Source organism: Carcharodon carcharias, chromosome 33 (genome assembly GCF_017639515.1).
Source record: "Carcharodon carcharias isolate sCarCar2 chromosome 33, sCarCar2.pri, whole genome shotgun sequence".
In the NCBI taxonomy this organism is placed as follows: Eukaryota; Metazoa; Chordata; class Chondrichthyes; order Lamniformes; family Lamnidae; genus Carcharodon; species Carcharodon carcharias.
The window spans coordinates 14,306,463-14,450,641 of NC_054499.1; the positions used below are offsets into that span (position 1 = coordinate 14,306,463).

The 144,179-nt window shown below is 53.7% G+C and overlaps 1 protein-coding gene across 1 annotated transcript; it reads right to left on the reverse strand.

The window, feature by feature from the left end:
• Positions 1-15,839: 15,839 nt before the first annotated feature.
• On the reverse strand, positions 15,840-79,858 carry LOC121272254 (zonadhesin-like). The gene is made up of 30 exons (XM_041178783.1): positions 79,801-79,858; positions 79,146-79,259; positions 77,155-77,279; positions 74,411-74,553; positions 71,679-71,822; positions 70,746-70,910; positions 69,803-69,937; positions 66,123-66,292; positions 62,097-62,296; positions 60,349-60,506; positions 57,436-57,676; positions 54,066-54,243; positions 52,125-52,233; positions 51,120-51,415; positions 49,385-49,532; positions 48,050-48,135; positions 44,938-45,117; positions 37,128-37,330; positions 35,989-36,133; positions 32,213-32,454; positions 30,260-30,424; positions 28,216-28,343; positions 26,934-27,202; positions 25,582-25,790; positions 24,085-24,226; positions 21,220-21,467; positions 19,379-19,508; positions 18,301-18,416; positions 17,656-17,771; positions 15,840-16,017 (listed from the first exon to the last, which is right to left on the reverse strand). The coding sequence occupies exons 1-30, from the start codon at positions 79,856-79,858 to the stop codon at positions 15,840-15,842; spliced, it is 4,941 nt and encodes a 1,646-aa protein (XP_041034717.1).
• Between the last annotated feature and the right edge of the window lie 64,321 nt (positions 79,859-144,179).

The window sequence follows — 144,179 nt, forward strand, 5'->3', positions numbered from 1 at the left end:
TGACAGTACGGAGCTCCCTCTACACTCCCCCTGACAGTACGGAGCTCCCTCTACACTCCCCCCTGACAGTACGGAGCTCCCTCTACACTCCCCCCTGACAGTACGGAGCTCCCTCTACACTCCCCCCTGACAGTACGGAGCTCCCTCTACACTCCCCCCTGACAGTACGGAGCTCCCTCTACACTCCCCCCTGACAGTACGGAGCTCCCTCTACACTCCCCCCTGACAGTACGGAGCTCCCTCTACACTCCCCCTGACAGTACGGAGCTCCCTCTACACTCCCCCCTGACAGTACGGAGCTCCCTCTACACTCCCCCTGACAGTACGGAGCTCCCTCTACACTCCCCCCTGACAGTACGGAGCTCCCTCTACACTCCCCCCTGACAGTACGGAGCTCCCTCTACACTCCCCCTGACAGTACGGAGCTCCCTCTACACTCCCCCTGACAGTACGGAGCTCCCTCTACACTCCCCCCTGACAGTACGGAGCTCCCTCTACACTCCCCCCTGACAGTACGGAGCTCCCTCTACACTCCCCCCTGACAGTACGGAGCTCCCTCTACACTCCCCCCTGACAGTACGGAGCTCCCTCTACACTCCCCCCTGACAGTACGGAGCTCCCTCTACACTCCCCCTGACAGTACGGAGCTCCCTCTACACTCCCCCCTGACAGTACGGAGCTCCCTCTACACTCCCCCCTGACAGTACGGAGCTCCCTCTACACTCCCCCCTGACAGTACGGAGCTCCCTCTACACTCCCCCCTGACAGTACGGAGCTCCCTCTACACTCCCCCCTGACAGTACGGAGCTCCCTCTACACTCCCCCCTGACAGTACGGAGCTCCCTCTACACTCCCCCCTGACAGTACGGAGCTCCCTCTACACTCCCCCCTGACAGTACGGAGCTCCCTCTACACTCCCCCCCTGACAGTACGGAGCTCCCTCTACACTCCCCCCTGACAGTACGGAGCTCCCTCTACACTCCCCCCTGACAGTACGGAGCTCCCTCTACACTCCCCCCTGACAGTACGGAGCTCCCTCTACACTCCCCCCTGACAGTACGGAGCTCCCTCTACACTCCCCCCTGACAGTACGGAGCTCCCTCTACACTCCCCCCTGACAGTACGGAGCTCCCTCTACACTCCCCCTGACAGTACGGAGCTCCCTCTACACTCCCCCCTGACAGTACGGAGCTCCCTCTACACTCCCCCCTGACAGTACGGAGCTCCCTCTACACTCCCCCCTGACAGTACGGAGCTCCCTCTACACTCCCCCCTGACAGTACGGAGCTCCCTCTACACTCCCCCCTGACAGTACGGAGCTCCCTCTACACTCCCCCCTGACAGTACGGAGCTCCCTCTACACTCCCCCCTGACAGTACGGAGCTCCCTCTACACTCCCCCCTGACAGTACGGAGCTCCCTCTACACTCCCCCCTGACAGTACGGAGCTCCCTCTACACTCCCCCTGACAGTACGGAGCTCCCTCTACACTCCCCCCTGACAGTACGGAGCTCCCTCTACACTCCCCCCTGACAGTACGGAGCTCCCTCTACACTCCCCCCTGACAGTACGGAGCTCCCTCTACACTCCCCCCTGACAGTACGGAGCTCCCTCTACACTCCCCCCTGACAGTACGGAGCTCCCTCTACACTCCCCCCTGACAGTACGGAGCTCCCTCTACACTCCCCCCTGACAGTACGGAGCTCCCTCTACACTCCCCCCTGACAGTACGGAGCTCCCTCTACACTCCCCCCTGACAGTACGGAGCTCCCTCTACACTCCCCCTGACAGTACGGAGCTCCCTCTACACTCCCCCCTGACAGTACGGAGCTCCCTCTACACTCCCCCCTGACAGTACGGAGCTCCCTCTACACTCCCCCCTGACAGTACGGAGCTCCCTCTACACTCCCCCCTGACAGTACGGAGCTCCCTCTACACTCCCCCCTGACAGTACGGAGCTCCCTCTACACTCCCCCCTGACAGTACGGAGCTCCCTCTACACTCCCCCCTGACAGTACGGAGCTCCCTCTACACTCCCCCTGACAGTACGGAGCTCCCTCTACACTCCCCCCTGACAGTACGGAGCTCCCTCTACACTCCCCCCTGACAGTACGGAGCTCCCTCTACACTCCCCCTGACAGTACGGAGCTCCCTCTACACTCCCCCCTGACAGTACGGAGCTCCCTCTACACTCCCCCCTGACAGTACGGAGCTCCCTCTACACTCCCCCCTGACAGTACGGAGCTCCCTCTACACTCCCCCCTGACAGTACGGAGCTCCCTCTACACTCCCCCCTGACAGTACGGAGCTCCCTCTACACTCCCCCCTGACAGTACGGAGCTCCCTCTACACTCCCCCCTGACAGTACGGAGCTCCCTCTACACTCCCCCCTGACAGTACGGAGCTCCCTCTACACTCCCCCCTGACAGTACGGAGCTCCCTCTACACTCCCCCCTGACAGTACGGAGCTCCCTCTACACTCCCCCCTGACAGTACGGAGCTCCCTCTACACTCCCCCCTGACAGTACGGAGCTCCCTCTACACTCCCCCCTGACAGTACGGAGCTCCCTCTACACTCCCCCCTGACAGTACGGAGCTCCCTCTACACTCCCCCCTGACAGTACGGAGCTCCCTCTACACTCCCCCCTGACAGTACGGAGCTCCCTCTACACTCCCCCCTGACAGTACGGAGCTCCCTCTACACTCCCCCCTGACAGTACGGAGCTCCCTCTACACTCCCCCCTGACAGTACGGAGCTCCCTCTACACTCCCCCTGACAGTACGGAGCTCCCTCTACACTCCCCCTGACAGTACGGAGCTCCCTCTACACTCCCCCCTGACAGTACGGAGCTCCCTCTACACTCCCCCCTGACAGTACGGAGCTCCCTCTACACTCCCCCCTGACAGTACGGAGCTCCCTCTACACTCCCCCCTGACAGTACGGAGCTCCCTCTACACTCCCCCCTGACAGTACGGAGCTCCCTCTACACTCCCCCCTGACAGTACGGAGCTCCCTCTACACTCCCCCCTGACAGTACGGAGCTCCCTCTACACTCCCCCCTGACAGTACGGAGCTCCCTCTACACTCCCCCCTGACAGTACGGAGCTCCCTCTACACTCCCCCCTGACAGTACGGAGCTCCCTCTACACTCCCCCCTGACAGTACGGAGCTCCCTCTACACTCCCCCTGACAGTACGGAGCTCCCTCTACACTCCCCCCTGACAGTACGGAGCTCCCTCTACACTCCCCCCTGACAGTACGGAGCTCCCTCTACACTCCCCCCTGACAGTACGGAGCTCCCTCTACACTCCCCCTGACAGTACGGAGCTCCCTCTACACTCCCCCCTGACAGTACGGAGCTCCCTCTACACTCCCCCCTGACAGTACGGAGCTCCCTCTACACTCCCCCCTGACAGTACGGAGCTCCCTCTACACTCCCCCCTGACAGTACGGAGCTCCCTCTACACTCCCCCCTGACAGTACGGAGCTCCCTCTACACTCCCCCCTGACAGTACGGAGCTCCCTCTACACTCCCCCCTGACAGTACGGAGCTCCCTCTACACTCCCCCCTGACAGTACGGAGCTCCCTCTACACTCCCCCTGACAGTACGGAGCTCCCTCTACACTCCCCCCTGACAGTACGGAGCTCCCTCTACACTCCCCCCTGACAGTACGGAGCTCCCTCTACACTCCCCCCTGACAGTACGGAGCTCCCTCTACACTCCCCCCTGACAGTACGGAGCTCCCTCTACACTCCCCCCTGACAGTACGGAGCTCCCTCTACACTCCCCCCTGACAGTACGGAGCTCCCTCTACACTCCCCCTGACAGTACGGAGCTCCCTCTACACTCCCCCCTGACAGTACGGAGCTCCCTCTACACTCCCCCTGACAGTACGGAGCTCCCTCTACACTCCCCCCTGACAGTACGGAGCTCCCTCTACACTCCCCCCTGACAGTACGGAGCTCCCTCTACACTCCCCCTGACAGTACGGAGCTCCCTCTACACTCCCCCCTGACAGTACGGAGCTCCCTCTACACTCCCCCCTGACAGTACGGAGCTCCCTCTACACTCCCCCCTGACAGTACGGAGCTCCCTCTACACTCCCCCCTGACAGTACGGAGCTCCCTCTACACTCCCCCTGACAGTACGGAGCTCCCTCTACACTCCCCCCTGACAGTACGGAGCTCCCTCTACACTCCCCCCTGACAGTACGGAGCTCCCTCTACACTCCCCCCTGACAGTACGGAGCTCCCTCTACACTCCCCCTGACAGTACGGAGCTCCCTCTACACTCCCCCCTGACAGTACGGAGCTCCCTCTACACTCCCCCCTGACAGTACGGAGCTCCCTCTACACTCCCCCCTGACAGTACGGAGCTCCCTCTACACTCCCCCCTGACAGTACGGAGCTCCCTCTACACTCCCCCTGACAGTACGGAGCTCCCTCTACACTCCCCCCTGACAGTACGGAGCTCCCTCTACACTCCCCCTGACAGTACGGAGCTCCCTCTACACTCCCCCCTGACAGTACGGAGCTCCCTCTACACTCCCCCCTGACAGTACGGAGCTCCCTCTACACTCCCCCCTGACAGTACGGAGCTCCCTCTACACTCCCCCCTGACAGTACGGAGCTCCCTCTACACTCCCCCCTGACAGTACGGAGCTCCCTCTACACTCCCCCCTGACAGTACGGAGCTCCCTCTACACTCCCCCCTGACAGTACGGAGCTCCCTCTACACTCCCCCCTGACAGTACGGAGCTCCCTCTACACTCCCCCTGACAGTACGGAGCTCCCTCTACACTCCCCCCTGACAGTACGGAGCTCCCTCTACACTCCCCCTGACAGTACGGAGCTCCCTCTACACTCCCCCCTGACAGTACGGAGCTCCCTCTACACTCCCCCCTGACAGTACGGAGCTCCCTCTACACTCCCCCTGACAGTACGGAGCTCCCTCTACACTCCCCCCTGACAGTACGGAGCTCCCTCTACACTCCCCCCTGACAGTACGGAGCTCCCTCTACACTCCCCCCTGACAGTACGGAGCTCCCTCTACACTCCCCCTGACAGTACGGAGCTCCCTCTACACTCCCCCCTGACAGTACGGAGCTCCCTCTACACTCCCCCCTGACAGTACGGAGCTCCCTCTACACTCCCCCCTGACAGTACGGAGCTCCCTCTACACTCCCCCTGACAGTACGGAGCTCCCTCTACACTCCCCCCTGACAGTACGGAGCTCCCTCTACACTCCCCCCTGACAGTACGGAGCTCCCTCTACACTCCCCCTGACAGTACGGAGCTCCCTCTACACTCCCCCCTGACAGTACGGAGCTCCCTCTACACTCCCCCCTGACAGTACGGAGCTCCCTCTACACTCCCCCTGACAGTACGGAGCTCCCTCTACACTCCCCCCTGACAGTACGGAGCTCCCTCTACACTCCCCCCTGACAGTACGGAGCTCCCTCTACACTCCCCCCTGACAGTACGGAGCTCCCTCTACACTCCCCCCTGACAGTACGGAGCTCCCTCTACACTCCCCCCTGACAGTACGGAGCTCCCTCTACACTCCCCCCTGACAGTACGGAGCTCCCTCTACACTCCCCCTGACAGTACGGAGCTCCCTCTACACTCCCCCTGACAGTACGGAGCTCCCTCTACACTCCCCCTGACAGTACGGAGCTCCCTCTACACTCCCCCCTGACAGTACGGAGCTCCCTCTACACTCCCCCCTGACAGTACGGAGCTCCCTCTACACTCCCCCCTGACAGTACGGAGCTCCCTCTACACTCCCCCCTGACAGTACGGAGCTCCCTCTACACTCCCCCTGACAGTACGGAGCTCCCTCTACACTCCCCCCTGACAGTACGGAGCTCCCTCTACACTCCCCCCTGACAGTACGGAGCTCCCTCTACACTCCCCCCTGACAGTACGGAGCTCCCTCTACACTCCCCCCTGACAGTACGGAGCTCCCTCTACACTCCCCCTGACAGTACGGAGCTCCCTCTACACTCCCCCTGACAGTACGGAGCTCCCTCTACACTCCCCCCTGACAGTACGGAGCTCCCTCTACACTCCCCCTGACAGTACGGAGCTCCCTCTACACTCCCCCCTGACAGTACGGAGCTCCCTCTACACTCCCCCCTGACAGTACGGAGCTCCCTCTACACTCCCCCCTGACAGTACGGAGCTCCCTCTACACTCCCCCCTGACAGTACGGAGCTCCCTCTACACTCCCCCCTGACAGTACGGAGCTCCCTCTACACTCCCCCCTGACAGTACGGAGCTCCCTCTACACTCCCCCCTGACAGTACGGAGCTCCCTCTACACTCCCCCTGACAGTACGGAGCTCCCTCTACACTCCCCCCTGACAGTACGGAGCTCCCTCTACACTCCCCCTGACAGTACGGAGCTCCCTCTACACTCCCCCTGACAGTACGGAGCTCCCTCTACACTCCCCCCTGACAGTACGGAGCTCCCTCTACACTCCCCCCTGACAGTACGGAGCTCCCTCTACACTCCCCCCTGACAGTACGGAGCTCCCTCTACACTCCCCCCTGACAGTACGGAGCTCCCTCTACACTCCCCCTGACAGTACGGAGCTCCCTCTACACTCCCCCCTGACAGTACGGAGCTCCCTCTACACTCCCCCCTGACAGTACGGAGCTCCCTCTACACTCCCCCCTGACAGTACGGAGCTCCCTCTACACTCCCCCCTGACAGTACGGAGCTCCCTCTACACTCCCCCCTGACAGTACGGAGCTCCCTCTACACTCCCCCCTGACAGTACGGAGCTCCCTCTACACTCCCCCCTGACAGTACGGAGCTCCCTCTACACTCCCCCCTGACAGTACGGAGCTCCCTCTACACTCCCCCCTGACAGTACGGAGCTCCCTCTACACTCCCCCCTGACAGTACGGAGCTCCCTCTACACTCCCCCCTGACAGTACGGAGCTCCCTCTACACTCCCCCTGACAGTACGGAGCTCCCTCTACACTCCCCCCTGACAGTACGGAGCTCCCTCTACACTCCCCCCTGACAGTACGGAGCTCCCTCTACACTCCCCCCTGACAGTACGGAGCTCCCTCTACACTCCCCCCTGACAGTACGGAGCTCCCTCTACACTCCCCCTGACAGTACGGAGCTCCCTCTACACTCCCCCCTGACAGTACGGAGCTCCCTCTACACTCCCCCCTGACAGTACGGAGCTCCCTCTACACTCCCCCCTGACAGTACGGAGCTCCCTCTACACTCCCCCCTGACAGTACGGAGCTCCCTCTACACTCCCCCCTGACAGTACGGAGCTCCCTCTACACTCCCCCTGACAGTACGGAGCTCCCTCTACACTCCCCCCTGACAGTACGGAGCTCCCTCTACACTCCCCCCTGACAGTACGGAGCTCCCTCTACACTCCCCCTGACAGTACGGAGCTCCCTCTACACTCCCCCCTGACAGTACGGAGCTCCCTCTACACTCCCCCTGACAGTACGGAGCTCCCTCTACACTCCCCCCTGACAGTACGGAGCTCCCTCTACACTCCCCCCTGACAGTACGGAGCTCCCTCTACACTCCCCCTGACAGTACGGAGCTCCCTCTACACTCCCCCCTGACAGTACGGAGCTCCCTCTACACTCCCCCCTGACAGTACGGAGCTCCCTCTACACTCCCCCCTGACAGTACGGAGCTCCCTCTACACTCCCCCTGACAGTACGGAGCTCCCTCTACACTCCCCCTGACAGTACGGAGCTCCCTCTACACTCCCCCCTGACAGTACGGAGCTCCCTCTACACTCCCCCCTGACAGTACGGAGCTCCCTCTACACTCCCCCCTGACAGTACGGAGCTCCCTCTACACTCCCCCCTGACAGTACGGAGCTCCCTCTACACTCCCCCTGACAGTACGGAGCTCCCTCTACACTCCCCCCTGACAGTACGGAGCTCCCTCTACACTCCCCCCTGACAGTACGGAGCTCCCTCTACACTCCCCCCTGACAGTACGGAGCTCCCTCTACACTCCCCCCTGACAGTACGGAGCTCCCTCTACACTCCCCCCTGACAGTACGGAGCTCCCTCTACACTCCCCCCTGACAGTACGGAGCTCCCTCTACACTCCCCCCTGACAGTACGGAGCTCCCTCTACACTCCCCCCTGACAGTACGGAGCTCCCTCTACACTCCCCCCTGACAGTACGGAGCTCCCTCTACACTCCCCCTGACAGTACGGAGCTCCCTCTACACTCCCCCTGACAGTACGGAGCTCCCTCTACACTCCCCCCTGACAGTACGGAGCTCCCTCTACACTCCCCCCTGACAGTACGGAGCTCCCTCTACACTCCCCCCTGACAGTACGGAGCTCCCTCTACACTCCCCCTGACAGTACGGAGCTCCCTCTACACTCCCCCCTGACAGTACGGAGCTCCCTCTACACTCCCCCCTGACAGTACGGAGCTCCCTCTACACTCCCCCCTGACAGTACGGAGCTCCCTCTACACTCCCCCCTGACAGTACGGAGCTCCCTCTACACTCCCCCCTGACAGTACGGAGCTCCCTCTACACTCCCCCCCTGACAGTACGGAGCTCCCTCTACACTCCCCCCCCCTGACAGTACGGAGCTCCCTCTACACTCTCCCCTGACAGTACGGAGCTCCCTCTACACTCCCCCCTGACAGTACGGAGCTCCCTCTACACTCCCCCTGACAGTACGGAGCTCCCTCTGCACTCCCCCTGACAGTACGGAGCTCCCTCTACACTCCCCCTGACAGTACGGAGCTCCCTCTACACTCCCCCTGACAGTACGGAGCTCCCTCTACACTCCCCCCTGACAGTACGGAGCTCCCACTACACTCCCCCTGACAGTACGGAGCTCCCTCTACACTCCCCCTGACAGTACGGAGCTCCCTCTACACTCCCCCGTGACAGTACGGAGCTCCCTCTACACTCCCCCCCGACAGTACGGAGCTCCCTCTACACTCCCCCCTGACAGTACGGAGCTCCCTCTACACTCCCCCCTGACAGTACGGAGCTCCCTCTACACTCCCCCTGACAGTACGGAGCTCCCTCTACACTCCCCCCTGACAGTACGGAGCTCCCTCTACACTCCCCCCGACAGTACGGAGCTCCCTCTACACTCCCCCTGACAGTACGGAGCTCCCTCTACACTCCCCCTGACAGTACGGAGCTCCCTCTACACTCCCCCCTGACAGTACGGAGCTCCCTCTACACTCCCCCTGACAGTACGGAGCTCCCTCTACACACCCCCTGACAGTACGGAGCTCCCTCTACACTCCCCCTGACAGTACGGAGCTCCCTCTACACTCCCCCTGACAGTACGGAGCTCCCTCTACACTCCCCCCCTGACAGTACGGAGCTCCCTCTACACTCCCCCCCTGACAGTACGGAGCTCCCTCTACACTCCCCCTGACAGTACGGAGCTCCCTCTACACTCCCCCCCTGACAGTACGGAGCTCCCTCTACACTCCCCCCCTGACAGTACGGAGCTCCCTCTACACTCCCCCCCCTGACAGTACGGAGCTCCCTCTACACTCCCCCCCTGACAGTACGGAGCTCCCTCTACACTCCCCCTGACAGTACGGAGCTCCCTCTACACTCCCCCCCTGACAGTACGGAGCTCCCTCTACACTCCCCCCTGACAGTACGGAGCTCCCTGTACACTCCCCCCTGACAGTACGGAGCTCCCTCTACACTCCCCCTGACAGTACGGAGCTCCCTCTACACTCCCCCTGACAGTACGGAGCTCCCTCTACACTCCCCCTGACAGTACGGAGCTCCCTCTACACTCCCCCCTGACAGTACGGAGCTCCCTCTACACTCCCCCTGACAGTACGGAGCTCCCTCTACACTCCCCCCTGACAGTACGGAGCTCCCTCTACACTCCCCCCTGACAGTACGGAGCTCCCTCTACACTCCCCCCTGACAGTACGGAGCTCCCTCTACACTCCCCCCTGACAGTACGGAGCTCCCTCTACACTCCCCCTGACAGTACGGAGCTCCCTCTACACTCCCCCCTGACAGTACGGAGCTCCCTCTACACTCCCCCCCTGACAGTACGGAGCTCCCTCTGCACTCCCCCCCTGACAGTACGGAGCTCCCTCTACACTCCCCCCTGACAGTACGGAGCTCCCTCTACACTCCCCCCTGACAGTACGGAGCTCCCTCTACACTCCCCCCTGACAGTACGGAGCTCCCTCTACACTCCCCCCTGACAGTACGGAGCTCCCTCTACACTCCCCCCCTGACAGTACGGAGCTCCCTCTACACTCCCCCTGACAGTACGGAGCTCCCTCTACACTCCCCCTGACAGTACGGAGCTCCCTCTACACTCCCCCTGACAGTACGGAGCTCCCTCTACACTCCCCCCCTGACAGTACGGAGCTCCCTCTACACTCCCCCCTGACAGTACGGAGCTCCCTCTACACTCCCCCCTGACAGTACGGAGCTCCCTCTACACTCCCCCTGACAGTACGGAGCTCCCTCTACACTCCCCCTGACAGTACGGAGCTCCCTCTACACTCCCCCCCTGACAGTACGGAGCTCCCTCTACACTCCCCCCTGACAGTACGGAGCTCCCTCTACACTCCCCCCTGACAGTACGGAGCTCCCTCTACACTCCCCCTGACAGTACGGAGCTCCCTCTACACTCCCCCCTGACAGTACGGAGCTCCCTCTACACTCCCCCTGACAGTACGGAGCTCCCTCTACACTCCCCCCTGACAGTACGGAGCTCCCTCTACACTCCCCCCTGACAGTACGGAGCTCCCTCTACACTCCCCCCCTGACAGTACGGAGCTCCCTCTACACTCCCCCCTGACAGTACGGAGCTCCCTCTACACTCCCCCCTGACAGTACGGAGCTCCCTCTACACTCCCCCTGACAGTACGGATCTCCCTCTACACTCCCCCCTGACAGTACGGAGCTCCCTCTACACTCCCCCCTGACAGTACGGAGCTCCCTCTACACTCCCCCTGACAGTACGGAGCTCCCTCTACACTCCCCCTGACAGTACGGAGCTCCCTCTACACTCCCCCTGACAGTACGGAGCTCCCTCTACACTCCCCCTGACAGTACGGAGCTCCCTCTACACTCCCCCCTGACAGTACGGAGCTCCCTCTACACTCCCCCCTGACAGTACGGAGCTCCCTCTACACTCCCCCTGACAGTACGGAGCTCCCTCTACACTCCCCCCCTGACAGTACGGAGCTCCCTCTACACTCCCCCCCCTGACAGTACGGAGCTCCCTCTACACTCCCCCCTGACAGTACGGAGCTCCCTCTACACTCCCCCTGACAGTACGGAGCTCCCTCTACACTCCCCCTGACAGTACGGAGCTCCCTCTACACTCCCCCCTGACAGTACGGAGCTCCCTCTACACTCCCCCCTGACAGTACGGAGCTCCCTCTGCACTCCCCCTGACAGTACGGAGCTCCCTCTACACTCCCCCCTGACAGTACGGAGCTCCCTCTACACTCCCCCCTGACAGTACGGAGCTCCCTCTACACTCCCCCTGACAGTACGGAGCTCCCTCTACACTCCCCCCTGACAGTACGGAGCTCCCTCTACACTCCCCCCTGACAGTACGGAGCTCCCTCTACACTCCCCCTGACAGTACGGAGCTCCCTCTGCACTCCCCCTGACAGTACGGAGCTCCCTCTACACTCCCCCCTGACAGTACGGAGCTCCCTCTACACTCCCCCCTGACAGTACGGAGCTCCCTCTACACTCCCCCTGACAGTACGGAGCTCCCTCTACACTCCCCCCTGACAGTACGGAGCTCCCTCTACACTCCCCCCTGACAGTACGGAGCTCCCTCTACACTCCCCCCTGACAGTACGGAGCTCCCTCTACACTCCCCCCTGACAGTACGGAGCTCCCTCTACACTCCCCCCTGACGGTACGGAGCTCCCTCTACACTCCCCCCTGACAGTACGGAGCTCCCTCTACACTCCCCCTGACAGTACGGAGCTCCCTCTGCACTCCCCCCCTGACAGTACGGAGCTCCCTCTACACTCCCCCCTGACAGTACGGAGCTCCCTCTACACTCCCCCTGACAGTACGGAGCTCCCTCTACACTCCCCCTGACAGTACGGAGCTCCCTCTGCACTCCCCCCTGACAGTACGGAGCTCCCTCTACACTCCCCCCTGACAGTACGGAGCTCCCTCTACACTCCCCCTGACAGTACGGAGTTCCCTCTACACTCCCCCTGACAGTACGGAGCTCCCTCTACACTCCCCCCTGACAGTACGGAGCTCCCTCTACACTCCCCCTGACAGTACGGAGCTCCCTCTACACTCCCCCCTGACAGTACGGAGCTCCCTCTACACTCCCCCCTGACAGTACGGAGCTCCCTCTACACTCCCCCCTGACAGTACGGAGCTCCCTCTACACTCCCCCTGACAGTACGGAGCTCCCTCTACACTCCCCCTGACAGTACGGAGCTCCCTCTACACTCCCCCTGACAGTACGGAGCTCCCTCTACACTCCCCCTGACAGTACGGAGCTCCCTCTACACTCCCCCCTGACAGTACGGAGCTCCCTCTACACTCCCCCCTGACAGTACGGAGCTCCCTCTACACTCCCCCCTGACAGTACGGAGCTCCCTCTACACTCCCCCCTGACAGTACGGAGCTCCCTCTACACTCCCCCCTGACAGTACGGAGCTCCCTCTACACTCCCCCTGACAGTACGGAGCTCCCTCTACACTCCCCCTGACAGTACGGAGCTCCCTCTACACTCCCCCTGACAGTACGGAGCTCCCTCTACACTCCCCCTGACAGTACGGAGCTCCCTCTGCACTCCCCCTGACAGTACGGAGCTCCCTCTACACTCCCCCTGACAGTACGGAGCTCCCTCTACACTCCCCCTGACAGTACGGAGCTCCCACTACACTCCCCCCTGACAGTACGGAGATCCCTCTACACTCCCCCCTGACAGTACGGAGCTCCCTCTACACTCCCCCCCTGACAGTACGGAGCTCCCTCTACACTCCCCCCTGACAGTACGGAGCTCCCTCTACACTCCCCCCTGACAGTACGGAGCTCCCTCTACACTCCCCCTGACAGTACGGAGCTCCCTCTACACTCCCCCTGACAGTACGGAGCTCCCTCTACACTCCCCCCTGACAGTACGGAGCTCCCTCTACACTCCCCCCCCTGACAGTACGGAGCTCCCTCTACACTCCCCCCTGACAGTACGGAGCTCCCTCTACACTCCCCCCCCTGACAGTACGGAGCTCCCTCTACACTCCCCCCCTGACAGTACGGAGCTCCCTGTACACTCCCCCCTGACAGTACGGAGCTCCCTCTACACTCCCCCCTGACAGTACGGAGCTCCCTCTACACTCCCCCTGACAGTACGGAGCTCCCTCTACACTCCCCCTGACAGTACGGAGCTCCCTCTACACTCCCCCCTGACAGTACGGAGCTCCCTCTACACTCCCCCTGACAGTACGGAGCTCCCTCTACACTCCCCCTGACAGTACGGAGCTCCCTCTACACTCCCCCTGACAGTACGGAGCTCCCTCTACACTCCCCCCCCTGACAGTACGGAGCTCCCTCTACACTCCCCCCTGACAGTACGGAGCTCCCTCTACACTCCCCCCTGACAGTACGGAGCTCCCTCTACACTCCCCCTGACAGTACGGAGCTCCCTCTACACTCCCCCTGACAGTACGGAGCTCCCTCTACACTCCCCCCTGACAGTACGGAGCTCCCTCTACACTCCCCCCTGACAGTACGGAGCTCCCTCTACACTCCCCCCTGACAGTACGGAGCTCCCTCTACACTCCCCCCTGACAGTACGGAGCTCCCTCTACACTCCCCCCTGACAGTACGGAGCTCCCTCTACACTCCCCCTGACAGTACGGAGCTCCCTCTACACTCCCCCTGACAGTACGGAGCTCCCTCTACACTCCCCCCTGACAGTACGGAGCTCCCTCTACACTCCCCCTGACAGTACGGAGCTCCCTCTACACTCCCCCCCCTGACAGTACGGAGCTCCCTCTACACTCCCCCCTGACAGTACGGAGCTCCCTCTACACTCCCCCCCCTGACAGTACGGAGCTCCCTCTACACTCCCCCTGACAGTACGGAGCTCCCTCTACACTCCCCCCTGACAGTACGGAGCTCCCTCTACACTCCCCCTGACAGTACGGAGCTCCCTCTACACTCCCCCCTGACAGTACGGAGCTCCCTCTACACTCCCCCTGACAGTACGGAGCTCCCTCTACACTCCCCCCCCCTGACAGTACGGAGCTCCCTCTACACTCCCCCCTGACAGTACGGAGCTCCCTCTACACTCCCCCTGACAGTACGGAGCTCCCTCTACACTCCCCCTGACAGTACGGAGCTCCCTCTACACTCCCCCCTGACAGTACGGAGCTCCCTCTACACTCCCCCTGACAGTACGGAGCTCCCTCTACACTCCCCCTGACAGTACGGAGCTCCCTCTACACTCCCCCCTGACAGTACGGAGCTCCCTCTACACTCCCCCCTGACAGTACGGAGCTCACTCTACACTCCCCCCCTGACAGTACGGAGCTCCCTCTACACTCCCCCTGACAGTACGGAGCTCCCTCTACACTCCCCCCTGACAGTACGGAGCTCCCCCTGACAGTACGGAGCTCCCTCTACACTCCCCCTGACAGTACGGAGCTCACTCTACACTCCCCCCCCTGACAGTACGGAGCTCCCTCTACACTCCCCCCTGACAGTACGGAGCTCCCTCTACACTCCCCCTGACAGTACGGAGCTCCCTCTACACTCCCCCCCTGACAGTACGGAGCTCCCTCTACACTCCCCCCTGACAGTACGGAGCTCCCTCTACACTCCCCCCCTGACAGTACGGAGCTCCCTCTACACTCCCCCCCTGACAGTACGGAGCTCACTCTACACTCCCCCCTGACAGTACGGAGCTCCCTCTACACCCCCCCTGACAGTACGGAGCTCCCTCTACACTCCCCCTGACAGTACGGAGCTCCCTCTACACTCCCCCTGACAGTACGGAGCTCCCCCTGACAGTACGGAGCTCCCTCTACACTCCCCCTGACAGTACGGAGCTCACTCTACACTCCCCCCCCTGACAGTACGGAGCTCCCTCTACACTCCCCCCTGACAGTACGGAGCTCCCTCTACACTCCCCCTGACAGTACGGAGCTCCCTCTACACTCCCCCCCTGACAGTACGGAGCTCCCTCTACACTCCCCCTGACAGTACGGAGCTCCCTCTACACTCCCCCCTGACAGTACGGAGATCCCTCTACACTCCCCCTGACAGTACGGAGCTCCCTCTACACTCCCCCCTGACAGTACGGAGCTCCCTCTACATCTCCTCATCTCAGTCTTAAATAATCGGCCCCCTATCCTGAGACTGTGCCTCCGAGCTTTAGGATCACCGACCAGCGGAAACAATCTCTCAACGTCCACCCTATCAAAACCCCTTCAGAATTGTGTAGGTTTCAATGAGATCGCCTCTCATTCTACTAAACTCCAGAGAACATAAACCCAATTCACTCAGCCTCTCATCGTAGGACAACCCCCTCATCCCATGGACCAATCTGGCGACCCTTGTCTGTACCGCCTCCAACGCGAGTATATCCTTCCTGCAAGATGAGAGCAGCAGAGGCAATGGTGCCTATGCTATTTTCTGGACCCTCCAGTACATAGCTGCTCTTTGCCATCAGGGTCACCAGGGCCAGGGTGTCAGTTGTTAAGAGGAGAGCTTGGCCGGAATGTTTGAAGAATAGGAATCCTTTAGGTTTGTTGGAAGTCTGAAGCCTGCGCACTTCCCAACACACATATAAAAGAACCTGGAGCCAATGCTGTTGGATTATCCTTACTGGTAAAATGTTTCTGGCTTGATGTTCTTGTGGCAGTCTCTGAATGGCCCCTGGGGGTCCACAATGGCTGCGCAGTAAGTCGTGCTGTTGACTACAGTCAGCTGGTCAGCACTGCAGTCAACAAAATGTCCTGTCTCGGGCTCAGCGCCGTTGTCCACACCAAAGTCTTGACGCCTGTTACACAGAGAGAGGGGGAGAAAGTGAACAACTTAACAACCGAGAGGGAGAGACAGAGGGAGAGAGAGAGAAAGTGAGTAATTTAGCAACCGAGAGGGAGGGAGAGAGAGAGAGAGAGAGAGAAAGTGAGTAATTTAGCAACCGAGAGGGAGGGAGAGAGAGAGAGAGAGAAAATGAACAACTTAGCAACCGAGAGGGAGAGAGAGAGAGAGAGAGAGAGAGAAAGTGAGCAACTTAGCAACCGAGAGGGAGTGAGAGAGAGAGAGAGAAAGTGAGCAACTTAGCAACCGAGAGGGAGAGGGAGAGAGAGAGAGAGCAAGTGAGCAACTTAGCAACCGAGAGGAAGAGAGAGAGAGAGAGAGAGAGAAAGTGAGCAACTTAGCAACCGAGAGGAAGAGAGAGAGGGAGAGAAAGTGAGCAACTTAGCAACCAAGAGGAAGAGAGAGAGAGAGAGAGAGCGAGAAAGTGAGCAACTTAGCAACCGAGAGGAAGAGAGAGAGAGAGAGAGAGAGAGCGAGAAAGTGAGCAACTTAGCAACCGAGCGTGAGAAACGACAGACTACGTTGAGCTAGGAGCTTCACATTCTGTAGAGAGGCCTGCCTATGGCAGGCTAGAGCGTGACTGATACTGTAGAGTCACACTGCACAGAAAGAGGGCCCTTCAACCCATCATGCCCATCCTGGCCCTTCCAAAGCGCTAAACAGTTTTGCTTTCAATTCGTTCGTGGGATGTGGGGGTCGCTGGCCGGGCCAGCATTTATTGCCCATCCCTAAATGCCCCCTGAGTAGGGAGCGGCTCGCTCGGCCATTTCAGAGTCAACCGCATTTGCTGTGGGTCTGGAGTCACGTGTAGGCCAGACCGGGTAAGGAGGGCAGATTTCCCTCTCGAAGGGGGGGGCATCAGTGAACCAGGTGGGGTTTTTACAACAATTGACAATGGTCAGCATTAGACTTTTAATTCCAGGTTTCACCATCTGCCCTGGTGGGATTGGAACCTGGGTCCCCCAGGGCATTACCCTGGGTCTCTGCATTATTGGTCCAGTGACAATACCACTATGTCACCACCCCCCCACCCCCGTCTCCTCCTCCCACTCTTTCCCTATGACAGCACATCAAGATGGATTTAGTACTTTGACAATAGTCCACCTGTAGTTACAGTTGTTGGGGGGAGCGGTGGGGAGGGTTAAAATGACCGGGGTTGCCATAGCAGACCGAAGAATGTGGCATCCAGTGTGTGTCTACTTGCAGTAAGGTTGCCAACAGTAACTATCAACCAAACGGTCAACCAAGTGGTTTACGCGAGTTACCGGGTGGCGCCTTCCACAAGCTCAGGATGTAGCCGAGGCGTTTTTCAGGCCATGATGTGGTTTCCTCGAGGCGCAGTCCCTGTGGCGAGCGGGGCAGCCATTTTGTACACGGCTGGTCCCCACAGACAGGAACAGAGTTATCCCTGTTCGCAATGTCGGTTGAGGAATAAATGTTGGCTCCACACACGCCGGGGAGAACTCGCCTCCCCACCTCCCCCCCCACCCCCTCAGAGGACAGACAGGAAAGACAGCACCCCTGACAAAACGGCACCGCCCCGGGAGCGCCCAGCTAGATGGTGTGCACTCAGGCCTTCTGGGGTGACTCAGACCCGCTGCGCCGAGCGGCTGACAGTAGAGAAAGACGGGCCTGCGCCCGATTCTCGGTCTTGGCTTCGGCTGAGCGGAACCGAGACTTGAGGCACCGCAATTGAGCCGGGTGACTGCGCTATTTGGGGAGAGCTGGGGAGTTATCACCGGTGTCCTGGGCCAATATTTAACCCCCGCCCCCCCGCCTACCCCAAGCTTATAACTTAAAAAAAAAATATGGTCTGGTCATTGGTGTCCACGGGATCTTGCTGTGCGCTAATTGGCTGCTACATACTCTACGTTCCAAAGTGACTTCATTGGCTGCAATGCCCTTTGGGGACGTCCTGAGGTTGTGTTAGGCGCTAGGTAAATGCAAGTCTTTCTTTCCAGCCCAGTCAAGCTCCTACCCAACCGCGTGGAGACGGGACTATTGCTCGGTTTGCTCTGGCTCACTTGTATCTCCTCATGTCGGACTGCTGCGGCTTATTCCTCCTCCAGTCGTGATTATCGTCGTCATGGTCATCGTCATCATCATGGTCATCGTCATCATCATCGTCATCGTCATCGTCATCGTCATCGTCATCGTCATCGTCATCATCATCATCATCATCGCCATCATCATCATCATTGTCCTCTCTGTCATCCACTTTCCAGCTGTTCCCAAACACCTTCAGGCTGGAAGCCTGCGTGCCATCCGGCAAGGTGAAGTCATTCCTGAACCTTCCGTCATAATTCCCGCACAGGCCTAGGACGTTCCTCTTATACAGGCTGGGGATGATAATATCTGGGAGAAGACAAAGTGCTTTGGGTGACGTGGAATGTTCATTCATGGGATCTGGCACTGGCCGGGCCCAGCGTTCGTTGCCCATCCCTAACTGCCCCTCGAGAAGGTGGCGGTGAGCTGCCTCCTTGAGCCGCTGCAGTCCCGTGTGGTGTAGGTACACCCACGGCGCTGTATCACCGACACTGGACAGCCGTTTTCCCCCCCCACCTCTAAGTGCTGCATTCAAATAGTGCAGCTTAAGCCTTGAGATCTAGTCAGCAACCCAGGCAATGTTTATTACCGGTATTTACAGAATTCCCAAATTCCTCTCTCTCCCTCCCATCTACCCATCCTGAGAAAGCCTTATTCAGTTGTGCTGGGGCCTTGTCAAGAGGTCATTAAGAGTCGCCCATTTAGTGTAGGGACTGGCATCCCATGTCCGCTGGGGTCATCTGGAATGTTAAAGGAATTCCCACCGTCACATTGTCCTGGCTGCCAATATCCCAGGCTAACTGAATGCAGTTGCGCCTCTGGCCACAGTGGGGTTTGGACTCACGACTTCAGGGGCTCGTCTGGTGTCGCCGACCCGCCACACTTAGCAAGCCCCTTACACGAGGCAGAGGGCCAATTAAACCACGCTGTGTGGGTTTTAACGGGTGGATATCCACGGGCCGAATCCGGCAGCACCCACTGTTTCGTTGCTAAGCTACAGGAGCTCAGCGCAAATACCAGTGTCCACTCTGCCCTCCTGGATCCTTTCACTGCCCGGAAGTCAACCCCCTTCCACTGGGGAAAGAAAACCCCAGCCCTTAAGCCCAGGCTTCACTGAGCGTCACCCTCTCCCCGCTCACTCTGAAACTTGCTCGCTCTTAAAGGGGCCTGCAATTCTAACATCGTCCCCCATCCGCAAAGCTCCCCGCAACCCCCCCCCACTCAAGCTCCCCCCACCACCACACCCCCCCACCCCACCCCACCACCTTTACCTGCGTTTTCTCTCCCATCGAAGGTGACCGAGAGGCCGAAATCCGTCTCCAGGTACAGGCTGCTGGATTTCTGGTAGACACGGAAGCCGTCGTGTGACTTGTAAGGTGGCCTCACCCTTTCGCCATCCAGCTGCGTCCAGAGGGGGGGGGGGGGGGGGGGGGGGGGGGGGGGGGGGGGGGGTGGGGGGGAGATGGAGGGGGGGGGGGGGGGGGCGTGTGGAGAAGAGCAAGTTTTATTCCGAACCGTCGGCTGGGATGAGGCTCCCCACAGCCAAATAGGAACAAAATTATTAAACTTTAATCAGACACGTCCCCCCCCACCCCACCCCCTTCCTTCCCCCCTCCCCTCCCCTTCCTTCCTCCCCTCCCCCCTTCCTTCCTCCCCTCCCCCACCCCCCCCTTCCTTCCTCCCCTCCCCCACCCCCACGCTGAGGGCTGCAGCGCGCGTTTCGAGCTGGGCGGACCTTAGCTGGCTGGCCGGCCGGGGTAAAATCGCGGGTGGAAAACACCTCCCCCCCCGACCCCCCGACCTCCCCCCCGGAGAGCCCACCCGACAAGGGGGGAAAAAAACTCTCCCCCAATGTCTCTGCTATTTAACCCTTCCGAATCCTTCAGCGTTGGATCCTCAGTCTCCATGGTTGGAACGTCAGTCTCTTTCGAGGGGCTGAATGGCCTCCTCCTGCCTCCCCCCCCCCACTTTGACCCTAACTTGCCCCTTGATTGCCGAAGATTTGAACCCGTGTCCCCAGAGCATTAGCCTCGGCCTCAGGGTAAGGGGTAGGTAGGGCCCTTTAAGACTGGGATGAGGAACAATTCCTTCACTCGGAGGCTGGCGAATCTTTGGAATTCCCTGCCCCAGAGGGGCTGTGGAAAGCCCATTCATTGGCAATTGTCTTTGGAATAGAGCCACAGAGGTCTACAACACAGACAAAGGCCCTTCGGCCCATCGAGTCTACTAGTGAGTGAGGACAGAACATTGGAAATGAACATCCACCCTGTCCCTGTCTGATTGATTGATCCCACCTCTCTCCATGGTGCACCTGCCTCCGTTCCCCCCCACCCCCCCACCACCCATTTCCCCCCCACCTCACACGCACACCACCACCCCCCTGCCTCCAAAGAAGCCCTTTTTGTTAGGGAGGGGTATTAAGGGACTTAGGAACCAAGGCAGGTTGAGTTAAGATACAAATCAGCCCTCGTTCGAATTGAGCGGCGAAGCAGTTTCGAGGGGCCGAACGGCTTCCCCCTGCTCCTTTGGCCCTAACTTGCCCCCCCCGATTGTCGGGGTAAGGATGGCAGCTTTCCTCCCCTAAAAAGGGGGGCATTAGCGAACCAGATGGGGTTTTTAACAACCATCGATGATAGTTGCCGTGGTCACTGTGACTGAGGCCAGCTTTATAATTCCACATTTTATGAACCGAATTCAAATTCCCCCCAGGTGGGATTTGAACCCGTGTCCCCCAGAGCATTAGCCTGGGCCTCAGGGTGAGGGGTAGGGCCATTTGAGAGAAGGAATTTCTTCACTTTGGAGGCCGGTGAATCTTTTGGAATACTCTACCCCAGAGGGCTGTGGAAAGCTCAGTCACTGAGCATGTTTAAGAGGAGGAACTGATAAGATTTCTGGAATCTAATGACATCAAGGGACATGGGAGAAAAAATGGGGTCGAGGTAGGTCATCAGTCACAATCTGTCCGACCAGGGGAGCAGCCTCGATGGGCTGAATGGCCTACTCTTGCTCCTTTTTCCTGTGACATTACCGCCATGCCAACGGCCACCACCCCCCCCCCCCAACGACGTAACATAATGTGACGCCATTGGAAACGATATAGTGAATCCCTCACCAGGAAGCGCCTCTCCTTGTGGAATTCGATGGAGTGCCCGTAAACATCGATGTAGACGGCGGACAAGTAGGAGATCTTTTTGTTGCCTTTTTCCACTTGGTTCTTGCCTTCGAGGTTGAACGGCTGCAGGGTCTCGGAGGGTTTGTAGGTGGTGGCCAGCGTATACCTGCCCTTGCCCTGGAAGTGGTGGGCCAAGCCGTCAAAGGTCAGATAGTGAGGGTCCCCCGAGATCAGGCAAGTCTCGAACGCTGGAAGGAGGCGAACAGAACGGAAACCCCTTTACCACCATCGTTTTGGACTTTGTGAAAATGAGATTGTCGAGGGACAAGAGGTCAAATGGGGTCCTCATCGAGGCGTTCAAAATCGTGAGCGGTTTTGACAGAGTTAAAAAAAGAGGAGCTGTCTCCTGGGGCAGGAGGGTCGGTAACCAGAGGGGCACAGATTGAAGAGAATCAGCAAAAGAACCAGTGGGGAAGATGCGAAGACATTTTTACGCAGAGAGTTGTTGTGATCTGGAATGTTCTGCCTGAAAGGGCGGTGGAAGCAGATTCAATAGGAACTTTCAAAAGCAGTAATTGGATAAATACTTGAAGGGGAAATATTTGCAGGGCTATAGGGAAAAGAGTTAGGAGAGCAAGACTAATTGGATAGCTCTTTTCAAAGAGCTGGCAATGACACGATGTGCTGAATGGCCTCCTTCTGTCCTGTGTGATCTTGTGTGTGTGTGTGTGTGTGTGTGTGTGTGTGTGTGTGTGCGTGAGTATTTATGTGCGCGTGTATGTGCGCATGCACACGTGTGTGTGTGTGTGTTTGCACGCGTGTGTGTGTGCGCATGTGTACTTTTGTACACACTTGTGGGTGGGTGTGCGTACCGTGTATGTGTGTGGATGCATGTGTGTGGATGCATGTGTGTGTGAATGCATGTGCACGCATATGTGCATGCATGTGTACACACGTATGCATGTGTGTGTGTATGCGCATCTGTGTGTATGCATGTGTGCGTGTGTGCATGTGCACGCATGTGTACGTGCATGTGTATGCACGTCTGTGTGCACATGTGTGTGCATGTATGCAGGTGAGATAGTGGTGGAGGGTTAATCTATTCAATGCTCAATGAAAAGGCATCATTTCAGGGTCTCTTCTGTAAATAACTGGGGTAGATTTTGTGCATTCGGGTGATAGTGCAATACTTGAATACCCGCCCAACTATGGCACCAACTTGGTTTTAACTGGCAGTGCCAGGTTCATAGTGTGAAGAAGTTTTCTGCATGTATAGTACTCGGGTAATGACAGTGGTTGTGGAACGGTGTGGTTATGGGGGGAGTGGATATAGGGGAAGATGGAAATGGAGTTACACTTAGAATTCTCCCACTGCCCTCCCAGAAACTCCAAACTAAACAGCGGACAAAGCGCCCTGGGAGCTCATTCCTGTTTACATCCAGTTGTCAGTGTTTATCCAGCTTCCCCTTAAATGCACCCAGAGTTGTTACAGCACCGAAGGCGGACATTTGGCCCATCGTGTCTGTGCTGGCTCTCCGAGTGGGTAATTCCCCTCACAATCCCCGCGCCTTCTTCCCGTAAACCTGCACATTCTTCCTTTTAGGATAATGATCCAACTCCCTCTCGAAAGCCTCGATTGACTCTGCCTCCCCCACACTCTCAGGCAGCACATTCCAGATCCTAACCGCTCGCTGCGTGAAAAAGTTTCTCCTCGTGTCTCCATTGCTTCTTTTGCCAATTACCCTAAATCTGTGCCCTCTGGTTCTCGATCCTTCCACCAACGGGAACAGTTTCTCCCTGTCCGCTCTGTCCAGACCCGCTCATGATTTTGAACACCTCGATCAAATCTCCTCTCAGCCTTCTCTTTTCCAAGGAGAACAGTCTCAGCCTTTCCAATCTTTCCACATCACTGCAGCCCCTCATCCTTGGGACTATTCTCTTGAATCTTTTCTGCACTCTCTCCAATGCCATCATGTCTTCCTAAAGTGTTGTGACTAGAACTAGAGCAATACTCCAGTTGAAGCCAAACCAGTGTTTTATACAAGTTTAGCATAACCCCCCAGCTTTTGTACTCTGAGCCCCTATTAATAAAGCCCCGGGACACTGTATGCTTTATGAATCACTCTCTCAACCTGTCCCACCGCCTTGTATGACGTAGGCACAGGTACCTTTGCTCCTGCCTTCCTTTTAGAATTATACTCTTTAATTTGCATCCATGCTACTCATCTCAACCATTCCTTGTGGTAGCAAGTTTTTTTCTATTCTTTCATGGGATGTGGGCTTTGCTGGCTGGGCCCAGCATTTGGTGCCCATCCCTAATTACCCTTGAGAAGGTGGAGGTGAACTGCCTTCTTGAGCCGCTGCAGTCCATGTGGTGTAGGTACACCCACCGCGCTGTTAGGGAGGGAGTTCCAGGATTTTGACCCAGCGACAGTGAAGGAGCGGCCGATATATTTCCAAGTCAGGATGGTGGAGGGGAACTTGCAGGTGAGGGGGTTCCTGTGTGCCCTTGTGCTTCTAGATGGTAGCGGTCGTGGGTTTGGAAGGTGCTGCTGAAGGAGCCTTGGTGAGTTGTTGTGGTGCATTTCACATTCTAACCCACCTCACTTAATGCACATAGTGGGGGCGGGGGGGGGAGGTGGTGGTGGGGTGCTGGGTGAGCGGATCGGAAATCTGCTTCCTCATTTGTGTCCCCAATTTCTGGAAGTGGCATTCAGCCGAGCATTCATCTCAATCCAGTGGGTGCGCTGTGCGGACCCATTGTCGAGGCCAGACATTCACCATGTGCCAGAGAGGAGCCGAGCGGGAACGTGAAAGGATTTGGGATTGGGGGGGGGGGGGGGGGTGGGTCCGAGGGTGACTTACCGACAGGCTTGCACCTGTAATTTCCATTTTTCCTCAGCGTGCAGACTGAATTCTCATTACACTCGTGCTTCCTGCAGCGCAGGTTCCCTTTAGTGCAGGTACACTTTGTGTCGCAGTGCTCATTCAGCCAGCTGTCCCCGGACTGTAAAACAGAAAGCAGGTAAAATCAGGTCACGCTACGCCCACGCCCACCCCCGCCTAACCTGAGAGCAAACGCGGCCCCACCCCACCCCCACCCCCACCCTTCCATCGCCGCAGAGACAGCGTTTTTGGAAGCACACCTTTTGGCTCCGAGCACATCTCTGGGGCTGTTTCGAGGACTGGTGAGACCGTGTGCGTGTGTCAGCTGTGTCTCAGCGGCTAGCACGCTCAGCTCCAAGCCGGAAGGTCCTGGGTTCAATTCCCGCTCTCGAGACCCCAGTGCAAATTTCCTGACTGATACTCCCACCGCATGACACCACCCCCCCACCCCCTCCAGAGTGAAAACACGGTTAAAAACTGGGAAATAGGGTTACTGGTCTTGCCCACGTTAAAATGGTGGGGGGGGGGGGTCAATGTTCGGAGCAGATTACCTGGAGATTAACTGCTTTGCAGTTTATTGGCTGTGTTGGTTGGCTGCTGTGTTTCCTACGTTACCACAGAGACTATAGGCCTATAAATTAATTCATTGGCTGTGAGGGTTTTTTTTTTAATTGGTTCATGGGCGCCGCTGGCAAGGCCAGCGTTTGTTGCCCCCATCCCCAATTGCCCCTCAAACTGAGTGGGCTCGCTCAGCCATTTCAGAGGGGGGCAGTTAAGAGTCACCCACATTAGCTGTGTGGGTCTGGAGTCACGTGTGGGCCAGACCGGGTAAGGACGGGCAGATTTCCCTCCCCTAAAGGGGGCATTAGTGAAGCAGATGGGGCTTTGACAACCATCGATGGTAGTTGCCATGGGCAGCCCAGGCTCAGTGAGGAGCCTGGTGATCTCCAAGTTAGAAGGTTGTGGGTTCAAGTCCCGTTCCAGCGATACCAAGGCGCTGGCCTGAGCTGGTGGAAGGCACTAGGCTGTACTGTCCGGCCTCCAGGGCAGTGTAACTGGGGACACCTGAAAGATGCCGGGGAGCCTCCACTCCTCCCCACCCCCATCCTCCCCAAAGTTCGGAGGTAAGGTTTGCACGGCAACATGCCTGGGAAGAGCAAAATTCCTTTGGGGCAATTGCCCTACCACTTCTACTTTCTGTACCTATTGTCAGCCTCCAGCCGCCGCTCCGTCGGAAGTCACGCCACCCCCCCCCCCCACCCCCCCAACCCCCCAAGTACGAACGCACCTCTTCCTTCCCTCGAAGCGACCCTGTCCTACAGGGACAAGGCCTGAAACTCAAGGCCCGGCTGAACAACGCTTGTCCGGTTTGACCCCGCACCCCCTGACCCTGGCTGCGTGTTCCACCACGCCGGCTCCTCTGGGGGGAAGGGAGTTGGGGGGGCGGGGTGGGGGGGGAGAAGGGTGAGGCCTTACCTTGTGGTAGTCACCCTTGTAGTCGACACAGCCGCAGTCTGCCAACTGAACGCACCGGTCGTCACTCAGCACGAAGCCGCTGTTGCACTCGCAGCCTTCCACACAGGGCCGGCTGCTCTCGCAGGTCGAGGGCGCGTAGATGTCCAAGCAGGTTGCCGGGCAGGCTGAGGCGCATTCTGTGTAGTGGCTGTCCTTTTGGCAGGGCAGAGCTGTGGTGGGGGGTGGTTGGGGTGGGGGTGGGGGGGGGGAAGCAAAGGCAAAACATCAACAACACGCTAAACCACCGCTCAACACAATAACCGCAGAAAGAGAAACACCTTAATCAACGCTGCCAAGATGGGTTAACAGGTCAGTGGCCACAGTGCGGGATCTTGCTGTGCACAAACAGGGCTTGCCTCCCCCTCCCCCCCCTCCAACCACCGGAGCTTGAGTCTTAAAGTGCCCCCCCGCCCGATGGGTTACCGCGGAGCTTATGAGTCGTTTAGCGTCGGTTGGCGAGGGATTCACCGGTGGTCACGAGCGCTCAAGGAAATCTGAGCTGATCAGATAAGGGGGGCATCGCTGCTCAATCGTCTCCCACAGACCAGTCGAATTTTCTCGCCGTTGGCAACAGTAAAGGGTTAGGGAAAGGGTTCGGGAGCCCGGGTAGATCGTTTTAAACCCCAGTGGTCAACTGTCACTAAAAAGCAATCAAACAGGCTAATGGAATCTTAGCCTTTAGCTCAAAGAGATGGGAAGCCGAAGGGTTGCAAGTTCTGCCACTGTTGAATAAAGGTCTGAAAGTAACTGTGCTCCGCTCTGGGCCCTGCACCTCAGGAAGGATATGTCGCTCCTGGAGGGGGTGCAGTGCTGAACGGTTACTGGGGCTAAGAGGGTTATATTAAGACAACCTACATACGTACGTTCACGCATACGAGTTAGGGGCAGGGGTAGGCCATTCGGCCCCTCAGGCCTGCTCTGCCTTTCGAAACGACCAACGCCTGATCCGATCGTGGCCTCAACTCTCCACTTCCCTGCCTGTTTCCCCCATAACCTTTGACTCCCTCGCCAACCAAAAAGCCTGTCTTAACTCGGCCTTGAACGTAGTCAATGACCCAGACTCTCCGCTGGTCCTCCGGGGAAGAGAATTCCACGCAGAGAAAAAAAATTTGCCTCATCTCCCTCTTAAATGGGAGGCCCCTAATTTTGAAACTGTGGCCCCCCACCCCCACCCCCACCCCCTTGCGATGCCTCCCCCCAACTTGGTTAAATAGCCCGCCGACTGTTCACGTGGCAAGTGGCCCCCTCCCGCAGGAGAGGGTTGCGGGGGAAATAAAAGCGAGAGGGGTTGCACTGAGGGTTAGGCCACTTACGACAGAAGGTGCTGTTCCTCCACCTGAGGTCCACGCCCTCGCTCTTGCAGGCCTCGACGTAGGACTGGATGTTGTCGCAGAGTGTGGAGTGCATGCCGGCGTACATGCAGAGGTCGTAGACGCAGCTCTCGATGAACGGCGCTGGCTCGATCACGCCGCGGCATCGCTGGTACTTGGCCGACAACAGCTCCTGGCACTGGGCTCTCCGCACCGCCTCTTCATCGGCTGTACACATCGGGCGCAGGTCCTCCCGGTCATCGGACTGGCAGCTGAGGAGGGTGGGGGGGTGAAACAAGGGCCCTTGTCCATCACACGCTGCTCAGCAATACCCTGACCTCCCCGCTGCGCTCAGGACCGCTCAGCTGTGGGCCCCGGCTCTTGGGGACTTGCCTCTCGGTCTGCAGGTTGTGAGTCCCGCCCTCCGGAGACTTTCCCCGCCCATCGTCCAGTGCCAGTGCTGAGGGGAGTGCCGCACTGCCCGAGATGCCGCCTTTCGGCCGGGGTGCTTTACCCCACCCCCCCACCCCATCCCCCCTCCCGGGTGGACAGAGAAAGATCCCACGGCCGCTATTGGGAGAGCAAGGGAGTGGGCGGGGGGGAGATTCTCCCCGGTATCCTGGGGCCAATATAGCGGGAGATGGTGACGTAGCTGTAATGTCACTGGGCTACTAATCCAGAGGCCCAGGCGAACGCTCCGGGGTCACGGGTTCAAATCCCCGCATGGCAGCCGGTGGAATTTAAACTCTATTAATGAAATGTGGAACATGAAGCCGGTCTCAGTCACGGTGACCCACGAAACTATCATCGACTGACGTTAAAAACCCCATCTGCTTCACTAATGCCCCCTTTAGGGAAGGAAATCCGCCCTCCTTACCCAGTCTGGCCTACACGTGACTCCCAGACCCACCGCGACGTGGTTGACTCGTTAACTGGCCCCCCCCCTCTGAAATGGCCGAGCGACCCCCCACTCAGTTGGGGGGGGAGTGGGGGGGTGTGGGGCAATTAGGGATGGGCAACAAATGTTGGCCTTGCCAGCGATACCCCACCTCCCTTGAGAGAATAAAAAAAAATAAATAATAAACCCAACATCGCTAAAACAGATCATGGTCACGTTGCTCGCTTATGGGATCTTGCTGTGCACACATTAGCTGCCACGTTTCCTACGCTCCAAAAAACAAGAAAAAGGAGCAGCCCATTGACTGTAAGGTACTTTGGGGACATCATGAGGTCCAGTACAGAAGGGGGATAGAAACACACGTCCTCTTGTTCCCCTTCCTCTTACCGGGGGTCCTTGTCGTCTACGACTTGCCAGCTGTTTCCGAACTGGGTGACGTTTCTTGCCAGGCGTCCATCAGGCATCAGGCGTTCGTCAGCGCCGTTGTTGTTAAAGTTACCGCACATGCCGCACACCTGGAACAGATACAGAGGTGCGTCGGCATGAATAATGCCAACAGCTCTCTGACGTAAGACCACCCCACCTCGCTCCAGTCTTTCGGGTCTACCTCCCCCACCGCCCTCCGCCTCCAGTGCGATCTTCAATCCCAACCCCCGCTTTTCCGCCTCATCCCCTTGATCCCCCCGGAACCCCAGAAACCTGTGGCACACAAGAAGGCCGCTTGGCCCATCGAAACCGTGTCGGCCCTCTGTAGAGCGATCCCAGCGAGTCCCATCTTCCCTGTGGCCCTGCAAGTTTATTTCCCCTCAAGCGTCCTTTCAAAATCATTCATCGCCCCCGCTTCCGACCCGTTACCACTCGCCGCGTAAAATAGTCCTTCCTCTTGACCCCTTACATCTCCTGCCCAAAGCCCCATCTCCCCTCATCTCCATGTCTCCACCTCCTTGCGCCATCAGCTAACGGGGGAAGCATTTATTTGACCAACGTATCTAAAATCGGTCGTAACCTTGTACGCCTCGATCAAATCTCTCAAATACTTACCCGAGGCTTGAATATACCCGATGACGGAGCCCCCGCAGCTCTCTGGGGTAGAGAATTCCAAAGATTCACAACCCTCTGAGTGAAGACATTTTCCCTCATCTCCGTCCAAAATGGCCGATTGCTTAACCTCAGACTGTGACCGCATCCCCCCCCCAACCCCAGTTCTAGACTCTTCAGCCAGGGGCAAACATCCCCTTGGCTTCTTCCCTGTCTCAGCATCTACTCTGCCAAGTCTGGCAAACCACACTACCGTACCACACCAGCTGAAGCAGATCCAGTAGGATGCCCCACCACCACCACCACCACCACTTCCACTGACTCACGCCACCTGGGCAAAGGGAGTGAGAACCAGCCCTCGCCAGAGACACCCGCATCCAGGGAATGAATATATTTTTAAAGAATGGCCAATGCACAGCACTCAAGGAGCTCGACACCGTCCGGGACAAAGCAGCCCCGCTTGATCGGCACCCCATCCACAAACATTCACTCCCTCCACCACCGACGCACAGTAGCAGCAGTGTGTGTACCATCTACAAGATGCACTGCAGCGACTCACCAAGGCTCCTTAGGCAGCACCTTCCAAACCCACGATCACTACCATCTAGAAGGACAGGGGCAGCAGACACATGGGGAACATCACCACCTGGAGGTTCCCCTCCAAGAACCTCACCATCCCGACTTGGAAATAAATTGGCCGTTCTTTCACTGTCGCTGGGTCCAAATCCTGGAACTCCCTCCCTAACAGCACAGTGGGTGTACCTACACCACAGGGACTGCAGTGGCTCAAGAAGGCAGCTCACCTCCACCTTCTCAAGGGGCAATTAGGGATGGCAATAATGGTCTAGCCAGCGATGCCCACATCCCATGAAAGAATTTTAAAAACATTGAATTTACAGCACAGTAACAAGCCATTCGGCCTATCTGCTCCGTGCCGGTATTTCTGCTCCACACGAACCTCCTCCCACCCCCTCATCTCACCCTATCCCCATATCCCTCTATTCCTGTCTCCCTCGTGTGTTTATCCAGCTTCCCCCTTAAACGTATCGACACTATTCACCTCGACCACTCCCTGTGGGAGCGAGTCTCACATTCTCCCCGCTGTCTGGGTAAGAAAGTTCCTCCTGAATTCCCGATTGGATTTATTAGTGACCGTCTTATATTGGATGATTCCTATGTTTGGACTCTCCTCGCAAATGGAATCAGCCTCTCTAATCCTAGTCGCTGTCGATCAACAAGGATCTCCAGTCCGCGGGTTTGACTAAATCGCTGAAGGAGGTACTTGTTAGGGGAGTGTTTCGTTGTTAAGGATGCACAGTCAGCGCACTCTCGGGTTTGGTAGCACCACGCCTTGTTGTAGCCGTGTCGGTGAAGCCGCGGGCACTTCCCTTACCTTTCCAAAGTATGTGTTCGGCAGTTTAATCTCCAGGTGCTGGTTGCCATCGAACCTGACCATCAGCCCGAACTTGGTCTCCAGGACGTTGTAGATGCCGCTGGAGTAGATGTTGACCCCCTTCATGTTGTCCTCAAAGGGAACCCTGATCCTCTTCCTGTCCAGCTGCAAGGCAAGAATGACAAGGACACCCGTGTTCACAGCCGTGTGCCAATGCAGAAGGAAACCATTCAGCCCATTGTGGCTGTGCTAGCTCACTGCTGGAGCAGTGCTTGACTGACCTCCAGAGGTTCTCTCTCTCTCTGTCTCTCTCTTTGTCTCTGTCTCTCTCTCTCTGTCTCTCTGTCTCTCTCTTGTCTCTCTCTTGTCTCTCTCTCTCTCTGTTTCTGTCTCTCTCTCTTTGCTTCTGTCTCTCTCTCTGCTTCTGTCTCTCTCTCTCTGCTTCTGTGTCTCTCTCTTTCTCTGCTTTTGTGTCTCTCGCTCTCTCTCTGTCTCTGTCTCTCTCCCTCTTTATTTCTGTCTCTCTCTCTCTTGCTGTCTCTGTCTCTCTCTCTGTCTGTCTCTCTCTGTCTCTCTCTCTTGCTGTCTCTGTCTCTCTCTCTTTCTTGCTGTCTCTGTCTCTCTCTTGGCTCTGTGTCTCTGTCTGTCTCTCTCTCTGTCTCTCTGTCTCTGTCTCTCTCTCTCTGCCTGTCTTTGTCTCTCTCTCCCCCTTGCTGTCTCTGTCTCTCTCTATCTCTGTCTCTCTCTCTCTCTCTCTCTCTCTCTCTCTGTGTCTTTTTAACCCCTTCCATTTATTTCCTTGTGGAGTTGTTGGAGATGGTGAGATATGGTGGCAGGTCCTCAAGAGCCCCTAGGACAGGGGGGTCTCCCACTGCCACAGGTCAAAGTTCAGCTGCCCGCTTTACGGTTCCCAGTGCAATGACTGCTGGGAATTTAGGCACCGGTTGCATTTGGGATTTAACGGTGCCCTGGGTCCGCCTACCCAGGAGCTGTAGTTTTCCAGGTGCATGAGCGGCTATGGGCAATCAGACTGTGGGAGGCATCACGGCCACGCCCAACCTTGACCATGTTTACACTGGCAAGCGGCGGCACTTGCTGGACTGGTGATCAGGAGCAGAGACCCTTCCTCAACTCAAGGCCGAAGAGGTCAAGGCCCCCTCAGCTCCTACTCCCCACCCCAGCTCCAGTCGAGATCAGTCAGCAGCAAGGTACCAGCTGTGCCTCGGGGTCCGAAGATTGTGGGTTCAAGTCCCGCTCCAGAAACCTGAGCACAGGCTGACGTTTCCAGTGCCTGTACCGACTGAGTGCTGCATTGTTGGAGGCGCTCTCTTTCCAGTGAGGCGTTACACTCAGCCCCTGCCTAAGCCTCTCAGGTGGGCCTAAGAGTCCCTATTCGAAGGAGACCAAGGGAGATTTTCCTCAATGCCCTGGGCCAATACTTAACCCTCAGCAAAAATCGAGAACGAAGGATGATCAGTTCATCGATTTTTGTGGGATCTTACTGTGTGCCCATTCGCTGGCAGGTTTCCTACATTTGGTTGTAAAGTCCTCACATCCTGAGATCTGAGTATCAGTGAAGAATGAATATCGCAACCCCCCCGCACCGCCTTCTTGGGGCTTTCAATTTACTCACGAGCGACAGCAACCCCTCCCGGTAAAAGCAGGATTATTTTCCCGGCAAAATGCAGTCAGTGGAGGATAGTAACATCAAATTAATGATGTACATAAAATCAATCCCAGTCACTTATAGCAGCGTGGTCTCCAGCCCTGATTGGTGGGAGGATCAACCAATTGTCTAGGATCTGGCCAAGGCATGTGGGGTGGCAATAGGCAGTTGGGCAAATGCCAATTCTATCTTCATAAAGAGCCAAGAGGTCAAGTGAGGCTCTGCCCAGGAAAGGCGAGCAGACAACCAGTCCCCTAAGGCAACAATGCCAAAGTACTGAGACCTACCAGGAGCCTCCGGCTTTTCTGCATGGTGATGCGCAGCCCTTGGACGTCGATGTGGACCTGGTTGAGGTAGGAGGCGTGGGGCAGGCCACGCTCCTCGTTCTTGGCGCTGACCGTGAACGGGGTGACCATGGTGGCGTTGCAGACGGTGACCAGGGTGTAGGTGCAGGTGCCCATGAAGGTATGCATGGCGTGGTCGAAGGTGTAGTAGTGCGGGTCCCCAGCGACATGACATGAGGTGAAACCTGAGGGAGGAGGCACAAAGGCAATCAAAGACAACGGGCGGGAACCATGTCAGTGTCTGTATCGCTCCATTAGCGCAGAGAAACATTCCAAAGGTAAAAGGGGGTGGGGTTGGGTGGAGGTATTATTCACTGTTGGCCATAGTGTCAATCAGGTGGTTATTGGTACCAGGAGTTATACATCTCCACTTTTGGTCCCCCCCATTGACATCAGCCCAGAAAATACTGACAAACTTTCCCCGGGACCCCCAACACTTCCCTTAGGAAATAATGACACTCTCCCCGGGACCCCCCCCCCCCCCCACCCCGTAAATACTGACACTCTCGCCAGGGACCCCCCTGTAAATACGGACACTCTCACCAGGGACCCCCCTGTAAATACTGACACACACTCCCCGGGAGCCCCAATAAGTAGTGACACACACTCCCCGGGGACCCCCTGTAAATACTGACACATGCTCCCCGGGAGCCCCTATAAATAGTGACACACACTCCCCGGGGACCCCTCTGTAAATACTGACACACACTCCCCGGGGACCCCCCTGTAAATACTGACACACACTCCCCAGGGACCCCCTGTAAATACTGACACGCACTCCCCGGGACTCCATGTAATTACTGACACACACTCCCCGGGGACCCCTGTAAATACTGACACACACTCCCCGGGGACCCCCCTGTAAATACTGACACACACTCACTGGGGACCCCCCTGTAAATACTGACACACACTCTCCGGGGACTCCCTGTAAATACTGACACACTCTCCCCGGGGACCCCCCCCTGTAAATACTGACACACACTCCCCGGGACACCCCTTGTAAATACTGACACACACTCCCCGGGGACCCCCTGTAAATACTGACACACTCCTCGGGGACCCCCCTGTAAATACTGACACACACTCCCCGAGGACCCCCTGTAAATACTGACACACACTTCCCGTGGACCCCCTGTAAATGCTAACACACACTCCACGGGGACCCTCCTGTAAATACTGACACACACTCCCTGGGGACCCCCTGTAAATACTGACACACACTCCCCGGGGACTCCCTGTAAATACTGACACACACTCCCCGAGGACCCCCTGTAAATACTGACACACACTCCCCGGGGACACCCTGTAAATACTGACACACACTCTCTGGGGACCCCCCTGTAAATACTGACACACACTCCCCGGGGACCCCCCTGTAAATACTGACACACACTCCCCGGGGACCCCCCTGTAAATACTGACGCACACTCCCCGGGGACCCCCTGTAAATACTGACACACACTCCCCGGGGACCCCCCCTGTAAATACAGACACACACTCCCTAGGGACCCCTGTAAATACTGACACACACTCCCCGGGGACCTCCTGTAAATACTGACACACACTCCCCGGGGACCCCCTGTAAATACTGACACACACTCCCCGGGGACCCCCTGTAAATACAGACACACACTCCCTAGGGACCCCTGTAAATACAGACACACACTCCCTAGGGACCCCTGTAAATACTGACACACACTCTCTGGGGACCCCCTGTAAATACTGACACACACTCCCCGGGACCCCTGTAAATACTGACACACACTCTCCAGCGACCCCCCTGTAAATACTGACACACACACCCCAGGGACCTCCCTTTAAATACAGACACACACTCCCCAGCTGAAGTGACAGGATTGGGAATATCCAGATCTCCTTAACAGATTAGGAGGTTATGATGGAATTAACTTGAATGAATAGTTCCTGTAATGTATATTCTCCACCACCATAGGGCACTCTTACGCTTTGTATAAACCAGAGATCTTGACGCTCTCGGCCCGAATATTTAGGTGGCCAGGCGCCCGCTATTGGTGGGCCCGGGTATTGAACCCCAGACCGTGAATTCACACCGGCTGGTCAATTAACGGCGGGCGGGTACTGTCAGAGGAGCTCCCTGTGGGCTCAGAGCTGCCTTGGGGGGTCTGGTCGCAGACCCCAAAATACTCGAATAAAGGTTTAAAAAAAACTGCAATATTAAAGGACATGTCCTCGCGTCACAATCAACCCAACTGGGAGCGAACCTCATAAAAATGCTGCACCCCCGGGTATTTATTTTTATTTTATTCCCTAGCGGAGGTTTCATCCCGACCTTGGGACGAGGTTTGGTGAACAGTGTCAAGGCACCCCCCCCCCCACCCCCGATCAACTCGCCCACCCGCCAAATGTAAGGTTGGAGACGGGACACGAAAGATCGGAGGCAATTGTGCTGTTAAATGGGCTTAATTGCCCTCGTAATCGTCGGCGGGCGCGCTTCTGATTCCGCGCCTGCCCGATAGGCGAGGTATAGCGCGATGAAGTCGGGGAAGCTCGCTTGTCGATATCTCGGGCGATTTTACACCCGGTTGGGGTTGGGTGCGTGCCTGGCGATGGGATGGAAAATCCTACCCCCCGGTCCCCAGGTTTCTCCCGACTAATTTTGGTGTCTGCTGACTTAGCAACCGTTTATTTCCCGCTGTTGTGTACCAGGCAGTTCCACTGCTGCAGTGACAGCATTATTTCTCCCCCAGTACCAGCGCTCTGGTGATAGAACTAGGCTTCCTGAGCGCGTATTAATAAACTGAGGTGAAAGATGTCACTTCGGCGGAAACCAATTAGCTTCTAGTTTACACACAGTATTTACCTGGCCCAGTTAGGGTTAGATACAGAATAAATCTCCCTCTACACTGTCCCCATCAAACACTCCTAGGGCAGGTACAGCACAGGGTTAGATACAGAGTAAATTTCCCTCTACACTGTCCCCATCAAACACTCCCAGGGCAGGTACAGCACAGGGTTAGATACAGAGTAAATCTCCCTCTACACTGTCCCCATCAAACACTCCCAGGACAGGTATAACACGGGGTTAGATACAGAGTAAAGCTCCCTCTACACTGTCCCCATCAAACACTCCCAGGGCAGGTACAGCACGGGGTTAGATACAGAGTAAATCTCCCTCTACACTGTCCCCATCAAACACTCCCAGGGCAGGTACAGCACAGGGTTAGATACAGAGTAAATCTCCCTCCACACTGTCCCCATCAAACACTCCTAGGGCAGATACAGCACAGGGTTAGATACAGAGTAAATCTCCCTCTACACTGTCCCCATCAAACACTCCCAGGGCAGGTACAGCACGGGGTTAGATACAGAGTAAATCTCCCTCTACACTGTCCCCATCAAACACTCCCAGGGCAGGTACAGCACGGGGTTAGATACAGAGTAAAGCTCCCTCTACACTGTCCCCATCAAACACTCCCAGGACAGGTACAGCACGGGGTTAGATACAGAGTAAAGCTCCCTCTACACTGTCCCCAGCAAACACACCCAGGACAGGTACAGCACGGGGTTAGACACAGAGTAAAGCTCCCTCTACACTGTCCCCATCAAACACTCCCAGGACAGGTACAGCATGGGGTTAGATACAGAGTAAAGCTCCCTCTACACTGTCCCCACCAAACACTCCCAGGACAGATACAGCACGGGATTAGATTACATTGTCATTTTAAATCCACACTGACCTGATGTGTGACAGTCCAGAACTCCGTCCAGGATGCTGCATTTCTCCAGGAGGCCACACTCCCAGCGTTCACAGGTGATGTTGTTGGGAGTGGCGCAGGTACAGCGTTCCGTGCAGTCCCCTTTGCTGATCCAGGACTCTCCCAGCTGCCAAACAGCGACGGGGACATCAGTTATCTCGTTATTCCCTCTTCCTGTGCTATTTCCTGTTGCCCCCTCCCGCTTTAAATCCCATTCTCCCAGCAGCCTCAGTGCTCACTGGCTCCCTGTCCGACATCGAGACTAGAAATCCCCGTCCTGTTTTCGAATCCTTCTCGCGTTCCCTGCCCTGATTATCCCTCCCCCTTGTGCTCTCTCCATCGTACTGGCAGGCAGCTCGACTGTGAGTGCATCGCCTTCCCCCCCCCCCCCCAGACACGCGCCAGCGTTCTCAAGGCTGGGCGGCGGCGAAGAAGGGTAATTCCGGACAGATTTCCCTCCCCCTGAGCCAGGGGAGTCTTGGGGCTGCCTCTCATTCCGCAATCCGGCTCAGCCAATGTGGACCGGAGGGGGGGGGCGGGAATCGAGGCTGGGAAGGGGGGCGGGATCAAATGGGTGCAGAGAGAGAGGCCATTCTGCCCATCATACACGAGCCCTGCTCCTTTGGAGGAGTTGTCCAGTGAGGATTCCACCCCGCTCCTGCTCTATCCCTCCTCTGGTTACTGACCCGCCCTCCCCCACCACCTCCCACCAGCAGAACCACTTTCTCCTCATTCATCCCGTTAGAGACCCCTCGTGACTGCTGAACGCCTCCATTAAATTTCCCCCCATCGCCTTCTCTGCTTCGGTGGGGGAGGAGGGGGGGTTCCCCACCATAACTGGGGCCCCTCGTTCCCAGCGCCTCCGAGGTAAACCTCCCTCCGAGGGGGGAGTCAAGGAAACGGGAGGGGAACAGGGCGCGGGGTGGGGTGGGGTTGGGGGTTTCAGCCCAAGGTCAGCCTTGACCATATTGAATGGGGGAGCAGGCTCGATGGGCCGAGTGGCCTATTCCTGCTCCTACCTCTTAGCGCTCTTGCTGTCGTTCTGGTGAGCCTGAATGCCACACCTCGATGGGTTTAGCCGGGGCCCTTGTCTCTGGCTCGGCGCGCGGGGGCCTACTCACCGGCCGGTAGTTCCTCTCCTGGTCCACGCAGCCGCACTGGCTGAAGGGGACGCACTGGTCGCCGCTCAGCACGTGGCCTTGGTCACAGACGCAGCCCTCGACGCAGGGCTGGCTGCAGTCGTTGGGAGCCGAGAGGTCGGTACAGGAGGCCGGGCAAGCAGTGCCGCACGGCTCATAGTGACTGCCGGACGGACAGTTCAGAGCTGCCGGAGAGAGAGAGAGAGAGAGAGCGAGAATTAACCCCAAAGAATAGAGACTTACATCGGAATACATAGAGTTTACACACTCACACACGTTCACACACACTCACTCACACACACTCACACTCACATTCACACACACACACTCACACTCACACACACACACTCACACTCACACACACACACTCACACACACACTCACACACACACACTCACACTCACACACGTTCACACTCACACACACACTCTCACACACACACTCTCACACACACTCTCACACACACTCTCACACACACACTCACACACACTCACACAGACTCTCGCACATACACTCACACACACACTCACACTCACATTCACACACACACATACACTCACACACACACACACACACTCTCATACACACTCTCACACACACTCTCACACACATTCTCACACATACACTCACACACACTCACACAGACTCTCACACATACACTCACACACACACACTCACATTCACACACACACATACACTCACACTCACACACACACTCACACTCACACACACACACTCACACTCACACACACACTCTCACACATACACTCACACACACTCACACACACACACACACTCACACACATACACTCACACACACTCACACTCACATTCACACACTCTCACACACATGCTCACACAAAAACACACACCCACACACTCTCACACAATCACTCACACACGCACAAACACAAACACACACACTCTCACATACACACATACTCTCACACACATACACTGACACAAAAACACACACACAGTCTCACATACACACACACTCTCAGACACACACATACTCTCAGACACACACTCTCAGACACACACACACACTCTCACACACACACACTCTCACACACACACACAAAAACACACACACTCACACACACACACACGCACACACACACACACAATCAGTAACACACACACACACTCTAACACACACACACTCTCTCACACCCACATTCACACTCTCGCGCACACACACACACACTGTAACACACACACACACACACACTCTAACACACACACACTCTCTCACACGCACATTCACACTCTCGCGCACACACACACACACACTGTAACACACACACACACACACACACACACTCTACACACACACACTCTCTCACACGCACATTCACACTCTCGCGCACACACACACACACACTGTAACACACACACACACACACACACACTCTAACACACACACACTCTCTCACACGCACATTCACACTCTCGCGCACACACAGATGTGTCAGGATATGCCACCGGGGTGGTGACTAACCACCAGATGTCCTGATTACAGAAACTGGCCTCACCAACGGGCCTCTTGGGGATGTGTGTGTGACAATTTTCCTGATCCAACAAGGCACAGAAATCCCCATCCATTGCTGGCAGTCACCTGGAGACACTCATCTACTGAGGGCAGGAAATGACCAATGGGCTGGCTGTCCTAGCACAGCCAGAGTAAGGTTGATAATCCAATGGAGTTACTCGATTTAAGATGCTCCCTTATGTGCCGAGAGACCAGGGTCAGGAAGGGGTATTAAAGCCGCATCTTCCCATGAGACTGGGGCTGCAGCCAGGCAGTGTGATATGGTCAGTGGCTGGAGATTGTGTGGAAGAAGTCGTTCAGCATACCTACCATCCGGGGGCGAGTCCAGCATGCAGGTCTGACTAAGCAGCTGGTGGTGTGAGTAAAAACTATTGCTGAGTGGGTTCATAAAGGCTTTCCACAGGGGCTGATCAGCCATGATCTTATTAAACGGTGGGATAGGCTTGAGGGGCCAAATGGCCTATTTCTGCTCCTGTTGCTTATGTGCTTGTAAAGTGGAAAATGTATCCATAGTTTGTTTCGTGCCTTTGATACCAAAGCAAGTGCATCAGAGGATAGTGAGACCCTCCCCACTTGGATAAGAGTTGACACACGCTCGAATCGAACACTCTGCCACACACGCTCGAATCGAACACTCTGCCACACACGCTCGAATCGAACACTCTGCCACACACGCTCGAATCGAACACTCCCACACACGCTCGAATCGAACACTCTCCCACACACGCTCAAATCGAACACTCTCCCACACACGCTCAAATCGAAGACTCTCCCACACACGCTCGAATCGAACACTCTCCCACACACGCTCGAATCGAACACTCTCCCACACACGCTCAAATCGAACACTCTCCCACACACGCTCAAATCGAACACTCTCCCACACACGCTCGAATCGAACACTCTCCCACACACGCTCAAATCGAACACTCTCCCACACACGTTCGAATCGAACACTCTCCCACACACGCTCGAATCGAACACTCTCCCACACACGCTCGAATCGAACACTCTCCCACACACACTCCAATCGAGCACTCTCCCACACACGCTCAAATCGAACACTCTCCCACACACGCTCAAATCGAAGACTCTCCCACACGCTCGAATCGAACACTCTCCCACACGCTCGAATCGAACACTCTCCCACACACGCCCAAATCGAACACTCTCCCACACGCTCAAATCGAACACTCTCCCACACACGCTCGAATCGAACACTCTCCCACACACGCTCAAATCGAACACTCTCCCACACACGCTCAAATCGAACACTCACCAACACACGCTCGAATCGAACACTCTCCCACACACGCTCGAATCGAACACTCTCCCACACACGCTCGAATCGAACACTCTCCCACACACGCTCAAATCGAACACTCTCCCACACACGCTCAAATCGAACACTCTCCCACACACGCTCAAATCGAACACTCTCCCACACACGCTCAAATCGAACACTGTCCCACACACACTCGAATCGAACACTCACCGACACACGCTCAAATCGAACACTCTCCCACACATGCTCGAATCGAACACTCTCCCACACACACTCCAATCGAACACTCTGCCACACACGCTCGAATCGAACACTCTCCCACACATGCTCGAATCGAACACTCTCCCACACACACTCCAATCGAACACTCTGCCACACACGCTCAAATCGAACACTCTCCCACACACGCTCAAATCGAACACTGTCCCACACACACTCGAATCGAACACTCACCCACACACGCTCAAATCGAACACTCTCCCACATGCTCGAATCGAACACTCTCCCACACACGCCCAAATCGAACACTCTCCCACACACTCAAATCGAACACTCTCCCACACGCTCGAATCGAACACTCACCGACACACGCTCAAATCGAACACTCACCGACACACGCTCAAATCGAACACTCTCCCACACGCTCAAATCGAACACTCTCCCACACGCTCTAATCGAACACTCACCCACACGCTCTAATCGAACACTCTCCCACACACGCTCAAATCGAACACTCTCCCACACACGCTCGAATCGAACACTCTCCCACACACGCTCGAATCGAACACTCTCCCACACACGCTCGAATCGAACACTCTCCCACACACACTCGAATCGAACACTCTCCCACACACGCTCGAATCGAACACTCTCCCACACACGCTCGAATCGAACACTCTCCCACACACGCTCGAATCGAACACTCTCCCACACACGCTCGAATCGAACACTCTCCCACACACGCTCGAATCGAACACTCTCCCACACGCTCGAATCGAACACTCTCCCACACGCTCGAATCGAACACTCTCCCACACACGCTCGAATCGAACACTCTCCCACACACGCTCGAATCGAACACTCTCCCACACACGCTCGAATCGAACACTCTCCCACACACGCTCGAATCGAACACTCTCCCACACACGCTCGAATCGAACACTCTCCCACACACGCTCGAATCGAACACTCTCCCACACACGCTCGAATCGAACACTCTCCCACACACGCTCGAATCGAACACTCTCCCACACACACTCGAATCGAACACTCTCCCACACACACTCGAATCGAACACTCTCCCACACACACTCGAATCGAACACTCTCCCACACACACTCGAATCGAACACTCTCCCACACACGCTCGAATCGAACACTCTCCCACACACACTCGAATCGAACACTCTCCCACACACGCTCGAATCGAACACTCTCCCACACACGCTCGAATCGAACACTCTCCCACACACGCTCGAATCGAACACTCTCCCACACACGCTCGAATCGAACACTCTCCCACACACGCTCGAATCGAACACTCTCCCACACACACTCGAATCGAAGACTCTCCCACACACGCTCAAATCGAACACTCTCCCACACACGCTCGAATCGAACACTCTCCCACACACACTCGAATCGAACACTCTCCCACACACGCTCAAATCGAACACTCTCCCACACACGCCCAAATCGAACACTCTCCCACACACGCTCAAATCGAACACTCTCCCACACACGCTCAAATCGAACACTCTCCCACACACGCCCAAATCGAACACTCTCCCACACACGCTCAAATCGAACACTCTCCCACACACGCTCTAATCGAACACTCTCCCACACACGCTCAAATCGAACACTCTCCCACACACGCTCAAATCGAACACTCTCCCACACACGCTCAAATCGAACACTCTCCCACACACGCTCGAATCGAACACTCTCCCACACACACTCGAATCGAACACTCTCCCACACACGCTCAAATCGAACACTCTCCCACACACGCTCAAATCGAACACTCTCCCACACACGCTCGAATCGAACACTCTCCCACACACGCTCGAATCGAACACTCTCCCACACACGCTCGAATCGAACACTCTCCCACACACACTCGAATCGAAGACTCTCCCACACACGCTCAAATCGAACACTCTCCCACACATGCTCGAATCGAACACTCTCCCACACACGCTCGAATCGAACACTCTCCCACACACACTCGAATCGAACACTCTCCCACACACGCTCAAATCGAACACTCTCCCACACACGCTCAAATCGAACACTCTCCCACACACGCTCGAATCGAACACTCTCCCACACACGCTCGAATCGAACACTCTCCCACACACGCTCGAATCGAACACTCTCCCACACACACTCGAATCGAAGACTCTCCCACACACGCTCAAATCGAACACTCTCCCACACATGCTCGAATCGAACACTCTCCCACACACGCTCGAATCGAACACTCTCCCACACACACTCGAATCGAAGACTCTCCCACACACGCTCAAATCGAACACTCTCCCACACATGCTCGAATCGAACACTCTCCCACACACGCTCGAATCGAACACTCTCCCACACACACTCGAATCGAAGACTCTCCCACACACGCTCCAATCGAACACTCTCCCACACATGCTCGAATCGAACACTCTCCCACACACACTCGAATCGAACACTCTCCCACACACACTCGAATCGAACACTCTCCCACACACGCTCAAATCGAACACTCTCCCACACACACTCGAATCGAACACTCTCCCACACACGCTCGAATCGAACACTCTCCCACACACGCTCAAATCGAACACTCTCCCACACACGCTCGAATCGAACACTCTCCCACACACGCTCGAATCGAACACTCTCCCACACACGCTCGAATCGAACACTCTCCCACACACGCTCGAATCGAACACTCTCCCACACACACTCGAATCGAACACTCTCCCACACACGCTCAAATCGAACACTCTCCCACACACGCTCAAATCGAACACTCTCCCACACACGCTCGAATCGAACACTCTCCCACACACACTCGAATCGAACACTCTCCCACACACGCTCAAATCGAACACTCTCCCACACACGCTCAAATCGAACACTCTCCCACACACGCTCGAATCGAACACTCTCCCACACACGCTCAAATCGAACACTCTCCCACACACGCTCAAATCGAACACTCTCCCACACACACTCGAATCGAACACTCTCCCACACACGCTCAAATCGAACACTCTCCCACACACGCTCAAATCGAACACTCTCCCACACACACTCGAATCGAACACTCTCCCACACACACTCGAATCGAACACTCTCCCACACACGCTCGAATCGAACACTCTCCCACACACGCTCGAATCGAACACTCTCCCACACACGCTCGAATCGAACACTCTCCCACACACGCTCGAATCGAACACTCTCCCACACACGCTCGAATCGAACACTCTCCCACACACGCTCAAATCGAACACTCTCCCACACACGCTCGAATCGAACACTCTCCCACACACGCTCGAATCGAACACTCTCCCACACACGCTCAAATCGAAGACTCTCCGACACACGCTCAAATCGAACACTGTCCCACACACACTCGAATCGAAGACTCTCCGACACACGCTCAAATCGAAGACTCTCCGACACACGCTCAAATCGAACACTCTCCCACACACGCTCGAATCGAACACTCTCCCACACACGCTCAAATCGAAGACTCTCCGACACACGCCCAAATCGAACACTCTCCCACACACGCTCGAATCGAACACTCTCCCACACACGCTCGAATCGAACACTCTCCCACACACGCTCGAATCGAACACTCTCCCACACACGCTCGAATCGAACACTCTCCCACACACACTCGAATCGAACACTCTCCCACACACGCTCAAATCGAACACTCTCCCACACACGCTCAAATCGAACACTCTCCCACACACGCTCGAATCGAACACTCTCCCACACACACTCGAATCGAACACTCTCCCACACACGCTCAAATCGAACACTCTCCCACACACGCTCAAATCGAACACTCTCCCACACACGCTCGAATCGAACACTCTCCCACACACGCTCAAATCGAACACTCTCCCACACACGCTCAAATCGAACACTCTCCCACACACACTCGAATCGAACACTCTCCCACACACGCTCAAATCGAACACTCTCCCACACACGCTCAAATCGAACACTCTCCCACACACACTCGAATCGAACACTCTCCCACACACACTCGAATCGAACACTCTCCCACACACGCTCGAATCGAACACTCTCCCACACACGCTCGAATCGAACACTCTCCCACACACGCTCGAATCGAACACTCTCCCACACACGCTCGAATCGAACACTCTCCCACACACGCTCGAATCGAACACTCTCCCACACACGCTCGAATCGAACACTCTCCCACACACGCTCGAATCGAACACTCTCCCACACACGCTCAAATCGAAGACTCTCCGACACACGCTCAAATCGAACACTGTCCCACACACACTCGAATCGAAGACTCTCCGACACACGCTCAAATCGAAGACTCTCCGACACACGCTCAAATCGAACACTCTCCCACACACGCTCGAATCGAACACTCTCCCACACACGCTCAAATCGAAGACTCTCCGACACACGCTCAAATCGAACACTCTCCCACACACGCTCGAATCGAAGACTCTCCGACACACGCTCAAATCGAAGACTCTCCGACACACGCTCAAATCGAACACTCTCCCACACACGCTCGAATCGAACACTCTCCCACACACGCTCAAATCGAAGACTCTCCGACACACGCTCAAATCGAACACTGTCCCACACACACTCGAATCGAAGACTCTCCGACACACCTTTTCAAGGCGTGCAGGGGGGATGGTCGATTGGTGTGAAAGAGCTACTTACGGCAGAAGGTCTTGTTTCTCCAGGTCACGGGAACTCCGGCCTGGGCGCAGAGGGTCGCGTAGAACTCCAGCGCAAAGCAGAGCGATGCCATTTCTTCGCTCGGTCCACAGGAGAGATCGTATACGCAGTCCTCGAAGGAGTGCTCTGGAGGAATGAGCTTGTTGCATTCATGGAACGGACCTTAAACAGAGACAGGAGGAAAAATTTAAATGATCTCCAGCCTCCAACAACAACTTGCATTTACGTAGCACCTTTTCGCAGCGAGCCATCCGATGGACTCGATGGGCCGATTCGCCTCCCTCCTGTGCTGCGTTGGCTCCATGAGGCACTTCACTGGACTGTTCTCCAACGAAAACCGACTCCAAGTCACACGAGGGGATATTTGGCCCGCTGAGATAAATCTTGGGTCAAAGAGGGTAGGTTTTAAGGAGCGCCTTAAAGGAGAAGAGAGAGGCGGAGAGGATTGGGGAGGGAATTCCAGAGCTTAGGGCCTAGGAGGCTGAAGACAGAGCAGAGGGGTTGGAGAAGAGGCCAGAGTTTGAGGATCACAGGAGGATTGACACAGAGATTGGCCGGGTGGTTAACAGTGAGGTTGAGTGTCTTGGGCTACAGGAAGATATAGAGGAGATGGTCAAATGGGCAGATAAGTGTCGGATGGAATTTAATCCTGAAAAGTGTGAGGTGATACACTTTGGTAGGAGTAATTTGACAAGGAAGTATTCAATGAACGGTATGACACTAGGAAGTTCTGAGGAACAAAGGGACCTTGGCATGTGTGTCCATAGATCTCTGAAGGCAGAGGGGCATGTTAGTGGGGATGGTGAAAAAACCATATGGGACACTTGCCTTTATCAATCGAGGCATATTTTACAAAAGTCGGGAGGTCATGTTGGAGTTGTATAGAACCTTGGTGAGGCCACAGCTGGAGTACTGTGTGCAGTTCTGGTCGCCACATTATAGGAAGGATGTGATTGCACTGGAGACGGTGCAGAGGAGATTCACCAGGATGTTGCCTGGGATGAAACATTTAAGTTATGAAGAAAGGTTGGATAGACTTGGGTTGTTTTCGTTGGAGCAGAGAAGACTGAGGGGCAACCTGATCGAGGTGTACAAGATTATGAGGGGCATGGACAGGATGGATAGGGAGCAGCTGTTCCCCTTAGTTGAAGGGTCAGTCACGAGGGGACATAAGTTCAAGGTGAGGGGCAGGAGGTTTAGGGGGGATGTGAGGAACAGCTTTTTTACCCAGAGGGTGGTGATGGTCTGGAATGCGCTGCCTGGGAGGGTGGTGGAGGCGGGTTGCCTCACATCCTTTAAAAAGTACCTGGATGAGCTCTTGGCACCTCATAACATTCAAGGCTATGGGCCAAGTGCTGGTAAATGGGATTCGGTAGGTAGGTCAAATGTTTCTCATGGGTCGGCGCAGACTCGATGGGCCGAAGGGCCTCTTCTGCACTGTGAGATTCTGTGATTTTAGGACGGAAGGATGGGGCAGATATAGGGAGGAGCGGGGGTGGGGTATGGGTGCAAGGCCAAGGAGGGATTTGAGCCTCTATCGCAATTTCGGAATAGCCCTGGACAGCTCCGGAGCGACATTTGCACATTGCCTGCACCTCTGAGGTGCTAGGGGACAATGCCTTTCTCAAAGATCCACTGCGCTACCCAGGGGGATGAAGGGAAACGGGGGTGCGGGTGGGGATGAGTATCTTGCATCCTTCAGAGTCTGAAGGCCATGATTTCGAGTCTCACCTCAGAGGCACAAAAAATCCAAGCTGATGCTCCCAGTGCAGTACTGAGGGAGCGCGGCACTGCCGGAGGTGCCGTCTTTTGGGTGAGACATTAGGCTGAGGACCCGCCTGCTCTCCAGAGTGGACATTTCGAAGAAGAGCTGGGGTGGGGGAGGGGTGTTGGGGAGTTCTCCTGGCCAACATTTATCCCTCAATCGACATCAGGAAAATCCAAGACCTGGTCACCATCACATTGCTGGTTGTGGGAGCTTGCTGTGCGCAAATTTGGTTTGCAACGGTGACCAAGCTTCAAAGGCTGTCCCATTGGCTGGTGAGCTGAGGGTGAGAAAGGCTCTGCAGGAATGTTAAACCCTTAACCTCCTGAGCTCGCACTGACGCAACAATATCGCTCATCCACAGCCCTTCAATCCACAGCCTATCCCCTTCGGAGAACACCAGCAATTTAACTCCTCTCAAAGCCCCGAGCTTCTCCGTTGACATGGCCATCTCAGTCCAATTAACCCCCAGCCTCAACAGTTTTTTGGGGGGGTGAGAGAGTTCCAGATTTCCACTCCCCTTTGTGTTAAGAAGTGCTCCCTTGACATCACCCCTGAACAGCTTGGCTCTCATTTTTAAGGCTCTGCGCCCCCCACTTGTCCTGGACTCCCCCTACCAGGGGAAGTCCACCTACCCTCTCTGTACTGTGCCCTCGGGCAATCATTTGTGTATAACCCTATCACAGGGTTCCTGGAAGTATTTTAAAAATTCCTTCACAGGATGTGGCTTTCGCTGGCTAGTCCAGCATTTGTTGCCCCCGCCCCTAATTGCCCCTCGAACTTGAGTGGGCTCACTCGGCCATTTTACAGGGGCAGTTAAGAGTCAACCACATTGCTGTGTGGGTCTGGAGTCACGTGTAGGCCAGACCGGGTAAGGAGGGCAGATTTCCTTCCCTAAAGTTGGGGGGGGGCGCATTAGTGAACCAAATGGGTTCACTAGATAGTTTCAACGTCACCATTACTGAGGCTAGCTTTATAATGCAGATTTATTCATGGATTTAAGTTCCACCAGCTGTGGTGGGATTTGAACCTGTGTCTCCAGGGCTTTAGCCTGGGACTCGGGATTACTAGTCCAGCAACATTATCACTCTGTCCCCCAACTCCCTTAATAAAAGCTCCCTTGGCTCTGTGCTTGAGATCCATTCCAGTGATTCCCATTTGTCTAGTTCCCGTAGGGACCGTGACAGCTCATCCATGTGCTTTCACCTGGTACAATTCCTATGGGTCTGTTTGTAGTCTACATGGTCTATCCCCCCCACCACCACCACCCCCCCGCCCCCGCCCCTGGTAATCTCCCCTCTGTTGCCATGGGTAGTTTGGGACCCTTACCTTTCGGGTCCTTGATAATTCCACAGCTCCAAGGCTCCTCAAATTTGTCCTTGTGACAGTCCGAGGGTGGGTCTTCGTGGGTGCACCTGTGAATATCGCAGATCGAATTAATGAAGTATGTCGTACATCGTTGTACCTCAGAGCTATGCAGAGATGACACACCAGCTATATATGTATGTAGCAACTTCATTTGCAGTGCTTTAAGATGTCTACTCCATGCTTCAGCTCTGCCTTCCAGCTTTGTTTACTTTGCTCAGAGTCCACGCCCAGGCTTAACCAATCGAGCACAGTGAGCATCAACAGTAAACAGACTCACACAATCAAACACAGAACAATTGAACGCTACAAAATAAGTTTTGGGGAAAGGACTCAGTGTGCGAAGGGAACACGCTTTGGTGCACAGAGGCGTCAGCTGTGGCTCAGTGGATAGCTTTCACTGCTGAGTCAGACAGTTGCAGGTTTAAGTCCCTCTCCAGGATCTGAGCACACAAAGCCAGGCTGGTACCGGTACTGTGGGAGTGCTGCACTGTCATCTTTCAGATGAAACATTAAACTGAGGCCCCTGCCTGCCCTCTCAGATGAACGTGTAAGATCTCACGGCTGCTGTTTTGAAGAACAGCTGGAAGATTCTCCCCAGTATCCTGGGAAATGGCGTTCCCCCAATCAACATCATGAGAACAGATTATCCATCCGGTCTGTGGGAGCTTGCTGCGCGCAAATTGACTGCTGCATTTCCGACAGAGCAGCAGTGGCTGCGCTTCATAGGATGCCTGGGGGGGTCACAAAAGGCGCTACATAAATGCGGGTCCTTCTTTAAGGCGCCAGGAGCGTTGGGAATAATGACACAGGGGAGGAGGTTCCGGTGTGAAGCTCGAATCTCAGCCGCCGAGGTTCAATCCATCAGTTTAAAGGCCTTGCTGGGGCCTGTTTCCCTGCTCCCACCCCACCTGGCGAATGCGGTAAGCCAGTTAAACCCCCAGTCAATGTGGCAGGGCAGTAAGATCCCATCGGGCGGGGGGAGAGCTGTCAAATCCTGGCCGTCATCTTCAGAGGTTTTATTCGGATTGCAGCGGGAATGAGAGACTTTGTGGGGGGGGGGAGGGAGATTTCCACGCTCGCCGATGGGAATCATAGCGGGCGGACGGGCGGGGGCACTTAATTTGGCAATGGTGGGGAGGTGAGGGGGGGGGCGGGGGGCATCTCACGCACGCTCATTAAAAAAAGGGCCTCCTCCCCGCGAAATTGGGCTCCGCCTCCAAATTAAGCCCCACCCCCTCCCCTCCCCCCGCCGCGCCCACCCCCCCAGCGAGTCCTTAGAATGTTCAGCTTCGCAACTGTATATAGGGGGCGAGCTGCACCTCTCCCACGGCCTTGAGGTCCACAGTTGTTATTTTCCCCTTCTTTGTCGTGGGGTCTCGGGTGACTTTACTCGTATCGAGAGCCATTGGCGGTGCCAAGGCTGGACCAGGGAGGCGGGCGGAGGCTGGAATGGGGCAGGGGAGGGGTGATGGGGTGGGGTAAAGTGGAGCGCAGGCTGGGACAAGGGAGGCAGGGCTTATGGGGGGGGGGGGGTGGTGGGGGGTAAGGGTGGGGCAGGTGCCCGGGGAAGGTGGATGGGTATGTCAAGGGGAAGATTGAGGATGTCCGGGCAAGAGGGGTAGAATGTCCAGGGAAGTGGGGGGGGTAGGGGTGGAGGATGTCCAGGGAACAGCGGCGGGCGGTGGGGGAAGGGTCAGTGGCGCTGATGGGAGGGTCCCAGGGGTGAACTCAGGGTACTGGTGAGAGGGGGGAACGGTCGCTGCCAGAGGGGGAAGTGGGATGCAGCAGGGTGGCAGGTTGAGGGTGAGTCTTGTAGCTGAAGGCCTTACCGAGAGGGTCACGGAGGGGGGCAGGACAGGCGGCTCGGGTAACAGGAGGGGGGGGGGCAGGTTCAGGGTGGGCACGGGGTTGGTAATGGGTGTCGGCTCTGAGGGGAGGTGGAGGTGGATGGTGATAAGGACCAGGGTAACAAGGGGAGGTTCAGGGGCGACAGAGGGGAGGGTGGACGGTGGTGGAGCGAGTTTGAAAGGTGCCTTTTTTCCAATCTGACCTTGACCTCACAGTCAGTCACTCAGTGAGGTCCCTCGAGGTGGGAGGAGGGTCTTTTCGGGGTGGGTGGGGTTCAAGGTCAGCACAATTGGCCGACCAATGGGACACCCTCATAATGGTGAGGCAACTGGATGTCAAAGATGCTCGGCTGTGTTCTCCTGTCTCTGGTGAAGGCCCCATCGCAGCAGGTTTGTTTCCGACTTACGGGTCTCTTAACGTCGAGATCCCAGCAAGGTGTGGAGCTGCCATTCATTCTGCGCCATTCGCCATTGGCTGCAGTGAGAGGGAGGGAGGTTCCTGCCACTGAGGGGCACGGCTGGTGAAGGGCAGGCAACTCGCGACCCCAAACCTCCACCCTCCCGGGCGAATGGTCATCCCTGACAGGGGCTCAGGTGGTCTCTAGGCTGCCAAGGCAAGGGTCTCTCTCTATAGAGTCTAGAAGGACGTGGGGACAAGCAGAAAATTGTCCGCGTCAGGCACACGGGTGACATGACCCTGGTCAAAGAGCAATGTCCCCACACACATGTATGAACGGGAGGAACATCCATCTCTGGTCCTTCAGGTGGAAGGGGTGGGGTGTGGACGCCATGTCTAGACGGAGAGTTGTGTGAAGGGCTTAGAACTGGTCTGCTGGCTTTAAGATGGAGGGAAACCTGGAAAGGACATTCTCACTTAATGTTTCGCTTCAATTCATTCACACGTCCACTAGAGTCTACAGGCCACTCTGGCTTGGGTAATGGCCTCTCACCCAGATGAGGAGAAGGAGGGCCCATTGTGGGCTGGCACAGGGCCAGGAGGAGCAAGGGGCCTGGGCAGCAAGAGGCAGCGGGTGGGGTGGGGGGCGGGGGTGGGGGGGGGTGGCGGGAGGGGGTCTCTAGAGGGTCAAGAGGCTGGCGAACGCGGAGCACTGCAATGGTGAGCGTTGGCCCCGGTGTTTGGCATCGCCGATCGAGCGATGAGGTGACGCCGGAGGTGCCCTCACGTGCCCCGGGGTTGGTGGGGGGTGGGGTTGCCCACGTCTCCTCCTCTAGGGCGCTGGGGGCTCCGGCGGAGTAGGAGGAGCCCCAGGCCTGTGTCGAGTGAACGTCCGGCTGGGTGCCCCTTAAACATGGCGGCCGTGACCTTGGACCCCCCGTGAGGTGACTTCCTGTTGGCCCCGGCACCCGGCGGAGAATCACGCCCGCTCCCCACCCCCCCCACCCCACCCCCGGTCTCCAGAGCAGGAAGTCCCGCCTGTCGGTTCCGTCGGGGGAGACTGGAGAAGCCGGGATCGTCCTCCTGAGAGCAGGGAAGGCTGAGGGGAGACTTATTGGAGGCGTTCAAAACCAGGACAGAGCTCAGGGCGGGATAAATAAGGAAAGAACCCTTCCCACAGATGGGAGGGCGCAGGTATAAGGGACGAAAATGGAAAGTGCTGGAAAAACTCAGAGGGGGGGTTGGCCGGGAAGCGTCTGTGGGGAGAGACAGAGACAGAGAGAGAGAGAGACGGAGTTAAGGTCTCGAGCCCAGTCTGAAGATGGGCAACATTGGACTCGAAAGGTTAACTCAATATCTCGTGAAAGGAGAGGCTTGCAGGGATGCCGGGGAAAGAGCGGGGGGCTAATTGGATAGCTCTTTCCAAAGGGCTAGATGGGCACGATGGGCTGAATGACCTCCGTCTGTGCTGTGTGATCCTATCTACATGATGCGGGTGTGTGTGTGTGTTTGGTGATTGGCGCTTCAACGTGAGATGGTCCAGATCAGCTAATATTATTTGGCTTCTCAGCGAAACACAAAACTGGACCCTCGGACCCACTGATTGACGAGAGGAGGCATTAGTTGGGGTTATGGGGTTAACCGTCTGATCCAGGGGGTGATGGGCAGCGACCCGTGGTTAAAAGTGAGATGTGTTTTCCTGCGTTAGCTGAAAAATTCAGACATGTCAGCGGAGAATTATGCAGGGCCAGCAAGGCTGTTATCCAACAAGTAAATTAAAGTCTGCACTTACTGAGTGTCGGTGCCTGGCACCAGCCAACTCGCTCCGAGCTCCTTAAAGCTGTCGGCATCATCACCATCGGGCTTGAGGTCATCGTCGGAGCTGATTCCGTTGTAGTTTCCTGCATCGGTAAACAGCGGGGCCTTTAGTCACCACAGCCTGTTGGAGCCTGAGCTCGATGGGCCGAAGGGCTTTGGCCACTGGGATAGGTGCGAGCAGGCACGAGCGGGGACGACCTCCCTCACCTTTAAGGGGTGGGGGGGGGGTGGGTGTTGAACGTGAGGAACAAGAGGGGGAAGTGTGGGGGGGCGTGGAGGCCACATTGCCAGGGTAACGAGGCGGTGGAGGAGTGGGTGGGGTGGGGGGGTAGGGGGGGGGGGGTGGTAATCATTCCCAGTCTCCCAACTCAGGAAGGAACGACCACCGTCCCCATCCCCAATTACGCCCACCCCCCCCCCCCCCCCCTCCCCCCACCATGAGAATCGGAAAGAATTAATTCTCGGGCTTGGAGGCTGATGCTTGGCAGATTAAACGAACCTTCCCCTCGATCTCCCTCAGCGCCTCCCCTCTCTCACCCACGGCATCAAAGAAGGTGCAGAACAAGCGCCCACGAGGGGTAGGCCAAAATCGAGAGGTTAACAGCCATCGGCTGGAGCCCTTTCCTCCAGGAAAGAGGAGGACGAGGGGTGCGAATAGAGGGTTTTAAAATTACGAAGGGGTTCAATAGGGGCAGATGTAGGGAAGGCGTTTCCACTTGGCAGGGAGACGAGAACCAGGGGACGCAAACATGGAGTCCATCCCTGATAAATCCGGCCTGGGAGTTCAGGAGAAACTTTGTTATCCAGGAGACGTGGAACTTGCGTCCACAGGGAGTGGTTGAGGCAGATTGCGTAGACTTATTTCAGGGGAAGGCAAGATAAGATTGCGAGAGAGAAATGCCAACAGTTATGCTTACACTAATTGGCACACCTTTGCACTCTTCCAGTCTAAACTCTGTTGACTTCAGCTATTGGGTTCTGATCCAACATTAATTAAAGCTCGGGGGCCAAAGTCTGGAAAGGAATCGGCCACCCAGTCCATAAGACATAGGAGCAGAAATTAGGCCAATCGGCCCATCGAGTCTGCTCCACCATTCAATCAGCTGATAAGTTTCTCAACCCCATTCTCCCACCTTCTCCCCGTAACCTTTGATCCCCTTACCAATCAAGAACCTATCTATCTCGGTCTTAAATACACTGAATGACCTGGCCTCCACAGCCTTCTGTGGCAATGAATTCCATAGATTCACCACTCTCTGGCTAAAGAAGTTTCTCCTCATCTCTGTTCTAAAAGGTCTTCCCTTTACTCTGAGGCTGTGCCCTCAGGTCCTAGTCTCTCCTACGAATGGAAACATCTTCCCCACGTCCCACTCTATCCAGGCCTTTCAGCGTTCTCCTCCTCTCCTTGCTGTCCCAGCCCTGGTGGTCTCCCGGTGACCCGTGTGATACGCTCTGCCCCTGACCACTCGGCCCCTCAAGCTTGTTCCACCGCCGTTCAGTTAGGTTATGGGCTGAGCTGTATCCGAGCCCTATCTTCCGGCCTTGGTCCCATAACTCTCGCTCCCCTTGCCCATCGCTCCTGACCCAATCTAATCCGTTAAAGACCCCGGTTGGGTCACCCCTCAGTCCTCCTGTACTCAAGTGGGTACAAGCCTATGCAGTCTTTCTTCATAACTGAACCTTTTTAGCCCCTATACAGGAGTGGGGGACCTTTCCCAACAGGTGGACACTGTGGGGATGGATCTTCACCACCCATCCCACCGGTAATGATATTTTGGGTTAATTAGTTCAGTTTTGTTTTAGTTACACCCCCCGCCCCCACTGCGTTTATTGATTTTCGTTTAATTTATTGATTTTTAAAATTGGTTTTGTAGTTTAGGGAGAGGAGGAGGGTGCCGTTCCCTCTGGAGCTCACCGCAGAGTCCGCAGAGCTGTCCCGCGTAGGAAGACGGGACAGTGACGTCCACGTGATGGTTCCCGTCGTAGCGCACCCTCAGGCCGAAGTCCGTCTCCAGCGCCACAAAGCCGCCGCTGACCCGTATCTCCAGCTTGTCCTCCACGAAGGCGGGAAGGTTGACCCGTCGCCCGTCCAGCTGTGAGAGGTGGGTGGGTAGCACTGTCAGAGGCACAGTCAGACCCTCGCTGGGAATTACCACCCCCCCCCACCGGCCCCATCAACCGCCCCCTCACCTACATCACCCACACCAACCCCACGCCCCCATCGCCACCCCCCCATCGCCCACACCACCCCCACTCCAACCCCCCATCACCCCCACCAACCCCACCCCACCCCCACAATCGCCACCCCCACCCCCACTCCAACTCCCCATCACCCCCACCAACCCCACCCCCACCCCCACCCCCCATCGCCAGCCCCACCTCCACTCCAACCCTCCCATCACCCACACCAACGCCACCCCCACCCCCTCCCCCACATCGCCACCCCCACTCCCACCCCTTCCCCCATCACCCCCTCACCCCCCCCAGTCACCCACACCCTTACCCCCATCCCCACCCCCTCCCCCCACCACCCCCATCCCCACCACCGCCCCCACCCCTTCCCCCATCACACCCAACCCCCTCCCCCCATCGCCCACACCCCCTCCCCCCATTGCCCACACCCCCTCCCCCCATTGCCCACACCCCCTCCCCCCATCGCCCACACCCCCCTCCCCCCATCGCCCACACCCCCTCCCCCCATTGCCCACACCCCCTCCCCCCATTGCCCACACCCCCTCCCCCCATCGCCCACACCCCCTCCCCCCATTTCCCACACCACAGCCCCCCCCGCCCCCATCACCCACAACCCCCTTCCCCCATCGCCCACACCCCACCCCCTTCCCCCCCGTCGCCACCCCCTCCCCCAACCACCCCAAGTCCCACCCCCACCCCCACTCCCTCCCCCCATCACCCCCAACCCCTCCCCCCATCGCCCACACCCCCACCCCCTTACCCCCCCCATCGCCACCCCCTCCCCCCACCACCCCAACTCCCACCCCCACTCCCTCCCCCCATCGCCCACACACCCTTCCCCCCATCGCCCACACCCCCACCCCCTTACCCCCCCCATCGCCACCCCTCCCCCCACCACCCCAACCCCCACCCCCACCCCCACCCTCTTCCCCATCACCCCCAACCCCCTTCCCCCATCGCCTACACTCCCACCCCCACCCCAACCCCCTCCCCCCACCACCCCCACCCGCACCCCTAACCCCTCTCCCACATCACCCCCACCCTCCTCCCCTCATCACCCCCGCCCCCTGCCCCACACCCTCCACCCCCACTCCCCACCTGAGGAGATGGACGCTCTTCACAGAAGAGTGTAACGGCACAGAAGGAGGCCATTTGGCCCATCGTGTCTGTGCCGGCTCTCCAAGTTAGCATTATGGCCCAGCGCTCTTCGCCCAGTCCATAGTATAGGGCCCGATTTTAACCCCGTGTAAAGTGAATGGGGTTTGGAGGGAGATGAAGTCAGGCCCGATAATCATGTCCACGACTGCCTTGGTTAGTTTGTTCTAGTGGGCAGATTCGGTGGGGGGGGGGGAGTTGGGGTCAGGGTTGGTTGGGGGTTGGTGGGGGGGGCGGGGCGGGAGAAGGGGTTTGGTGGTAGGAGGTGCAGGACCCTGGGGCCTAAATTGCCACGTGTACCGACCCAAGATGGTGTCGTCAATTGAGCCTGCGCGCAAATGGACCGTCCGACCAACACCAGCTCGACTCAGGCTCGATTCGAGGAGTTGCCACATCAGTTGGACCCTCAACTCTGTGCAGAAAGGGCCCCCGGCAGCAGGTGGCGATGGTGGGGGACAGCAGCAGCGAGCGGGGGACCTGGTCGGCCCCCCCTATGGGACGCCGAGCCGGGGCGGGGGAGGTGGTGTGCGCGGTGGGGAGTTGGGGGGGGTGGGGAACAGAGCCGGTGCCACCAGGGGAGGGAGAAATCAGCCTGGACAAACTCGTGGGCTTGTGACGGGCAGCGTGTCAGGAGCCCAGAGCAGCTTAAAACCCACGAGGGTGGCTAAAGAGCCAGGAAGGGGAAATTCAAGACCCAGCCCAGCCAGACAGATTGGCAGCACCCCTGAGACTGAGAAGCCTCATGGAGAGAGAGAGAGATAGAGAGAGAGATAGAGGGCAGCAGCCAGGAGCTGGACAGCAGGGCAAGCCTGGACATGCCTGGTAAGTGCTGCCCCGAGGAGCAGAGGCCCTGGCTTGGGAAGAGATCTGGAGCATTGGCGGGTGAATAGCCGTTTCTTGGAGTGACGCTTTCCCTTGACAGTTTATACGGTTTTGATGCCGGTGGAATAGGGAACCTTTTATGTAGCCTTCACGCGTGCTTAAACCACACGTTAAGTCTGAATTTTGGCCTCTTTGTTTTAATTAAGGTGTCAGAGGTAGTAAATATTTGTGGGTGGCCTATTGATTAGGCTTTACTGAAGAACTGTTGATTGCCCCAGATTCGATTCCAATGGATCATTAGGTTTTTATAGGCCGCATGCTGGATCAAACAAGGGGAGAGGCAGCGAGTGATCCAGATCCCTTCAGCAAGGTGCAGAGATCAGGAACTCTGGAGTTAAAACCCATCTACGTTTGCCTATCTCTTTTCTCCTTGGAGAAGGGAAGGCAGAGAGGAGATTTGGATCGAGGTGTTCAAAACCATGAGGGGCCTGGACAGGGTAGATAGGGAGAGACTGTTCCCATTGGCAGAAGGACTGAGAACCAGATTTAAGGCGATCGACAGAAGAAGCAACGGAGACACGAGGAGAAACTTTTTCAAGGAGCGAGTGGTTAGGATCTGGAAAGCGCTGCCTGAGAGTGTGGGGGAGGCAGGTTCAATCATGGCTTTCCAAAGGGAATTGCCTGAAGAGAAAACCAATTTCAGGGCTGGAGGGACTTGATGAGTTATTGGCTGCTGAGAGCTGGCATATACATGATGGGCCAAGTGGCCTCCTCCTGTGCTGAAACTGTTCCACGATTCCGAGAGAAGGGGAGCTTTCCCTAGTGCGGCCGGAAAAATATTTATCCCTCAACCAACATCACTTGAAACAAGGCCGTCTTGTCATTCTTGTTTGTGGGATCTTGCTGTGCGCGAATTGGGCGCCGCCTTTCTTAGATTACAAAAAAGCGACCATGTCTGAAAGGGAAAGCTGTGAAGTGCTTCCCGCTCTTTGGACCCCACGAGACTGCACCCCCCCCCCCTCCAACCCCACCAACCCAACGCCAGGAAGCCTGGTGGAGGGGCTTGGTGCAGAAGGACCCTCCTCCTCGCTTTCCCCCCGCCCTGAGATACTCACGATGACCCTCCGGCTCTTCAGCAGGGTGACGCGGTGCCCGTAGACATCGACGTGGACAGCCCTGACGTAGGAGACCCGCGTGTTCCTGCCTCGGTGCTCGTTGCTGGTCTCCACGTTGAAGCTGGGCAGGCTGGAGGAGGAGGAGGAGGGCTGGCAGAGCTTGGTGAAGGTGTAGGTGCAGTTCCCCATGAAGTCGTAGGACAGTCTGTCGAACGTCTTGTAGTGGGGGTCTCCGGAGGCGCTGCACATTCCGTGTTCTGTAAGAGACCAGCGGGGTTGGGGAGGGGGTCAATTTTCTGACATTGCACTGGACTGAAGTGGCGGATATTCGATGGTGGTGGGTGGTCACTGTATGGGGTCATGGGTCACTGCATGACTAACAGGCCTGTGTTCCCCATAAGATGGGGCCAACTCTGATTGGGCATGTTTCATCACATGACCACCTGCTGCCACTACCCCCCCCCTCCCCCACCACCACCCCCCAACACTCCTGCCATTATTTGCCCCCCCTACCTCAATTCTCTCTGCGCCCCCACCTTCCCATGCCAATTAGGAAAGCAAATTGTCCTGACTGGATGATTCTCGCCTGTCAATCACACATCCCTTGACCCCTCCTCCCCACCCCACCAACCCTCCCCCCCCGCCCATCTCTAACATTTTTATCCCGCACAAACATAATTGTTCAATTAAAATAGAGGGGGAAAAAATGATGTATTTTATTTCAACGCTCCTGGGGTTTATCTCCTGAAATGCCCACAGCAGCGTTGGGGGTGCCGGAGATTTAATCTTTCATTCCTGGGAGCCTCTGGGAGAGTCCTGGAGGATTGGCATCCCAACTTCCTGTCAACTTCCTTCCTACTTCCTATCACATGGTGTTGGCTGTGACTCACCATTGGACGATGGTCCGGCAGGACCTGCTGGTCAACAGTAAGATAAAAGCAAAAAACTGCGGGTGCTGGGAATCCAAAACTAAAGCAAAAATACCTGAAAAAACTCCAGCATGATGCCACCATCAAACACAACTTCCCTTCACCCCCACTGTCGGCATTCCGCAGGGATCGTTCCCTCCGGGACACCCTGGTCCACTCCTCCATCTCCCCCTACACCTCAACCCCCTCCCACGGGACCTCCCCATGCAACCGCAGAAGGTGCAACACCTGCCCCTTCACTTCCCCTCTCCTCACCGACCAAAGGCCCAAACACTCCTTTCAAGTGAAGCAGCATTTCACTTGCACTTCCCTCAACTTAGTCGACTGCATTCGCTGCTCCCAATGCGGTTTCCTCTACATTGGAGAGACCAAACGCAGACTGGGTGACCGCTTTGCAGAACACCTTCGGTCTGTCCACAAGCATGACCCAGACCTCCCTGGCGCTTGCCATTTCAACACTCCACCCTGCTCTCATGCCCACGTGTCTGTCCTTAGCCTGCTGCATTATTCCAGTGAAGCTCAACGCAAACTGGAGGAACAGCACCTCATCTTCCGACTAGGCACTTTACAGCCTTCCGGACTGAATATTGCGTTCAACAATTTTAGATCATGAACTCTCTCCTCCATCCCCAACCCCTCTCCGATTTTCCCCCTCCTTTTTGTTTTTTCCAATAATTTATATAGATTTTTCTTTTCCCACCTATTTCGATTATTTTTAAATGTATTTCTATCTATTGTTTTATCTCTACCTTTTAGCCTATTTCAATCCCTTCCCCCCACCCCAGCCCCACTAGGGCTATCTGTACCTTGCTCATCCTGCTTTCTACCCTTAATTAGCACATTCCTTAGATAATATCACCACCTTCAACACCTCTTTGTCCTTTTGTCTGTGACATCTTTTGGTTATCTCCACCTATCACTGGCCCTCTATCCAGCTCTACTTGTACCACCCCCCACTTAAACCAATTTATATTTTACCTCCCTTCTATTTTTCCTTAGTTCTGTTGAAGAGTCATTCGGACTCGAAACGTTAACTGTGTTCCTCTCCGCAGATGCTGTCAGACCTGCTGAGTTTTTTCAGCTATTTTTGTTTTGGTTGGTGCCGGTCAACAGGTAGGAAGAGCTCAGCCACAACAGTGGAGTCCGCCAACGCCCACGACGGCTCATTGGCTAAGGCAGTGAGCGCCAAACTACCTGGAGGCCCCAGGCCTGAAACCTGAGGTAGAGAATGGAGGCCTTGTGGCCCTTGGCTTGAGAGAGTGGGAGGGTGGATCATCAACCAAGGGATGGTTGCTCCTCGGCTGATGTCAGATAGACAGAAGATTGGACCCAGTGCTTTGCAATAGTTCAAATGGGGAAATACGGTGACCTCACTGGGCTATAGCTGCCCAGGATAACTGCCCGAGGACATGGGTTCAAAATCCACCTCGGTAGCTTGAATCCAAATGGATAAAAACCTGGAAATTAGCAACAGTGACTAGGAAACCCTCACCGATTTGTCATAAAAAAAACCCATCTGGTGCACTGATGTCTCTCAGGGAAGGAAATCTGCCATCCTTACCCGGTCTGGCCTACATGTGACTCCAGACGCTCACCACTAGCAAGCCGCTCAGTTCAAGGGGACAGGCAATGAAAGTGACGCCTACGCCCCATGAAAGTATGAAGTAAGAAAGCAAGCGCGGTGAACATGCGTCTGGACCGGTGTCACCCCCGAGAAGGGGGGTGGTGCCCGCCTGTGGCAGATCGAGAACTCGAATCCGGTTTTTAAAGGAAAAAAAAACCTGGAAGTATGAAGCTGTTTGTCGTCAGAGTTCCAACTGATTTGCTGTGTCGTTTAGCGGAAGGGGAACCAGCCCCACACCCACGTGCTGGACTCTTAAGTGCGCTCTGAAGTCATTCAGTTGCACCCACCACCAACGTCTCGGAGCAGCTAGGGAACAGGTGATTAATCCCAGCCTTGCCAGTGGCACCCACCCCACTGAACGAAAGGGAAACCTTACCTTTGGGGTGGCAGCCGTAGACGCCATCCAAGAGGGCGCATATCTCCAACGGTGAGCAGTCCGTCTTCCGGCACTTGGTCAGCTTTGGACTGACGCAGGTACATTTCTCCTTGCACCCTGGGAGGTACCAGGACTCATTGATCTGCAAGCGGAGAGAGAGGTCCTGACATAAACTGTAGGCGCCAAGAATGGTTACAGCGCAGGAGGAGGCCGTTCGGCCCCTTCACTCACATGCCCCCTCTCTGTAAAGGCAACTCAGCTCCCCACAGCCCTTCAAATTTTCTCTCTGCAGAGAATGATCTAATTCCCTTTGGAAAGCCACCCTTAAATCTGCCCTAACCACCCTCTCAGGCAGCCCATTTCTGACCTGAGCCACCACAAAATGTTTTCCCTCCCATCGCCTTTGCCAATCACCTCACCTCTCGATGCGTCCCTCTCTACCCTCTCCGGGCCCCTCCTGATTTTGAACACCTCCATCAAGTCTTCGCTCAACCTTCTCTTCTCCAGGGAAAGCCACCCTGGTTTCTTCAATCCATCCACGTAATCTAAAGTCCCTCATCCCTGGGAACCGTTCCCGTGATTCTTTTCTGCACCCTCCCTAACGCCTTCACATCTTTCCAAGTGTGGTGCCCACAACTGGACACAATACTCTAGTTGCAGCTGAACCAGTGTTTCATTAAGGTCCATCATCGCTTCCCTTGCTTCTATCTCCATGCCTGTATTTATAAAGCCCAGGATCTAGTATGCTCTCTGCCCTGCCACATTCAACAATACCCAGCCCCCGATTCCCGCCCCCCACCACCACCACCCCCCACCCCCACCCGCCGCTCCTGCACCCCTCTATAGAATTATATCCTTCATTTTATATTGCCTGTCCTTCCAATTATCACTCTCACCACCTCCTCGACTTTACTCTGACTGGTGACCTCCCCTCCTCCATCGTGCCGCTGATGTACCATTCTTTGGCCACAGGTGGACCCGCTCCCAGTGTGCCCCTAAATGGCGAGTGCACAGGCTATCTGATCATGGAGGGCATCACAGCCCAGTCTTTTGTTGTTGATGGTAGAGGTTACCAAGGGACTGGGGATAAACTGTTTTTGTGTGTGTGTGTGTCTGTATATGTGTGTGTGTGTGTGTGTGTATGTGCGCGCACATCTGTGTGTGTGTGTGTGTCTGTGTGTATGTGTTCGTGTGTGTGTGTGTGTGTCTGTCTGTGAGCGTGTGTGTGTGTGTGTGTGTATGTGTGTGTGTGTGTGTGTCTGTTTGTGAGCGTGTGTGTGTGTGTGTGTGTGTATGTGTGTGTGTGTGTGTGTGTCTGTTTGTGAGCGTGTGTGTATGCGTGTTTATGTGTGCACGCACGTGTGTGCATTTGTGTGTGTGCATTTGTGTTTGAGTGTGTGTGTGCGCGTGTGTGTGTGTGTGCGCGCGCATCTGTGTGTGTGAGGGTGTATGCTTGTGTGTATGTGTTCATGCATGCATGTGTGTCTGTTTGTGAAGGGGGGTGTGTGTGTGTGTTTGTGTGTGTGTGTGTGTGTGTGTGTGTGTGTGTGTGTGTCTGTGCATGTGTGTTTCTGTGTGCATGCGCATGTATGTGCGCTGTGTGTGCATTTGTGTGTGTGTGCTTGCATGTTTGTGTGTGTGTGTTTGAGTGTGTGTGTTGTGTCTGTGTGTGCGCGCGCGTGTGTGCATATGTATGTGCGTGTTCGTGTGCGTGAGTGTGAAGGGTACTCACCATGTGATAGTCACCCTGCAGGTCAGAGCACCCACAGTCGGAGAGGGGAACGCACTTTCTGTCACTGAGAACATATCCAGGGTCACAGTCACATCCCTCAATGCACTTAGTTGAACAGTTGGAGGGGTTGGGCTGGGCGCAGGTGTTGGGGCACAGGTTGGCACACAGGTTGTAGTGGGAGTGTGCCTGGCATGGTGGAGCTGTGGAAGAAATGGAAAGTGGTCACGCAACGAAAGTGCTGCTGCATCTTCCTCGAGATGAGGTATTAAAGGTGCAGTCCAGATGAAAGGGGTCACAGGGGGTGAACTTACAGGAGGAGGGACCCTGTGACAGTCAAGCCGAGAGACCCTAACACAGGCCTCAAAATGGGGTCACTGCCTCATGGTAGCCAAGGCGATGGGATGAGGCACTTTTCACCCTATCCAAAACTGTGAGTAGATATATTTTTTGCAAAGTTTCTCTGGGGGGGGGGTGGTGGTGGGGGAGGGGTGATGGGGGAGGGGTGGTGGGGAGGGATGGTGGGGGAGGGGTGGTGGGGGAGGGGAGGTGGGGAGGGGTGGTGGTGGGGGAGGGGTGATGGGGGAGGGGTGGTGGGGAGGGGTGGTGGGGAGGGGTGGTGGTGGGGGAGGGGTGATGGGGGAGGGGTGGTGGGGAGGGGTGGTGGTGGGGGAGGGGTGGTGGGGAGGGGTGGTGGGGAGGGGTGGTGGTGGGGGAGGGGTGATGGGGGAGGGGTGGTGGGGAGGGGTGGTGGGGAGGGGTGGTGGTGGGGGAGGGGTGATGGGGGAGGGGTGGTGGGGAGGGGTGGTGGTGGGGGAGGGGTGGTGGGGAGGGGTGGTGGGGAGGGGTGGTGGTGGGGGAGGGGTGATGGGGGAGGGGTGGTGGGGAGGGGTGGTGGGGGAGGGGTGGTGGGGAGGGGTGGTGGTGGGGGAGGGGTGGTGGGGAGGGGTGGTGGGGAGGGGTGGTGGTGGGGGAGGGGTGATGGGGGAGGGGTGGTGGGGAGGGGTGGTGGTGGGGGAGGGGTGATGGGGGAGGGGTGGTGGGGAGGGGTGGTGGGGGAGGGGAGGTGGGGAGGGGTGGTGGTGGGGGAGGGGTGATGGGGGAGGGTGGTGGGGAGGGGTGGTGGGGGAGGGGTGGTGGGGAGGGGTGGTGGTGGGGGAGGGGTGATGGGGGAGGGGTGGTGGGGGAGGGGAGGTGGGGGAGGGGTGATGGGGGAGGGGTGGTGGGGAGGGGTGGTGGGGGAGGGGAGGTGGGGAGGGGTGATGGGGGAGGGGTGGTGGGGGAGGGGTGATGGGGGAGGGGTGGTGGGGAGGGGTGGTGGGGAGGGGTGATGGGGGAGGGGTGGTGGGGAGGGGTGGTGGTGGGGGAGGGGTGATGGGGGAGGGGTGGTGGGGGAGGGGTGGTGGGGAGGGGTGATGGGGGAGGGGTGGTGGGGAGGGGTGGTGGGGGAGGGGAGGTGGGGAGGGGTGGTGGTGGGGGAGGGGTGGTGGGGGAGGGGTGGTGGGGAGGGGTGGTGGGGAGGGGTGGTGGTGGGGGAGGGGTGGTGGGGAGGGGTGGTGGGGAGGGGTGGTGGGGGAGGGGTGGTGGGGAGGGGTGGTGGGGAGGGGTGGTGGGGGAGGGGAGGTGGGGAGGGGTGGTGGTGGGGGAGGGGTGGTGGGGAGGGGTGGTGGGGGAGGGGAGGTGGGGAGGGGTGGTGGTGGGGGAGGGGTGGTGGGGAGGGGTGGTGGGGGAGGGGAGGTGGGGAGGGGTGGTGGTGGGGGAGGGGTGGTGGGGAGGGGTGGTGGGGGAGGGGAGGTGGGGAGGGGTGGTGGTGGGGGATGGGGGGAGAAGCTGGGTGGGGGGTGGGGGGAGGTTTCCAGCCCTTTTCTCTCAGGGGTTCAGCCAACATTAAGTAAGGGGGGGGGGCGGGTTTGGCCAGGTCGAGATCCAATATCCCACCATGGTCGTGACAGAAATCCGGAAATCCGCCCCCCCCCACCACCGGCCTTTGGGGGAGGGGGGGGTGGAGATAAAAAGACCCCGGGCATCACCGAACAATTTTTTTTCAATAGTCAAAAGCTTTCACAGGAAAACCTCACCAGAAATCTGCCCCCACCACCCCGCCAAACCCACTCCCCCCACCCCCCCACCCCAACCCCACTCCCCCCAACCCACACCCACTCCCCCACCCCCCCACCCCAACCCCACTCCCCCCAACCCACACCCACTCCCCCACCCCCCCCCCACCCCAACCCCACTCCCCGCAACCCAAACCCACTCCCCCACCCCCCCCCCCCACCCCAACCCCACTCCCCCCAACCCACACCCACTCCCCCACCCCCCCACCCCAACCCCACTCCCCGCAACCCAAACCCACTCCCCCACCCCCCCACCCCAACCCCACTCCCCCCAACCCACACCCACTCCCCCACCCCCCCCCCCACCCCAACCCCACTCCCCCCAACCCACACCCACTCCCCCACCCCCCCCCACCCCAACCCCACTCCCCCCAACCCACACCCACTCCCCCACCCCCCCACCCCAACCCCACTCCCCAACCCACTCCCCCACCCCTCCACCCCAACCCCGCTCCCCCACTCCCCCCCACCCCACACCCACTCCCCAACCCACACCCACCCTCCCAACCCCACCCCAACCCACACCCACCCCCCCAAATCCCCCAACCCACACCCCCCAACTCACACACCCCCCCGACCCTACCCACCCCAACTCCCCCAACCCACACCCACCCCTCCCAACCCCACCCCAACCCACACCCACCCCCCCAAATCCCCCAACCCACACCCCCCAACTCACACACCCCCCCAACCCTACCCACCCCAACTCCCCCAACCCACACCCACCCTCCCAACCCCACCCCAACCCACACCCACCCCCCCAAATCCCCCAACCCACACCCCCCAACTCACACACCCCCCCAACCCTACCCACCCCAACTCCCCCAACCCACACCCACCCTCCCAACCCCACCCCAACCCACACCCACCCCCCCCAAATCCCCCAACCCACACCCCCCAACTCACACACCCCCCCAACCCTACCCACCCCAACTCCCCCAACCCACACCCACCCCCCAACTCCCCCCCAACTCACACCCACCCCCCCCCAAATCCCCCAACCCACACCCCCCCAACTCACACACCCCCCCAACCCCACCCACCCCAACTCCCCCAACCCACACCCACCCCCCAACTCCCCCCCAACTCACACCCACCCCCCCAAATCCCCCAACCCACACCCACCCAACTCATACACCCCCCTAACCCCACCCACCCCAACTCCCCCAACCCACACCCACCCTCCCAACCCCACCCCAACCCACACCCACCCCCCCAAATCCCCCAACCCACACCCCCCAACTCACACACCCCCCCAACCCTACCCACCCCAACTCCCCCAACCCACACCCACCCTCCCAACCCCACCCCAACCCACACCCACCCCCCCAAATCCCCCAACCCACACCCCCCAACTCACACACCCCCCCAACCCTACCCACCCCAACTCCCCCAACCCACACCCACCCCCCAACTCCCCCCCAACTCACACCCACCCCCCCAAATCCCCCAACCCACACCCCCCAACTCACACACCCCCCCAACCCCACCCACCCCAACTCCCCCAACCCACACCCACCCCCCAACTCCCCCCCAACTCACACCCACCCCCCCAAATCCCCCAACCCACACCCCCCAACTCATACACCCCCCTAACCCCACCCACCCCAACTCCCCCAACCCACACCCACCCCCCAACTCCCCCCCAACTCACACCCACCCCCCCAAATCCCCCAACCCACACCCACCCCCCCAAATCCCCCAACCCACACCCAACCCCCCAACCCCACCCACCCCAACGCCCCCCAACCCACACCCAACCCCCCAAAATCCCCCAACCCACACCCACCACCCCCAATCCCCCCAACCCACACCCACCACCCCCAATCCCCCCAACCCACCTCAACCCACTCCTCCCGCCCACTAACCACCTCCCCCCCACCCGAAGTCATAACAACGTGTGCTGGCTCACTGCAGAAGTCCGGGGTCCTCCAGTTGTGGACGGTGGCCTTGGCGGATTGACAGGCCTCGGTGTAGGCCTGCAGCTGGTCACACAGGGTGGGCTGGTAGTCCGGGAACCGGCACATGTCGTAGACGCAGTTGTTGAAGTAGGGCAGGGGGTCCACCACCTCGACGCAGTCCCTGTTAACGGGAGCAAACGTTACTCGACGCGTCGGCCTCCGGGTGAATCTCCCTCACCGAGTCGGTCCTGGGCTCCGTTGGCCGGAGGGATCCGGTGACACCGAAACCGAGACTACTGGCTGCGGCCCTCAAACTAATGGGTGGGCAGCAAGGGGAAAAGGAGACTTGAACTGTTCCTCAGAGCAGGAATGGCACCCGGGTGCAGTTGGCTGACGGTGTCCTCTTCTGGCAAGACCACCATTTGTTGACCATCCCTAATTGCCCTTGCACCGAGTGGTTTACCAGACCATTTCCGAGGGGCAGTTAAGAGTCCAACCACGTTGCTGTGTGGGTCTGGAGTCCTGTGTAGGCCAGACCGGGTAAGGACACCAGATTTCCTTCCCTAAAGGGGGCATTAGTGAGCCAGATGGGGTTTTTTTTTAAACAACACTCTAATAGTTGTCATGTCCCCGAGGCTAGTTTTATATTCCGGATTTTATTGATTGAATTGAAATTCCACCGGCTGCCTGTGGTGGGATTTGAACCCCTCCCCCACCCCGTCCCCCAGAGCATTAACCTGGGCCCCTGGATTGCTAGCCCAGTGGCATTCCCACTCCCTCACCGCCTCCCCGCTATGTTAAGATAGAGCAGGGGGAGGTTTTCCTTTTCCTTGGTACTCTTGCCACTCGTGTTGGAGTTCTATACCTAACCTCAACTCTCACAAAGCTAAGTTTGATCCCAGTAAACATTCAGAGAAAACCCTGTACAACTGGCTGCATGTGGGATCCAAAAAACATCCCCTGTTATTGGAAATCCACGCACTCGCAGTGGGTGTAACACCCCCACCCCCACCTTTAACCTCCACTCTCCTCTCTGTCCACACTCCTTCCAGGTTAAGCAGCGATTTACCTGCCCTTCCTTCTATTTAGTTGACTGAGTTCGATGTTGACGAGCGGGTTGGGTCTAGGCTGATTGGGTGCCCGCTTTGCGGAGCACCTCTGTTCAGTCCGCAAGTGTGGCGCTGAGTCTCCAGATAGATGCCCGTCATTTTAATGTGCTATCTTGCTGACACAATGACCTCTCTGTCCTTGGCCTGCTGTGAGTGTCCCAATGAAGCCCAATACAAGCTCGAGTGCCTCATTCTTTGGTTAAGGCACTTTACAGCCTTTTGGGCTCAATATTAAGTTGAACAACTCCCTCCCTAACAGCACTGTGGGTGTACCTACACCACAGGGACTGCAGCAGTTCATTAGGTAACTCACCACCACCTTCTCAAGGGGCAGTTAGGGATGGGAAATAAGTGCTGGCCCAGCCAACGACACTCACGTCCCGTGAAGGAATACTTTTAAAAAGATCAGACTGTAATCTCTGCTCCTATTTTTGTTTCCTTTGTATGTTTTAGGTTTTTTAAAATGATTTTATGGAATGGGGGCGTCGCTGGCCGGGCCCAGCATTTATTGCCCATCCTTAATTGCCCCTTGAGAAGGTGGTGGTGAGCTGCCTTCTTGAACCGCTGCAGTCCATGTGCTGTAGGTACACCCACAGTGCTGTTAGGGAGGGAGTTCCAGGATTTTGACCCAGCAACAGTGAAGGAACGGCCGATATATTTCCAAGTGAGATTGGTGAGTGGCTTGGAGGGGAACTTCCAGGTGGTGGTGTTCCCATGTGTCTGCTGTCCTTGTCCTTCTAGATGGTCATGGATTTGGAAGGTGCTGTCTAAGGAGTCTTGGTGAGTTGCTGCAGTGCATCTTGTAGATGGTACACACACTGCTGCTACTGTGTGTCAATGATGAAGGGAGTGAATGTTTGTGGATGTGGTGCCAATCAAGCGGGACTGCTTTGTCCTGGATGGTGTTGAGCTTCTTGAGTGTTGTGGGAGCTGCACTCATCCAGGCAAGTGGGGAGTATCCCATCACACTCCTGACTTGTGCCTTGTAGATGGTGGACAGGCTTTGGGGAGTCAGGAGGTGAGTTACTCATCGCAGGATTCCCAGCCTCTGACCTGCTCTTGTAGCCACAGTATTTATATGGCTAGTCCAGTTCAGTTTCTGGTCAATGGTAACCCCCAGGATGTTGATAGTGGGGATTCAGTGATGATAATGTCATTGAACACCAAAGGTCGATGGTTAGATTCTCTCTTGTTGGAGATGGTCATTGCCTGGCACTTGTGTGGTGTGAATGTAACTTGCCACTTGTCAGCCCAAGCCTGGATATTGTCCAGGTCTTGCTGCATTTGGACATGGACTGCTTCAGTATCTGAGGAGTCATGAATGGTGCTGAACATCATCAGCGAACATCCCCACTTCTGACATTATGATGGAAGGAAGGTCATTGATGAAGCAGCTGAAGATGGTTGGGCCGAGGACACTACCCTGAGGAACTCCTGCAGTGATGTCCTGGAGCTGAGATGACTGACCTCCAACAACCACAACCATCTTCCTTTGTGCTGGGTATGACTCCAACCAGCGGAGAGTTTTCCCCCGATTCCCATTGACTCCAGTTTTGCTAGGGCTCCTTGATGCCACACTCGGTCAAATGCTGCCTCGATGTCAAGGGCAGTCACTCTCACCTCACCTCAGGAGTTCAACTCTTTTGTCCATGTTTGAACCAAGGCTGTAATGGGGTCAGGAGCTGAGTGGCCCTGGCAGAACCCAAACTGGGTGTCAGTGAGCAGGTTATTGCTAAGTAAGTGCCGCTTGATATCACTGTCAACAACACTTTCCATCACTTTACTGATGATGGAGAGTAGACTGATGGGGCGGTAATTGGCTGGGTTGGATTTGTCCTGCTTTTTTGTTTACAGGTCATACCTGGGCAATTTTCCACATAGCCAGGTAGATGCCAGTGTTGTAGCTGTACTGGAACAGCTTGGCTAGGGGCGCGGCAAGTTCTGGAGTACAAATGTTCACTCCTATTGCCGGAATAGTGTCAGGGCCCATAGCCTTTGCAGTATCCAGTGCCTTCAGCCGTTCCTTGAGATCACGTGGAGTGAATCGAATTGGCTGAAGACTGGCATCTGTGATGCTGGGGACCTCCAGAGGAGGCCGAGATGGATCATCCACTCGGCACTTCTGGCTGAAGATTGTAGCAAATGCTTCAGCCTTATCTTTTGCACTGATGTGCTGGGCTCCCCCATCGTTGAGGATGGGGATATTGGTGGAGCCTCCTCCAGTGGTCTGTTGAATCATGTTGCTTCTGCTTTCAGACCGTAGCTCGCTCACTCTGGGCACCCCTTCGATCCTTTCTTGTCCCCATGACCACTACCTTTGTCCCTAGTTGGAAGGCCAACCCCTTTGTCATTTAATCTCTCCTGTCCTCCACCCTGTCAGGGTCTTGTGTCCTTCCCGACCCCTTCCATTTTAACCTGCTTGAAACGTCTCCCAGCACTGGTGACAAGTCACCGGCCTGAAACGTTAACTCTTGTTTCTCTCTCCACGGGCACTGACTGACCTGCCCTTGCATTACCTGCTTTCTAATTTCAGATTTCCAGTGTTCGCCGCGTTTTGCTTCGGTAACTCAAAAATCTCCTACCTGAACGGTCCCGTGGGGTCAGTGATGAGGCTGCACTGTTCATTCGCCTTGTCGAAGACATCCTTCTCGCATGGACTCGGGTTAATAGTCCTACATCTGAAATATAGACACATGACGCTGTGGGTCTTTGCATTCCTGTCATAAGACAACCGGTTACCTAAACATTGGTTATGGCTTGCTTTTGTGGGGGGGATATAAACCAGCGATGTGCAGACACCATGAGGCCTAGTGGAGAGGCCTGAGGCAGGCCCAAAATGGGGCCCTTGCGCCTCGCTTACCTTGTTCGGATGTCATGCGCCTCGGTAGAATATGAAACCATTTCCCTCTTCCGAAGCAGGGTTCGGACAGCTACCGCATCAGTGGGCAGGAGGGGGAGGGAGGAAGGGTGAGGCGAGACCCCGATTTCCATCGCTCCGCCATTGGCGGCCGTGCCTTGAGCTGCCTGGGGCCCTAAGGCCTGGAATTCCCCTCCCTCAACCCCACCCCCGTTTCTCTCTCTCTGTCTCTCTCTCCTCCTTTAAGATGCCCCTTAAAAACCTACCCCCGGCCTAGTATCTCCTTACGCCTCTCGGTTTAAGCGCGATTTGCTGGTGCTTTGGCTATGTTCAGGGTGCTGCACATTATCGTTACTGTCCTACTGAGGAGTCATGGGGAGCGGTCCTGCTGGTCAACAGCCCGAGCTTGGGCCACACCTCGTTCAAACGTCCGGCCGCAGACCAACAGAAACTAAATTTGGATCGTGTGAAAAACAGGCCACAAACCCGCGTTGGCACAGCCACCCCAGGATTCCAACCCCCCCGGCCCCCCCACCGCCCCACCCACCCCACCCTTTCATTTTCTCTCCTCAGGCCAGAGCTGAACCATTGACGCTCACGCCTTTCCTCTGGCCACGAGTACAGGCCAGCCTGGGCCTTCGATGGTCAGCCACGGCCCACACTCTCACCTCTGAAGGCTGAAGGCTCCACCAGGGGACAATCCCGCGATTCGGCAAACAGGAACGAATAGGATGGGCTTGAGCGCACCCTTTCTGTCGTGGGGCTGGGCGGGGCAGGCTGGGGTGGGGAGGTGGCGTCTTTTGGACGAGACCTTAAACCGAGGCCCCGGTTTCCTTGAAAAAAAATTTCGTGGAATGTGTGCGGCACATTCAGCCCCTCATGCCCCATGCTAGCCCCTCTGCGAGAGCGACTCAGCCACTCCCGCTCCCCTCCCTTGTTCCCGGAGCACCTCAAATTATATTTTTCTACAGGTAATGACCCAATTCAGCCTAGACAGAATCTGCCTCCACCGCTCTCTCCGGCACCGCCTTCCGGGCCTTAACCCCTCGCCGGGTGAAGAGGTTCTCTCTCGTTTCACCAATCGCTTTCAAAATGGAGTCCCGTGCTTCCGGACCCTTCCGCCGATGGGGGTAGTTTCTCTCGATCTACCCTGTCTAGAACACTCACTATCGGAAGGGGAGCCGGGTGGGGGGGTGGGGGGCAGTTTTACCCTCGGCGTTCTGACTAATAGTCAACCCTTCAACCAACCAACAGGCCTGGGATAGGTGAGCAGGGTCACTACCACGTTGCAGTTTGTGGGAGCTTGCTGTGCGCAAATTGGCAGCCGTATTTCTATACAGTGACGACATTTCAAAAGACAGAAAGCGCCTAATTGGCTGTCAATCATTTTGGGGCACCACAAGATTGCAAAAGGCGCTATGTAAATGCAAACTCTGGTTTCTCTAGCCTCTGCGGCTCGCTAGTTGATTGGGATCATGACCTTGTTCATTGGGCTGTCAAGAGATTCCGAATAATTGTATCTGAAGTCTGATCTAAACTGATGTACGCAGGAGAGGTATTGGGGGAATCGATCCGATGCCGAGCGTCCAGGCAACTCTCACCTCTCATCCTCATCATCCTTTGTCTTCCAACTGTCTCCGAACATTGTGCTGTTCGTCAATAAGGCCCCATCTGGACTCCGGTAGTCGTCGGCGTCATTCCCGTTAAAGTCGCCACAGAGCCCACACATCTGTCCGCTGTAGGAGCTGAGAGAGAAAGAGAGACCTTTACAGCAACAACCGGGTGTGAGGCCCCTGGGGCTGAGGGGATGAGGGGTCTCCAGAATGATGACGGTCAGACTGATGGTAGCTCAGGGTCACAGGGCACATCACACATGCAACAGATTATTTTTCATTCTTTCATGGGGATGTGGGCTTCGCTGGCTGGGCCCAGCATTTATTGCCCGTCCCTAATTGCCCCTTGAGAAGGTGCTGGTGAGCTGCCTTCTCGAACCGCTGTAGCCCCTGTGGTGTGGGGGGCGGGGGGGAGTGTTAGTGCTGTTAGGGAGGGAGTTCCAGGATTTTGACCCATCGACAGTGAAGGAACGGCCGATATATTTCCAAGTCAGGATGGTGAGTGGTTTGGAGGGGAACTTCCAGGTGGTGGTGTCCCCATGTATCTGCTGCCCTTGTCCCTCTAGATGGTAGAGGTCGTGGGTTTGGAAGGTGCTGTCTAAGGAGCCTTGGTGAGTTGCTGCAGTACATCTTGTAGATGGTACACACGCTGCTGCTACTGTGTGTCGGTGGTGGAGGGAGTGAATGTTTGTGAATGGTGTGCCAATCAAGCGGGGCTGCTTTGTCCTGGATGGTGTTGAGCTTCTTGAGAGTTGTGGGAGCTGCACTCATCAAGGCAAGTGGGGAGTATTCCATCACACTCCTGACTTGTGTCTTGTAGATGGTGGACAGGCTTTGGGGAGTCAGGGGGTGAGTTACTCACCGCAGGATTCCCAGCCTCTGACCTGCTCTTGTAGCCACAGATATTTTTATGGCTGGTCCAGTTCAGTTTCTGGTCAATGGTAACCCCCAGGATGTTGATAGTGGGGGATTCAGTGATGCACAAGGACAATGATATCACAGTTAAGCTAATTGGCATCAAACAAGTTGCATCTTATAGCAAGTTAAATAAGGTATCAGCAAGATTACAGACCTGTCTAAAAGAGTGTAAGTATTGGAATTCAGTGTGAATTATTTATGTTGGGGTGTTTGTCCCTGCGCTGAATATATGTACATTGAGTTGTATATATGTGGGTGAGTTAGATGTACATGGGTGAGTTAGGTACATGTCAGTGGGTTAGGTATACCAGCTCACTGAGTACAGATCTCTGCGGCTGTGTGTGTGAGTGTGCATGTGTATGCGTGTGTGTATGAGTGTCTGTGTGCGTGTGTGTGTGTGAGCGTGCATGTGTATGCGTGTGTGTGTGTGTATCTGTGTGTGTGTATGTGCGTGCATGTGTATGCGTGTGTGTGTGTCTGTGTGTCTGTGTGTGTGTGTGTGTGAGCGTGCATGTGTATGCGTGTGTGTGTGTGTATCTGTGTGTGTGTGTGTGTGCGTGCATGTGTATGCGTGTGTGTGTGTGTGTGTTTGTGTGTCTGTGTGTGTGTGTGTGTGTGTGTGTGAGCGTGCATGTGTATGCATGTGTATGCGTGTGTGTGTGTTTGTGTGTGTGTGTCTGTGTGTGTGTGAGTGTGCATGTGTATGCGTGTGTGTGTGTTTGTGTGTGTGTGTATCTGTGTGTGTGTGTATCTGTGTGTGTGTCTGTGTGTGTGTGTTTGTGTGTGTGTGTCTGTATGTGTGTCTGTATGTGTGTCTGTATGTGTGTGTGTGTGTGTTTGTGTGTGTCTGTGTGTGTGTATTCATGTACAGGGAGAGTGAGTGGAGAGTCTATGTACATGGAAGCAAGCAGGAGGTAGCTGGTAGCTGTGTGGACTATTGTGTCCTGTTCTGGGCATCACACTTTAGGAAGGATTTGAGGGAGTTAGAGACAGTGCAGAAAAGATTTATGAGAGTGGTTCCAGGGATGAGGGACTTCATTTATGTGGATAGGTTGGAGAAGTTGGGACTGTTTTCCTTGGAGAAGAGAAGGCTGAGGGGAGATTTGATCGAGGTATTCAAAATCATAAGGGGTCTGGACGGAGTTGACAGGAAGGATCGAGGAGGAGAGGGGACCGAGTTAAAATAATTGGCAAAAGAAGCAATGGAGACATGAGGAGAAACTCTTTCATGCAGCGAGTGGTTAGGATCTGGAATGCGCTGCCTGGGAGTGTGGGGGAGGCAGAGTCCATCGAGGGATCTGGAAAGGAAGAACGTGCAGGGTAACGGGGAGAAGGCAGGGGGAGTGGGGCCAGGTGAATTGCTCTGTCGGAGGGCTGGCACAGCCGAGCGGCCTCCTTCTGTGCAGTGACAGTTCTGCGATCCTGCGTAGCTGGTCCCAGGAACCCGCGGCCCAGTAGACTCACAGACATGACCCCAGAGGTGCCAAACTGGACAGATGCTGAAATGCCTTCACAAAGCGATATCCTGCTTTACCCTATCTGGGATAACATGCTAACGCCAGTGTTAAACCAGGGGAAACAGCTGCTGTCAACACTCGCTGGGAGCAGAGCTACCTTGCACTGTGGCGTGAAGCTGGGGAGGGGTAATGAAAGTGTGTGATGATAGCAGACGCTATGTCACTAGCTACAGGGTCTATGTCGATGGGCAGGGGCTTCACAGAAGTAGGTGCAAAGTAGGAGGGAAGGACAGGGGCACAGCAAAACAAAACGCCAGTTGGGGCACTCAAGTCCATGGGACTCACCTGGATACAATTATCTTCACAAAGTGATTCCCGTCGTATTGTACTTGCAAGCCAAAATCTGTCTGGACCACGACATAATGGCCGGACTGAGAGAGCTGGGCTCTCCCCACAGTCTTGGGCAGCCGAACCCTTGTTTGGTTTAGCTGCAAAGCAGAAGAGTTGGGATTGGTGTCAATTTATTACATTTTTTTGCCTTTCTGATGGCCGCATCTTTCGGACGGCTTTCCTACGCTGGAGGTAGAGGGTCGCTGGTGCCGCTGAGTCAGAAATACTCTATTAATGGTCGCTTAGCGGTACAGAACTTGATTATCACTGAAAAGAGAGACATTACCGAAGCGTCTTGTCTTGCACTCGTCGGGACAAATGCAAGAATGCCAAATTTCAAACAAACGCAACAATTTATACTACAGGAGAAAAAAGGGTGCTGATTGGTTGGCAAGTCAACTCTGATTGGCCGAGGTGTTGCCGTGGAGAGAGAGCAACGAGGGCTATAGGCTCCTCAGGCTCCGGGGCGATTCAAAAAAAAGGCTCAAGGCTTGAACATGTTCCTTTTATTTGCAGGGAATGGGTCCCTGTGTTTGGATGGATGTCACCTCCAGCACGTGTAAATGGACCACGTTATGAGCTCTTAAACCAGTTTGTGAGTATAGCTATTAGCACACTCGGGATTGTTCAGTCAGTGCTGCCCGATCGCGGATTCACAGCGATCATTAGGCATTTGTGTTTTGAGTTTTTCAAATGTGGGCTGGTTGAGTGCGGTCCGTACTCTTGCCTGTTGCAAACCGCTGAAGGAACACGTTGTTTGATTTGATCAGCCAATAGGTGAGGGGCACGGGCCTACGCACCTGGGATCGAACCGGCACCGAAATTCATATTTGCCTCGATGGTGCGGTAGGCAGAACGGGAGCGTCCAGTTAGTGGAAAATACCACTCGCTTGGCCACTGCATGGTGGCAGCGTTAAACGACTGGCTTAACCTGGCGTTCAAATACTTTATTGGTCAGATGTCCAGTCTGTGCCTGGCCGCCATTGGCTCCCAGCAAGGAGGGCATTGCTGTGGCCACTATATATCCTACAGCTATGGATTCAGGGTCCAATTAGACCACCACTGGCGGCCTTGACCCTGTACTCTGGGTTCTGGGCGGGTTGATATTCATCAGCCCCCTTTTTAAAAATCAATAGGCGAGTTTTACTCTCTTTGTTTCTCAGTTTTGCCTCATCATCTTTTTGCAGCTGGAAGACAGTTTGTGGGGATGAGGGTTCCCACCTCCTCCTCTGCACATCCCAGATCCTTGTCAGCTTCATGCCTTACACTGTGACCAACAACAGGACATTTGCCATGGGGGATGATCTCCAGTGAACCTCAGCTGAGGCCCCGGTGCACCGGAGAACGGGGCCCGTGGCTGTAGCTGTCAGAGTAGGCCTGGCTAATTTTGCCCTCCCTATACTGGGGCACCTGAAGTCCTGCCACCAGGGAGAGGTAACTTAGCACAGGCCATAAATCATCCCAGAGGTTTTCTAGGGTGTAACAAAGAAATCGACACAGGATGAAGGTAGGCCTGTAAAAGAGAGTGAGAGATAGAGAGATAAAGAGTGAGAGAGAACAGGAATTAGAAAGAACAGGGGTTAAGAAGAACAGGAGAAAGTGAGAGAGGAGAGTGGGAGAGAGAGAACAGGCGAGTGAGGGAGAGGGAACAGGAGAGTGAGGGAGAGAGAACAGGAGAGTGAGAGAGAGAGAACAGGAGAGTGAGGGAGAGAGAACAGGAGAGTGAGAGAGAGAACAGGAGAGTGAGAGAGAGAACAGGAGAGTGAGAGAGAGAACAGGAGATTGAGGGAGAGAGAACAGGGGAGAGAGAGAGAGAATAGGAGAGTGGGAGAGAGAGAACAGGAGAGTGAGGGAGAGAGAACAGGAGAGAGAGAGAGAGAGAACAGGAGAGTGAGAGAGAGAACAGGAGAGTGAGAGAGAGAACAGGAGATTGAGGGAGAGAGAACAGGGGAGAGAGAGAGAGAATAGGAGAGTGGGAGAGAGAACAGGAGAGTGAGAGAGAGAACAGGAGAGTGAGAGAGAGAACAGGAGAGTGAGAGAGAGAGAACAAGAGAGTGAGAGAGAGAACAGGAGAGTGAGAGAGAGAGAACAGGAGAGAGAGAGAGAGAACAGGAGAGAGAGAGAGAGAACAGGAGAGTGAGAGAGAGAACAGGAGAGTGAGAGAGAGAGAGAACAGGAGAGTGAGAGAGAGAGAACAGGAGAGTGAGTGAGAGAACAGGAGAGTGAGAGAACAGGATTGTGTAATCTCTGTTACTCCTGGTCTCCTTTGGCCATTGGGTCCTGAGGGTAAGTGTGTGGTTTGTTGCTCTGAGAGTGAAGGGAGATGAATCCTAATCTGCTCATTCCCATCATCACTGCTCCGTCCAGCTGTTTATGGCACCTCTACCTGAAGTTCCCCAACAATCAGCCGTGTAACGTTCTGTCATATTAATCCTCCAGATTTGGGGTACCTCTGCCAAGGGCAGCAATTATTGCCACACTGGGAAATTTCCGAGGGGCAGTTAAGAGCCAACCACATCGCTGTGTGGGTCTGGAGTCACGTGTAGGCCAGACTGGGTAAGGACAGCAGATTTCCTTCCCTAAAGGGGGCATGAGTGACCCAGATGGGTTTAAATAATAACCCAACAGCTTTGTGGTCACTTCTACTTAACCCAGTGACGTTCTCAGTGAGAGCGAATGGTGAAGCCAAGAAAACTAACCAGAATTCTCCGGTTTTTCATCAGAGTGATGATGATATTGTCGATGGTGAGGTAAATTTTTCTCAGGTAAGTAGCTCCAGGTAAGCTCCTCTCCTCATTCTTCCCTTCGATGCTGAACCAAGGTCCTAGAAAACATCAAACAATATAAAGGAGGAAGGTATACTGATCAGATACAGGGTGATTACTGAGAGATCTACACCACACACACACATAGACACACAAGCATAGACACACACTCACACAGACACACACACACACACACACACATACAGACACACACACACAGGCACACACACACACAGACAAACATACACACACACAGGCACACACACACACACACACACATACATACAGACACATACACAGGCACACAGACACACACACACAGGCACACACACACACACACACATACAGACACACACACACACAGACACACACACACACGCACAGACACAGACACACACACACACACATAGACACATACACACAGACACACACACAGGCACACAGACACACACACACACAAGCACACAGACACACACACACATAGACACACACATACAGACACACACACACACACACACACAGGCACAGACACAGACACACAGACACAGGCACACAGACTCACACACACACGCACACACACAGACACACAAACACACACACACACACATAGACACATACACACACAGACACACACACACAGAGGCACACGGACACACACACACACACGCACACACACAGACACACAAACACACACCCACACACATAGACACATACACACACAGGCACACAGACGCACACACACACACACACACACATACAGACACAGACACACACAAGCACACAGACACACACACATAGACACACACACACGCACACACACACAGACACATACACACTCAGACAGACAGACATACGCACACACACAGACACACACACACACAGACACATACACACTCAGACAGACACACACACACTCACAGCCGCACACACGCAGACACACACAAATACTGACACACAGACACACACTCACAGACACACACACACAGACACACGCACTCGCAGACAACACACACAGACACACGCACTCGCAGACAACGCACAAATACATACTCACACAGACACACACACACGCACACAGACACACACACAGACAGACACACGCACACAGGCACACACAGGCAGTCACACAGACAGACACACACACACAAAGACACACACAGACAGACACACACACACACAGACACATACAGATAAACACACAGATAGACAGACAGACACACACACACACACACCCACACACACAGACAGACACGCACATCCATACACATACCCACACAGAGACAGGCTGAGCAATCGAATTTCACAGACACACAGGTGCATGCACAAAACTGCAAGTGGGTGGTGTTCACTCAGTGTCTGTCATGACCTCAGGACATCCCAAAGTGCTGGCCAGCCAGTGAAGTACTTTTTACAATCATAGTCATTATCGTGATGTGAGAAATGCGGCAGCCAAGTTGCGCACAGCAGGATCCCACAAACAGCATTGTGATATTGGCTCAGCACATCAGGGAGAGCTCTCCCCCTCCCCCGCCGACCCCAATACCCTGCTCTCCTTCAAAATAGACCCCAGAGAGATTTTACAAACGCCTGAGAGGCCCAGTGTCCACTCCAAAAAAAGACAGCGCGCCTGACAATGCAGCACTGTCTCAGTACCACCGATGGGAGTGTCAGCCTGGAGTTCTGTGCCCAAGTTTCCGGAGTGGGTTGTGAACCCTCGACCTGCCGGTCTCAGGGAGTGAGAGTGCTACCACTGGAAATAATCACAGGAACATTAACATCCGTGAAGAGAAATAACAAGGGCAGGTTAACCAGGTTAACATGTCGAATATAGCCCCTTCAGCAGATTGGCTTTTCCACTAGTAGGTGTTGTGAGCTATTTTTAACATTTCAGAACTGCAGTTTATTTATCATCCTTTCCTTCATACCTGTCTTATTCCGACAGTTCCTGGCAAGGGTGTAGGTACAGGTCCCCAGGAAAGTAAACTTCCTGCTATCGAAGGTTATATAGTGAGGGTCTCCGGAGATAATGCAGGATCCATCTGTCAAGAGAAAAAGTTTACAGATGAATTATTTTCCTGATTCCATACCTCCCCCACCACCATCTGTAGGTAAAACCTTAAGTCTTTGTTCCCTCTAGACTTGACTATTCCAATACACTCCTCGCTGGTCTCCAACATTCTAACCTCCACAGACAGGCTTCAGATCATCCAAAACTCTGCTCCCCTAACTCGCATAAAGTCCTGTTCACCTATCACCCTCTGTGCTTACTGACCTGTCACCCTTCACCTATCGCCCTCTGCGTTCACTGACCTATCACCCTTCACCTATCACCGTCTGCATTCACTGACCTATCACCCTTCACCTATCACCATCTGTGCTCACTGACCTGTTACCCTTCACCTATCACCCTCTGTGTTCACTGACCTATCACCCTTTGTCTATCACCCCGTGTACTCACTGACCTATCACCCTTCACCTATCACCCTCTATGTTTACTGACCTATCATCCTTCACCTATCACCGTTGGTGCTCACTGACCTGTCACCCTTCACCTATCATCCTCTGCGTTCGCTGACCTACATTTAGATCTCAACGCCTCGATGTAAAAATTCTCAGCCGCAATTTCAAATCCCTCCATGGTCTCAATCTATCCCTCTCTCTCCCCCTCTATCTCTGTATCTCCTTCAGCCCCATGACAGTCCGAGATCTCTGTGCTCCTCCAATTCTGGCCACTTGAGCATCCCCGATTTTAATCCACCTCTTCTTTCATTCATTCGCTAGATGTGGGTGCCGCTGGCTAGACTAACATTTATCCCCCACCCCTAATTGCCCCTTGAGAAGGTCGTGGTGAGCTGTCTTCTTGAACCGCTGCAGTCCATGTGGTGTAGGTACACCCACTGTGCTGTTAGGGAGGGAGTTCCAAGATTCTGACCCAGTGACAGTGAAGGAACGGCCGATATATTTCCAAGTCAGGATGGTGAGTGGCTTGGAGGGGAACTTCCAGGTGGTGGTGTCCCCATGTGTCTGCTGCCCTTGTCCTTCTAGATGATAGTGGTTGTGGGTTTGGAAGATGCTGCCTCAGGAGCCTTGGTGAGTTGCTGCAGTGCATTTTGTAGATGGTACACACTGTTCGTCGGTGGTGGAGGGAGTGAATGTTTGTGGATGAGGTGCCAATCAAGCGGGGCTGTTTTGTCCTGGATGGTGTCGAACTTCTTGTGTGTTGTGGAAGCTGCATTTATCCAGGCAAGTAGGGAGTATTCCCACCACACTCCTGACTTGTGTCTTGTAGATGGTGGACAGGCTTTGGGGAGTCAGGAGGTGAGTTACTCACCGCAGGATTCCCAGCCTCTGACCTGCTCTTGTAGCCTCGGTATTTATATGGCTGGTCCAGTTCAGTTTCTGGTCAATGGTAGGATGTTGATAGTGGTGTATTTGATGATGGTAATGCCATTGAACGTCAAAGGCAGGTTAATTACCCATTGATCTCAATTACTGGAGTTTGGGGGGGGAGTGGTGGGTATGCATTTGGAACTATCCTTGTTGCATTATTTTTCCTCTAATGTCCTCCTCCTCTAGGATAGGGTATATCTTCATGGTGCCAGGCAGACTCCAGCATGTTACACAAGTATCCATTCTTCATGTGAGAGCCAAGACTATGAGCATTGGCAGGCTCACTGACCAAGGGGGATGGGGACATTACAGCCGAAGTCCATTTTGTCCTCCATTGCTTTCCAAATATAGACATTTCCCAACAGAAGTGGCAGAGCTGTAATCAGTCGCTGAGGCCTGCTTATATTTTTAAAATTCAACCTCCTGCATTTTTCCTACTTATCCTTTCATGGGATGTGGGCATTGCTGGCAAGACCAGCGTTTGTTGCCCATCCCTAATTACCCTCGAACTGAGTGGGCTGGCTCGGCCATGTCAGGGGGGCAGTTAAGAATCAACCACGTTGCTGTGTGGGTCTGGAGTCACGTGTAGGCCAAACCGGGTAAGGACAGGCAGGTTTTCTTCCCTAAAGGGGGCATTAGTGAGCCAGATGGGTTTTTTTTTACAGCAATTGACGATAGTTGTCCTGGACAAAGCAGCCCCGCTTGATTGGCACCACATCCACAAACATTCACTCCCTCCACTGCCGACACACAGTAGCAGCAGCGTGTGTACCATCTACAAGATGCACTTCAGGAATCCACCAAGGCTCCTTCAACAGCACCTTCCAAACCCACAACCTCTACCGTCTAGAAGGACAAGGGCAGCAGACACATGGGGAACACCACCACCTGGAAGTTCCCCTCCAAGCCACTCACCATCCTGACTTGGAAATATATCGGCCATTCCTTCACTGTCGCTGGGTCAAAATCCTGGGAACTCCATACGAAGGTCAGCTATCAAATCCACTACGTTGGCACCTCCCATATTGAAGGACACTGAGGCCAATTGCAGCGCAGGCAAATGTCCTACCAACAGAGCAGGCGTTCGGTCAAATCTGCAACCTTCCAACCTGTATAGCTCCATATCCTCAACTGGTAATTTAAACAAATGCAGGACCATAAGTCAGGGTGAATCACGGTCCCTAAATATTCTCCATCACCCAACTCCTTAGACTTCAGCTGAAGGCTGTTGATTGGCTGAGCTGATGAGATTATTAGGACCTCCACAGAAGGTCTGAAAGGGTTGGTCTGGTTATTATTGTCTGTTATGTGTTTTGCACACAGAACGTACCTGGAGGGGTCGGTGGAGTTGTTTCTAAAAAGTAAAAAAGAATTGTAAATATTAGCAACCTCTCAAGTGAGTGATCACAAAAAACTGACCATTCAAACACCAAGTACTTATCATAAAACACCCACCAGAAAATATATTGACAAGAATTTACTCATCACGAATTCATGATGACAAATTACCCACTACTCATGTTACTGACCTGGAGTTGTCACACGAGTGGTTGGTTTTGGAGTTGTCAAATCAGTGCTTGGTTCTAGTGTTGTCACATCAGTGTATGGTCCTGGAGTTGTCACATCAGTGCTTGGTTCTAGAGTTGTCACATCAGTGCTTGGTTCTAGAGTTGTCACATCAGTGCTTGGTTCTAGAGTTGTCACATCAGTGGATGGTTCTAGTGTTGTCACATCAGTGCTTGGTTCTAGAGTTGTCACATCAGTGGATGGTTCTGGAGTTGTCACATCAGTGCTTGGTTCTAGAGTTGTCACATCAGTGCTTGGTTCTAGTGTTGTCACATCAGTGGATAGTTCTGGAGTTGTCACATCAGTGGATGGTTCTAGTGTTGTCACATCAGTGCTTGGTTCTAGAGTTGTCACATCAGTGGATGGTTCTGGAGTTGTCACATCAGTGGATGGTTCTAGTGTTGTCACATCAGTGCTTGGTTCTAGAGTTGTCACATCAGTGGATGGTTCTAGTGTTGTCACATCAGTGCTTGGTTCTAGAGTTGTCACATCAGTGGATGGTTCTGGAGTTGTCACACCAGTGCTTGGTTCTGGAGTTGTCACATCAGTGGATGGTTCTAGTGTTGTCACATCAGTACTTGTTTCTAGAGTTGTAACATCAGTGCTTGGTTCTAGAGTTGTCACATCAGTGGATGGTTCTAGTGTTGTCACATCAGTACTTGTTTCTAGAGTTGTCACATCAGTGCTTAGTTCTAGTGTTGTCACATCAGTGGATGGTCCTGGAGTTGTCACATCAGTGGATGGTTCTAGTGTTGTCACATCAGTGCTTGGTTCTAGAGTTGTCACATCAGTGGATGGTTCTAGTGTTGTCACATCAGTGCTTGGTTCTAGAGTTGTCACATCAGTGGATGGTTCTGGAGTTGTCACACCAGTGCTTGGTTCTGGAGTTGTCACATCAGTGGATGGTTCTAGTGTTGTCACATCAGTACTTGTTTCTAGAGTTGTAACATCAGTGCTTGGTTCTAGAGTTGTCACATCAGTGGATGGTTCTAGTGTTGTCACATCAGTACTTGTTTCTAGAGTTGTCACATCAGTGCTTAGTTCTAGTGTTGTCACATCAGTGGATGGTCCTGGAGTTGTCACATCAGTGCTTGGTTCTAGAGTTGTCACATCAGTGGATAGTTCTGGAGTTGTCACATCAGTGCTTGGTTCTAGTGTTGTCACATCAGTGTATGGTCCTGGAGTTGTCACATCAGTGCTTGGTTCTAGAGTTGTCACATCAGTGCATAGTTCTGGAGTTGTCACATCAGTGCTTGGTTCTAGAGTTGTCACATCAGTGGATGGTTCTAGTGTTGTCACATCAGTGCTTGGTTCTAGAGTTGTCACATCAGTGGATGGTTCTGGAGTTGTCACATCAGTGCTTGGTTCTAGAGTTGTCACATCAGTGCTTGGTTCTAGTGTTGTCACATCAGTGGATAGTTCTGGAGTTGTCACATCAGTGGATGGTTCTAGTGTTGTCACATCAGTGCTTGGTTCTAGAGTTGTCACATCAGTGGATGGTTCTGGAGTTGTCACATCAGTGCTTGGTTCTAGAGTTGTCACATCAGTGGATAGTTCTGGAGTTGTCACATCAGTGCTTGGTTCTAGAGTTGTCACATCAGTGCTTGTTTCTGGAGTTGTCACATCAGTGCTTGGTTCTAGAGTTGTCACATCAGTGGATGGTTCTAGTGTTGTCACATCAGTGCTTGGTTCTAGAGTTGTCACATCAGTGGATGGTTCTAGTGTTGTCACATCAGTGCTTGGTTCTAGAGTTGTCACATCAGTGGATGGTTCTGGAGTTGTCACACCAGTGCTTGGTTCTGGAGTTGTCACATCAGTGGATGGTTCTAGTGTTGTCACATCAGTACTTGTTTCTAGAGTTGTAACATCAGTGCTTGGTTCTAGAGTTGTCAAATCAGTGGATGGTTCTAGTGTTGTCACATCAGTACTTGTTTCTAGAGTTGTCACATCAGTGCTTAGTTCTAGTGTTGTCACATCAGTGGATGGTCCTGGAGTTGTCACATCAGTGCTTGGTTCTAGAGTTGTCACATCAGTGGATAGTTCTGGAGTTGTCACATCAGTGCTTGGTTCTAGAGTTGTCACATCAGTGCTTGGTTCTAGAGTTGTAACATCAGTGGATGGTTCTGGAGTTGTCACATCAGTGCTTGGTTCTAGAGTTGTCACATCAGTGGATAGTTCTGGAGTTGTCACATCAGTGCTTGGTTCTAGAGTTGTCACATCAGTGCTTGGTTCTGGAGTTGTCACATCAGTGCTTGGTTCTAGAGTTGTCACATCAGTGGATGGTTCTAGTGTTGTCACATCAGTGCTTGGTTCTAGAGTTGTCACATCAGTGGATGGTTCTGGAGTTGTCACACCAGTGCTTGGTTCTGGAGTTGTCACATCAGTGGATGGTTCTGGTGTTGTCACATCAGTACTTGTTTCTAGAGTTGTAACATCAGTGCTTGGTTCTAGAGTTGTCACATCAGTGGATGGTTCTAGTGTTGTCACATCAGTACTTGTTTCTAGAGTTGTCACATCAGTGCTTGGTTCTAGTGTTGTCACATCAGTGGATGGTCCTGGAGTTGTCACATCAGTGCTTGGTTCTAGAGTTGTCACATCAGTGCTTGGTTCTAGAGTTGTCACATCAGTGGATAGTTCTGGAGTTGTCACATCAGTGCTTGGTTCTAGAGTTGTCACATAAGTGGATGGTTCTGGAGTTGTCACATCAGTGCTGGGTTCTAGAGTTGCCACATCAGTGCATGTTCCTGGTGTTGTCACATCAGTGCTTGGTTCCATAGTTGTCACATCAGTGCTTGGTTCTAGAGTTGTCACATCAGTGCTTTGTTCTGGAGTTGTCACATTAGTGGATGGTTCTGGAGTTGTCACATCAGTGGATGGTTCTGGAGTTGTCACATTAGTGGACAGTTCTGGAGTTGTCACATCAGTGCTGGGTTCTGGAGTTGTCACATCAGTGCTTGGTTCTAGAGTTGTCACATCAAGTGCTGGAGTTGTCACATCAGTGCCTGGTTCTAGAGATGTCACATCAGTGCTTGGTTCTAGAGTTGCCACATCAGTGCATGTTCCTGGTGTTGTCACATCAGTGGATGGTTCTAGAGTTGTCACACCAATGATTGATTCTGGAGTTTTCACTTCATCATTTGGTTGTAGAGTTGTCACCTCAATTTCTGGAGTTGTCACTTCAGTGGATGGCTCTAGAGTTGTCATATCAGTGGTTGGTTCTAGAGTTGTGATTGATCCTAGCATACTGTCTGGTGTTGAGCTTTGTGTACTTGTTTCTGTAAAGTTATCAGAAGGAAATGCATGAGTTGTATAAATCGCAGCCTGAGTTTGTCTGACTTTCCAGACTACTGGGTCGTATGTTACTCACTTAACAAATTCACAAAGTTGCAGTTAATCAGCCACGTCACGTTAAAGCTGAACCATTCTGACATCTTAACCATCAAGATCCGTTTTGTCCTACAGCGTTCACACTACATGGGTGGTTAACCATTTCTCAGCTAAAACAAATAACTGGCTCGATTACTGGAAGGCAAATCACAGTCCCCGTGGCTGATGTCCCACGTCTAAGTCACGAAGAGATAGTTGGAGGGCTGGGTTTTACAGGGCATTGTGTACCTGGCCGACACTGCTCCCCATTGACAAAAGAATGTCATTTGGGATTCCATCCATCCAGAAGGTCGCCTGCCCAGCAGAGAGTTTGGGCAGGGACTGATCAGGGCATGACTACCGCTCCAACCAGGGGAGTGTTGTCCGCCAGCCCCCGTGACAGCCACAGCAGCACCAGCCCGATAAACTAAAGCCGACGTCTGAAGAGGAGTTGAGGAGGTCAGCCCAGGTTATCAGGTGGGTGGGGGGGGGGGAGCTGTCCGGAGGGTCCCAGCGGAGGGGTGAGGCTTTGGAGAGGCTGAGGTTTGAGGTGGTGGGGTGGGTGGGTGGGGGGGCGGGGGGTGGGGGTAGGGGAGGGGGCTGAGTGGCGAGTGTTAAGGGTTTGTGTGGTGGGGTGGGTGGGGGTCGGAGGTTATGACCTGGTTTTGGGGGTGGGGGGTGGTGGAGGTGGTGGGAGGTGGTAGCGGGTGGGTCGCCTCCGATGGGAACAGTGGAGGCCCTCCCCCGCCATGAACCCCAGACGGAGGCCCCGCACCCCTACCCGGCACCAACCCCCCCAAAATGAACGCTGACAGACTTGATATAGGCCTCTCCCCCTCCATCAATGCCTTAGGTAACATAGTGACGGAGGTGGGAGGTGGTGGGGGGGGCGGGGGGGGGGGAGGAGTCAGGCGATGAAGTGGCCATTGAGACCCTCAGTAGGCTTGAGGGTGGGCAGGCCGATGTCTCCAGCGCCCCCCCGTAAAATGGGGGCCGGGCTGGGGGGTGGGCGGCTAGGCCACGTGCTGTATTTCTTGGGGCCCCACCCTACCCCCACCCCTCCTCCATCTTCCGACAGGCCAGCAGGGGACCGGAAAATTCCGCCCTTGCTTTTTATTTGGCGCTTTTCATGACCGCCAGTTGAGGCGAGAAGCTCCCCCAAACAGCGAAGGCCCAAACCATCCTTTTCATGGTGATGTGGATGGACACCTGAATATGGGCCTAGGGGACCAGGGATAACTCCCCTGCTCTTTTTCCACATGCTACCACAGGTTCTTTTGTATAACCCCTTGGCATCGCTGTTCCTTCACTTGCCGCCGGGTCGAAATCCTGGGCCTCCCTCCCTAACAGCGCTGTGGATGTACCTACACCACAGGGGCGGAGTGGGGGGGGTGGGGGGAGGTGGAGGTCTGCAGCGGCTCAAGAACGCGGCTCACCCCCAGCACCTTCTCCGGGAGGGGCAATGAATGCTGGCCCAGCCAGCGACACCCACCTCCCACGGAAGAGGGCAGACGGGGAGCTTCGGTTCAACAGCTCACCTGAGAGACGGCACCACTGACAGTGCAGCACTCCCTCAAGGCCGAGGGCGGGTTCAGATGCTGCACTGGAGTGTCAGCCTTGATTTTTTTTTTGGTTCTCTTACCTTCTAGTGGTTTCTGGAACCCAGAACCTTATAGTTGGGAGTCCTGTTGCATTACCCGCTTAGCCACCAGCTGACACACAATGTCCTGCATCCCCAATTGCAGCAACTCAGGAGCCGTAGGGTCCGAGTCTGTTTCTTTCTTAGAGGTAACGCAACAGAATTATCAACGTCAACTGGTTCACCATGGATTAGGGTATCAGAAGGCAAACAGTGGCAGGACCCTGGGGTAAATAGCGGGGGGGAGTGGAGTGGGACTAATTGGGCAACTCTTTCAAAGAGCTGGCACTTGCATGATGGGCCGAATGGCCCTCCTCCTCTGCTGTCTGGCTCTGAAGGCAATACCTATCGGGTTTTACCTTGCTGTGCACAGAGGTAGTGAAAGCAAAGCCAACCTGAGGACTTTGAGGGGCACAGCGGAAAGTCCTGAGCCCCAAAACAAGCCCCTATTCAGGCCTGATCAACCAAACGCGGCTGCACCTCCCTTCAATCTTCCTTTGGCCCCCACCCACTGTTGACTGACTTTATCTTTCCGTTTGTTTTGCCTTCCAACATCCGACTGGGCATCTCCTGTTTCTCTTTTTTTATTCGTTCATTAGACGTGGGTTTCGCTGGCTGGGCCCAGCATTTATTGCCCATCCCTAATTGCCCCTTGAGAAGGTGGGGGTGAGCCGCCTTCTTGAGCCGCTGCAGTCCATGTGGTGTAGGTACACCCACCGTGCTATTAGGGAGGGAGTTCCAGGATTTTGACCCAGCGACAGTGAAGGAACAAGTGATATATTTCCAAATCAGGATGGTGAGTGACTTGGAGGGGAACTTCCAGGTGGTGGTGTTCCCCGTGTGTCTGCTGCCCCTGTCCTTCTAGATGGTAGCGGTCATGGGTTTGGAAGGTGCTGTCTAAGGGGCCTTGGTGAGTCGTTGTCCTATAACCTTGTAGCCCAGCAAGCAATTTGTGGGCGTAAATTCACCTCACAACAACACCTCTCATTTAAGTAGTGCCTTCGATGTAGCACAAAGTCTAAGAGGTGCTTCACAGTGAATCATACAAGGTCCTGAGCTGGAGGTGGTGGACACTGAGCAGTCATTTTCCCTGCCTGGGGGGTCTGAAACTCGGGGGCACAGTTTCAGGATGAGGGGGCCGATCACTTAGGGGCTGAGATGAGGAGAAATGTCTTCACTCAGAGGAATTCTCTACCCCAGGGGGTTGTGGATGCCCCATCGTTGAGTCCATTTAAGGCCGGGGTGGACAGATCTTTGGCTCTCTCAGGGAATTCAGGAGAGCGGGTGTGAAAGTGGAGTCAAAGCCCAAAAATCAGTCGCGATCGCATTGAATGGCGGAGCAGGCCCGAGGGGGAGGGGCCGAATGGCCTTCTCCTGCTCCTATTCCTTGTGTTCCTGATCGGCCAGTGAGGTCTGGGTGTTGAATTGGTCCGGGTTCCACTTGAGGTAAGGCCACCTGAAGTGTTTCTTACCTGCACAGGCCAAGACGCAGACTTTGTCCACTCCAAGTTCAGAATCCTTGTTGTCACCGGGAACCCCTTCGATGATAAACTGGAAACGGAAATACACCAAAATTGTAACAGGCCCCTGGCTCACCCACATCTCCCCCCGCCCCCCCCCACCCCGCCCCCACCACCCCACTCAACTCCACCTGACCTGTGACCCTCAAATCCCGCTTATGCTCAAAGCAGCTCTGGCCTTCGCTTCACACCGAAGGGTTGCTCCCAGAACCGGAATTCCGTGCTGCCCCCTTCCCCGGTTTCCCATGGGAGAGGAAATTTAAGGAAAATAAGCAATTTTTTTTTGGTGTGGTACTTTCACAACCTCAGGGCCACCCGAGGTGCGATTAAGTCACTTCTTTTGCTTCGAGGAAGAGTCACACGGACTCGAAACATCAACTCGGTTTTTTACCTCTCCCCGCAGGTGCTGAGGTTTTCCAGCATTTTCTGTTTTTGTTTCAAGGTTCCACAGTATTTTGCTTTTGTGCTGTTAGCCACTGCTGTAATGTAGGAAACGCAGCAACCAATTTACTCGCAGCAAGCTCCCACAAACAACGTGAAATAGTGACGGAGAATCAATAGGTAGCGACAGAGCCCTCAACCGTGTCCGGCCCATCTCCCACGCATCCGCCCTCACGCCTTCTCCTCCCTCCCAGAAACATGATAGGGTCCCCCTTGTCCTCACTTATCACCCCACCAGCCTCCGCATTCAAAGGATCATCCTCCGCCATTTCCGCCAACTCCAGCATGATGCCACCACCAAACACATCTTCCCTTCACCCCCCCTATCGGCATTCCGTAGGGATCGATCCCTCCGGGACACCCTGGTCCACTCCTCCATCACCCCCTACTCCTCAACCCCCTCCGAGGGCACCTCCCCATACAAACGCAAGATATGCAGCACCTGCCCCTTCACTTCCTCTCTCATCACCGTCCAAGGGCCCAAACACTCCTTTCAAGTGAAGCAGCATTTCACTTGCACTTCCCTCAAGTTAGTTGACTGCATTCGCTGTTCCCAATGTGGTTTCCTCTACATCGGAGAGACCAAATGCAGACTGGGTGACCGCTTTGTGGAACACCTGCGGTCTGTCCGCAAGCATGACCCAGACCTCCCTGTCGCTTGCCATTTCAACACTCCACCCTGCTCTCTTGCCCACATGTCTGTCCTTGGCCTGCTGCATTGTTCCAGTGAAGCTCAACGCAAACTGGAGGAGCAACACCTCATCTTCCGACTAGGCACTTTACAGCCTTCCGGACTGAATATTGAATTCAACAACTTTAGATCATGAACTCTCTCCTCCATCCCCACCCCCTTTCCGATTCCAACCCCCCTTTTTTCCAATAATTTACATAGATTTTTCTTTTCCCACCTATTTCTATTATTTTTAAATGTATTTCCATCCATTGTTTTATCTCTACCTTTTAGCCTATTTCAATTCCTTCACCCCACCCCCACTAGGGCTATCTGTACCTGGCTTGTCCTGCTTTCTACCCTTAATTAGCATATTCCTCAGATAATATCACCACCTTCAACACCTCTTTGTCCTTTTGTCTGTGACATCTTCTGGCAATCTCCACCTATCACTGGCCCTCTATCCAGCTCTACTTGTACCACCCCCCACTTAAACCAATTTATATTTCACCTCTCTTCTACTTTTACTTAGTTCTGTTGAAGGGTCGTTCGGACTCGAAACGTTAACTGTGTTCCTCTCCGCAGATGCTGTCAGACCTGCTGAGTTATTTTCCAGGTATTTTTGTTTTTGTTTTGGATTTCCAGCATCCGCAGTTTTTTTGCTTTTATCTGTAGGTAGTGATGTTGGATGGGGGTGGGGGGGGGTGGTATATATTGGCTCAGTTCTCTGCTGTCCTTCCAATAGGGATCATGGCCCACTCCCCATATCCCTTAATTCCTTGAGAGGCCAAAAAATCTGTCTATCCCAGCCCTTAAATGTATCCAACGAGGGTGCACCCATCCACAGGTTAACCCCTCCTCTGAAAGGTGGCATCTCCAACAGTGCAGCCCTCCCTCCGCACTGGCTCCCGAGGTGTGTCAGCCTGGATTATGGGGCCCCGAACCTCCGGAGAGGAACTCAAGCCCTCAATCCTCGGACTCCACCGAGCGCCAGAAATCGAGGCTCGGGAGACCAGCCCTCACTAAGTGGTCGCTTTGCGTTAGGGTCAGCACAGACCGACAGCACCGGGAACCGAATGAGCCTGCATTGCATTGGCGAGCACAGGCCTAGGCCCCAGCAGGAAGGTGGGTGTTTCTTCTTGCCTTCTACACGTCATCTCACAACTGGCCACAGCTTCCCTTCACTGACCGCTCTTTTTAACTCTAAACAGCCAAATAAAACTAAATTAACAAATTGAGGGATACAATAAACCCAGCCCCGAGTTAGGGTCACTGCAAAACCAAAGGCCCGACCTGCTCTTTTACCTGAACAGGTGTTGCTCCGCAGTAAACAGCCTGGGCCTTTCGCCATCCCTGCTCCTCTTGGCCGCCGGGAATGTTAAGTAACGGCCCTTCTAAAGATCCTAGTGCACCAAAGAAGAAACAACCGACAAGGGGTCAGGGTAGGGGAATTACTGGGGAATATCAGAGAGGGACAGTGTGGCTGTGGAAGCCAATGCTGCAGATCAGCCTGTTTTATTGCAACCAAATAATTACAGGTGCTTGTGTGTATGTGTCCGTACGGGTGTGCGCTTGCACATGCTTGCATACATGTATGTTTGTGTGCATATGTGTATGTGTGTGTGTGTGTGTGTGTGCATGTGTGCCTGTGAATGTGCCTGTGTACATATGCTTATACATCTGTGCATATGTGTGCTCTGGTTTTTACATATGTTTGTATATATGGTTGTGTATACGAGTGTGACTGTGTGTGTGCATGAGTATATATGTCAATGTATATACATATATATGTGTGTGCATGCATGTGTATATGCATCTGCATATATGTGAGCGCGTATTTGTGTGCACATATGTGTGTGTGTGTGTATGCATCTGTATATATGCATGTGCGTATTTGTGTGTGCATATATGTGTGTGTGTGTATCCACGTGTATCTGTGTGTGTGTGTGTGTGTGTGTGTGCGTGTGTGTGTGTGTGAGTGTGTGTGTGTGTATCTGTGTGTGTGTGTGTGAGTGTGTGTGTGTGTGTATCTGTGTGTGTGAGTGTGTGTGTGTGTGTGAGAGAGTGTGTGTGTGTGCGTGAGTGTGTGTGTGTGTGTGTGTGTGTGTATCTGTGTGTGTGTGTATATGAGTGTGTGTGAGTGTGTGTGTGTGTGTATCTGTGTGTGAGTGTGTGTGTGTGTGAGTGTGTGTGTGCGTGAGGGTGTGTGTGTGAGTGTGTGTGTGTGTGTGTGTGTGTGTGTATCTGTGTGTGTGTATGTGAGTGTGTGTGTGTGTGTGTATCTGTGTGTGTGTGTGTGAGAGTGTGTGTGTGCGTGAGGGTGTGTGTGTGCGTGAGGGTGTGTGTGTGTGTGTGTGTGTGTGTGTGTGGGTGTGTGTGTGTGCATGAGGGTGTGAGCATGTTGGTGTTAGTGTGTGTGTGTTTTTTTTATTCATTCATGGGATGTGGGCATCGCTGGCTGGGCCAGCATTTATTGCCCACCCCTAATTGCCCCTTGAGAAGGTGGTGGTGAGCTGCTTTCTTGAACCGCTGCAGTCCCTGTGGTGTAGGTACACCCACAGTGCTGTTAGGGAGGGAGTGCCAGGATTTTGACCCAGCAACAGTGAAGGAACGGCCGATATATTTCCAAGTCTGGATGGTGAGTGGTTTGGAGAGGAACTTCCAGGTGGTGGTGTTCCCATCTATCTGTTGTCCTGGTCCTTCTAGCTGTCATGGGTTTGGAAGGTGCTGTCTAAGGAGCCTTGGTGAGTTCCTGCAGTGCATCTTGTAGATGGTACACACGCTGCTGCTACTGTGAGTCGGTGGTAGAGGGAGTGAATGTTTGTGGATGGGGTGCCAATCAAGTGGGGCTGCTTTGTCCTGGATGGTGTTGAGCTTCTTGAGTGTTGTGGGAGCTGCACTCATCCAGGCAAGTGGGGAGTATCCCATCACACTCCTGACTTGTGCCTTGTAGATGGTGGACAGGCTTTGGGGAGTCAGGAGGTGAGTTACTCACCGCACGATTCCTAGCCTATGACCTGCTCTTTTAGCCACAGTATTTATATGGCTGGTCCAGTTCAGTTTCTGGTCAATGGTAACCCCCAGGATGTTGATAGTGGGGGATTCAGTGATGGTAATGCCATTGAATATTAAGGGGAGAAGGTTGGATTCTCTCTTGTTGGAGATGGTCATTGCCTGGCACTTGTGTGGTGCGAATGTTCCTTGCCACTTGTCAGCCCAAGCCTGGATATTGTCCGGGTCTTGCTGCATTTGGACATGGACTGCTTCAGTATCTGAGGAGTCGCAAATGGTGCTGAACATTGTGCAATCATCAGTGAACATCCCCACTTCTGACCTTATGATGGAAGGAAGGTGATTGATGAAGCAGCTGAAGATGGCTGGGCCGAGGACACTACCCTGAGGAACTCCTGCAGTGATGTCCTGGAGCTGAGATGACTGACCTCCAACAACCACAACCATCTTCCTTTATGCTGGGTATGACTCAACTAGTGGAGAGTTTTCCCCCTGATTCCCATTGACTCCAGTTTTGCTGGGACTCCTTGATGCCACACTCGGTCAAATACTGCCTCAATGTCAAGTGCAGTCACCCTCACTTCACCTCAGGAGTTCAGCTCTATTGTCCATGTTTGAACCAAGGCTGTCATGAGGTCAGGAGCTGAGTGGCCCTGGCAGAACCCAAACTGGGCATCAGTGAGCAGGTTATTGTTAAGCAAGTGCCGCTTGATAGCACTGTTGATGACCCCTTCCATTACTTTACTGATGATGGAGAGTAGACTGATGGGGCGGTAATTGGCCGGGTTGGATTTGCCCTGCTTTTTGTGTACAGGACATATCTGGGCAATTTTCCACACAGCCGTGTAGGTACCAGTGTTGTAGCTGTACTGGAACAGCTTGGCTAGGGGCAAGGCAAGTTCTGGAGCACAAGTCTGAAGTAATTTTGCCAGAATTTCGTCAGGACCCATAGCAGTAATGTGAATGAGTGTGTGACTGCATGTGTGTGTGTGTGTGTGTGTGTGTGTGTGTGTGTGTGTGTGTGTGTGTGTGTGTGTGTGTGTGTGTGTGTGTGTGTGTGTGTATGTGTGTGTCTGTCAGTGAGTGTGTGTCTGTGTTTGTGTCTGTGAGTTTGTATACGTGTGTGTCTGTCAGTGAGTGTGTGTGTGTGTGTCTGTGTGTGTGTGTATGTGTCTGTGAGCGAGTGTGTGTGTGTGTATGTGTGTGTATGTGTGTGTCTGTCAGTGAGTGTGTGTCTGTGTTTGTGTCTGTGAGTTTGTGTATGTGTGTGTCTGTGAGTGAGTGTGTGTGTGTGTGTGTGTGTGTGTGTATGTGTCTGTGAGTGAGTGTGTGTGTGTATGTGTCTGTGAGTGTGTGTGTGTGTGTGTGTGTATGTGTCTGTGAGCGAGTGTGAGTGTGTGTGTGTGTCTGTGTGTGTGTGTATGTGTCTGTGAGCGAGTGTGTGTGTGTATGTGTGTGTGTGTGAGTGTACCTTTCCCAGTTAAAAACAGCATCTAAGAGTGACCGGAATGGAAGGATCCCACTTGCCTTGTCGTTCTGTGTAGATATTTATTGCCATAGCTGTCGCAGCTCCGGAGAAGTAATAGTAGAACGTCAGGGAGAGACACTGGGAGGAGTGGACTGCTGGGCTCTTCAAATGGAACTTGTGTCCTGGTCCGTTGTAATAGGAATCAATCAACATGTAGTAGCCAACTAGAATGGGAGAGACAGACTTCAGACCGTGTCTGTGAAGGGATTTCACACACCCCTGTCCATCACTGAACTAATGAACATGGGCGTGGTGGGGGGAGGGAGGTAGATTCACACACACACTTTCACTGAATTATGTTTCAAACCCAAAACTCCCAGGACACCTACGTCCTGAGAATGTATAATGGAAATAAAACGTTTCCTTACAGCCAGGCTTCGAGAAGTCATCGACCTTGCCTTTGTCCCGCTTCCAGCCGAAATTGGCTCCACCGCTGACGTACGTCTCAGTCGTCCACCCGCACATGTCCTCGTCAAAATCACAGCCGCTGATACAAGCTGTGTAGAGAAATACAGTGAGTCGATGCTGCCCTTTTCCCAACAGCGCACACAGGGAGCCTTAGTAACGCAGCCGTTCCCTCGACAGCAACGAGAGCTCACAACTAAAAAGCCTTTAACAGAATCGAAAGCCTCAGGAGGCTTCACGGGAGCCCTTGAAGACGAAATATGGCGGCCAGACACGTAAGGAGATTTCAGGGACGGCTGGACCAAGAGCTCGGTCAAAGAGGTCGGTTTTAAGGGCCTGAGTTTTTGTGTCGGCCAGTAGGCCCGATCGCTCAGCCAGAGAGCGGACCGCCAAGCTCGATTGGCCCCACCCCCCCCCCTCCCCAACCGTTAGTTGGCCAGGGAAACGCGCATGCTGCCGGGGTAGGGGTGGGAAGAGGGCAGGCGATAGGCTGGCGCCAAGAGGGGGGAGATCCCTGAAGGCCCGGAGCCTAAGGCCTGAAAAATCAAAACTGGAGGTGTCTCCGAAGCTGAGAGAGAAAGTCCTTCCGTCATCAGAAAAATCGCCCGAAAACCTGGCGACTGGAGAATGCTGTCCGCAGAGATGTGGTTACATTTCGCCTCGTCACGGAAACCTCCTCCTGCCCCGTGGATGAGGCTCAACGGAAAATGTGAAGGCCGGATTCGCAGGCCCAGCCAACCAGGAGGCTGGGCCGACCCCGAAAACTTGGAGTCCGTTGCCCCGTTGGGTTTAACCGCCCCCTTAATCGTCGGCGGGCACGCTGCCAACCTTTACGCCCGCCCGCCGAGCCAAAAATTCTGCCCCTTTTGAGCGCCCAAAAGAGGAGATGGAGAGAGGCGGAGGGGGTTTAGGGAGGGAATTCCAGAGCTTAGGAACCCCGGGCAGCTAAAGGCACGGCCGCCGTTTACGGAATGATTAAAATTTGACGAGAACGATCCCAGGAAAGAAAGGCTTAACGTATGAGGAACGTTTGAGGACTCTGGGTCAATACTCGATGGAGTTTAGAAGGATGAGGGGGGGATCTGATTGAAACTTACAGAATACTGAAAGGCCTGGATAGAGTGGACGTGGGGAAGATGTTTCCATTAGTAGGAGAGACTAGGACCTGAGGGCACAGCCTCAGAGTAAAGGGAAGACCTTTTAGAACAGAGATGAGGAGAAACTTCTTTAGCCAGAGAGTGGTGAATCTATGGAATTCATTGCCACAGAAGGCTGTGGAGGCCAGGTCACTGAGTGTATTTAAGACCGAGATAGATAGGTTCTTGATGGGTAAGGGGGTCAAAGGTTACTGGGAGAAGGTGGGAGAATGGGGTTGAGAAACTTATCAGCCATGATGGAATGGCAGAGCAGACTCGATGGGCCGAATGGCCTAATTTTTGCTCCTATGTCTTATGGTCTTATGGTCTTAACATGGGTTGTGGGGGTTGGGTGCGCAGGAGGCCAGGGTTAGAGGAGTAGAAATAGAGCAGTAGGCCCAGAATTAGAGATCTTGGAAGGTTGAGGGGCTGGAGGAGGCGACAGAGTCAGGGAGGTGGGTGAGGCCATGAGGGGGGGGATTTGAAAACAAGGATGGGAATTTTAAAACTGAGCTGTTGCTTGACCGAGGGTCAGTGTAGGCCAACGAGTACAGCAGGCGATAGGGAAACTGGACTCGGCGCAAGTTAAAACCTGGGCGGCGGAGTTTTGGATGACCTCAAGTTTACGGGGGGGGGGGGGGGTGTAGAATGTGGGACGCTGGTCCGGAGTATGTTGGAATAATCAAATCTGGAGGTAACAAAGTTATGAACGCGGATCTCAGCAGTGGATGAACCGAGACAAGGGCACAGTTAGGCAGTGTTATGGAGGTGGAGCTAGGTATTTTTGTAACAGTGATGGCTAAATCCTCAAGGAAGCCCAATCCTTCCTGACCCACTCAATGACCCGGACCCCAATGCTCACTGCGGGAGACAATTCCAAACCATGAACAACCCTCTGAGAGAAAGAAAATTCCTTCTCATCTCCGTCTTAAAGGGGAGACCCCTTATTTCAAAACTGTGACCCCCCCCCATAGTTCTAGACTCCCCCATGAGGGGAAATGTCCTCTCCACATCCACCCTCTCGAGCCACCTTATATGTTTCAATAAGGTCGCCTCTCATTCTCCTAAACTCCAAAGGGTACAGGCCCCACCCGATCAGCCTTTCCTCATAAGACAAATCCCCTCCCAGGAATCAGCCGAGTGAACCCTCTCTGAGCCCCTTCCAAGGTAATTATATCCTTTCTTGAGTAGGGAGACCAAAGCTGCACACCGCTCCTTCTCGCTAAACAGCCAGTGCAAGTGAACTCACAGAAACAGGGCCCGGCTAACAGAGCGACGTTGTCCAAAGCAATATCACCGGCTTCCGTTAAACCTCGGACCGCTTCAAAGATAACCTGCCAGCAAAAAAACAAGAAGATCACTACCGGTTAGGCCCCTGTGAAGCGGCTCGGGATGAATTTATACGTCGCAAGGGCGCTGGAATGTCGAGGCTCGTGCTGTAGTCTGAGCGAGAGCGGCCTACCGGACGTGGGGCCATCCTCGGGCCGGCCTTACTCTTCCAATCGCACATCACTTGAGGGGCCCAGGCGCAAGTCAACCAGCGGTGAGGCCTGGTGCTGCCGATAAGGGTCTGGGGTGCAACCACAGGCCTCACGGGCCTCTGGTTGCCGATGGAGACAAGAGGGCCCCAGATGAGGGGCTAACTCCTGAGGGGTGGGGGGGTAGGGCCAAAAATAAAAATCGTCGCCTTTGGTGAAGATCGCCAGCCCCCACCACCATCTTGCCCGGGGGGGTGGGGGGGGTGGACGCAGAGATTTAAGCGTTTGTGAATGATACGGTTCCCGGTGTCCGAGGTAGATTGCTTTTGAGTCTGCCGATAGGCAGGCCCGCGTAGATTGTGTTTCGAGACCGCGGGACATCCCAAAGGCGCACCACGCCTGTAAATGAAAGCGCTTTTGTCGTTAGAGCTGCGATCCGATCACTCGCTAAAAATCTTTGGACTTTTCTCCTCCCTCTTTAAGGGGATCCTCTTCCAAGTATTTTATACGATACCCGTAAGACCCCAGCCTGTGTTCCGAAAGACGTTATCAACCAGCCAATAAAAACAGCGCATGTGCGAGTGTGTGAAATTGCAGTCGCTGCCTTAATGTAGGAAGCACGGCAGCCGACGTGCGCACAGCAAGATCCCACAGTCACCAACGTCACCGTGGCTGGGTCACCTTGCTTCAGCGATGTTGGTCAAGGGATAACTATTGGCCCCGGGACACCGGAAAGACCCGCCCGCTGCTCTCCTTTGGGAGAGTGGCCATGAGATGTGCCACGTTCCCACCTCCCCCCCCCCCCCCCCAACCCAACACCGAGGGGGCAGACGGCGGGGGTGGGGGAGGGGGCGAGGTGGTGTGGGGGGGGTGGGGGGGGGGGCGCGGCCCTCGGTTTAAACATCTGCATAAGCCCCCGAAAGGCAGGAGCCATCCAGCTGTTTGGGTTGGCTCCGGGGTGAGGCACAGGGAGTGGGTAGAGCAGACAAACTCGCCTGCCTCGAGCAGAGGGTGGGATTGGGAGGACACCCTTTTCCACCACCCCCCCCAACACCCACCCCCCAGCCCACTCGCGGAGGGGGTCTTTGCAATTGGTGACAGAAAAAAACGAAAACAGCTGGAAAAACTCAGCAGCATCTGCGGAGAGGGACACAGGGTTAATGTTTCGAGTCCGAGAGACCCTTCACCAGAACTAATTGGTTAACCGGTGGTTTACTGACACCTTCAAAGAGTTGGCTTGATACCTGCAGAGAGGGCGATGGGGTGGGTGGGTGGGTATGAGGGTCAGTTTTTGGGTCATTTCCTCTGCAGTTTGCACCTTCGATTCTGATGGGGGGAGGCTGGGGGCAAATCGGGGGGAACCAAGTCGACCCGCTTTCTGATTGGCCGCGGGAAGGCAGCCAATCAGAAATTGGACTTGAGGCCTGAATGAGATCGGCCATGATTGGAATGAATGGTGGGGGCCAGGCTCGAGGGGCTGATTCGCACCCCCCCTCCTGCTCCTAAGTTCTTATGTCTTAAGGCAGGGAGCCGGGTAGATGAGGGCGACCAATGGCGAGAAGGTGAGGGGGGGGTGGTGGAGGGGGTGGGGGAAGGGAAAGTCACGCGATGTAACCTCTAGGGAGGTGTCCAAGCGGAGCTGGCAGCCTGATTCGGTAACGATGAGACCTCCCCACCACCCCCCCCACCCCCTCACCTGAATGCTCCTGTCCCTCTGGCCTGGGATGGTGATTGCCCCCGATAGCCAGGCGTGGCTTTGGGGCAGGGTCCGGTTCCACAGCAGCACCTCACTCGGGCCAGGCCCGAGCAGGACTTTGAGCATCGCTCTGTCACCATAAGGGCCGTACATGTAATACGAGAACTCGACACACACGTCACCGCTGACGTTCACCATCGGACTTTCCAGTCGAATGAACTGCTTGGGAGCCAAGTTACTGGCCTCCTGGTAGATATAGTAACCTGTTTGAGAGAACAAGACAACAACGGTTATTAACACAGGGTCGGGGGGGGCGGGGGTGCGCTGCTCGTTCTCTCAGCCTAATGAATAAAAGTCTACGCTCCCTCAACACGGGGAAGGGCGTTGGCGTGGTGGTGACATCACTGGACGAGTAATCCAGGGGCCCATGCTAATGCTCTGGGGACGCGGGTTCAAATCCCACCACGGCGTCTGGTGGAATTTGAAACCAGTTAATAAAATCTGGAACTATAGAGCTAGCCTCGGTCATGGTGACCATGAAACTATCACCGACTGTGGTTAAAAACCCCACCTGATTCACCGATGCCCCCTTTAAGGGAGGGAAGTCTGCCCGAGCTTACCCCGGTCTGGCCTACACGTGACTCCAGACCCACACAGCGATGCGGTTGGCTCTTAACTGCCCCTCTGAAATAGCCTGGCAAGGCCACTCAGTTCAAGGGGTAATTAGGGATGGGCCTTGCCAGTGACACCCACATCCCGTGAAAGAATAAAGTCGTTGTCGAGCCTGTGGGGTGGATTAGCACATGGAGCGTTGCAGCATCATTGTGGCTAGGAAGGAGGCCATTCAGCCCACGCTCGAGGCTGGTAGCCTCTTAAACCAAAACTCCCCATTACTCTCTTAAACTAGCTATGGCATAAAATGTCATATTGCTTTTATCAGAGTCACATGATGCTGCATTGCTAAGTCACATGGCGCAGTGTTACTCAGCTGTTAAGTCATGTGATCCTGGGAGTCACATGGTGCAGAATCGCTCAGGGGGATTGCACTGAAGCTGAGAGCTGATTGGTGCAGCCGGCATCCCTGTTGAGCCCCGCTAATGCCCCTCTCTAAGGGCAGGTCCGCCCTTTTGTCCACCGCCTGCTTACCCTCAGCCTGCCCCTCCCCCCATGGGGCTGGGTGGTCACGGGAGGGTCCTGTATTCTCGGTGGGGGTCTCCCCCTTTGTCCTGATCCATTCGCCGCTGTCCGAGTCACATTTCTGAGCCCATTGGCAGTAGGGGCTCAGGTTATCGTTAAAGTCACAGCGCGTGATGTAATCTGCGGGCAGAAAAATAATCCGGATTAACCTCGCTTTCCTAGAGGGGGGCAAGACCTCTGCTGCTGGCTTCTTCCTGGGAGGGGGGTGGGGGTGGGGTGACAAGGGGGAAGGCGGGAGGGGGCAATGAGCCTACACATCCCAGCGTCCCATTGGTTAGGGGGCTGGGGAAGGGTCACAAGCCTGGGTCACTGACCATGGGCCCAATATGAACCTGTCAACACTCAGGCCACCAATTGCTGCAGCTTGCACTCGAGGGGTCCCAAAGAGGGAACAAGCTTCATGATGAGCCATTGAGGAGCCGCAGCCCCCAGTGTCCCCCCTCCCCCCTCAGTTGGATTCCGGCCTGTCACTCATTCCCAGGGATCGGTGACTCCAACCTGTTGGTCAGCATCAGTAACATTAGTGTTCGGGGACTTCCGGGAATCTTTCCCCAACCTCCCAGCCATCGACCAAGATGGAATGCGTCAATCCCCAAGTGTCTGGAGTAACCAATCGTTGGTGAGTCCTGGAATTTTTGAGGGACAGCCCGGGAAGGAGGGGGTGGTATTTAGCCAACCAGGAGCCTGGGGAGCGCAAGGATCTGAGTTGCCAGACCAGCCATGATCCAACAGAATGGTGAAGCTGGATCGAGGGGCTGAACGGCCTCCTCCCCTTCCTCCGATTGGCTGGAGCGGTGTGGCAGAAGGCGGTGTATTGTGGGCGGATCAGGAGGGAGTGAATGGACTGTACCTTTAACTGCCTCATCCAGGTGGCACTTGGGATACTCTGAAGGGCTGTGTGGAGACAGAACAAAAAAAATCAGTGGATTCTTCCAAGGCCTCTAAGACTTCAAGAAAATAGAATAAATTTCCATTACCAACAACTGGTCTTTATATCATGTTTTCACAGAATCGTTCCAGCACAGAAGGAGGCCATTCAGCCCATCATCGACTTTGGAACTCTCTGCCTCAGAAGGCGGTTGCGGGGGGCGGGGGTGGGGGGCGGGGGTCATAGAATATTTTTAAGGCCGAGGTAGATAGTTTCTTGTTGGGCAAGAGAGCCAAAGGTTATTGGAGGGGGGGGGTGGTGGTGGTGGCGGGATTGGCACCAGGTGAATTGCCCATTCGGAGAGCCGGTGCCGACACGGTGGGCTGAATGGCCTCCTTCTGTGCCGTCACAGCTCCGTGACCTTTCATCCCCGGTGGAAAATTGGCGAGCGGAAGAAACGTCAGCCAATGAGGTGATTCCACTGAAAGTCCAACCAAGCGTCGTCAAGTGCGAGATCAGAAGGGGAGCGTTTACAAGACAGTTCGATTTTAAGAGAACCTTGTGCAATGGTTTGCCGGCGTTCTCCTGTTTAAGGCCTTTATTTCAGGGCTATTAAAAGCTAGGATAGATAAGGAGACACCTCAACGGCACTTGTTTGGCACGGAATTCCCTCGTGCCTCTCACCACCGAGCCACCGTAGCTTCACTGGCCGGCGGTGGGGCCCTGTCCAGACCGGCACAGTCTCGGCCGCTCAAGGCCTCTGTTGGCTCCCATGGTTAACCCCGAGCGTCGTCGATTTGCGTGACCGGATTAAGCCGGTGGGCTCCTCCCTTCATCACCTGGTGTCGGTCCCGGAGGTTGTCGGCAGCGTGGACGAGGACCAGCCCGTCGTTGATCCAGGCGAGGTGTCCGTTTGACCTGGGGTGGGGGAGATGATTTCGAATGCGTTAAACGACAGGCTGCAACCACAGTCACCATTTTGAAACCAAATCACTACGGGGTGGGGTTGCTTGAACGCAAAACAGTTCTCTGCTTCTTCCAACATTTACAGATCAATCTACCTCTCCACCATCCCCCCACCACCTTGCGCGGAGCACCTTAGGATTTGGCAGCACAGAAACAGGCTCTTCGGCCCATCTGGTCCCTGCTGGTGTTTGGGCTCCACCCGAGCCTCGTCCCACCTTTCCTCACACACCGGAACCCTCTATTCCCTTCACCCTCATGTCTTTATCCAGCTTCCCCTTAAACGTATCTGTACTATTCACCTCCCTGTGCTGTGCACGTTATGAAATTGGACTGAATAATGTGCTAGAGACGTGTAAGTTTTGGGGAGAAAACAGCACGGACATCTTTCTGGTTGGTTAACTGGGACATTAGTGTGCTGCTACAAGCTTAACCCTATATTAGAACTGGGAAGCAATGGGATCGTATGGAATGGAGGGGTTTGAATGAACATAAAATGAGAGGTGCTCTACGACATGTTACTGGTTTAGTTCAATCAGAAGGTGGCTTCTGAAAAAGGAGCAATTTGTAACTGGGGCCTCTTGCCTTACCTGCTGATGTTGCCTGGGTGAATGCTGTTGTGTCTGTTCCGGCTGTTGTGTGTTGGGTGGGGACCATTGTCGATGAGACGACGCCACTCGTGGGCTGGGTAGTAACTGCCGTTGACGGGTTTGTGGTCAGCGCAGTAGTCTCATCGGTTTGGCCATCTTTGGTCACTGGCGGGCCTGTGTCCGGTGAGCTGCTCGTTGGAGTTGAGCCGCCTGTTCAACAAAAGATACCTGTGCTTAAGCAACAAAAAGCAGACGGCACCAAATTCCGCCTGTGCTACAGGGGTTAGCTTGCTTGGTTCCAACTTCCACCCTAAACGCTTCGGCTCTGCCTTCGAATTTGGGGTGGAATCTGAATGTTGGGCCTTCACGCGATTATGTAGGGTTACAAAGGATATAACCGACCATTCAGCCCAACCGGTCCGTGCTGGTGTTAATGATCTACTCCAGCCTCCTCCCACCTTTCCTCATCTAAATCTATCATTGTAACCCTCTATTCCCTCCTACCTCGTGTGTTCATCCACCTCCCCCTTAAATGTATCTCCACCGTTCACTACAACCCCTCCCCGTGGGAGTGAGCTCCACATTCTCGCCGCTCTCCGGCTAAAGAAGTTTCTCCAGAATTCCCGATTGGATTTACTGGTGACCACCTTATATTGACAGCCCCCTGTTATGCCCGTTCATACCCTCAGCCTTATTTTTTTCAAAGGAAGAGAGGTACAGCCTGGCAATCGTTTCCTGAACGGAGATGACCGGCTGACTCTTCAAATGGAGCTTGTTGGACACTGAGATGTCCTCCTTTACAGCCAATGAGAGGTGATCTTATTGAAATGTATATGATTCCGAGGGGTCTTGACAGGGTGGATGCTGAGAGGTTGTTACCCCATTGTGGGGGAACTTAGAACTAGGGGGGGCACAGTTTCAAGAAGGGGGTCTCCCATTTAAGAGAGGAGGAGGAGTTTCTTCATCAGAAGAAATTTCGTCTCTTTGGCTTTTCCAAACTTCGGGGAGTTGCTTGATTGCGAATTTGAGCAGGAAATTCAGGCGAATTCCCCCTCATACTATCCTACTCTGCCCCCCCCCCAACAAACACACCAACCACTCACACTCCCCCTCCCCCTCCTCCAACCCCTCTCCCCACCCCCCCACCTCCAATCTCTCTCGCCTAGGAGTTCTGAGCTGGGCCAGAGCCGATCCCAACCGAGATCAACTGGTTCAAGCGCAGATCGGAACGCAAGCCCTGGAACCTTCCGGGCCTGTGCAGCTAGGCTCCACGGGCACTGAGCGATCCCTTTAGTTCTTACCACCACAGGTGGAGATGCACACTTTGTCCACGGCGATGAAATAGTGCACGATCTCTTCTCGAATGCCTTCTATAACGAACTGGAAAAGGAGAAAATTAGGTTAAAGCTGTTGCCCGGTCCATGGTTAGATTGGTAAGAATTGGGCCTTGGCGCCTGCATGGTAACCTGGCAACCATAACAGCGAGCTTTAAGACCACCATTGGCACTCTATACGATGCCTATTGCCCCCCCCGCTCCCTCCACCCCACCCCACCCCACCCCCCCGGATTACTCCAAGGTTACCCTGGAGTTCCAAGTCAGCCACACACCTTAACCGGCGAATCTCCACAATAAACAACCTCAGCCTGTCTCCATTGCTCTTCATGATTTCCCTCGATGCTCAGTACTGGGAGTCCAATAGACCCTCCTGTGGTCAAAGAGAAAAGGGCATGTCATGAGGAACATTGTAATATGGGTTGATGTCTCAATAATGAGACCTATCATTATTTTTAGCCCATCCACGCATATCATTGGCTACGCTTATTGACCATCCCTAACTGCCCTTGCTCAGCCATTTCAGAGTCAACCATGTTGCTGTGTGGGTCTGGAATCACGTGTAGGCCAGACCAGGTAAGGACAGCAGATTTCCTTCCCTAAAGAGGGCATTAGTGAACCAGATGGGTTTTTTCAACAATTGATGAGAGATTTTTTTTTTATTATTGAATTCACATTTTACCATCTGCTGTGGTGGGATTTGAACTCTGATCTCCAGAGCATTACCCTGGGCCTCTGGATTACTTGTCCAGTGACAATAGCACTGTGCCACCACCTCCCCTTCTGATTGGTGTATTTAAATACAAACCACTTATTGTTGATCTTTAACTATTTACAGATCCCAGGTTACTGTCATGCATGGTGCTATTACCTCCACGCAGGCTGGTTCCGGAGTGTTCTTTCTAGACTGTTCTCACCACCTATTACCATGTGACTCCATGCATCATACCATGGGTGGTGCTAGTCCCAGATTAACCCTTGCGTTGCTGAACACCTTTACATTACAATGGCATGCAGATACAAACAACAACATGCAACAGGAAGACAACTGAGAGGGTCTTACTGGAGCACATCTACAAGAGGGGGAATAGAGGGGAAGAGTGTAAGGAAAGGAAAGGGGGGGGGCAGGGCGAGACAATGCAAGGGCGAGCGAGGGAAAGAAGGAGAGGGTGAGGGAGCGAGAGAAAGGGAGAGAGAGGGATGGAGTCAGGGAGAAAGCAATGGGAAGTGAAAGAACAGAGGGAGAAAAGGAGAGCATGGGATGGGGATAGAAAGCAAGGTGGGGCAGCACTGGGGGGAGAGAGCGCGTCATTTGGACTTGAGAAGATCAACCATGATCGTATTGAATGGCGGAGCAGGTTCGACACGTTGTGTGGTCTATTTCATGCTCCTATTTCTTATGTCCTTGTCCTGACCAGGATTGCTAACAGCCCCAGGACTGTCTCTTCTGGAGATTAATCACCAGGGGCACTGCTCTGAGCAACCCTTCTCAAGGAGAGAAGAGCCATTCGAGATGTCAACTCTGTCTTCCTCTCTCCACAGACTCTACCAGGCCTGCTGAGATACTCCAGCAATTTCTGCCTTTATTTTGTGCTAGGGAGAGAGAGAGCGCAGGATGTGGATGAGTGAGGGAGAGCAAGCACAGGCTGGAGAGCAGGGTCAGCAACTAATGGAATGGAAGGATCCCACTTGCCTTGTTGTTCTGTGTAAACGTTTATTGCTATAGCTGTCGCAGCTCCGGAGAAGTAATAGTAGAACGTCAGGGAGAGACACTGGGAGGAGTAGACTGCTGGGCTCTTCAAGTGGAACTTGTGTCCTGGTCCGTTGTAATAGGAATCAATCAACATGTAGTAGCCAACTAGAATGGGAGAGACAGACTTCAGACCGTGTCTGTGAAGGGATTTCACACACCCCTGTCCATCACTGAACTAATGAACATGGGCGTGGTGGGGGGAGGGAGGTAGATTCACACACACACTTTCACTGAATTATGTTTCAAACCCAAAACGCCCAGGACACCTACGTCCTGAGAATGTATAATGAAAATAAAACGTTTCCTTACAGCCAGGCTTCGAGAAGTCAACGGCCTTGCCTATGCCCTGCTCCCAGCCGAAATCAGTTTCATTGCCGACGTACGTCTCAGTCGTCCACCCGCACATGTCCTCGTCAAAATCGCAGCCGCTGATACAAGCTGTGTAGAGAAACACAGTGAGTCGATTCTGTTCAAAGGGACTTGGGTGTATTTGTATAAGGAATGCAGAAAGTTAGCGTGCAGGTCCAGCAAGCAATTAGGGAGGCAAATGGCATGTTGGCCTTTATTGCAAAGGGGATTGAAGCACAAGACTAAAGGTGTTTTGCTACAATTTTGGTGGGACTGCATCTGGAGAACTATGTGTAGTTTTGGTCTCCACATTTAAGAAAGGATGTACTTGCATTGGGGGCGGTACAGTGAAGGTTCACTAGATTGGTCCCCGGGATGAGGGGTTTGTCCTACGATGAGAGGCTAAGTGAATTGGGTTTATATTCCCTGGAGTTTAGAAGAATGAGAGGCGATCTCATTGAAACCTACACGATTCTGAAGGGGTTTTGATAGGGTGGACACTGAGAGATTGTTTCCGCTGGTCGGAGATCCTAAAACACAGGGGGGCACAGTCTCAGGATAAGAGGCTGATCATTTAGGGACTGAGATGAGGAGAAATTTCTTCACTCAGAGGGTTGTGAATCTTTGGAATTCTCTACCCCAGAGCGTTGTGGATGCTCCATCGTTGAACACATTTCAGGCTGGGTTAGACAGATCTCTCAGGGAATTCAGGGGTAAGGGAAACGGGTGGGAAAGTGCAGTCGAAGCCCAAGATCAGCCATGGTCGAATGGAATGGTGGAGCAGGCTTCACGGGCGTACTCCTACTCCTATCCCTCGTGTTCTTATGTCCTTGTTCTAACGGGGATTATTAACAGCTCTGGGACTGTCTCTCCCAGGGACTAATCACCAGGACACTGCCCTAAGCAACTCAGGAGAAATAGGAAGAAATATTGGTTTATTTACAGTCTATTGGTGCTTGGTATTAAAGTGAGTCTTCGTAGGCCTGCTGACAATGAGACAGGCCACAACCTGAACTCCTGTTCCAATATCCCAAACCATCTTTATACCAGCTTTCTGGACTTTCACTATATCCATTAATGAGTTGGGGTTCCAGCCATACTCACTGGATAGGGGAATCCCTCAATCCCAAATTCAGGTCTCCACTTTCTGCAAGCAAGGTTCTTTTTTTTTTTACCCCTTTAGCAATGTGGGTGTCACTGGCAAAGCCAGAATTTGTTGCCCGACCATAACTGCCCTTGAACTGAGTGGGCTCGCTCGGCCATTTTAGAGGGGTGGTTTAAGAGTCAACCACATTTGCTGTGGGTCTGGAGTCACATGTAGGCCAGACCGGGTAAGGACAGCAGATTTCCTTCCCCTAGTGAACCAGTTGGGTTTTTACAGCTGGGGGGGGTGGCTTAGGTTGGGTAGGATAGCAGGAGGATGTTATGCCCTTGTTCGTCCTCCTCTATTGGTATCATTGGCAGGGAGGTGGGGTTGTTCCCTGTCATGTGGAGAGGTCCCCAGTACACCCTGGTGGCCTGGCTGTGAGTTTTGGGGTGCTCAGCACGTCCTCCCTCCCATACCCCGCCGCCACCCCCACCACTGGCTTCCTAATCGCTATCCTTCCCCATCTCCGCTCAGTGGGTCTTGCTCAAATGAGCAACTCACCCAGAGCCCCACCAATCGCCCCCCCTCACCTTCTCCCCGTAACCCTGCACACTCTTCCTTTTCCGATAATAATTATCTCTTGAACGCCTCGATTGATGCTGTCTCCCCCACACTCTCAGGCGGCGTATTCCAGGTCCTGACCACTCACTGGGGGTGAAAAAGTTTCTCCTCCTGTCTCCACTGCTCCTCTTGCCAATTACCTTAAACCTGTATCTTCTGGTTCTCGGCCCTTCCACCAATGGGAAGAGTTTCTCCCTGTCTGCTCTGTCCAGACCCCTCGTGATTTTGAACACCTCGATCAAACCTCCTCTCAACCTTCTGTTCTCTAGAAGAGGAGCAACTTCTCCAATTTATCTACATAACTGAATTTCCTCATCCTGGGAACCATTCTCGTGAATCTTTTCTGCACTCTCTCTCTAATGCCTTCAAAGCCTTCCTAAATCATGGTGCCTAAAACTGGACGCATTACTCCAGTTGAGGCTGAACCAGTTTTTTAATAAAGTTTAAAAACCAGAGTTTTATAAAGTTTTAGCCTAACTCCCTTGCTCTTGTACTCTACGCCCTGATGTACTCTATGTTGACAGACCCAGAGGGGAGGCCCTGTAAATATTGACATGGAATGAGAGACGTACCTCCTTACCACCCATGACCTTATCCAAAAAAGCATCCAGGGCAGACAGAAGCAGAAATAATGTCCTGGCAAATCAATATATACAGACCTCTGCTAACTGTTTCTTGTCTTCTTGTAGAACACATAGCCAGGAAATTGGGATTGATTTTCCAACTGGTGCCAGAGAGTGAATCTGGCATTGTGAATCACCACCTCTCAGAGAATCCAATTGTAACTTTGATTAAACTTTCAGGAATTGGGCACCATTTCTGACAAGTGCTGGCCAATTGGCAAATTGTAAACCCTACCCCCAGTTTCCAGCCTCACATAGCCTAGGCTTGGTTTTCACTCACTGAAACAAGGCCCCATCGTTAGAGCGACATTGTCCAGCGCCATGTTAGCGTCTTTGTTTTGACCTTGGACTGCCTCAAAGATAACCTGTGGGCAAAAGAGAGAGAGAGTTTGCAATGGTTACTGGCACCCGGTGGCTGGAGTGACTCTTTGGTCACAAACTCTGAGCCCCAGTCAAGGATGAGGCCTACCAGACCCTGAGAGCGTCAAGCATAACTGTCCAATTTACCACCCAGGGCATAATGTCCTCCAGGGAGAGGAACAGAGGCCCTTATTCTCCCTCTCAGGTGGGTGCGAATGACCAATTGAGGGAGTTAATCCCAAAATGTCCCAGAAAAAAATTTACCCCTCACCCCAACCCTTTAAAACTGATTATCTGGTCATTATTGGCTTGCTGCTTATGGGATCTTGCTGTGCACAAATTGGCTACCGCATTTCTGGTGCATTACAGCGCTTCAGAAAGGACTTCACTGGCTACAATTGGGATGCCCTGAAGCGGCGAGAGGCGCTATCTAAATGCAATCTCTCTCGCTCCTGTTGATGTCTGGACAGTGAACCGGTCATCATGTGGGTTTTGGGGGGGGGTGGGGGGTGTGGGGGGGAGAAGGGGTGGAGGAGGGTGAGGGGTGAGGGGGAGGGGCATGGGGGGGCGGTGCGGTGGTGAGCGGGGAAACTGGCCGGATCGGAAGATTCAGAGACCCCCACCCCCGAGGTCACAAAGTAGCTCCTCACCTGAATGCTCCTGTCCCTCTGGCCTGGGATGGTGATTGCCCCTGATAGCCAGGCGTGGCTTTGGGGCATGGTCCGGTTCCACAGCAGCACCTCACTCGGGCCAAGCCCGAGCAGGACTTTGAGCATCCCTCTGTCACCATAAGGGCCGTACATGTAATACGAGAACTCGACACACACATCACCACTGACGTTCACCATCGGACTTTCCAGTCGAATGAACTGTGTGGGAGCCAAGTTACTGGCCTCCTGGTGGATATAGTAACCTGTTTGAGAGAACAAGACAACAACGGTTATTAACACAGGGTGGGGGAGCTGCTCGTTCTCTCAGCCTAATGAATAAAAGTCTACGCTCCCTCAAAAAGGGTGAATGTAACATCTTCACTCAGTCTTCAAAATAAAACTCTCGGGTTCATTTCTAGAGGAATAGGCTTGAAAAGCAGGGAAATCGCTCAACTCGCATAGAACCTCGGTTAGCCAACAACTGGAGTGCTATTGCACGGAGTGTGAGGCACCGAAACAGGCCACTCTGCCTGTCTGCTCCGTGCCGGTGTTCATACTCCACATGAGACTACCCCCCCCCCCCCCCCACCCCCACCCCCACCCCACACCCTCTCTTCATCTCACCCCATTCCCCCTTTCTCCCTCCTGTGTTTATCCAACTTCCCCTCAAACGTACCTATACCATTCACCTCAACCACTCCCCGTGGGAGTGGGTTCCACGTTCTCACCAGTTTTATGGCACAGCCAATGGTAGATGCTCAGCTGCTCAAATCCCAGGGGGAGACTTGAAACAACTGTCACAACTGTTTTGTAATTTGTATAAGTTTCCAGATGTGTGCCTTGAACTTAGTGGTAATAAGACCACCGAGTCTTATAGGTTTTTACAAAACTAGATTAAACATTTATGAATAAGTGAAAGGATTTTAAGCACATATACATAAGTCTACATATTACAACTATAATAACTCCTAAATCCCTTACTTCATCTGAGTCCCATTTACACTTTTGTTAAGTCAACAGTAAGACACAGGTTTTAAAAGATCCAGGCAAAGAACATGATACCCTGAATTAGTCGAACTCAAAGTGAGTTTTCTTAACTTCAGTACTTTGTAAACAGCAGACTGAGACATAGATGCTGAAGGCTTTTCATACTTGTTAAATCCCAAATGCCTACCCTTACACACAGCCTTCACTCCTTTATGCATATTTCCCTTTTGAATGCAAATTCCCATTGTTTCACTATGTCTTTGGACTTTACTTCCCTGATAATAGAAATCTTTCATAGCACTAAGTTTTACCAGTAATCTTTGGGAAAAATAAACACACTGTTTCTAAACGTCACCTGGCTATGTGACACATTTCACTCCTCCTTTGAAAACAATCTAGTCTAGTTTATTTAAAAATGCAAATGTCCTTTTGCACCTTACATTCTAAACTTTCCCCATTTTTTTTTATTCTTTCATGGGATGTGGGCTTCGCTGGCTGGGCTAGCATGTATTGCCCATCTCTAGTTGCCCTTGAGAAGGTGATGGTGAGCTGCCTTCTTGAACCACTACAGTCCCTGTGGTGTAGGTACACCCACAGCGCTGTTAGGGAGGGAGCTCCAGTTTACCATGTTTACATGAAAGCCTTCAGACCAGCTGCCTTTAATCCAATTAAGTTCCACACACACACACATACACACACACACACATACACACACACACACACACACACACACACACATACACACACACATACACACACGCACACACACATACATACACACACATACACACACCTACACACACATACACACACACACACATACACACACACATATACACATACATACATACACACACACACATACACACATACACACACACACACACACACACACACACACATACACACACACATACACACACGCACACACACATACATACACACACATACACACACATACACACACATACACACACACACACATACACACACACATATACACATACATACATACACACACACACACACACACACATACACACACGCACACACACATACATACACACACATACACACACCTACACACACATACACACACACACACATACACACACACATATACATATACATACATACACACACACACACACACATACACACACACACGCATAGACACACACACACACACACATACACACACATACACATAGACACACACATACACACATAGACACAGATACTACTATTTTACAATAAATTTCAATAATATTATGAGAATTATTATGTCTTCCGGACAACCAGTTACTTATACTGTTAACAGTCTGGTCTCCATATTACCAAAAGGACATAGAGGCACCACAAAATGTGCAACAAAATGATGTGTGAGCATAAAGGCAAAATCCTGCGGATGCTGGAAATCTGAACCAAAAACAGAAAATGCCGCAAAAACTCAGCAGGTCTGACAGCATCTGTGAAGAGAAAGATGGAATTAACGTTTCGAGTCCGTAAGACTCTTGTTACCAGCATGTTGCTGGAACTAAGAAGTTAAAACTATCAAGAAAGACCATAAGACCATAAGACATAGGAGCAGAAATTAGGCCATTCGGCCCATCGAGTCTGCTCCGCCATTCAATCATGGCTGATAAGTTTCTCAACCCCATTCTCCCGCCTTCTCCCCGTAACCTTTGATCCCCTTACCCATCAAGAACCTATCTATCTTGGTCTTAAATACATTCAATGACCTGGCCTCCACAACCTTCTGTGGCAATGAATTCCATAGATTCACCACTCTCTGGCGAAAGAAGTTTCTCCTCATCTCTGTTCTAAAAGGTCTTCCCTTTACTCTGAGGCTGTGCCCTCGGGTCCTAGTCTCTCCTACTAATGGAAACATCTTCCCCAGGTCCACTCTATCCAGGCCTTTCAGTATTCTGTAAGTTTCAATCAGATCCCCCGCCTCATCCTTCTAAACTCCATCGATTATAGACCCAGAGTCCTCAAACGTTCCTCATATGTTAAGCCTTTCATTCCTGGGATCGTTCTCGTGAACCTCCTCTGGACCCTCTCCAGGGCCAGAACATCCTGAGATACGGGGCCCAAAATTGCTCACAATATTCTAAATGTGGTCTGACCAGAGCCTTACAAAGCCTCAGCAGCACATCCCTGCTTTTATATTCTAGTCCTCTCGAAATAAATGCCAACATTGCATTTGCCTTCCTAACTACTGACTCAACCTGCAAGTTAACGTTAAGAGAATCCTGGACTAGGACTCCCAAGTCCTTTTGCACTCAAGATTTCTGAATTCTCTCTCCAATTAGTCTATGCCTCTATTCTTTCTACCAAAGTGCATGACCTCAAACTTCCCCACGTTGTATTTCATCTGCCACTTCTTTGCCCATTCTCCTAACCTGTCCAAATCCTTCTGCAGCCTCCCCACCTCCTCAATACTACCTGTCCCTCCACCTATCTTTGTATCATCTGCAAACTTAGCCAGGATGCCCTCAGTTCCTTCATCTAGATCATTAATGTATAAAGTGAAAAGTTGTGGTCCCAACACTGACCCCTGCGGAACTCCACTAGTCACCGGCCGCCATCCTGAGAAGGACTCCCTTATCCCCGCTCTCTGCCTCCTGCCAGACAGCCAATCTTCTATCCATGGTAGTACCTTGCCTCTAACACCATGGGCTCTTATCTTACTGAGCAGCCTCCTGTGCTGCAACTTGTCAAAGGCCTTCTGGAAGTCCAAGTAGATAACATCCATTGGCTCTCCTTTGTCTAACCTACTCGTTACCTCCTCAAAGAATTCGAACAGATTTGTCAGGCATGACCTCCCCTTGATGAAACCATGCTGACTTTGCCCGATTTTACCATGCACTTCCAAGTATTCTGAAATCTCATCCTTAATAATGGACTCTAAAATCTTACCAATGACCGAGGTCAGGCTAATCGGCCTGTAATTTCCCGTCTTTGGCCTCACTCCCTTCTTAAACAGGGGGTTACACTATCGATTTTCCAGTCCTCTGGGACCCTCCCTGACTCCAGTGATTCCTGAAAGATCACCACTAACACCTCCACTATCTCTTCAGCTATCTCCTTCAGAACTCTGGAGTGTAATCCATCTGATCCAGGTGATTTATCCACCTTCAGACCTTTCAGTTTTCCTAGCACCTTCTCCTTGGTAATGGCCGCCATACTCACCTCTGTCCCCTGACTCTCTTGAACTTTGGGGATGTTACTCGTGTCTTCCACCGTGAAGACTGACGCAAAGTACTTATTCAGTTCCTCCACCATTTCTTTGTTCCCCACTACTACTTCTCCAGCGTCATTTTCCAGCGGCCCAATGTCCACTGTTGCCTCTCTCTTACCCTTTATATATCTAAAAAACTTTTGCAAATTTTTTACATTACTGGCTAGTTCACCCTCATATTGAATCTTCTCCCTCCTTATTTCTTGTTTAGTTGTCCTCTGTTGGTCTTTGTAGGCTTCCCAATCCCCTGGTCTCCCACTGCTCTTCGCCACATTGTATGCTTTCTCTTTAGCTTTTATGCTGTCCCTGACTTCCCTTGTCAGCCATGGTTGCCTCGTCCTCCCTTTAGTATGCTTCTTCTTCCTAGGGATGAATTTTCGCTGTGTCTCCCAAATTACTCCCAGAAACTCCTGCCATTGCTGTTCCACTGTCTTTCCTGCTAGGCTCATCTCCCAGTCAATTCTGGCCAGCTCCTCCCTCATGCCTCTGTAGTTGCCTTTATTCAACTATAATACCGTTACATCTGATTCCAGCTTTTTCCTCTCAAATTGCAGGGTAAATTCTATCATATTATGGTCACTTCCTCCTAAGGGTTCCTTCACCCTGAGTTCCCTTATCAAATCTGCCTCATTACGCATCACTAAATCTAGAATTGCCTCTTCCCTAGTGGCTCCACCACAAGCTGCTGCAAAAAGCCATCTCGTAGACATTCCACAAATTCCTTTTCTTGGGATCCACTACCAACCTGATTTTCCCAGTCTACCTGCATATTGAAATCCCCCATGATCACTGTAACCTTGCCTTTCTTACACGCCTTTTCTATCTCCTGGTGTATCTTGTGCCCCACGTCCTGACTACTGTTCGGAGGCCTGTACATAACTCCCTTTATGGATGGGAGGGGGAGGGAAGTGGGAGAGGAGTGGGGTGGGGTGTAGGGTAGGGGACTGGTGTGGATTATGGGTGGAGGGGAGTGTGGAGGGGGGAGGTGAGTGGGGTGGTGTGTGCGGCGAAGGGGGAGGGGTGTGGGGGAGGAGAGTGGGTTGGGGTGTAGGGGAGGGGAGTGGCATGGTATCTGGGGGAGGGGAGTGGGGTGTGGGGGAGGGGAGTGGGGTGTCGGGGAGGGGATTTGGGTGTGGGGGAGGGGAGTGGGATGTGGGGGGGAGGGGAGTGGGGTGAGGGGGAGGGGATTGGGGTGGGGTGTGGGGGAGGAGAGTGGGTTGGGGTGTGGGGAGGGGAGTGGGTTGGGGTGTGGGGGGAGGGGAGTGGGTGTGGGGGAGGGGATTGGGGTGGGGTGTGGGGGAGGAGAGTGGGTTGGGGTGTGGGGGGAGGGGAGTGGGTGTGGGGGAGGGGAGTGGGTGTGGGGGAGGGGTGTGGGGTGTGGGGGAGGGGTGTGGGATGTGGGGGGGAGAGGAGTGGGGTGAGGGGGAGGGGATTGGGGTGGGGTGAGGGGGAGGGGATTGGGGTGGGGTGTGGGGGAGGGGAGTGGGTTGGGGTGTGGGGGGAGGGGAGTGGGTGTGGGGGAGGGGAGTGGGTTGGGGTGTGGGGGGAGGGGAGTGGGTGTGGGGGAGGGGAGTGGGTTGGGGTGTGGGGGGAGGGGAGTGGGTGTGGGGGAGGGGAGTGGGTGTGGGGGAGGGGAGTGGGTGTGGGGGAGGGGAGTGGGTGTGGGGGAGGGGTGTGGGATGTGGGGGAGGGGAGTGGGTGTGGGGGAGGGGAGTGGGTGTGGGGGAGGGGTGTGGGGTGTGGGGGAGGGTTGTGGGGGAGGGGTGTGTGGGAGTGGAGTGGGGGAGGGGTGTGGAGTGTGGGGGGAGTGGAGTGGGATGGGGGTAGTGGGGTCTTCAGGAGGGGTGTAGGGTGCGGAGGAGGGGAGTGGGATGGGGGAGTGGGGTGGGATGGGGTAGAGGAGTGGGGTGAGGTGTGGGGCAGGTAAGTGGGGTGGGGTGTGGGGGAGGGGAGGGGGGTGTGGGGGAGAGGAGTGGGGTGTGGGGGAGGGGTGGGGGGTGTGGGGGAGAGGAGTGGGGTGTGGGGGAGAGGAGTGGGGTGTGGGGGAGAGGAGTGGGGTGTGGGGGAGGGGAGTGGGGTGTGGGGGAGAGGAGTGGGGTGTGGGGGAGGGGAGTGGGGTGTGGGGGAGAGGAGTGGGGTGTGGGGGAGAGGAGTGGGGTGTGGGGGAGGGGAGTGGGGTGTGGGGGAGGGGAGTGGGGTGTGGGGGAGGGGTGGGGGTGTGTGGGGGAGAGGAGTGGGGTGTGGGGGAGAGGAGTGGGGTGTGGGGGAGAGGAGTGGGGTGTGGGGGAGAGGAGTGGGGTGTGGGGGCGAGGAGTGGGGTGTGGGGGAGAGGAGTGGGGTGTGTGGGGGCGAGGAGTGGGGTGTGGGGGAGAGGAGTGGGGTGTGGGGGAGGGGTGTGGGATGTGGGGGAGGGGAGTGGGTGTGGGGGAGGGGTGTGGGATGTGGGGGAGGGGTGTGGGGTGTGGGGGAGGGGTGTGGGATGTGGGGGAGGGGTGTGGGGTGTGGGGGAGGGGTGTGGGGTGTGGGGGAGGGGTGTGGGATGTGGGGGAGGGGTGTGGGGTGTGGGGGAGGGGTGTGGGATGTGGGGGAGGGGTGTGGGGTGTGGGGGAGGGTTGTGGGGGAGGGGTGTGTGGGAGGGGAGTGGGGGAGGGGTGTGGAGTGTGGGGGGAGTGGAGTGGGATGGGGGTAGTGGGGTCTTCAGGAGGGGTGTAGGGTGCGGAGGAGGGGAGTGGGATGGGGGAGTGGGGTGGGATGGGGTAGAGGAGTGGGGTGAGGTGTGGGGCAGGTAAGTGGGGTGGGGTGTGGGGGAGGGGAGGGGGGTGTGGGGGAGAGGAGTGGGGTGTGGGGGAGGGGTGGGGGTGTGTGGGGGAGAGGAGTGGGGTGTGGGGGAGAGGAGTGGGGTGTGGGGGAGAGGAGTGGGGTGTGGGGGAGAGGAGTGGGGTGTGTGGGGGAGAGGAGTGGGGTGTGGGGGAGAGGAGTGGGGTGTGGGGGCGAGGAGTGGGGTGTGGGGGAGAGGAGTGGGGTGTGGGGGAGGGGAGTGGGGTGTGGGGGCGAGGAGTGGGGTGTGGGGGAGAGGAGTGGGGTGTGGGGGAGGGGTGGGGGGGTGTGGGGGAGGGGAGGGGGGGTGTGGAAGATCGAACAGCCTTGGGCTCTTTTCTCTGGGGAAGGGCTGAGGCGCGGTGTAATACCGGTCTTTAAGATTACGAAACTGTGTGATACTGTAGGTGTAGAGCTTGTGGTGGAGACCAATAGGGGCCAGATATATGGGGTAGTCACTGACGATTCCTATGGTGGGGGGGGGGGATTCAGCAGAAACGTCTTCACCCATTGAATGGTGAGAATGGCCTTCTGTACAGTGACCACCCCGTGATTCAATGGTTCTGTAATGGGCCGCATTGGCTTCCCCCCCTTGACCCGCCCCTTCAGCGGCCTAGCTAGCAGGCCCCAAGGCCGACTCCCCGGCCCCTTCAGCGGCCTAGCTAGCAGGCCCCAAGGCCGACTCCCCGGCCCCTTCAGCGGCCTAGCTAGCAGGCCCCAAGGCCGACTCCCCGGCCCCTTCAGCGGCCTAGCTAGCAGGCCCCAAGGCCGACTCCCCGGCCCCTTCAGCGGCCTAGCTAGCAGGCCCCAAGGCCGACTCCCCGGCCCCTTCAGCGGCCTAGCTAGCAGGCCCCAAGGCCGACTCCCCGGCCCCTTCAGCGGCCTAGCTAGCAGGCCCCAAGGCCGACGCCCCGGCCCGATATCCGGGCTGGAGGCGAGAAAGCACCGCGCCGCCTCACCCTGCTCGGCCAGGTCCTACCTACCTGTCCTCTGCCCCTCCTCCCAGGGCGGGGCCTGGTCTGTCGAGGGCCTGGTTAGTGCTGACCCCCTGGTTCGGATCCAGTCTCCATCGTCGCCGCTCGCCGCCTGGGCCCAGCTGCAGTAGGGGTCGGCGTCGTCGTTGAAATCGCAGCGCGTGAGGTAATCTGCGGGCGGACAAACAAACACTCACCGCGAGCCAGTAACACGGGCTGGGTTGGCCGTCGTCAGGCAGGGCCTATTGACGGCGCTGGGCGCCCTCCGACCCTGGAAAGCAGGGAGCGAACCACAGCTAAGAGGAAAGAGCTTGCGTTTCTATAGCGCCTCTCTCACCGCCTCAGGGCACCTCATGTAGCCGGTAAGTGGAGCCGCTGTAGGAACCGTGGCAGCTAATTGGTGCACAGCAAGATCCCACAACAAGATAGATGACCGATTCAACAGTTTTTGGTGTTAGTTGAGGGACAAATATTGACCCCACCCCCCGCCAATTCCCCTCCCCCCACCCCCGGACACCGGGGAGGACTGACCATTACTCTTCTTCCAATGGTGGTCGTGGGATCTTTTAAGATGGAGGACAAGGGCCTCAGTTTAACGCCTCCCACCGGAAAGATGTAATTTCCGTCAGCGCAGGGTCCCTCTGTACTGGGGGCTCCAATCCCCGGATTAAGACTCGAACCCACTCCCTTCTGACTCGAAGGGAGAGAGAGAAAGGGAGAGAGAGTGGGGAGGGAGAGAGAGGGGGAGGGAGAGAGAGAGGGAGAGAGAGAGAGAAAGAGAGAAAGAGAGAGAGAGGGGAGGGAGAGAGAGAGAGAGGGAGAGAGAGAGAAAGAGAGAAAGGGATAGAGAGAGAGGAGGGAGAGAGAGAGAGGGAGGGAGAGAGAGAGAGGGAGAGAGAGAGAAACAGAAAGGGAGAGAGAGAGAGGGAGAGAGAGAGAAACAGAAAGGGAGAGAGAGAGAGGAGGGAGAGAGAGAGGGAGAGAGAGAGAGAAAGAGAGAAAGAGAGAAAGAGGGGAGGGAGAGAGAGAGGGAGGGAGATAGAGAGAGGGGGGGAGGGGAAGAGAGAGAGAAAGGGAAAGAGAGAGGGGGAAGGAGAGAGAGAGAGCTACTTGTGGTGTCAGCAGTGTCATCTGCAGAGAGAGGGAGAGGGAGAGGGAGGGAGAGAGAGGGGGGAGGGAGAGAGACAGAGAAAGGGAGAGAGAGAGAGGAGGGAGAGAGAGAGAGAAAGGGAGAGAGAGAGCTACTTGTGGTGTCAACAGTGTCATCTGCAGAGAGAGGGAGAGGGAGAGAGAGGGAGAGAGAGAGACAGAGGGAGAGAGAGAGAGAGGGAGAGGGAGCGAGAAAGAGAGGGAGAGAGAGAGAGGGGGAGAGAGGGAGAGAGAGAGAGGGGGGAGAGGGAAAGAGAAAGAGAGAAAGAGAGCTACTTGTAGTGTCAGCAGTGTCATCTGCAGAGAGAGGGAGAGAGAGAGGGAGAGAGAGAGGGAGAGAGGGAGACAGAGGGAGAGAGAGAGAGAGGGGGGAGAGGGAAAGAGAAAGAGAGAAAGAGAGCTACTTGTGGTGTCAGCAGTGTCATCTGCAGAGAGAGGGAGAGAGAGAGGGAGAGAGAGAGGGAGAGAGGGAGACAGAGGGAGAGAGAGAGAGAGGGGGGAGAGGGAAAGAGAAAGAGAGAAAGAGAGCTACTTGTGGTGTCAGCAGTGTCATCTGCAGAGAGAGGGAGAGAGAGAGCGAGAGGGAGAGAGGGAGAGAGGGAGAGAGAGAGAGGGAGAGAGAGAGAGGTGTCCAGAGACTGTAGACAGTATGGTCCATTGAAGGAGATGACAAGAGGTCAAAAACAGAGGGACTTGGGGCCCTATAAACTGAGATGACCTGAACTGAATTGTCCTATTTATTTACCCATTTCCCACAAATATCCCCATCACCCCAATTCCCCACCCTTCACATCAGTGCCTCTTTGCTGATTCCGCAGTCATGGTGATTCTCTGAGACCTTGTTGGAGTGGCCACTCTCCAGGTGCTAGTCTTGGCCAATGGGTATAAGTAGGCTATTCAATCAAGGGAGGCATCACAGCCGGGCCAGAACCCCTGACGCAAACGATTAGGCTCCTCAGCTCCCCAACATGGCTGATGTGTGTGTGTGTGTGCGTCTGTGAGTGTGTGTGTGTGTGTGTGTGTGTGTGTGTGTCTGTGTGTGTGTGTGTCTGTGTGAGTGTGTGTGTGGGTGTGTGTGTGTGTGTGTGTGTGTGAGTGTGTGTGTGTGTGTGTGTGTGTGAGTGTGTGTGTGTGTGTGTGTGTCTGTGTGTGGTTTGGTCAGTAGCTGGACTCGTTTGTTTTTTGATTCGCTACGCAGATTGTGTAATGGGCCGTACCTTTGGTTTTGCTGTCTCCATGGCAATTCTGGAGCCACGAGGTTCTGGATGAAAGCAGAGGAAGAAATCAGATTAATCCCGGAGCCCGTGAAGGTACAGCATAACCTCAACAACAAGAGCACTGTCCCTGGCCTGCTCATAGAGATGACATCAATGGAGCATCCTAATCGTAAGGGATACTTGAATAAGATCATTGCGGCCGTAAGAAACAGGAGCAAGAGGAGGCCATTCGGCCCTCTGAGCCTGTTCTCTCATTCAATAGGATCATGGCTGATCTGATTGTGGCCTTAACTCCACCTTCCTACACACCCACTGCCCGCACCACCCCCCCCAATACCCCTCGAGCCCCTTGTCAATCCACCATCTCCCTCACTGGCCTTGAATATATTCAATGACCCGGCCTCCTCTGCTCTCTGGGATGGAGGATTCCAAAGGCTAATGACCTTCTGAGAGAGAAAATCCCTCCTGATCTCCATCTTAAACAGGTCATAGAATCATAAAGGTCCACAGCACAGAAAAAGGCCCTTCAGCCCATCGAGTCTGCGCCAGTCAAACACGTACCTAACTACTCTAATCCCATTTTCCAGCACTAGGCCCATACACAAGTGCACATCCAAACACTTCTTCAATGTTATGAGAGTTTCTGCCTCTACCACCCTTTCAGGCCCCTTATTTTGAAACTGTCCCCCCCACTAGTTCTAGATTCCTCCCCCTGAGGGGAAACATCTTCTCAGCATCCATCCTGTCAAGCTGCCTCAGAATGGTCTATGTTTCAGTAAGATCATCTCACATGAGTATAGGCCCAACCTTCCCAACCTTTCCTCACAAGACACACTCTTCATCCCAGGAATCAGCCGAGTGAAGCTCCTCTGAACTGCCTCCAACGCAAATATATCCCTCCTTAAGAGTTTTCATTTATGTGGTGCCTACTCAATCTCTCAGGGCCTCCCAAAGGGAGCGCCTGGCTTGATACACCAACAACAACCTGCATTTATATATCATCTTTGAGCTATGAATACTTCCCAAGGTGCTTCACAGGAGCATCATTGAACAAAACCTGACACCAAGTCGCATTGGAAGATTTTAGAATGGGTGGCTTTGTCTAGGAGGTCGGTTTTAAGGGATAAGGAGAGAGAGAGAGAGAGGGGTGGAGAGGTTTAGGGATGGAATTCCAGAGCTTTGTTGAACATACAGCCGCCATTGCTGAAAAATGGGGATGTTTGGGAGGCCGGAACTGGAGGAGCGCAGAGGTCTGGGAAGGTTGTAGGGGCTGGAGGAAGCTACTGGGATAGGGAGGGGGGAGGCCATGGTGGGATTTGAACTCAAGGAGGAGAATTTTGAACTCAATGTATTCCTGGTTGGGGAGACAATGGTAGATCAGCCAGCAGAGTGGGTGATGGGTGAAAGCACCAAGGTTTGGATGACCATAAAGACAAGTACAAGACTACACGGTCAATGCAAAACTAGATCATACCCTTAAAAGGCAAAAGCTCCATGGGCGTAGTTAATCACTGTTTAAAAATAAGGGGCCACCTATTTAAGACAGAGGTGAGGAGAAATTTTTTCTCTCCGAGGGTCATTGGCCTTTGGAACTCTCCTCCTCAAAAGGCAGTGGAGCCTTTGAATATTTTTAAGCGGAGCTAGATGGATTCTTGCTGAGTAAGGGGGTGAAAGGTTATGGGGGGGGCGGGTAGTCAGGAATGTGGGGCTGAGGTTACAATCAGGGCAGCCGTGATCTTATTGGATGGCGGAGCAGATTTGAAGGGCCGAGCGGCCTACTCTGAGTTCAAATGTTCGTAAATGACTCTGTCCCAATAAAGAAAGTAAGAGCCAATCTCAAGCTGAGAGAAAGAGAATAGTGAAGGCTGGGTTAGATCACCATCAACAGCAAGGAACTGACAGACTTCTTAAATGAATATTTTGCATTCATCTTCATGTAAGATGAAAGGACAAGGAAGACTAAGAGGTGGGGAGCTATAGGATTTCATTAAGTTAAGAAAACAACGGTACTGGAGTTAATAACAGGGCATGAGATGAACAATGCCCCTGGACCCTAGTGGTTACCACCCAAGATACTGTAAGCAGGTGAGGGCATTTCAGAAGCATGAATCATCTTCTTCAAGGAATATTCATTCAGGAATGCTGCCAGCGGGTTGGAGAATTGAAAGTGCCACTCCGTAATTTAAGAAGGATGGTTAGAGAGAACGAAAGCAGATATATCTGCCCACAATCAGAAAGGAGAGCCTGTTGTTAGACAAGATGAATCACAGAGTGTTTGCATGGATTTATGGAAGGAAGGTCACGTCTGGCTAATCTAGGCTTTGAATTAGGCTTTAATTCACATCTGTATACATAATAAGGCCTGATAAGGAGGAAGCCATAGATAATACTATCGATAAGGGAGTGCCTGTGACTGTTATCTGGAATATCTTTGATAATGATTTGTAGAAAATAATCAAAAAAATGAAGCTACGTGAAACTGGAAGCAGGCTTCATGGCTTGAGTTGGAATTCGGTTGGTAAATAGGGGAGAGAGAGTAGGGGTAAACCAAGTGTACTCTCATTGGCAGGGAGGTCTCGTGGTGCAGGGGGTAGTGTCCACACCCCCTCCCTCTACCTCTAAGCCAGATGTTCAAGTCCCACCCCAGGGCTTGATGGCCAAAGAAGCTTTGTTGATGCCGTGTGGCCAGATCAGGTCAATCCTCGCCGGTGGTAAGAGTGGGAGAGTTCTCATGTGATGGGAAGTGAGCCCCCTATCGCTATCCATAGCTCCAGGCTGCAACTTTTGTGTAGAAGTGCCACAGGAAACTCAGGCTCCCAGAACGGACTATAACCCGCCACCACTCCAATGGGCAGGGCTTGTCTTGTCCTCGGTATACCTACTGGGAAGGGGCCTCGATTTTCATTCAGTTTATGGCTGGGCCTGGGTGGGGGGACAGAGATCCAAGTTTGCGGGTGACACTGAGTGGCTATGGCGCAGTAAAGTCAAGCCAACGGAAGCACTCAGCTTCGGATTCTGGTTTAAAATGATAAGAAGACTCAGTGGGGAAGGCTTTTCCTTGGCGCTAGGCCTCCCTATTTGGGGGCTGTGACAGAGCGCGCTCAGGAAACCTCGCGCTAAACGAACATCCGGCCTGTGAACTCAGGGGCTGGTTTTAATCCCGTGGATTTTCTTTTCTTGCCAGTTTGTCCTTTGTGGCTCTGTCCTGGGGCCTGTCACTGGATCTGATGAAAGAGCCTGTTTGCCCGATTAATGAGGAGCAAATTTATTGGCGAGTTGACTGCTGGAAATAGCCAGAGCCTTTCGTTGGTTATAAAAGTTGTAACTGTTGCTTATTGTAATGGAAAGCAGCAATCACCATTTGTCGGATGTTGCTGGTGAGCTGTGATAAGTGCAGTGGGGACTTGTGGGTGGGTGGGGGGGATGTTGAATTATCACAAAGTGGCTCAGCAGGGGGGGTGACCGGGGTGGGGGGAGGGGGTGGGGGGCGGTGTGGGGTGGGAGAGAGGAGGTCGGACCCTGAACGGGGAGCTCTCGGGTCAATGTTTTAGGGCTGGATTTTCCAGCGGCTATCAGGACACCCCCTGGGGATCAGGGAGCCCCCAAGGCCCCAGGCTCTTGCAGGCAGCGAGACACCAGCCTGGCAACCCCCCCACCCCCACCACTCCTCCTTCCCCCCTCACCCCCCACCCCAGAGGCGGCCTCCTAACTCGTCCCCTTGAGCGCTCGCCCACCCTCCTCACGGCGAGTGGTGGAGGGCCAATCAGAGAGCTGGCGGACTTGGACCTTCCATTGGGAAGGGTTGGAGGTGGCAAAGGATCTCTGCTGAGGCGATGTTGGCGTTGGGGGAGAGGGGGGGGTGTGTCTGCCAGGGGAGCCTCAATGCAGAGGATGTGGGCACCGCTAGACCATCGTTTATTGCCTGTCCCTAATTGCCCTTGAGGCTTGTGTGTGCGCTGGAGTTTGGAAGAGTAAGGGGCAACTCGGTAGGTTCTTGATAAACGAGGGGGTGAAAGGTTATCGGGGGTAGGCGGGAATGTGGGGTTGAGGTTACAGCCATGATAGTATTGAATGGTGGAGCAGGCTTGAGGGGCCGAGTGGCTTAACTCCTGCTCCTAACTCGTCCGTATGTGAATAAAAAGCCCAGGGGGATCACCGGGACCACAATTGAGGTCTTTCAGCTCCCCCCCCGCCACAACCCCGCCTGGTCTCACAGGAGCATATAAGCCTCCGGCTCCAGTAACCGCACGGCCTGTCACAGGGAGGTCACCTCCAATCAGCTGGCAGCGCCCCTCCCTCTCCCCACGCTCCAGGAGGCGGGTGAGAGTGGGAGGGGTCGGTCGCTCTGCCGCTGGCAAAATGCCAGCGAGGCCTGAAATATTTCCTCAAATCTGCAGGCGTTTGCCAACCTATGAACTTGCCTCATTATCAGTGAGTACCCTGTACTTGAGCTAATGTGCTGCAATTAAGCTTTATGGCCCTAAAGGACACTTCATTTTTACAGCTAATCTCTTGCAGCACAGTCACTGTTGCTATAAATTACCATCTAACACATTAGGGACGCTGCCAAGGCAATATATGTACCTGCAGGTGTGATGGAATACTCCCCACTTGCCTAGATGAGTGCAGCACCCACAACACTCAAGAAGCTCAACACCATCCAGGAAATAGCAGCCCCGCTTGATTGGCACCCCATCCACAAACATTCACTCCCTTCACCACCGATGCACAGTAGCAGCAGTGTGTGTACCATCGACAAGATACATTGCAGCAACTCACCAAGGCTCCTTAGACAGCACCTTCCAAACCTACAATCCTTACTATCTAGAAGGACAAGGGCAGCAGACACATGGGAACACCACCACCTGGAAGTTCCCCTCCAAGTCACTCACCATCCTGACTTGGAAATATATCGGCCGTTCCTTCACTGTCGCTGGGTCAAAATCCTGGAACTCCCTCCCTAACAGCGCGGTGGGTGTACCTACACCACAGGGACTGCAGCGGTTCAAGAAGGCAGCTCACCACCACCTTCTCAAGGGGCAATTAGGGATGGGCAATAAATGCTGGGTCCAGCCGGTGATGCCCACAGACAGTGAAACTTATCCAAACTACAAAGGAAGCTTGATGGTGAGGTTCCCTTTTCAAAGAGGGCTCTGAAGTGGCGTAAGCATCTGGCAGGCTACAGAAAGCCACACCGGATGAAGAAACGACACAACACTGTATTTCCAGCTCTCTGAAGCTTGTTTCTGAGTATGAACACCCCCCCATTCCCCACCCTGCCGAGCTTACTGTAGGGCTTTCACGTTGACAAGGACACTCATCCTGGGAGAAGCCAATTGGCTTCAAGAGGAAGCTGGATAAGAGCACGAGGGGGATAGGAGTAGATGGGGGCGAGGTGAAGCAGGGTGGGCAGGGCCTGTTTGGAGCATTAATGCCAACATGGATCTGTCAGGCCTACCAACCTGATCCTGGGCTGTCGACTAGCTTGATGTAACTTGACAGGCTTGTACCAGACCACCCCACATATAGACCGGAGTGAGGCCTGTTAACTGAAAACAGCCGCTCTCACTCGCACAGCTGTACATACAAACATGTGAACACGTGAAATAGGAACAGGAGGAGGCCATTCGGCCCCTCCAGCCTGCTCCACCCTTCAATAAGATCATGGCCGATCTGCTTGTGTTTCGATTTCCACATTCCCATCTAACCCCGATAACCTTTGACCCCTTTGCCTAACAAGAATCTATCTACCTCGGCCTTAAAACTAATCAGTGACCCCACCCCCACTGCCTTCTGAGGCCGAGAGTTCCAAACTCGCACAACCCTCAAAGAGAACAAAATTTCTCCTCATCTCTGTCCTAAAAGGGCAACCCCTCATTTTAAATCAGTGCCCCCCTCGTTCTGGACTCACCCACAAGAGGAAACGTCCTTTCCACGTCCACTTTGCCAAGGACGTTCAGGATCTTGTAAACTTCAATCAAGTTACCCCCTCACTCTTCTAAACTCCAGTGGAAACAAGCCCAGTCTGTCCAACCGTTCCTCATAAGACAACCCACTCATTCCAGGTATCCATGTATATGTTCACCACTTGCTGATCAGGTGCGTTAGGAAACAGACAATTCATTGATGCCTATCACATGCACACACACGCACACGCACACACACACACACACATGCACACACACATACACACGCACACACGCACACACACATGCACACACGCACACACACACGCACACATACACACACACGCACACACACATGCACACACGCACACGCACACACACACGCACGCACGCACACACGCACACACGCACACACACATGCACACACGCACACACGCACACACACACGCACACGGACACACACACACACACACACATCCACAGATAAAAACACAAACACCAACACCAAACCCAGAATTCTCTCATCGCTGTGGGATAACCCTCTTCTATCCAGTCCCTCAACCACTGCCATCAGGGACACTGACAGAGCCATAAAATTCCACCCATGATCTTATTGGAAGGATGGAGCAGGCTCAATGGGGCTCGATGGCTACTCCTTTCATGGGACGTGGGCATCGCTGGCAAGGCTAGCATTTGTTGCCCACCCCTCACTGCCCTTGAACTGGGTGGGCTCGCTGGGCCATTTCACAGGGACAATTAAGAGTCAACCACGTTTGCTGCGGGTCTGGAGTCACATGTAGGCCAGACCGGGTAAGGATGGCAGATTTCCTTCCCCAGATGGGTTTCTACAGCAATATATAGCTTCATGGTCGCCATTGGCATCTTCCCAACACTCACCTTGACCTTGCGACACTCATGGCAAAGAAAAGCAAAATCTCCAAAAAGCCAAGCCTGTGGCGACCCATTGGCATGATCCGTGGTCTGGTTCGCTAGCCTGATTTGTGGGTGCTAAGGATCACCCGTTATATTTATAAACGCTGCCTAATCATCAGAGGCGGGACCTGCCAATCTTGATCTTGGTGTCATTTTATTGCAAGTAGCAAATTAAAAAGAAAACTGAATCATAGCAACTTACTAACATGCACCTAGGCTGATACCGAGCGGCCAAAGGTGAGTCTAAGGTAACTTCCGTCTAGGAATCAGCTCAATTTCTCGGAGAATGGCCCTTGGCGCCTGTGCCAGCCCCTTCGAGAGATCCTCCCAATTAATCACGATTCCTCCCCCCCCCCAACCCCCTCAGCTTCTGCCCCCATCACCCCCTCCAACCACCCCAACACCGCCACCACCACCCCCCCCCCACCCACCACCACCTCCCACCGCACCCTTGCAATATCTTGTCCTTTATTGAGAGATTATCTGACTCCCCCTGTGAAGATTCCTGTTGGATCTGCTCCCTTTTGGGTAGCACATTCCAGATCCCCAACAACTCGCTGCGCCAAACAAAAAACCCGGTCTCCTCCCCTCCCCTCCCCCACCTTGACCATTTCGCCAATTAATTACCTTAACTCCATTACTTATAAGATAAAAGCAAAGAACTCCGGGTGCCGGAAATCCAAAACAAAAACAGAAACAGAAATACCTGGAAAAGACTCAGCAGGTCTGGCAGCATCGGTGGAGTGGAACACAGTTAACGTTTCGAGTCCGCATGACCCTTCGACAGAACTAAGTAAAAATAGAGAAGGGATGAAATATAAGCTGGTTTAAGGGGGGGGTGGGTTGGGACAAGAACAGCTGGATAGAGGGCCAGTGATAGGTGGAGATAACCAAAAGATGTCACAGACTAAAGGACAAAGAGGTGTTGAAGATGGTGATAGTACATTGTCCTGCTTTCTACCCTTAATTAGCACATTTCTTTCGATAATATCACCACCTTCAACACCTCTTTGTCCTTTTGTCTGTGACATCTTTTGGTTATCTCCACCTATCACTGGCTCTCTATCCAGCTCTACCTGTCCCACCCCTCCCCCTTAAACCAGCTTATATTTCACCCCTTTCCTATTTTTACTTAGTTCTGTTGAAGGGTCACGAGGACTCGAAACGTCAGCTGTGCTCTCCTCCGCCGATGCTGCCAGACCTACTGAGTCTTTTCCAGGTGTTTCTGTTTCTGTTTTTTGGATTTCCATTAGTTATAAACCTGTTTTCTCCAGGCAGCCACCCCCTCCCAGCAGTGGAACCTACTCCCCCACCCTTCATCGACCAAAACCCCTCCCGATCTTTGAGCGCCCCGATTAAATCTCCCCTTAACCTCCTCCGCTTGAAGGAGGAAGGTCCCAAGCTCGCCGGTCTCCCCGCGGAACTGCAGTCCGTCATTAACACTTCAAAATAACAAAACGATGACCATGTGACAAATTAAGAATTTGTGGAGTTTCATTGGCAGTGAGATCATGGCTGGTTCGTATCCTAATACCTTGGTTTCATATCCCTTAACAAGCTTGGCTTGAGATCAGATTTTAAATTATTTAATTAAGCTAGCATCGACTTATTTTTTGTGGGAGAGAGCACCAATTTTCTGGCACGCTTTGTGCAAAAGGAATATTCCAAACTTCAATCTGGAGTCGCTTGGCTCTTAATTTAAAACTGTGTCCCTTTGCCCCAGACCTCTTCACCAGTGAAAGCAGCTTCTCTCTATCTGTCCATTCAATCCCTCTCACAATCCTAAAAATCACACGAGGCCACCCTTTTCCAACCCCCCCTCCCTTCCCCCCTCCCCAGGAAAAAGAAGGCTACTTCCCTCATGATTTAACTCGTGGAGACTTGGTATCGTTCTGGTGAACCTGGGTTGTCCTCATCCCAGCCTCAGTGTGGCACCCAGGGCTGTACACGATAGGGTCCAGCCGGAGAACGTGGGCCTCACCCCGTTCAGTCCGCGCAACAACTCCCCTCTCTGCGCCTAAGAGAAGCAAGGCTCGCATTCATCTAGCGCCTACGAGAACCAAGGGACCTTCCAAATGTCTTCGTGGCCGGTGAAATGCGTTGGGAAGGCAGTCACTGGGAGACTGAGTAACCAGTTTGCGCACAGCGAGGCTGCTGGCAGACAGCAATGGGACGATGACCGAGTAATCTGTTTTGGTGATGTTGGGTTGGGGGGTTAAATCTTGGCCCCAGGATGCCGGGGTGGAGAGAGCTACCCCCTGCTCTTCTTCCAAATAGTACCCTGGGACCTTTGACCTCCACCTGAGACGGTACTCAGAGCCTTGATTTTAACACTTCATCCAATAGCCAACTGTATCTATGGTTTTAAGCTGTAGCACGGTGGTTATGTAGCTGAGCTAGTAATACAGAGGTTGAGGCAAATGCTTTAAGAGACATGAGTTCAAATCCCAACTGCTGGGGGGAGAGGACTAAATTCAGTTAATTAGTAAGTCTGCAATTTAAAAAAAAACTAGTCTCAGTAATGATGACCAATATTGTTGTAAAAACCCATCTGGTTCACTAATGTCTCTTTAGGGAAGGAAATCTGCCACCCTTACCCAGTCTGGCCTACATGTGACTCCCAGACCCACGCAGCCATGTGGTTGACTCTTAACTACCTCTCTGTAATGACCCAGCAAACCGTGGTAACTATGGTTTAATCTAACGTGCAGCATATGTGCAAGTGTGATTCACAAACCTCACGGAGTCACGACACAAGGCCACTCAGCTCAAGGGCAGTTGGGGAGGGGGGAGGGGGAGGAGGAGGGGTGGGGGGGGGGCAACAAATAAAAGCCTCACTCACAACCTGCGAATGAGTTGGGTGAACTCCGTTTCCACCCGCCTTCAGGTGGGCCCACGCCAACTCACTGCTGCCCTTCTGGTAGGAAAGTGAGGCATGCAAGCGGCGAGAGAGAGAGAGTTTGCGAACAGGAGGTGGCCTCTCTCCGTTACTGGCACAGAGAGAGAGAGAGAGAGAGAGAAGGTTGCATCAGTGACATCCAGGCGCATTGACAACTGGTGGAGCGAGTTCCCACCCTCTATGTTGGGCAGAATCTAGTAGAACTTCGAGGGGTCCTGGAGCGCAGGAGAGAGAGAGGGCCCTCTCCATCCACCATGATGTGGGTCAGGTCCCAAGAGCCATCTGGCCTTTTGCTGGCCACTGGGCCCTTACAGTTTGGAGAGATTGCTTCCCATTTCCCTATCTCGGGCTAGAATCTGCAATGCTAGCAGACAGAGCTAATCTCACCCTTCTGCTTCTTACCCTGGATTTATTGTCCTCTTCTCATCTTGCAACACAGGCACCAACAGTAAACCCAAGCAAAATCACCACAGAAGTCTACCTTGTGCAACCTATTCACTGGGGACTGTCCTTTTATTCTGTTATAAACTCACTGGGGGGATGGGTAACAAAGGCTGCTGGAACTTCCTTCATAAAAGCAATTTACTGCAGGTGCTGGAGGCTGGAAATAGGAGGCTGGAAAAACTCAGCAGCTCCAGCAGCTTCGGCGGAGAGAGAAAAACAGGGTTAACATCTTTGTGTCCAAGGTGAGAGGTAGAGATGAGATGGACTCTATGCTGTTGGAAGAGTTGGGGGTGGAGGGTGATGTATTGGAGAGGGGGGGGAGGAATGTTCAATCCTCCTTGGTGTGTGCATTCTAGCGCATGTGACACCCTAAGGTGTGTGCATTCCAACACAAGTGACACCCTAAGGTGTGTGCATTCCAGTTCAAGTGACACCCTATGGTGTGTGCATTCCAGTTCAAGTGACACCCTATAGTGTGTGCATTCCAGTTCAAGTGACACCCTATAGTGTGTGCATTCCAGTTCAAGTGACACCCTATAGTGTGTGCATTCCAACACAAGTGACACCCAAATTGTACACGTTCTTGCCCCTCATTTGAGCAGTTCACTTAAGACTGGACTCAAGGTGCAGCCCAGTCCATCCACCTCCCCTTCCCATTGGCCTTCAAATGGAAAGGCTTTCATTTCTGTAGTGCAGCAGACGACCTCCCAAAGTGCTTTGCAGCTAGGGAAGTCCTTCTGAGGTGTGGGCACGATGGGAAGCCTGGCTGCCTCTCTGTGCACAGCAAGATCCCTGAAACTCACAGCAACTAGACAACCTGCCTTTTATGCTATTGGTCGAGGGATGAATACCAGGGGGGGTGGGAGTGGCTGGTGGGGAGGGTGGGGGTGGTGGTATTGGTGGGGAACTTCCTGGCTTTTCTTCCAATATGATCCGTGGGATCCAAAAGCCTGCATCTCTGGCAGTGTGGCACCCCCTCAGGACTGGGCCCTGGGAGGGGCCGGGATAGATTTCGGGCTCGTGACCCTGGGGTTGGGTCATGAACCTATGACCTTCTGACTCCGCCCTGAATCGGCGGCGGCTCGTAACCTGAAACACCGAATCAAACAAAACTCCAGTTTCCCGGAAACCTTCACTGAGAACCATGGAAAAGTTACAGCGCAGGAAGAGGCCATTCATCCCATCGTGTCTGCACCGGTCAAAAAGAGAAACTAGCCACCCGTGTTTAATCCCACTTTCCATCATCCAGTCTGTAGCCTTGCCGGTTACAGCACTACAGGTGCCGATCCAGGTACCTTGTGAATGAGTTGAGCGTTTCAGCCTCAACCACCAACTTAAGCCGTGAATTCCAGACACCCACAACCCTCTGGGGGTGAAAAAGCTTTTCCTCATGTCCCCTCTCATCCTTCAACCCATCGCCTTAAACCTATGTCCCCTCAACTCAGGGAAACAGGTCTTTCCTGTCTATCCCCCTCCAGGCCCCTCCTAATCTTGTTCACCTCGATTAGATCACCCACCCTCGGTCTCCACTTTTCCCCAAGGGAAACAACCCCCAGCCTGTTCTGATGAAGGGTCAGGCGGACTCGAAACGTCAACTGTGTCCCCCGTCTCCGCAGATGCTGTCGGACCCGCTGAGCTTTTCCAGGTCTTTTTGTTTCTGTCTCAGCCTGTCCAGTCCCTCCTCACAGCTGTAAATTTTGCCGGCCTGGCAACATTCTTGTAAATCTGCTCCGCGCTCTCTGCAGAGCGATTATGCCCTCCCTGTAATGTGGTGACTTCCTGCTGATAATTAATTGCTCTGTGCTTTTTGTAGAATCCCACAGTCTGCAGAAATTGTAACCCGTCTAGTTAGATTAATTTTTCTTTTCTCATTTTAAGCCTGACTCCTGGTCTAGTAGCATCCCGCAGAGTAAGGGTTTTGAGTTCGGGAGCCACAGATACCTAAGATAGGCAGTCGAGTGTTCGCAAGTCATCCTAAGGGAGGTTATGAGGAGTTTGAAGAAGGAAGAGTTTCCGAAGGGCATGTTAGCTGAATAGACTGGAGAGTAGATTACCGATCCTATGGAATGAGTGAATCAACGCGGCCGATTCCTGCAGCCCTGGAATGACCGTGTCCGTCTCCCTCGGTCTTTCAGCTTTTGGCCGGTAGCCGCCTCCTCTATCTCTGTTCTTCGCCCCCCCCCCCCCCACCCCCAACCACCCACCTCGCACTGGCTGGGGTATCAGGGAGCTCTTCGTCTTCTCCCAAGCGAGGGCTGGACCCCCCTACGCCCACCACCCCCTCCCCCCTTATGAGCACCCATCGATCGGGCAGGCCGAGCGTCTGGTACCCGAAATCCTCGGGGCCGATCGGCTTTCGAATTTCAGACCATTTCCGCCTTCGGATGCCGCACATAGGCCCCTAGGCCAACTTCCATTACGTAGGCCGAAGCCTAGGCTACCTATAGTCCAGAGTAAATAAAATGGCTACCAAAAGTAATAAATACAGGGTGCCTGTGACGTGATTCTTCTTGAAGGACAGAGCTCAGAATGTCGATGAGCAGGCAACTTCCTGGGCTAAAGGTCGGGTGGGGTCGGTGAGGCCCGTGTTGGCTCGGGTCAGGGGCCTTCCCGGGCTAAATGTCGGGGTGAGGTCGGCGAGGCCCGTGTTGGCTCGGGTCAGGGGTCTTCCTGGGCTAAAGGTCAGGTGGGGTCGGCCATTTTGCCATTGGAAGAGTAGTGACCAACTGACCGTGTGTGGAGGCCAAAGCCTCAATGGATGCGGCCTACCTGCAGCGGTCCAGGGATCCATCGGAGCTGGAGGCAGCATCTCCGAGGCCACAAGCTAAAAGGTTTTATTCAATTCCATCTCAAAACTCGCCACCTTTGGGGCGCAACTGGTTTATGAGGGCCTGTACCAGAACCACAGGGCTAATATACCCGCAGAGATTCAGCTTAGGCCTAAGAAAGGGGGCCGCATATATAAACGAGTGCAATCCTGGCCCATAGCCATTTAACGGGAGGGTCGACTCGCCCACCGGTCTAGATATGAACGTAAGAACATAAAAATAGGAGCAGGAGTAGGCTATTCGGCCCCTCGAGCCTGCTCTGCTATTCAATAAGATCAGGGCTGATCTGTCAGTGTTTCAAACTCCGCATTCCCACTTACCCCCGATAACCTGTGATTCCCTCGCTTGGCAAAAATCTACCCACCTCGGCCTTAAAACTATTCAGTGACCCCCGTCTCCACCGCCTTCTGAGGCAGAGAGTTCCAAACTCGCGCAACCCTCAGGGAGAAAAAAATTCTCCTCATCTCTGTCCTAAAAGGGTGACCCCTAATTTTAAAACTGGGCCCCCCTAGTTCTGGACTCACCCCACAAGAGGGAACATCCCTTCCACGGCCACCTTGTCAAGGCCGTTTAGGATCTTATATACTTCAATCAAATCACCCCTCGCTCTTCTGAACTCCAGTCTGTCCAACCTTTCTTCATAAGACAACCCCCTCATTCCAGGTATCACCCAGTAAACCTCCTCCGAACCGCCGCCAATGCATTTACAGCCTTCCTTAAATAAGGAGACTCAAACTGCCTGATGTGCAGGCCAACCAAAGCGCCTCCATTTTGAGGCCCGCCAGCCCCCACCCCCTTGCATGACCCCACTCCCCACCCACCCCCCCAGCCACCACACCCCCAACCTCCCACCCGCGCCCCCCACCCCCCCCGACCTCCACAGCGATGGCCGCCTCTCCCGGCGGAGATGCCGAGGTGCCAAGGGGACCGCTGAGGCCTCTGGCTGGGCCTGGCAGCTGATGGTGAAGTGAGAGGTGGGCCAATGCCAGGCAGCGCCACCCCCCCACCCCACCTCCCCTGGAAGATGGCTGCCGGCGAGGACCCCAAAGCTGGGAGGGGATCCTGGGCCCCCGGTGAGGGGGGTGGGTGGGGGGGTTGGGGGGGCGTGCGCGAAGCTGTTGAGTTGGAGCTTGTCAGGTGAGGGATCGGCCGTCCCCGTCTCTGTTCCTCACCACAGTGCCCGCAGAGGTGCCAAATCATCCATCACATGGGGGCAAAGTTTACAGTAAAGACCTGGAATTCCTGAGGAGGTGGAATGTGACAGGCAATGCATGCAAATTCTGCCATGAAGGGGAAAGCACAGGTGCGACTTTATCAGCCAGACATGGACCCTACGTTGTAAATATTCAACTTTACTATCACTTTCTGCGCAATAAGGAAATGAGATCTGAAAGTAGGTTTATCTGTTAAATTGGGGCCGCCGACGATAATCCAACAGAGTGCACTTTGGCAAAGGCTCAGAGGGGAGACTGGGTCATGGGTCAGGTTGGTGGGACTGGCCGAGTGCCAATGACAGTTTCACCAACATAGAGTTCATTCACCAACATATCTGGTTCATGCATCCTGAGAGGAACGTTCCATCCCGGTCCGCAGCAAAGCACGTTCCCTGTTCACGGAGCGTTCAGCCAAGTCCCCGTCTCCAGGCCCACACTGCTGTACCTGTCCTGGGAGTGTTTGATGGGGACACCGTAGATGGATATTTCCTCTGTATCTAACCCCATGCTGTACCTGTCCTGGGAGTGTTTGATGGGGACAGTGTAGAGGGAGCTATACTCTGTATCTAACCCCGTGCTGTACCTGTCCTGGGAGTGTTTGGTGGGGACAGTGTAGAGGGAGCTTTACTCTGTATCTAACCCTGTGCTGTACCTGTCCTGGGAGTGTTTGATGGGGACTGTGTAGAGGAAGCTTTAACCTTTATGTAACGCCGTGCAGTACCTGTCCTGGGAGTATTTGATGTGGACAGTATAGAGGGACCTTCAGTGTGTATCTAACCCAATGCAGTTCCTGTCCTGGGAGTGTTTGATGGGGACAGTGTAGAGGGATCTTTACTCTGTATCTAACCCCGTATTGTACCTGTCCTGGGAGTGTTTGATCGGGACAGTGTAGAGGGATCTTTACTGTGTATCTAACCCCATGCTGTACCTGTCCTTGGAGTGTTTGATGGGGACGGTGTAGAGGGAGCTTTACTCTGTATCTAACCCCGTGCTGTAGCTGTCCTGGGAGTGTTTGATGGCGACAGTGTAGAGGAAGCTTTTTTCTGTATCTAAGCCCCTGCTGTAGCTGTCCTGGGAGTGTTTGATGGGGACAGTGTAGAGGGAGATTTACTCTGTATCTAACACCGTGCTGTACCTGTCCTGGGAGTGTTTGATGGGGACAGTGTAGAGGGAGTTTTACTCTCTATCTAACCCCGTGCTGTACCTGCCCTGGGAGTGTTTGATGGGGACAGTGTAGAGGGAGCTTTACTCTCTATCTAACCCCGTGCTGTACCTGCCCTGGGAGTGTTTGATGGGGACAGTGTAGAGGGAGATTTACTCTGTATCTAACCCCGTGCTGTACCTGTCCTGGGAGTGTTTGATGGGGACAGTGTAGAGGGAGCTTTACTCTTTAACTAACCCCGTGCTCTACCTGTCCTGGGAGTGTTTGATGGGGACAGTGTAGAGGGAGTTTTACTCTCTATCTAACCCCGTGCTGTACCTGCCCTGGGAGTGTTTGATGGGGACAGTGTAGAGGGAGATTTACTCTGTATCTAACCCCGTGCTGTACCTGCCCTGGGAGTGTTTGATGGGGACAGTGTAGAGGGAGTTTTACTCTCTATCTAACCCCGTGCTGTACCTGTCCTGGGAGTGTTTGATGGGGACAGTGTAGAGGAAGCTTTACTCTGTATCTAACCCCGTGCTGTACCTGTCCTGGGAGTGTTTGATGGGGACAGTGTAGAGGGAGCTTTACTCTGTATCTAACCCCATGCTGTACCTGTCCTGGGAGTGTTTGATGGGGACAGTGTAGAGGAAGCTTTACTCTGTATCTAACCCCGTGCTGTACCTGTCCTGGGAGTGTTTGATGGGGACAGTGTAGAGGGAGCTTTACTCTGTATCTAACCCCGTGCTGTACCTGCCCTGGGAGTGTTTGATGGGGACAGTGTAGAGGGAGTTTTACTCTCTATCTAACCCCGTGCTGTACCTGTCCTGGGAGTGTTTGATGGGGACAGTGTAGAGGAAGCTTTACTCTGTATCTAACCCCGTGCTGTACCTGTCCTGGGAGTGTTTGATGGGGACAGTGTAGAGGGAGCTTTACTCTGTATCTAACCCCGTGCTGTACCTGTCCTGGGAGTGTTTGATGGGGACAGTGTAGAGGGAGCTTTACTCTGTATCTAACCCCGTGCTGTATCTGTCCTGGGAGTGTTTGATGGGGACAGTGTAGAGGGAGCTTTACTCTGTATCTAACCCCGTGCTGTATCTGTCCTGGGAGTGTTTGATGGGGACAGTATAGATGGAACTTTAATCTGTATCTAACCCCATTCTGTACCTGTCCATGGAGTGTTTGATGGGGATGGAGTAGATGGTGATTTACTCTGTATCTAAGCCGTTGCTGTAACTGTCCTGGGAGTGTTTGATGGGGACAGTGTAGATGGTGCTTTAATCTGTATCTTACCCCGTCTGTACCCGTCCTGGGAGTGTTTGATGGGGACAGAATAGAAGGAGTTTTAGACTGTATCTAACACCGTGCTGTTCCAGTTTTACTAGGGCTCCTTGATGTCACACTCAGTCAAATGCTGCCTTGATGTCAAGGGCAGTCACTCTCACCTCACCTCAGACGGAGCTTCCGTGAAGCGTTTTCTTCGTCCTTCTCCCTGGAACATTGGCCGTTTGAGAGTCGAGAGAACAGGACTTGGGGTGGGGGAGACAATTTCTGGCCATACGGGGACAGTGACCGGTCCATCCTAGTTGGCTTTGCAGGGGCCTGAACACTGGTTGAGATGGCCTCAAGGAGCACACCGGTTTTTGTTCGACGGTCACGGAGAAGCACTCAGGTTATTTCATCAGCGATGCCTCTGTTAAATGATGAGGAACAGTTGAGCCAAATCTGCCTTGGTCTTCAGAAAATCATGGAGTGACTGGTGTGTTCAACATGTCAGGAAGATTGATATCCATGTGGCTTGGCAGGTTATCAAGTACTAATAGACCCCTGGCCTTTATGTGAGGAGTTGTGTCATAGAAAAGAGAAGAAGTAATGGGCCCCCTTTTAAGATGGCGGGGTTAAGGATTACTCTCTGTGTAATTGTTTGGAGTTTATTCAGCAGGGTAAGGATTACTCTCTGTGTAATTGTTTGGAGTTTATTCAGCAGGGTAAGGATTACTCTCTGTGTAATTGTTACGGGTTATTCAGCAGGGTAAGGATTACTCTTTGTGTAATTGTTACGGGTTTATTCAGCAGGGTAAGGATTACTCTCTGTGTAATTGTTACGGGTTTATTCAGCAGGGTAAGGATTACTCTCTGTGTAATTGTTACGGGTTTATTCAGCAGGGTAAGGATTACTCTCTGTGTAATTGTTACAGGTTATTCAGCAGGGTAAGGATTACTCTCTCTGTAATTGTTACGGGTTTATTTGCAGGGTAAGGATTACTCTCTGTGTAATTGTTAGGGGTTTATTCAGCAGGGTAAGGATTACTCTCTGTGTAATTGTTACGGGTTTATTCAGCAGGGTAAGGATTACTCTCTGTGTAATTGTTACAGATTATTCAGCAGGGTAAGGATTACTCTCTGTGTAATTGTTACAGGTTATTCAGCAGGGTAAGGATTACTCTCTGTGTAATTGTTACGGGTTTATTCAGCAGTGTAAGGATTACTCTCTGTGTAATTGTTACGGGTTTATTCAGCAGGGTAAGGATTACTCTCTGTGTAATTGTTACGGGTTTATTCAGCAGGGTAAGGATTACTCTCTGTGTAATTGTTACGGGTTTATTCAGCAGGGTAAGGATTACTCTCTGTGTAATTGTTACAGGTTATTCAGCAGGTTCAGGATTACTCTCTGTGTAATTGTTACGGGTTTATTTAGCAGGGTAAGGATTACTCTCTGTGTAAATGTTACTGTTTATTCAGCAGGGTAGGATTATTCTCTGTGTAAATGTTACTGGTTATTCAGTGGGGTAAGGATTACTCTCTGTGTAAAAGTTACTGGTTATTCAGCGGGGTAAGGATTACTCTCTGTGTAATTGTTACGGGTTTATTCAGCAGGGTAAGGATTACTCTCTGTGTAATTGTTACAGGTTATTCAGCAGGGTAAGGATTACTCTCTGTGTAATTGTTACGGGTTTATTTAGCAGGGTAAGGATTACTCTCTGTGTAAATGTTACTGTTTATTCAGCAGGGTAGGATTATTCTCTGTGTAAATGTTACTGGTTATTCAGCGGGGTAAGGATTACTCTCTGTGTAAATGTTACTGGTTATTCAGCGGGGTAAGGATTACTCTCTGTGTAATTGTTTGGAGTTTATTCATCAGGGTAAGGATTACTCTCTGTGTAATTGTTACGGGTTTATTCAGCAGTGTAAGGATTACTCTCTGTGTAATTGTTACGGGTTTATTCAGCAGGGTAAGGATTACTCTCTGTGTAATTGTTACGGGTTTATTCAGCAGGGTAAGGATTACTCTCTGTGTAATTGTTACAGGTTATTCAGCAGGGTAGGATTATTCTCTGTGTAAATGTTACTGGTTATTCAGCGGGGTAAGGATTACTCTCTGTGTAATTGTTACGGGTTATTCAGCAGGGTAAGGATTACTCTCTGTGTAATTGTTACCGGTGTAATTGTTAGTATGACTAACGGGAAACAAAGCAGCAGGTTAGCGTGTGGGGGTTGGGGGGTGTGGGGTGGATTCAACTTCATGGAAAATTATGGAAAATCTGAAAAGAAAGGAGAGTCCAGGAGAGGATACTAAAGTCTCCAGGACACAAAATATGTCAGAGTGTTTGGAAAGGGCTAGGAATCTAACTTCATGCACATCAGATAAATGGACGACAATGAGAAAGGGGACGTGAAATACAGGACTGAAGGTGTTGTATCCGAATGCACGCAGTATACAAAATAAGGTAAATGAGCCTGTGGCGCAGATTGAAATTGGCAGATATAATGATCACGGAGACATGACTGCAAGGGGATCAGGACTGGGAGCTAAATATCCAAGGATATACATCCTATCGAAAAGATAGGCAGGTTGGCAGAGGTGGTGGTGTTGCTTTGTTAGTAAGAAATGAAATTAAATCGATATCAGGAAATGACATAGGGTCAGGTGAGGTAGAATCTGTGTGGGTAGAGTTGAGGAACCTCAAAGGTAAAAAAACCATAATGGGAGTTATGTACAGGCCTCCGAACAGTAGTCAGGACGTGGGGCACAAGATACACCAGGAGATGGAAAAGGTGTGTAAGAAAGGCAAGGTTACAGTGATCATGGGGGATTTCAATATGCAGGTAGACTGGGAAAATCAGTTGGTAGTGGATCCCAAGAAAAGGAATTTGTGGAATGTCTACGAGATGGCTTTTTGCAGCAGCTTGTGGTGGAGCCACTAGGGAACAGGCAATTCTAGATTTAGTGATGTGTAATGAGGCAGATTTGATAAGGGAGCTTAAGGTGAAGGAACCCTTAGGAGGAAGTAACCATTATATGATAGAATTTACCCTGCAATTTGAGAGGAAAAAGCTGGAATCAGATGTAACGGTATTACAGTTGAATAAAGGCAACTACAGAGGCATGAGGGAGGAGCTGGCCAGAATTGACTGGGAGATGAGCCTAGCAGGAAAGACAGTGGAACAGCAATGGCAGGAGTTTCTGGGAGTAATTTGGGAGACACAGCAAAAATTCATCCCGAGGAAGAAGAAGCATACTAAAGGGAGGACGAGGCAACCATGGCTGACAAGGGAAGTCAGGGACAGCATAAAAGCTAAAGAGAAAGCATACAATGTGGTGAAGAGCAGTGGGAAACCAGAGGATTGGGAAGCCTACAAAGACCAACAGAGGACAACTAAAAAAGAAATAAGGAGGGAGAAGATTAAATATGAGGGTAAACTAGCCAGTAATATAAAAAAAATTGCAAGAGTTTTTTAGATATATAAAGGGTAAGAGAGAGACAAAAGTGGACATTGGGCCGCTGGAAAACGACGCTGGAGAAGTAGTAGTGGGGAACAAAGAAATGGCGGAGGAACAGAATAGGTACTTTGCGTCAGTCTTCACGGTGGAAGACACGAGTAACATCCCCAAAGTTCAAGAGAGTTGGGGGGCTGAGGTGAGTATGGTGGCCATTACCAAGGAGAAGGTGCTAGGAAAACTGAAAGGTCTGAAGGTGGATAAATCACTTGGACCAGACGGGTTACACCCCAGAGTTCTGAAGGAGATAGCTGAAGAGATAGTGGAGGCGTTAGTGGTGATCTTTCAGGAATCGCTGGAGTCAGGGAGGGTCCCAGAGGACTGGAAAATCGATAGTGTAACCCCCCCTGTTTAAGAAGGGAGTGAGGCCAAAGACGGGAAATTACAGGCCGATTAGCCTGACCTCAGTCATTGGTAAGATTTTAAAGTCCATTATTAAGGATGAGATTTCAGAATACTTGGAATTGCATGGTAAAATCGGGCAAAGTCAGCATGGTTTCATCAAGGGGAGGACATGCCTGACAAATCTGTTAGAATTCTTTGAGCAGGTAATAAGTAGCTTAGACAAAGGAAAGACAATGGATGTTATCTACTTGGACTTCCAGAAGGCCTTTGACAAGGTCCCACACAGGAGGCTGCTCAGTAAGAGAAGAGCCCATGGTGTTAGAGGCAAGGTACTACCATGGATAGAAGACTGGCTGTCTGGCAGGAGGCAGAGAGTGGGGATAAGGGGTCCTTCTCAGGATGGCGGCCGGTGACTAGTGGAGTTCCGCAGGGGTCAGTGTTGGGACCACAACTTTTCACTTTATACATTAATGATCTAGATGAAGGAACTGAGGTCATCCTGGCTAAGTTTGCAGATGATACAAAGATAGGTGGAGGGACAGGTAGTATTGAGGAGGCGGGGAGGCTGCAGAAGGATTTGGACAGGTTAGGAGAATGGGCAAAGAAGTGGCAGATGGAATACAACGTGGGGAAGTGTGAGGTCATGCACTTTGGTAGGAAGAATAGAGGCATAGACTATTTTGTAAATGAGGAGAGAATTCAGAAATCTGGAGTGCAAGGGGACTTGGGAGTCCTAGTCCAGGATTCTCTTAAGGTTAACTTGCAGGTTGAGTTGGTAGTTAGAAAGGCAAATGCAATGTTGGCATTTATTTCGAGAGGACTAGAATATAAAAGCAGGGATGTGCTGCTGAGGCTTTATAAGGCTCTGGTCAGACCACATTTAGAATAATGTGAGCAATTTTGGGCCCCGTATCTCAGGAAGGATGTCCTGGCCCTGGAGAGGGTCCAGAGGAAGTTCACGAGAACGATCCCAGGAATGAGGAACATTTGAGGACTCTGTGTCTATACTCGATGGAGTTTAGAAGGATGAGGGGGGATCTGATTGAAACTTACAGAATACTGAAAGGCCTGGATAGAGTGGACGTGGGGAACATTTTTCCATTAGTAGGAGAGACTAGGACCCAAGGGCACAGCCTCAGAGTAAAGGGAAGACCTTTTAGAACAGAGATGAGGAGAAACTTCTTTAGCCAGAGAGTGGTGAATCTATGGAATTCATTGCCACAGAAGGCTGTGGAGGCCAGGTCATTGAGTGTATTTAAGACCGAGATAGATGGGTTCTTGATGTGTAAAGGGATCAAAGGTTACGGGGAAAAGGTGGGAGAATGGGGTTGAGAAACTTATCAGCCATGATTGAATGGCGGAGCAGACTCGATGGGCTGAATGGCCTAATTTCTGCTCCTATGTCTTATGGTCTTATCTTATGGGTTATTCAGCAGGGTAAGGATTACTCTCTGCGTAATTGTTTGGGGTTTATTCAGCAGGGTAAAGATTACTCTCTGTGTAATTGTTTGGAGTTTATTCATCAGGGTAAGGATTACTCTCTGTGTAATTGATTGGAGTTTATTCAGCAGGGTAAGGATTACTCTCTGTGTAATTGTTTGGAGTTTATTCAGCAGGGTAAGGATTACTCTCTGTGTAATTATTACGGGTTTATTCAGCAGGGTAGATTACTCTCTGCGTAATTGTTACGGGTTTATTCAGCAGGGTAAGGATTACTCTCTGTGTAATTGTTACGGGTTTATTCAGCAGGGTAAGTATTACTCTCTGTGTAATTATTACGGGTTTATTCAGCAGGGTAAGGATTACTCTCTGCGTAATTGTTACGGGTTTATTCAGCAGGGTAAGGATTACTCTCTGCGTAATTGTTACAGGTTTATTCAGCAGGGTAAGGATTACTCTCTATGTAATTGTTACGGGTTTATTCAGCAGGGTAAGGATTACTCTCTGTGTAATTGTTACAGGTTTATTCAGCAGGGTAAGTATTACTCTCTGTGTAATTATTACGGGTTTATTCAGCAGGGTAAGGATTACTCTCTGCGTAATTGTTACGGGTTTATTCAGCAGGGTAAGGATTACTCTCTGCGTAATTGTTACAGGTTTATTCAGCAGGGTAAGGATTACTCTCTGCGTAATTGTTACGGGTTTATTCAGCAGGGTAAGTATTACTCTCTGTGTAATTATTACGGGTTATTCAGCTGGGTAAGGATTACTCTCTGCGTAATTGTTACAGGTTATTCAGCAGGGTAAGGATTACTCTCTATGTAATTGTTACGGGTTTATTCAGCAGGGTAAGGATTACTCTCTGTGTAATTATTACGGGTTTATTCAGCAGGGTAAGGATTACTCTCTGTGTAATTGTTATGGGTTTATTCAGCAGGGTAAGGATTACTCTCTGTGTAATTGTTACAGGTTATTCAGCAGGGTAAGGATTACTCACTGTGTAATTGTTTGGAGTTTATTCAGCAGGGTAAGGATTACTCTCTGTGTAATTGTTACAGGTTTATTCAGCTGGGTAAGGATTACTCTCTCTGTAATTGTTTGGGGTTTATTCAGTAGGGCAAGGATTACTCTCTCTGTAATTGTTTGGGGTTTATTCAGCAGGGTAAGGATTACTCTCTGTGTAATTGTTTGGGGTTTATTCAGCAGGGTAAGGATTACTCTCTGTGTAATTGTTTGGAGTTTATTCAGCAGGGTAAGGGCTACTCTCTGTGTAATTGTTACTGGTTATTCAGCAGGGTAAGTATTACTCTCTGTGTAATTATTACGGGTTATTCAGCTGGGTAAGGATTGCTCTCTGTGTAATTGTCACTGGTTATTCAGCAGGGTAAGGATTACTCTCTGTGTAATTGTTACAGGTTATTCAGCAGTGTAAGGATTACTCTCTGTGTAATTGTTACAGGTTATTCAGCAGGTTGAGGATTACTCTCTGTGTAATTGTTACGGGTTTAATCAGCAGGGTAAGGATTACTCTCTGTGTAATTGTTACAGGTTTATTCAGCAGGTAAAGGATTACTCTCTGTGTAAATGTTACTGGTTATTCAGCAGGGTAAGGATTACTCTGTGTAATTGTTACGGGTTTTTTCAGCAGGGTAAGGATTACTCTCTGTGTAATTGTTTGGGGTTTATTCAGCAGGGTAAGGATTACTCACTGTGTAATTGTTTGGAGTTTATTCAGCAGGGTAAGGATTACTCTCTCTGTAATTATTAGGGGTTATTCAGATGGGTAAGGATTACTCTCTTGTAATTGTTACGGGTTTATTCAGCAGGGTAAGGATTACTCTCTGTGTAATTGTTAAGGGTTTATTCAGCAGGGTAAGGATTACTCTCTGTGTAATTGTTACGGGTTTATTAAGCAGGGTAAGGATTACTCTCTGTGTAATTGTTATGGGTTTATTCAGTAGGGTAAGGATTACTCTCTGTGTAATTGTTTGGGGTTTATTCAGCAGGGTAAGGATTACTCTCTGTGTAATTGTTTGGAGTTCATTCAGCAGGGTAAGGATTACTCTCTGTGTAATTGTTACGGGTTTATTCAGCAGGGTAAGGATTACTCGCTGTATAATTGTTTGGGGTTTATTCAGCAGGGTAAGGATTACTCTCTTTGTAATTGTTTGGGGTTTATTCAGCAGGGTAAGGATTACTCTCTGTGTAATAGTTTGGAGTTTATTCAGCAGGATAAGGATTAATCTCTTTGTAATTGTTATTGGTTATTCAGCAGGGTAAGTATTACTCTCTGTGTAATTATTACGGGTTATTCAGCTGGGTAAGGATTACTCTGTGTAATTGTTACGGGTTTATTCAGCAGGGTAAGGATTACTCTCTGTGTAATTGTTACAGCTTTAT

Bases quoted from the DNA above. Each gene is read 5' to 3' on its own strand.
- LOC121272254 (XM_041178783.1), bottom strand. From the start codon at position 79,858: ATGGAGGGATTTGAAATTGCGGCTGAGAATTTTTACATCGAGGCGTTG. The intron at 74,554-77,154 runs GTTAGTTTTCTT...TCTGCTTTGCAG, and splicing joins TGAAAAACCGGAGAATTCTG to CTAAACCAAACAAGGGTTCG. The intron at 28,344-30,259 runs GTAAGGGAAGTG...TATCTGTTCCAG, and splicing joins CGAACACATACTTTGGAAAG to GTGTGCGGCATGTGCGGTAA.